The following is a 107,085-nucleotide window of genomic DNA, read 5'->3' on the forward strand; positions in this document are numbered from 1 at the left end:
TGCCATCAACCAGCATTAAAAAACAACAGTCAGCTGAGGCATTATTTAATGGCCAGGGGCAGCTCTTCAAACATGATGATGTCTGACTCAAAACCAAAGCTGCTTCTATCGCCAGGTGAATCTGTTGTGACACTCATATTACAGCGTAGCTGCATGGGAGCAGCCACCCTAAGATACATCCTGTGTTTCATTCACAGTCTCAAATACTTGCTTGCCCAGTGGTCCAGCCAAAAAAAAAAAAAAAAGATTCTATGCTGCATCCAAATGTGTTCCTTTCGATATAGTATCTTCAGAGCCAGAGGCCTTAGGACTGACTTGAGGGGCAGTCAGGGGAAAAAAAAAAAAATCAGGCCACGTAGATATTGGCCGGCGAAGCATATCACCCTCTTGGTTCTCTTTTCCTGACTTAGCAGCTATGGAGATGCTGATGCTTGTTATTTTTAAATTGTGTTGGATAGCCAGTTGCAATAAGAGGCATGGGTTAAGATGCAGCCGCACAGAGCACTCACTGTTAGGCTTCACTGCAGTTTTACTTCCAGCTGTCTGCTTTTGAGTTAACATCTCCTGAGACAGCTTGACTTGACTGATGGTGCTCACTGCAAACCAGCCAGGATGTGCAGGGTGATCGCAATAGCTGCACTGAATAACTGATTCCCACAGTGTGACTGCCAGCACTTGAGCTGCAGCCCGTGACAGGCCAGTTCTGTCTGGTTCATCACACCGTCTCTCTGGATCTGGAGATGCTGAATGTGAAACAACCATAGAGCGCAGTTTGGATTAAGCCCATCAAAGGCCACACTGCTGCTGGCGGGGAAGTCACGCCTCCCCCTGTGCCCCTACTGCCTCTGCAGCCCCAGGGCAGGCAGATGAGGGACCTGACCCAATTTACCTGCTTTTCTTGCAGGATCTGTTTCCAGCTGGCTCACTTGAGCCAACGCAATACAAACATAGGGAGAGTATGAAGGGTAGCACCCCGCTTTTCAGCAGCAGTGCAGTTTTAGATTGGCTTAAGCCAATCAGGAAACCTCTTGTGGCATTACTAATGGATTATTTCAACCTGCACTTCAGCAAAGATGAGCCCACAGGTACATTACCATAAAACACCCTGCTGTGAAAACCCAGTGGGCACACCAGGAAAAATTCGTGTGGCTCCTGCTATGGTGTTTTAAAGTAGTGTGGTGGTTTTCACTGATGGACAGGACGTGCCATCAGGCAAATGCACTGAGCCTGTCTCAGCGCAAATTCAGCTGGGATAGCTTGCATCACCGCGGAGGTCTGCACAAAGCATGTGTGGCTACAGATAACAAAAGCACTTGTCCATCAGCCTCCAGCCAGCACAACTTTATGATGTTGACCAGGCCAGGCTGTAATCTGGAATGAAGGCTAATGGAATAGCATTTGGATCTCCATTAGCACTTTATTGAGTTGCAATAGTTCTGTGGTCAAGGCAAAGATAATACGATACTATGAGAGGTTGTATCTTTGTAGGCAGAAATTAGAACTGTAATTCTGTATTTGAGAGCAAACAAGCCTTGTGTTGCAATGTGGTGAACTGAAGCGTTGAGTATTTGAGACACTGACCTGTATTGCATGTGGTCAGAAAGAGAGATGAGCAGGTCCAAAATCAGCTCTTCAGAGAAGACCTGAGCACTGTTACAGGCTCAGGTCTTCAGAGAAGAACTGAGCCACGTTACAGATGCTTTTTGTCCCAGCTGGTCAATGTATGGTGGAGGGAAGAAAGGAAAGCACTGGTGCTTTGACTTTGTTTTTTCTTTTTCCACACCCGTGCCCTTTGACTTATGAATTTTTGCATCCAAGTGGGTGGATCTGATGGTGAACAGGTGAACCAGCCTCACTGAGAATTTTACACGTGGCCAAAGGGAATACTGGGCCACGTGGGTGGCTCTGTGAATGGGAACTGAGCAATGGGAACCAGCCTAGGAAATGCTTCAAGTCCTCCTGCTGGGATCAAGCACTCTCCTTCCCAAGGTACAAAAACAAATCCGGAACATTAGTTTGTGTTTGGGAAGGTCAGCTGTGTTATCGTAACTGCTGTTTTTGGATCTGTCCACAATTATCACGGCAACTGTGACATGTAGGGCCAAATCCTGCTGATACCTGGAATAACACGGGCACCAAAAAATCTTCTATATCAGGGCAGAATTGAGTCTATGCAAAAGGCAGAGGGCTCGGTGTCCTGTTCATTGCTGCTGAGTTCCCAGGCCTCCTTGTTAGCTCTCTGCCTCTGTGTACAAGTTCACAAAGCAATACATACCAGGAGTGGAGCAGGGAGTTGTGCCTCAGGATTGGTGAGGCATCCTCATCCAGGCCAGGGCAAAAAAGGCAATAAATCCAGACCCTCCTCTGGAGTGGGTTCCTTGCACTTTGTGCACTAGGGCTGTTAAAGACAGCTTTGGCACTGAAAGTATAAGCACCTGAAGAATGGAGCTACAAAAGAAACGCAGACCCTTAATAATCTTTATTTTTGAGAATTATTTCGGGGAGATTACCCACATGAGGAAAACAGTCAGGAATGCACCTCCTTCTGCTCAGCTCTTCTGCTAGTGCAAATCAATGTTTTTCCATTAAAGTCAATGGAGCTTTGCTGATTACATGAAGTCAAGATCATTATGTACAATTTATTGGCTCTAGTCATTTGATAATACTCTACAATGGGAAATCTTTTACCTCTGCTTCTTTTATAAGACACAAAGGACCTATACAGTTTCAGATAATTATATTTTTCTCTAGTCCCACCTTCTCAAAAAAAATTCCTTTTGCTATTTCTCACTTGAGGGGGCAGCTATGACTAAGTGGCTGAACAAAACCTTCAGATTTACCAAACCTGCAATGCAGCTCATTTCCCACCATTTAAGGCACTGCTATTCTTGGAATTTGCACGTTGAAATCTCCCCACCCAGCAAATCAGCGCTTTAGGACAAAGGTAGGCACCAGGGTAAAGCCCAATTGCAAACGCACCAAATAAAAGTTATAGGTTAAATTTTGCCTTTCACATCTCATAGAAAAAGAGTTTCTTTGCTGTGTTTCTTATTTTATATCTCCATACAGTCACCCAACTGTAGCACTGAAGATTGAGGAGTTCCAGTAATATGTCCTGGCAATGGATTCCCCCTCCCGTCTGGGCTGACCTTTCTTAGCTCTGGACTTCATGTCATCCCGTCTCCCAGTCATACAGTCACAAAATCAGCTCTGAGCCACCAACAGCTAAGACTTTTGTTTAATCATGACTACTTTATCTTAGAACACACATTAATTTCTCCTCCATAAAACACCCCAGTGTGCTGTAGTCGTACAATACTGTAGCAAATCCTGCAAGCACAACAGAATTGAGTTACACCAAGTTGGTACCTGTGGGACAAACTTATGGGAAAGGACAGCAAAAAGTGTCATACTGGTGATTCATTAGGTGATGCTCTTCCCTCTGCAACAGTTCCGAACCAATGCCCTAAGGTAAACAAGGCTTTGACTTCCACGTGAATCATAAAATGTTTTGGCTGCTTGAGATGTGATTGTGTGTGACGTGCATAATCTTTGTGATGAGCTAAAGCAAATAACAAGAGCAAGTAAGGTTCAGGAAGGCTCTTTTTGTTAAATCTACACATTTTCAGCTCAAGTCCCCTCCTAGCATTCTAGCAATGGTTGTAACCCCCTCCACTTTGGGCCACCTGTGGTTCACATCTGGTTCTGAATCTGAAACACATCGATGCTGAAATTTATTTTAAGGCTGTGCAACGTCACAGCTTAGTCTGAAGTGCTGCCAGCTATTGATTTGTATCGGGCAACAAGGCTATCATGTAGGGCTCCACAGTAAGATAACAGCATGTCCCAGAGTTGAAAGTTGGCTAAATGACACTTACAGAATTTGTGAATGTCACCCACAATAAAGTTTATGGCTGTTGCATTATTTTCGTATTTCCCCTCTTTTGTACATTTCTGGGACACTGTTTTATAATTATTTATAGAACACTAGAAAATCACTTAATTTGTTCTAATTCTTAGCCTTTTCATTTTGAATGAAGTACCAAATATTTGGGGCTTAATTTATTAACAGTGAAAGTGAGATACCGATCTCTTAATATTAATTCTTAGATCTATTCAAGAAAGGGAATAAGTGAAGTAGGCAGCTGCCAAAGCATATATGTCTGAGCTGAATAATGATCAGGATTTTATGACACATTTGGAAGGGAAATGTAATAAAAGATAAAGAGGGATATGGAAGTGGGATAAAAATACCCACTTATCATTGATAAATTATTCTAGACTTGTTTGATATATTTATTTGATAAAATGATTGCCTGTTCTTTACAGAGATAGACACTAGACCTAATCTTGCTGGACTCCTGAATGTCTTTTGTATAACATTAATTAAGATGAAAATCAAGACTAACATATGAACTGTAAAGCATATAAGAAACTGACTGAAGAGGAGTCTTCTGTCAAGAGAAAGGAGAATTATTAATGGAGTTTCCCAGATTCGCTCTGGGAACAATCTTATTTAATCTTCTCATTAATGACCTTGGCACAAAAAATATAGGAAGTAAATGAGCTAATGAAATCTGCTGACAACACAAAATGGGAAGGTGCTACTGATACAGAAGAGACTGGAGTATCACAGGAAGACCTTCATGACCTTGAGGACTGCAGTAACAGAAATAGGATGGAATTTCATAGTGAATAATGCAAAGTGATGATCTTAGGGGCCAAAAGAAATTTCTAGAAGCATGAGAAAAGAGCAGAAGAGGAGAAAGAAATAGACATGTCAGCCACATGATGTATATCAGACTTTAATGGAAGACGGCATAGGATCCTGCGATGCAGGGAAAGGAATGCATTAATATCTTCATAGCAGGTAGTGATAAGGCCTGGTCAAACACGTTCAGGAAAGAGAGATTCAAACTGGACCAGGTGCCGAGAGGTGCTGCTAGGACAATTAAGGGGATGAAGAAGGCTATCTTACCAGAAATTTCTTGGTGTGAACAAATAAAAGAAGAGAATATAACATCAGGGGATAAGAAAAGGGAAAGGGAAGGCTATTCAAAGTAAAGAACAATACACATACAAAATAAAATGCCCAAGAATATATTTGGGCTGGAATTAAAATAAGGCTTCAAAACACCAAAGCAGAATTCTGGAACATCATCTCCATCATAGTAGTAGAAAGAAAAAAATTAACTAATTTTAAGGTGAACTTGCTAAACTGGGGGGAAAAAAAAGGGGGAGGGGGGCTATATGGCTTGATAACTGGTAATAGCAAGTGGTTGGAAGGAAAGGCCCATTGGGTGGCATCAGGTTCTTCATTCCCTGTCAGTCGGATTTGCATAGAAAAATGATGTGCAAACTTTCACATGTACAGCATGGAGTCCTGAGCTGTACCACATCGGCTTACTGCAGGTTCGGAGCTCTGTGATCAGATTCGCAGACATTTGAGGTGCTGTGGAACATCAAATGGCCAGAAGATGGGTAGAGGAAGCCTGTGTTCCTTCGGCTGTGGCAGCCCTATGTGTCAGCAATGGACAAGGCCAAACAATTCCCACGTGGGAAGAAGTGAACAAAATAGTGACCTGTTCAATGAGTCCACTCTGCAAGCCCTGGCTGTATTTGCAGCAGGAATTGATTTTTATAGAAGTAGCTTACAGGGATGCCTCTCTCCCTTCCCAGACTGTGAGTGTGTGGAAATATTTCTTGGCATCTCATCACTGGAGCTTAGGCTGAGGAAAACACACTCACTTCTGATCAAAGACAGTGATCGAGAGATGATTCCTGGAGGAAGGAAATTAAACACACAGTGATGTTATGCCATAAAAATAAATAAAGAATTCTTCTGACAACTGAATCTGATTCTTCAAAAAACCCCACCAGGCTTATTAAAGAGAAGTACTAAACAGACAAATAACATCAGTAAGGCATGTGTTAGATGTGGAGATGTTCATGTTATAATCTCTAAGAGCTGAATCTACGAAGTGCAAAGTGAGCTGGATGTGATGGTACATCATCACCACGATGATATGGACATCACCATGTCTGACTTCTAGATGCCTCCTCCCTAAGCCCTAACTAGTGACTTCTTCGTACGAAACATTTGTACGCTTCTGGAGGCAGAAACCGGGCAAACGAGACCCTAACCAGTAACCAGTGTCCTTCAAGATGTAAAGTTCTGCTGCACTCACTGTGAGGGTGACTGTGTGTTAAAACACGTGAGAGGGTGACATTTGTACCTTGGCAGCGTCAAAGGATGAGTCTCGGTCATCAGGCCAGGCTGACACAGAGGAATACCAGTGAAACCCCTAACCTGCAGTCCAAACAGAGACTGGAGTCCACAGACCTGGTTAGGGCACTCACGTGTGAATTAGAACCATAACTAGTTGAGAGAGAGGTGAATTCAGGCTTCTTCCATAATGGGTGGATTTTCTAATGTTTTTTCTTATGGTTTTGTATAAAAATGGAGGGGACTTACCCATTTTCTAATCAATATGGCAATAAGGCTGGGCTGTGCAATGTCTGTGCTGAGTCCAGTGCTGTCAGTGTATGCTAGTCACGTTTGAAGTACCCTCACTACGCTGGGCCACCGGGGAGACTCAGGCAGGAGAGCCCAGCCTCTGCCGTACAAATGGGCCTGGGTGTCAAGGCTGTTTTCTGAACTTAAATTCACAAAAATGAGGTGCGCTTCTGTGCACATACAGAACACAAGGAGACAGTACACGAGCACTGATCCAAAAAGGTCATAATAAATATAAATGGCCACACGCCAAAACAACAGCATTTATCACTGCATTTCATGCATTTTAAAAGTGGGCGCTATTACATTACATTAATAACGCATATTTAAAATAACCTTTTGATTAAAAGAATCCTAGCTGCATTTCTTCTATATATTGAGACCCATCACATTTCAGTCTGGACTATATTATCTTTGTTGTCTAAAGCTGCAAGTCTGTGATGCATGCTCTGAAATGCACATAATGCTGGTAAAATATTTGTCTTCATCTACCGTAAACCCAGAGCATTCCCCTGCTGCCATTAACGTCACACCATGCTGTTCTAATGATTCCAGACACCCGTGAACTTGTAGTAAGCATTTCTAACTTCCACTGATCTTAATGGAGCTACCTCTGATTATGCCCGGATTACATCGATCCTGACAAAAAAACCCGGCTTCATATATGCTCAGCACATGCGTGTGCCAGTTGAATTCCAACTACGCATCAGGTGAGCTATTTTACTCTTGTTTTCTAACTAGTCTGTAGTAAATTCATAATTTACTTTTCCACTCAAAACACCACTCGATACAATTCACCTGGAATGCTAACAGAAGGCTGAGTTGAGCAAACAAAGTTTGTCTCCCTGACTAAGTGAACAAAGCAAAACCCAAACTCTCTCGAAGTGCTGGCCCTTGGATATTCACAGCTCTGCGACGTGCTGTCCATGGAGCATGCTTGCCTACACCCTTAGGAGTACTATGGCATGGCAGGACTCCGAGTCTCTGAAAAGCTTGTAGTCAGGACTTCAGAATCTGAGGAATTCAGTTAATTCATATCACGGATCTTCATGGGGGCAGGGTGGCCAGAACACCGTTAAAAGGAGCAAAGAGAGGAAGCAAGAGCTGGAGTCAGGCATGCATGTCTGATGTAGGGCAACTCCAAGTTTTGCCTTAAGTTAAACATTAAAATGCCTTTACGTGTCTTGTGCGGCAGCTGAGACTTGATGGAGCAAATTTCACCACTGCTGTATATATGTACAGGGGTCAGAGTACTGAAGAATATGCAGTTTAAAGTACGTACATGACAAGAAGCTGAGATGCAAGTGATCGTTGGGCTTTCCAGATTTTTGCCTGAGCTTTGCCAGCAGAGGCACGTATGACTCTGTCAGAATCATTCACTACCCACCAGAGACCCAAACTTCCGATGCTTCTGATCTATGTTAAACATATTGTGAGTGGAGATACCTGCTGTGTAATATACGGACAGAGAACGTCCAGTTCTTCCTGGAAGAGCTGGACTTAACTGTACAAGATGCGTGTAATACAATATGGAAACGCACAGAGCACCATGCAGGAGCACGGTGGCCGTCATGAACAGAGTAAGTTTAGCTCCTCCACAGACACCCTGCATACCATATACTGAGGCAATTCTCAGAAACATCCGAAACATTTCAGGCATTGTGCCTTCCTAAACAAGCAAAAAAAAAAACCCTTTCCAAAATAAGTAATCAGTGTAGATTCCTAAATTCACTGCCTGGTCAGGCAGGTACGAGCACCAGTAGGGAAGAGGGGGAGCATTCAGCCCAGCTTCTGCAGGAATCCCCCTCACATCCCACACGTGTCATTAGATTGCCTTCACTATGTTGTCAAACAGCACCCTCAGATGGCCCTGCTTCATATATCTCTTCATCAGACTTTTTTTCTGTTCTTTTTAAGATCAGGAAAAGGAACTAAATCCTCACTGCAATGCTGTCGGTTTCTAGTGCTTGTGACTGCAGAGAAAAGCCCAAGGAGATGAATAAGCATAATACAAGGTTTCGGAAAAGGAAGCAGATGAACACTCTTAAAAGATATTGTATTAATATAACTTCTGATTATACAAAAGGCTACTCCATGATTTATTGAACCTTTTTTTATTTTTTGAACACGTAAGGTTGTAATATGGCCTTTAATCCTCGTAGCAGTTTTCTATACATTTTATAACATGGAGATTTTCTTGATTTGACTACGAAGCAGTGCATTTGACTATGAACCAATGAGCCATGCAATTAACTTTCAGGTTTCTATGTTGATACACGGTTTATTTCACATTATTTGTACAGCTTCAGTTCTCACTATACCATAAATTCCTGCATCCGTAGCATCTCCCCACACTGCAAGTACTTACCACTTTTGTGGAAGTTAACAGCTGAAACCAGATGCTTCAATGATTGCAAAAAAGGACAGTTCAGGCTTTTGGCGCTGAGGAAAGCATAAAATAACCCAATACGGTAATTCCCCAGCTAAATGGCGGAGTCTGGATTTCAGAGTTAAATCCCATGAACAGAATGGAACTGTTCAAACATCTCGAGAGATTATTTCAAACTGTTTGCCACTTTGGTAAACTGCAGGGAAGTTTACTCTTTGAACAATTTCTTCATAAGTTTACATATTTTTAACAAGAGAAACCAGTAAAAAAAAAAAAAGTGGATCAAAAGTGGTTGTGTTGGGGTTTTTTTCTTGTTTGCTCTATGTTTATCATAAAGACTAAAGCATGCTGCTCATAGAGGGAGAAGGGTCAGAGGAGAACTGGAGCTAGCAAGGAGCAAAAAGGGTGGTGATGAGAGGAGGTGAAACTGAGGTAACTGAGCTAAATGGGAGGATTAGAGGGAGCAGGTGAGCAATTTCTGCATGTAGGCCATGGTGGGGGAAATGCTTCGGGGAAGGGACACAGAAAGCAAGTCAAAGGGAGGCGAAAGGCTCAGTTTTGTCATTTTCCTCTTTAAGGAAACAAAGACACAGCGGGACACTTATACCCGTTCAAAGGGAACAAAATGTTACTGTCTATGAAAATGAAAAATTCTGATCCGAGAATATTTTTTATTCCTTTTGCACACAGCATGACTTGTAACTTCACTACCATTAAATGCATTTAACATCAGTGATAACAGAGACTGTCACCACAACACCCTTTCTATGCACTCTTTCACACTGTGCCCAACGGATGGAAAAGCAAGCCTCATAACATTATAACAATTCCCCAAAATAGATTAAGTGAACTGGTTGCTTCTGTAACCTTCACTTTAATTTTCAGCCCCGTAAAAGACATTGAAGAACTACATTTCCACTAGTTATGAATCATCTTTTTAAAAACATGACATATGTGAAAACATGAAAACATTCATCACAAGTATAAATATTCTATATTTATCTGGAGAGCTCCAAGTTTATAACAATGGAAAATGATCTCGGACTAATATCATAAAGTAGCCAGAATATTCATCTCAAATGCTGGTGCAAGGTTGATGAGACAGTCTATGATTATTTCAGGATTAAGCACTACAATAATAATCTCATTCCCACTGAGTGCTCCTAAATACTCTCAGCAAACCCATTCGTCCCTTTTTTGCTTAACTGTGATCCCATCCCTGGAGAAAGAAATGGCTCCATAAAACTGGGTCAAGCAAACAGTTTACTCTTTCCTACAGTAACTGTATATTTTATATACATAATACCTCCTTCCTTTGATAACAATTTAATCCAGTCCATATTAGACTGAAACACGACGCAGTGTGGGGAAAGTGAGAACACCAAAACCAAGTAACTAGCAAAACAGAAAGAACAGAACTTCATGGGCAACTTACAGTATAAAAAACTTGTTAGCAGAGAAAAATATAAGCTTTGAAAAGTTACTAATTTTTTCCCCCAAACATGCCCTTTGGCAATTAAAAGTTTTCACCTCATATCTCAAAAACATAGAATCATAGAATCGTTTAGGTTGGAAAAGACCTTTAAGATCATCGAGTCCAACTGTTACCTAGCACTGCCAAGTCCACCACTAAACCATGTCCCTAAGCACCACATCTACACATCTTTTAAATACCTCCAGGGATGGGGACTCAACCACTTCCCTGGGCAGCCTGTGCCAGTGCTTGACAACATGTGCGTGTTCATACTAATACTGTAAAATGTGACTTACAAAAACCCTGTGTTCCTGTCCGCTAACCACTGAGTGTGATCCAAACACTATTTTAAGAAACTGAGAGGATCTGTATTTGCACAGAATGTAAAATGCTGATGCAAAGAGAAATAACTCTTCTCATCTTCCCACAGTTTGCTATTACAGCAGGAAGACTGGTTATTAACACCATTTCTAAAAAAAAAAAAAAAGAAGAGGTAAAAGCAGGAAATTCCAGGTTCCTTAAATATCTACACAAATAATATTTAAAGCACAAACATGAAAATATATTATTCCATTTCCTGGATATTAATTAGTAAACCTTTGGAAAAATCTTATCCTCGCTATTTACCAAAGAAAACAGCTGTTAAATTAAATTAAGATTCTGAATTACTATCGGTGTTAAATATATTTTTATGTATTATTACTTTGTGCACGAGATAACTGCAGATAAACACAGAGCCACGTGCTGCTTGAGTCTGGTGTGCACAAAGCTATTACTGGCAATATCTTGACTTTGTATTTCACTATTAGAGCAAGAGCAGCCCTAGTGTTCCTGAAGATGCCTTGAGCTATCGGTCACTCTGCCTTCTGAAGCAGGGTAGCGCAGCAATGTACGATTCCTGAAGGAGAAATTCTGGAGTAGGCATAGCCTCGTGATGTTACAGAGATGTTGCAGGGACAGAGCTAGAGTGCCAGATACTCCAACTCTCACCACAGCTCTTTCCTGGAGCCTACCAAGACACGTGCACAACTCAAGTTTGACAAGATCACGTTTCGTACCTGCTACAACAGCCACAATAGCTGAGAACAGTTATGACGCCCGCATGTCATTCTGGTGCTGTATTTTGGCCTTATGCCGCACAGTGCTATGAGAAGCATTCTTTTCTCCCTTCTGGTAATCAGGAAAAAATAAAATTCGTAGCTGAGATGGTTGACTGTATTACCATAAGAATAAGCTGTAATTGCAGTCTGTCCATTCTATTCAGAATGAAAAAGGAGGTGAAATGCTTTAGACGTTGATGCCACAGTAACCTCAACATAGCCCAGGATAGGAAATTTATCCAGCTATGCAAGAAAGCAAAGCAAACTGGTCTATGTGAATGCTCCAACACTTCTTCAACCCTCTCATGAAGATCTATGGCAGGTGTTCAGTCAGGAGCTCACTGGAAGACCACTTGACTTCTAAGAGAGTTGTCATCCTCCTTGCAAAACTGAGACCAGGCTATAGAAATAAAATGGATTTAAATTATTACTAATTTTGACGATGATGACTTTTAACTGTTGTTTATTCTGTGTTGTGAGCATTATATTGGCAATGCTGAACTCCAGGCAGTTAAAATTGCAGTGGAGTTGAAGTGACTGAATTAAAATAATAATGAGACCAAAGCAACTACCAGAATTGTCGAAAGGTTATATATCTAAATATAGCTTGTCCTGAAGATACTTCCAACCATTGCACCTGTTGAAATAAATCTATAAAACTATAAAAGCCAGGTGGTTTTGTCAGAACAGGTAAAAAAATTTGTTAAAAAAAGCGGTTCTCACTGAGACCCTGGTATAGCTGTTTCACTCAGCCTTACCAGTGAGCAAGGCATTCAGCCAGCTTGTAAAGTCTTTATCTGAGAAAAACTAAGACATGCTTTTCTGTTTCCACAGATTTTCTGGGTTGGGCTGTTGCACACAAACCTGAAGGGGCTGACGTTCTCCTCAGAATAACCCAACCGTCAGAGACGCACGCAGGGCCAAACACGTTCGGTGGCCATGTAGGCTAATGCCATGCGTTTGTTTCCTATGGGCATTCTACAGGATGCCTTTCTACTTTAGTCACACAGAATAAATATTGTTTAGGAATTCTGGTTACTTGGAAGGAGAGTTCTGGGAACTGATTTTGAAGCGGGGATGCAGGGAAATAATGCAGCACTACAAAGGGAATTCACCAACGCAGAAGAATAGAAGCCTTCAGGTGACAGATTCTGCATCAGTACAGTCAACGAAGAGCTAAAATTACGCTACTGCTTCTTAGAAGAATTTATGCAGGCAATGAGTTCTGTGGACCAGGACGTGTTTCATCTCTAAGTCACGCTTAAATAACAGGGCTAAGACTCTAAAAGATGACCATAAATTGTATTTGTCACTTGCAGTCACCTAATTAAGAACTACACCGGATCATCCTCACTCCCAGTATAATAACTTAATTATTGTATTCGGCATAACCAAAAAATACACATTTTTCCAGGGTTGTTCAAATGCAGCTTAGGTGCCCCACCTGTATGATATTGCTAACCAAAAGCCCCATTATAGCATGGCTTCATATTGATAGGAGTAAAACAAATTCCACTGATGCAGAGCTGTATGTTCACATTTCATTGCTTAAAAAGCATCGAGACAGTTGAGACTATGGAATCCGTGTGTTCAGGCAGAGCAAAAGATAACATAAGCTCAGTCTTTACAGTTGCAAGCTCATGCTGAAATTAAAAGGAAACAAATCCTGTGCTGTAACCCTTTTCCCGCCCTCGATGTACAGGTCTCTCTGAAAAAACTGCTTCTTCTAAATCTTCCTCCGCTTCTCTGCACCTTGTTTGCTACATGCACATTCAATTTTCTGTTGAAACAGCTAAAATGGAAGGAAAGCTTAGCTCTCACATTAGCCTTAATAGAAGGTCACAGATGAAAGCAGTGCTGCCACTAAGAGGAAGCAGACACAAATAAGGCTCTCTAAACGGGTTCTCAAAATCCTATCTCTTTTTTCAAGCCAATGTATACCCTGCAGCTGTGCTCACCAGAGAGTAACTGATGCTTTTAACTTTCTGCATAATAGAAAAGCTTTTGAGGAGCATAATATTACAGCGGTTAGTTTTTTCTAAATCAAATCCCTACAATCACAAACAAGAGAGGGGAAAAATAGATACTAAAAGGTCCAAGTGGAGATTGTCCGTAAAGCTTTGCAGAAGATGGTGGGCAGATGGTAGGGATTTGCAGTGACACAGCTGTTTTTAAAAATAAAGAGGTGGAAGAGGAGAAGGCATGATTACAGCTACACACACATTCCTAAGCCTGTTCACACAAGAATAAAAATTAAGCTAACAGCGGGAAACTAAGTTGGTATATTTTTTTTTATCATCTGAATTGACATTTAGAAACTTCTTAAAATAATCAGCAGCACCTTCAACTTTCTCTTCCAATCATTAGTTTTCTAAGTAACTATGAAGTAAAGCTGACAACAGAAATATTAACCTAAAATGATATATTAAAAAGACAATGTCAAAATTACTTTCAGTGCCTCCAAATAGCACACATTTTTGCTGTAAGCCTTGCAATAGAAAATTTTATCATATCATCAAATAAACGACGCAAGTTATGTTACCTGTTTGAATTTCCTATGAAAGGCTTTCATTTTTCACTTCTGTATCTTTTTCAGGTATTATTAGGAGATGGCCGAGATAAGCAATGCAAGGAATAGTTAAGATGCATGGGGCTTATTGTAGATTGAACATCATGGGGGGTGAGGCAGGGAAATGCCCAAATTCAGTAGGGCATCAGGCCCTGGATATGAATATAGTACAAATAGAACATTTTTTAACTAAGCAGTGATTTGTACAAAGCTACTTGATTTCATAGAGACTTTTCATTCATTTTTAATGCGTATTCTCATATACATCCCCTACAGCCACACAGAAAGCTTATGTTAGGTAAACACTAAAAAAAAAAAAGATTGTTCATCTACAGTGTGAAAGCCTGTCTTCTCCAGACAATCCAGTGAAGCTGTTTCTTGACAGCTTTGTTCACAAAATTAACTCTCTTCCAGTTACGCTATTCCTAGATCCACGAAATTTTACATTAACAGAAGAGACACCACTGATACCAAAAGGATCATCATTCTTCATGGAGTCACCTTTATCAGACTGCATCAGCTCACTTTCTTCCGAGTATTACACTTGTCAGTGTAAACATACTTTTTGCTACCTTTTTAAAAAAAACATCTAATTTTCTGAACATATGAGCTGGGACCCAACACAAGAAAAAGGTTATCCAGCACCAACCCACTAAAAACTTCTTTATACCTATCCCCAGAGCCACCGGTGCTGGCTTTTGCTACAGCTGGGTATTGAACTGAATGGGCTGTAGGTGAAACCCATTACAAAAACGCACATACCCCACACATTTACTCCACGATTTCTCCTTTCATAGTGTCTGGGCTGCTCCCAATCCAAAGACAACAGCGAAGTGATTAGTGTAGACGCTGCCTAACACACAAACATACTCAACATCTGAAGACATTTAAATTAATTTTATTTATACCAGGTTTTCAAAATCAGAAATATTTCAAAGAAATTCAATACTTATAGACAGGTGCTACATTGATGATCTTTCACCCACCATTAGTGCCGTGTTTTCACTCTACAGTCATTAACGCGCCACCACAAACTAAGGGGAACTTACAGAAGTTTATAAAAAATAGGCAGACACGAAAATTTGGTTTATACTGGAATTGGCATAAGAGAGTAAAGCTTATTATCAAATCGTGGCAATTGCTGTATTCCATCACGCTTTCTGAGGGAATGGTACAGCAGAAAAAGACTTAGAGAAACACTTTGGGTTTTAACTGAACATACTCAAAAATCCATTTCATGATCTGACTAGGAGCGATTCTTACACTCAAGTCCATAGAAATTTAAGCTTTGCCTTTCTAAAATCGCCACAAGCATAAACCTCACCTACTCATGCTAGTCTTGGACCGATTTCCCTTTTCAGGGAAATCAAGCCCATGTGTCTATACCTCTTCCAGGATTTACCAAATCAAACAAAACAACTGCTGGTTTTGAAAATTTTTTTTTTTTTCAGAAGAAAAATGCGATTTCTGCACAAGCTACTCTCATGAAAATTTTATTTAACATTTCTTTATCAATAGAATAACTGAAGCCAAGATACCCAAAAGTCACGTCTACACGGAGATACACAGAAGATCTTCAACTTGAGAGGATTTGCCTCCACTTCGCGATCACAATGAGGCCCTCACCATTTTGCATAATGACAGAAAACAACAGCTGACAAACCATTTTGGAACAGATGCCAGCTGTCTCTCATTTGTTTTATAATTCAAACGGTAACAGTTCTGTAGCACTTTATTGGGGTTGGGTTTTTGTTGGTTTTTTGTTTGTTTTTTTTTTTTAAAAGCAAGCCATCTGAATTGGACCTCGCATCAGTCAGTCAGTCATTTCAAGAACAAACTGAAGGCAGGCTGATCCTTTTGGATGCAAGACTTGTTTTGGTAGGAATCTTACATAAATAGAGTTTGTGCTTCAATTTTATATCTATTTGGACTGAGTGAATATACACCTAAGCTAGTTTAAAAAAAAAAAAAAAAAAAAGTAACCTTAGAAGCCACAGACATCTTTCCAGACTGCAGCAGACAAACAACATATTTAAACACAGTACTGCTTAAAAAAGTTTACTGTCTAAAATGAAACTCAAATGGTTTACTAAAATTTAACATTTTCAGTTTTGGCTTTTTCTAAAGAAACCATTTATACCTTGTGAAAATCAGTTAAAAGATCATTTCATTATACTGTACTGAACTCAAGTCAAACATAAAGCACAAAGTAAATCTTTACGTTAAACTGGGCTTTGCACACAACGTGAATAATCAGAAATAAAGAGACTATTTTAAGGAATAAAAAGGTTTTCTTGTTTTTTTTATCTAGACAACATGCATACCATCAGTTACTTCTCAACTTTAAAAGGTACCTGAAAGGAGAGTTTTGTAGAACAAAACCAAGACTCATTAATACACTTAGTAAGTCAGTGGTCATCATGCCTTTTTAGATAGATTCTAGTAAAGTTTAGTCTACATAGAACAGCTAACACAATGAGGTGTGCAAGTCATAGGGATAGCCAGAAGCCTGAAACAAAGTCTTAAAGTTCTACAGGACAAGAGAGCCTCAACACAGTACCACTAGGTTATTTAAACTATTTAAAAAAAAAAAAAAAAAAAAAAAAAGAAAAAGATGTTGATGATTATCTGCTTCCTTGTTGAAAAAGGGCTATGGACTGAACGGAAAGGGCCCACGTTCAAAAGCTCCGCAGCTCTACTCTACCAACTTTTTAAACTAAGGTAACGACAAAGAGCATTCCTTCTAGCAGCATGTACAGTTCAGCTGCGAGCGGCTGCCTAGCAGCGCGCCTTTATGCATACCAGGAGAATCATGTCCAGTTTTGCCATTTGTGGATAATGATGACAAGATACAAAAGCATGTGTTTGCCATAAATAGCTCTGGCTAACGGAGGATTGCTCACACAGAGCAGATCAAATTCTCTATAAGGAGAGCATTATTTGGCTCCCAGCCAAAACACGTCCCCGATGCAAGCCTCCGTAGTGGCAAACACTTTCCAGTTCTATTTACATAGACACTAACAAGTAGAATGGTTCATTTAGGCTATTTCTTCTACCAAGTCCGTCTTAACTGCAACACTCCAGAAACAAAAATTATTTACCGGATTCGTATTTGCATATCATATAACTGTCATTACACACCATCTCACCGAGAAAGATGGCGAGCTGTAGGATTTCGTGCAAGGTTTTACTCTGACCCGTAGAACTTTAAGAACATTCAGGTACGAAACACACTGCGTGGTTAATTACTTGGTATTTTTACGTTTCTGACACAAGTGTTTCATGGAACTAATGGTCTCTAGTAGTGGTAGCTTCTTTACTTTAACGGTAAACTAGGATCAGGTCCTTTATCGGATGATCAGAACAGAGCCACAAAGTATTGTAAAGCAGTGCCTAAATCATGATTAGGAATGAAAAACTTGCATTATTTAAGATGAGATTAATGATTGTTTATCTTTACAATACTTTCCACAGAAGTTATTTGAAATATGCTTAAATTAAACATACTTAAAAACTATATTTTCCAATGAAAACAAGGCAACATTCTGTAATAAGCCACAAGTTTTATTGCAACGTGGCCAGTTTTTGATCTCAAAAAACAATGTTCCATTTAAGGCTCTTTTTAATACAGAAATTGCCACCATGACTGATGTTTTACAAAACTTTTAGTGTTTCAAGACTCACATGGTAAACAGATAACTTCTACTCCTGTTCAGTAGTGTACATTCAATGGAAAACAAAAGGCATCGTAACAGCTACTTCATTTATAAAGATATGCATGTAACAGGAATGAAACTGAGGTACTACAATAATTTGATGACACAGTTACAGCAACTTAATTGGCATTCCTCGGGGGGGGCCGGGTCAAACGTATTACAAAAAAAGTGCTTTAAATGCATAGTGTTGTGTGCTGCCATGTCACAAAAATAGGCTTGTCAAGGCAGGTGAGGTGTATGAATGCACAAGAGCCTCATGGAACTGCAATCAAGTGCAACTGTAAGTAATACTGTATAGAGTCTACCATCCGACCAGTGGACAATACTTTCAAGGCATTCGATTAGCTTACCCTTTGCTGTCTGCTAGGCTATTCACATTAACTATCACATTCATTGTACATGTTGCAAGGAATGCCTGCAACGTCAGTTTTGGCTAAGAGTATGACGTGAAAGCATTCCTTGGCTCCTACATAAAACTACCAGGATTAAACAGTCTAATGGCAATCACTGGTAGACTGCTTAACAATGACATCTCCTTCAGGGGCATTAGGGAAGGGACTTATTTTTTGAGGAGGGAAGGGGACGGGGAGACTAATACTATTCCAATTGAACGAGCTGCAGAAATGGAAGCTCCTTAGATCCAGATGGCACTTGTCTGTCTTTTTATAAGGGTTTTCCTTCAAGTGAAACTACCACGTTGCCTCCCAATTTCTCTCCAAGTGTTGAACGGTCCTTAATATCATCCAAACCATTTACTTGCCACTCATGTTTAATACCTGAAAGACAGACGGACAACAATGTACTTGTGAGAACCTCAACATCTAGGCGGCATTACAATTAATGAGCGAAACATTTTTCAGTCTGTACCTGTAAATTTCTTTTTAATGGCATCTTTAGAGCTTGCGTAGATCATCTTGCTTTTTAAAGGTGCACTTTCAGGAGCCCTTTAAAGGAAAGAAAAAAAAACCAACACAACAAAACAGTTACTCAGTCACCCAGCGTTAACTCCAGAATATTCAATTTTAACAGCAAGCTTTGCTTTTACACACCAGAATATAAATACCAGGTCTTCTTTCTTAGATTCCTTTGTCTCATATGTGGCATCATACAAAGCGTATCGGCAATCGTTCAAAGGTAGCAACTTCACAAAGGCTGTATAGGGGTCCTCTACAGTATCTCCAATGTCACCAACCAATATCTGCTTTGACTCCTCTACAATTATTTGTTTTTTGTCATCACTTAAGCAGAAGAGAACAGCTTTCTTTCTTTTTTTAATCTCTTCTGGGGTTGAAGATTTCCTTACTTTCATGTCATTAAAAACCTTTATGACTTCATCATTCACTGTTACTCCAGAAGCCTGTAAAATGAGATCAAAGGAATAATTTAACCAGCAAAAATTAACACTCGCTAGAAAAAATGATAGCCCACAGTGCTAGATAAAGAAGTCTGCCTGCCCCCGTAAGAATAAAAATACTATACTCAACCTGAACACGCTATGAATTTAGCAAGCTTTGCAGGATTGGAGCTGAAGATATAAGGGAGGTGTAAATTCTGCACTCGTGTTGCAGATCTCAGCATCTTCAGCTGTGATTCTGGATAGCAGTTTTATACAACTAGGCATACAACTGTACTACTCACACAGTTTTCCATTACCTTATCGTGCATTTGGCTTATTTGGGGGGAGGAGGAGAGCGGGGGGGGGGGGGGAGGCAGGGGGGAACTGAACACAGGAGAGGAGTTTGTAGCTGTGGGTTGGGATGGGGGGTGGGATTTTTCTTCTTTTTTTTTTGTAAGCGGAACAAACGCTACAGCAGCAGCTCACATCCAGCACTGTCATGACTCTCATTTTGTTGGGTGATGTAAGGCTCTACAAGCAGCAGAAATGTTTTCTGCATTGTGTCAGCCTCGACACCGCGCTTTAAAAACTCCCGAATTTCACTTTGCACTGCTGCACCAGTATTATTTGACTGCCCTTCCCTCACAGAAAAATACCGGCTACAACGCGCACCGCGCCCCATAAGGCTCGCAAGCCCTGCGAGACCCCAGCCTAAAACAGCAAGAAAACAAAACGCTGACAGGGCACACGGGGGGCTCACGGCAAAAAGCGGGGAATTCAGCAAAGCCCGCGGCGAGCGAAGCCCATCCGCGGCGCCCCTGCTCTCGGCCCGACAGCTGCCCCCGGAGGGCGGGCGCTGCTGCCCGGGGAGGCAGGTGCACGGCTCGCCGGGAGCCGCCGGCTTTGTCCCCGGGGAGCCCGCCTGCCCCCTCTCCCCGCTCTGCCGGCGGCGACGGCCTTCGCCCCCGGGGAACGGGCCCCCCGCCGCCCCGCGCCCTCCAGCCCCGCGCTCGGCCCCCCTCGCTCCGGCCCCCGCGCCGCCGGCGCTGCCAGGCGATCGCTGCCGGCCGCCCCGCTCCCCCGCCGGCCGGGGGACGCCCCTCGGGCCCGGGCGGGCCGCAGCAGCGGCTGCCCCGGGGGGGGGCCCGCCTGGAGCCCCCTCTCCCCGCGCCCGCCGGCCCCCGCCCCTCCCTCGCGCGGCCGGGCGATGCCGCAGGGAGCGCTGCGCCGCCCGGCCCCAACCGCCGGCCCCGGGCCCCGCCGCGGCCGCCGCGTCCCGCCCCGCCGCCCGCTCCTGCCCCGCGGCCGCTCCCACCGCCCCTTCCCCCCGCACCCGGCTAAAATTAGACTAAAATGGCCGCCAGAGGCCGCGGGGCCGGGCCGCGCCGGGCCTGCTCAGCTCAGCCCGGCCCCGCGCCCCGCCGGGCCGCGCTGCCCCTGCCCCTGCCCCTGCCCCCGCCGCCGCGGGCCTCCCCCGCCGCCCTCCCCGCTCGGCCGCGCCGCGCCGCCCTTACCATGGCGCCGGGTCCCGGGGCGGCGGCGGCTGCCTGCGGTGCGGGGCTGCTGCACGCAGGAGAGCGCTGCGCTGCGCTGCGCTGCGCTGGGGGCGAGGCGGGCGGGGACTCGGGCCGGGCGGGGGCTGAGCCGCGGCGGCCGGGGAGGGCCGGTCACATGGGCCGCGCCGCCACCACGTGCCGCCGGGCCGGGCCGCGCCGCGCCGCGCCGGGCCGCCCCCCGCGGGGCTGGGCAGGGGCTGCAGGCGGCGGGGCCGGGCAGGGCCGCGCCGGGGCTGCAGGCGGCCACAGGCGGCGGGGCCCGCCGCCCGGCGCGGTGAGGCGCCGCCGCTGTCCCGCGGGTGCGGCTGGCAGCGCCCGGGCGGCCGCCTCGGCCTCGCAGCCGCCGGCGTCCCCGCCTTGGCCGGCCGCAGGCCTCCCCCGGCGGGCCGCTGGCTGTTGAGGGGGCGATGCGGCCCCTCAGCCTGGCGCGGAGCGCAGGCAGCCGGGTGTCGCCTCGGGGGGGGCACGATGGCGGCACGGCTCCTTCCGGAGCCGGGAGCCAGCCACGACTGCCCGGAGCGCGGCCCCGCACCCCCTGCCCAGGGCTGCTCCCCTCGCCGGGGTGCTTCCTACTGCTCTGAAGTCACGGTTTTGGCATCGCGCCCTTGTTCAGCCGTAATGGCCAGGCGCTGTCTGTCCGTCCACCCAGGCCTGACAGGCCGGCACGGGGGGCATTTAGTTGTTGTGCTGTGCCGTGACCCCCTGTCCCCCCTCGGACAGGAGCGGTGCTCTGCCATGGCTGCTGACCACCTCCGCCTCCGTAGGGACAGGCCAGGGTGCCTGGCACCGCTGTGGTGCCAGAGCTGCTCAGACGAGGGGGCAGGTCAGGGCACAACACCTAAGGCAGAAAGAGCAGGGTTAAAAGATAGGAAGATGGATTACAGGAAAACAAGGAAGGATAACCCTCCTGAAAGCGTTCCGCTTGTTCATATGGAGCTGGACGGGGCTTCAGGCGCAGGACACCAAACAAGGAGCATTTTCTCTCTAGCCCATCCAAGTGGAGAAGAGGATTGTCAGTACTCTGAATATACATTCATACTGCACTGCCTGGGGCGTGCGGGACTTTTTCCCTTTTCTCCGTTACTATACACCACCGTGCTGCCCACATGAGTCACTATGTTTCCAGTCTCCGTGTTGAGTTACATCTTGCCCTCTCGGCATGCAGAATTCAAGACTGAATTGCACTCATGAAGATTCAAAATTTGGCCCATCAGCCTTGAAGTCGCCGACCTGCAGCTACCTTACCCCTCAGCTCCTTACATCCACGCATTCAGGAATCCCCACCACCACTCAGCTACAAACAGCAAGTCTATTAGACTCAACTTTTTTTTCCAGCTGAGGGCCACTCGTTTACTCTTACTGCCTGTTCAGTGCCAGCGATCTGGGATCCAGGAAGGAGCACCTTCATTGCACCATTGCATTTAAAGAGTCAGCCATTACCTAATTCAGTTTTCAAATACAACACATGCTGCTTTTTGATCAAACAAGTAATTAGGTAGGATAGGTGAAAATGTGTTATGGGACAAAATAGCACAAATCCTAAAGTGGCTAACTCTCAAGACACAGTTTTATGGTTGGCCTAAACCAACACAAGCCCACGCGAATGTCGACAGCCTCGTTTCTGGGCATCTGCTGCTCTTGGGGGACTGGGGTGGACTTCAGTGGTTTCAGATCCTCATCGTCAGGATGGTTTAATGTACCTCAAAACAGCCTTCATTACACTGCAGCGTGTCACGGCACGCTGTGCGTGACACATGCCCTTCTCAGTGTGGCAAACGGCGGGCCGCGTCCTTGCAGCCATACGCAATGTCGGGAGGCCACCGTGGCACAGAGCGGCATGAGGGATCCTTCGCCTTTGTCAGCAGCCGTAGCCGTGCAGGTGTGCAGTGTATCCCCCCGTGCCAGTGGCCGCAGTCACTGCCGTGGGCTCAGCGGGCTGCTTCTAACACTTGTGCGATGCCATGAAGCTGCTGTGCGTGAGTGCCCTGATCTCGTGCCCTTGCAGGGCACCCTCAGCCACCAAAGCACGGCCTCTGCACCCCACATCCCAGGCTTGTAAAACCAAAGGCGGAGAAAGAGTTGCCAGCGCCAGAGTCGCACGGCCGGGTAGATGCTCCAGGGATGACAACTCCAAAACTGTGCATGACTCACCCTCCATCTTTACCACCATGGAAACTGAATAATGAATTAGAAGTGCTTGTTATTCTCGTCACCTTGCAAGGTGCATACCTGAGGCACCCAGGCACGCAGGGCTGCTGCAGCGCATCGCTGACCGGTCCCTGGCAGTCGTCAGAGTACAGAGGAAGCAAGGGCTGAAGGAGGAGTATTTTATGACTTCAGAGAAATCTCTGAGAAAGAAATGAGTTTACCAGAATCGGTGAGCATTTCTCAGGGGTGAAAGGTCACAGGTAAACAGAAAGGGGCTTCTCATTTTCAAGAAAATGAACAATGGGCTCCTGCTGAGTGCAGCGATCAGAGAAGGAACTTGTGATAGAGCCCAGTGGTGCCCTTGGAGGCCACAGAAATGGCCAGGACCCAGCCAAGAGCAATAATGACCAAGCAAATCTTATTGCTGGAGCACACTCGGACAAAGCCAGTTCCCCACCTTGGCATCTCGCTGCGCTCAGGAAGCATCGAGTTTCACTACCCTTGTGCCACAAGACCTGCATCCCACCAGGCACCACCGAAATAGCCCTATGATTCAGAGAGCCCAGCAGCAGCAGCACTAAAAGCTTTGTGAATGATACCCTGTGTGGACCACATGCCTCTGAGGAAGCCCTCCAAGCCTCCCCTCACCCTCCATGGATGGAAGGAATGACTCACCATGAAGCAGAAGGCACTGTTTGTTTGGATTCAACTCCTGGATGCTCATTAGTGCAAAGTGATTATAATGGACTACGTTGCCTTATGCATTGAAGCTCTCTGAAATCATGGCCCTTTCTTTTTGTATCCTGTACATCCTCTTTGCTTCTCTGTCAACATCACTAAACGTTACCATTTCAGCCTCGTTTCGCTTGGAAGCAAGGCCTCTCCTTGGCCTCCTCGGGCATCCCCTCTCCCACTTGGGCTAGTCCTCGTCCCGGTGACTTTTTAACTTGTTAGCTTATTTGAGGTAAATGAGGCAGAAGGATAGAGGTCACAAAAGTAATTAAGATCCTTAATTAAGTAATTAAGTTTCATAAAATAATTCATTCGAGATAGAAGAAAGTGGGGCTGTGTGTCTACCAGTTCAGCTCAGGAACTTGTTGGTTTCTGCTAGGAGACATCAGATCTCTTACCGTGTAGCCAGATTACCTTCAGGAAGAGGACTACAAAGAGAAAGCAGAGGAACTTGCAGAGGTGTACACTGAAATAACAGAAAGTCTTAATGCTGTCCAGTTAAAAAAAAAAAAAAAAAAAGCTATCGGTCAAGAGGGAGAAATCCCTAGGAAACCGCATTTGATGCCATCTGTTGCGCAGGGCACTTCCCTTTGCTCTCCTGCGTACCTCCAGAAAGCGTCCAGTTTCCCTCCAGCAACTCCCTGTTTTCAGTGGGAGTGCAAAGAATGCTGGATAAAACCTAACTTCTTGTAATGTAAGAGAGTACTAGAGAAGACCCCAGTGAAGGGCAAACACTGAGTGTTTACATCTTTCCTTACGCTGTGGATACATTCCTTTTAAAAAAATTACAGGGTCCAGATCGGTGGCTCTAAGTGGCGGATCCCAGCGCGATTTCGCTGCAGGTCAGCGGCACTCGCGGCGCCGCCCACCAGCGCCGATGCCGGGAGCCCGCGGTCGGGGGCGGGAGGCCCGGAGCACTGCTGCCCCCCGGCCCGGAGCACGGCTGCCCCCCGGCCCGGAGCACGGCTGCCCCCCGGGCTACCGGACCAGGGGCTGCCTCCCCCCTCGGGCCGGCCCCCGCTCCAGGCTCCTCGGCGGGGTCGCTGCTGCCGGCTGAAGCAGCCTCTGCCTCCGCTGCGGTCCCCACATCCCCCCGGGGTTCCGAGCCATCAGTCAGCTTCTTAACGGCCCGGGCGGGGGAAGCGCTGGCCGCCGCTCCCCGAGGAGCAGGGCCCTTCCTCCGCTGAGTCACGGCCGGGGCTGCCGCCGCGCTCGGCGGCCCCGGGGCTGCTGCCCTCCCGCCCGCCCCCGCCGTGGGAGGGCTGCCTGCCTCCCCCCCCCGCCCGGGGCTCCGGCCGCCCTCCCCTCCGGGCCGCTCGCCGCAGCGGAGGGACGGCGGCGACGGGGGGGGGGGTAGGAGTTCGTCGAGCGGCGACGCCGGCCGCAGCGCTGAGGTACCTGGGCGGGGGAGCGCAGCCCCCTGCCCTGCCCAGCGGCGCCGCTGGCCTGGCCGCGCAGCGCTGCGCTGCGCCTCAAGGGAAGCCCCGGGCCTTTTTGGTGGGGTTTCCCGCCCCCCCCGTGGAAAGCCCTCCAACCCTCCGCCCTCCCTGGCCGGGTTCGCCTTCGGGCCGCAGGCGGAGGGCGGCGGGAGGCAGCGGCGGCCGGGCCGGGCCGGGCCCCGGCGGGTGCTGAGGAGCGGGGATCCCCGGGCGCCCTGCGGTCAGCCACGCGCGGCCCAACAGCCGCCGGCCGGGCATCGGGCGGTGGGCAAGAAAAGCGGGGTTTCATTACCATGTTATGTCTTGTAATGACATCATCTCAGGCGTGGTATTTAACCGTGACAAAAAAGGAAATAAAAATTCCTCCTATGAGAGAAACGTGGAAACTAATGGCAGAAAAATGCCTAAACAGAACCAAAAATTTCCCCTGAAGTCTAAAATACAGGGAAGCTGTGCCCAGCCTTATTAATAACAACAGAAGATAATTACTTTTAAGTAATTAGCACATACTTGACATTCACAACGGATTGCACATTTATAGCACTAGAAAAAGTAACTACTATTTACCCTGCTAGCCTGCGTAAACTCCTGTATGCCCGGCAAAAGGCCTTTGCCGCAGGAGCAGCTTCCTCCCAAGTCCCTCTTCTTGCTGCCTCTTGTTCACGCTGAGATGAATTTACAGCATAACCTCAGGTAAGGAAGCATTTATAAGATCAGCCACTGACTGTATCAATTATTCCATTTATTCACTTTTTTCCCCAGACAACTTTCACTTCCATGGTAAAGACAGGTTGGTTTTTTTTTTCACTTCTACTTATAGCATTTTTATTCCAAGGTCTCAGAGCTCTTTATTAAAATTATTAATGAAGTACCCCTGCCCGATGAGTATTATTTATCCTGTTGGATGGGTTGCCCAGGGTCACCCAGGAAGGCCATGGCAAGCCGAGGTGCAGGGCAGGGACCCTGGGATCCCCGTCCCTGCTTTAAAGCCCAGAGCATCCCTCCTCCTAAGGATGGAAATGTAGGTCAGGCAGAACGATCATTTTCTTGATACTTCTGTTTCAAGCAAACAGCGAAGTCAGGCTTTCCTTCTCAGTAAGCATCCTCTGACAACACTACGTTCGAGGAGTTTGATGTTGGCTGTTATCTGCAGCTATCGATGGTACAGATACAGTGAAGCAGAACCCCGGCTATATAGCAGACATGGATGCAATATGGTAAATCCTGTCTAAAGAGAGGAAACGTAAAAAGCAGCATCATTTTCTGGGAGCGCGGTAGTTGCTGTGCGTCACAGAATAATGCTTATTACAGTGAAACGGCAAGAAGGGAGCCAAAGTGACCTTTAGAAAACCAGGCGTGTATAGCTGGCCTATACGCTGGGTAAGTGGATTAGGGGAAGAGCTGCCAGAGTGCTTTGGAAGAAGAAGCTGTAACACTAAACAAGATATAGATTTTATTATTTAATTATTCTAATAAAATAAAAGTCCAGAAATGTTCTTCAAGCGGCCAAAAAGCAATGGCGTAATTTGCTAGATGTACCGGTCACCTGGAAAAAACTCCTCTGGATAATCCGTTCCCTTTGTGTTCTTCTTTCGTATGCGTAACTTTTTCCTATAAAATGAGCTAATGGCAGAGTCCCCTGAAAGTGGAAATCGCTCACACTAAAAGCATGCCAGCTGTGAAACCAGCATGAAGAGAACCCAAAACGCTTTCTGGTGCTGCCAGCTTGTTTTCAGCTGAAGTTCACCGCTTTTAGTTTGAAATACGTTATTCTCGCTATCTGTGTCTGCAGCAGAGGAGCCGCTGCGGAGAGGAGGGTAACGCATGGGAAGTCGCGCCTGGGAGCTCCTATTTAAGTGCCTTTCCCTCAGCCCACGGCATCCGCTCACAGCTGCAGACAAATCCAACAGCCTCACACTCCTTCCCGGCACTATTCAAGGACACGCATATGAGTAACGCAGAGGAGATGCCGTTAATAGTTTTGCTGGTTTCTGCCAGGAACTTCTAGCGAAGCTGTAAAACTGCGATGCCGAAGGTTAGAGGGGATGTTAGTCAATGCAGTGGTCCCCGGCGGTGCTTCTTCAATAGCAGTTTCACCCTGCGCTAACCTCTTCAAGTTTATGGCAAAAACCCCCTTGCCTTTGCCACCAGGAGAAAGTTGTCTGCTGTTCCGGTGGGTGTTCAGCACTGTCATACGTCTCGCTCGAGCCATGTGTCTATTACCGCTGCAACACCCTTTTGCTATGCACATGCCTCAGCAGCATTCAGCAATTTTTGCTCTTTCTCCCATGTCTTACAAACTGCGTGATAGTCCTTATGCTGGCAGTCTCCCAGGTTTCTCCCTCCAAGCTTAGGAAGTCAAATTCTGCTGCCTCTTACACTAGGATTTCTATAGACTTGCCATAGCACAGAAGCAGAATTTTTTGTTTCTTTCTCAAATCAGAATGGAGATAAAAATGTGGTCTGATTTCTTACTCTGTGCTGTGGCTCAACCGTTGGTTCTTCGCTTGCTCACAGTATGTAAAACTTAGTACATAAATATAACAAAACTTACACAAAGAAGGATTAAGGACAACAGTAGTGTCACCAAAATAAAGTCCCCATCTACAACTTTCCTAGCAGTGGTTTCGTCTTGTTTACGTTTCTGAACACTTGCTCAGCCACAGAGCAGCGACTCCTCTCAGCGGAGGAGCAGGACAGCTGGAAGGGGTAATTTCTTGAACGGCTTCAGCCTGGTTCGCAGGAGGACGGCTGCCAAAAGTCAGGATACAGTCAGCCGTCTCAGCAGATGACACAATTTAAACTGGTGCACCTCCAGGAAAAGGTGGCAATGATTTCGGAAAGCTCTTTCCCTTCTGGTTAGATGCATGCAGACCTTCAAGACGCTGGGGCTGGCTGGCACGTAAGGAATGTAATGATTCAACTTTGTTACACTCTTCTTTACAGAAGAGCCCCCCAAAAGTGAGCCCCCTGAGACAGCCAGGGTTCCTGGTGGGACAAGGAATCCGTGTTTTCCGGTGGCTGGACACGTGCAAAGCAACGCTGTACACAGATTGCACACAGATATCGGGCACTAATCCCAAGTCTTGCAGACTTGGCCTGATTCTGCTACTAACCTTCATCGCTCCGTGCTTCCCCTCCTGCTGGGGTTATGTCATCGCGTTGGAATAAGGTCCTTGGAAAATGGAATGTTTCTAATCATGATCAGCACTTCTATGACACTGTAGGTCTGATTTAAGAAGACATCTTTGCAACACAAAAAATAGTCACCAGGAAAGGATCAAATCCTGCCCAGGAGATGGAGGAAGCCATCACAAAAGTGCCAAGACAGGGGAGATTAATTCACACGGCGTGTTTAGATTGGAAGTCGCAAAGGCCAGACAAAAAGGAGGACAGACGCTTTTGGCTCTGAAGTTATACTACTATTACAATTGCTCCAAACAGACCTGGGACTCAGTTTGCAGCATTGCATCTGAATGGAAGGAAATGCTGTTTGATGAAGGTTGAACCCGAGGACTGGTTCCAAGAAACCTCTCAGAAGCAAAGATGGACAGCTATGGAAACAAAAGGTGCACAAACAAAACCTACTCAAGCATTGCAGAGCCCCCTCACAAAGTACGTTGCTTAAAAAGTTGATCTTGTCTTTTAAAACCGCTAAGTTTTTCTTTTTCAGATAGCAATCTAAAAATAAAACATTAGCTAAGCCTAACATGCTAAATACATGAGTTGAGGTCACTTTCTGGTGGTTGAGGATGGGCTTTAGGATGCCTGGGGCACAGGAATATTTATAACCGTTGCTGGATCGCGGGGCCTGTCGGTCAGTGCGAAAGCGTCCTCCGGTGACAGCAGCGCTCTCGAGTGATGCCAGGACCACAGAGCCCAGCATGTGACTCCGATGGTGGGATCTGCACGGGAATGCTCGCGAAAGGCAGCTATGAAGCCCTGATCCCGCAGGCAAATCCCCACGCTGCCCAGAATCAAATGCAGAACTGCCATCCAAAACCCAAATGCTTCAGCATCCTGGCTCACATTTCTGCCATCGCAAATGCGTGATTCACAGCAGCCAAGCCACAGCACAACCCGTCGCTTTGAAGTCCTTCCCTCCCCAAACTAATTTCATCTGTAAGGCCCTTGGAGAAGAAAAATAGGAAAGCACATAGATTATTATATACGTTCTTACAGGACTGTTAATCTAGGAAATAGCAATATAAAGCCTAGATAAATTGGTAAACTAAGAATAGCAAATCGACAAAACTCAGGTTGGACTGTGTATTACCCTAGCAGAGCAGGAATGTCCTCTACGAGACAGCTTTGTTGCAAGGCACATTACAGTGCAAGCGTGCCGTTTCCAGTTCCTCCCCACGGCACTGTTAAATCAGGCTGTCCACAGCGCCAGAGTAACTCTGCACCGCGACACGATGCTAGCGCAGTGACACTCTGGTACGAGAATAAAGACCCTTTCTTTCATGGTTCTGTGGAACAAATCTGAGGAAGGAAGGGCGAACGACTGTGGAGAAGAATAAGTGAAAGCTGATCTCCCGTGGGCAGCAGCCAGCACTTTGGAGAGTATGCTGTCATGTAACATCCTTGTAGGAAACTTGGCCCAATCAAACATTTATATCATCAAAAGCGAGTGACCTGAACAGCTGGATACACTCCGTGAGCAGCGGGAGGGCGCGGGCAGAGCGCCGGTGCCTGCTGCCTTCCTCCCCTCTGGCAAAGGGTGAGGGACTCTCGCGGGGGGCCGAGCACCCCCCGCCCCGGCCGGCCTCCTGCCATGCCCAGAGCCGCTCGCAAGGCGACGGCTGATACGCTCCTGCGTTTGCAGGCCCAGAAAACATGTTTTTTCCTTCGTCTTTCATACCTAAAAAATTTTAAAGATGGAGCTGCAGCTTACAAAAATTAATTTAGAATGAGTTTCAGCAACTTCCCAGAAAAGCAGCCCTACAAACCCAGGAAACTGATATATTACAGCAGAGAAACAAACCCTAAGTCAGCCTCAGTGCACTTTTTTGGAAAACATATGCAGCCTGTGGCCTTCTGCCACTGACAGCATTTCAGGTGTAGCTCATATTGGTGTTTAAGCATTTTAATGCACTCCAAATATTAAAAAGCATTGGTTTGGAAAAGTTTCCGCTTTGCCAGAATGCAGCTGCGGGTGCGCAGCCGAGGGTAGAGTGTTTCACCAGCAGCAGATCAGATTCATTTGGTTACTTAAAAAGCAAACCCAAGTCGAAACGCAGACCCGGCCGCACGTTGCCACTGACGCTCGGACGAGGGGACGCTGCCGGGAGCGGGGGCAGGCAGGAGGACGTGGGGCTTTGCTCCAGCACTGCTCCTGCTCCGAGTAAATCACAGTTTTGCCAGCACTGTCCCAGGTACTGGAGATGTACCTTTTAAAGACACAGAAGTACAACATTCGTGAATTATAACCTTTATTGTAATAGTCGGTGGCTTACAGCAGTTAAAAATATAAAACCTTGCACAAGTATACACACATACATCCACAAATACGCAGACACGTTTTAGGGATGGTGCTACTTCAGCATCCCTGTTAGGAAACAGATGGGAAACAAGGCGATGGCTTTACTTATCCATCTTTATCATCTTTGTGTTTTGTAGCACAGTCATTTTACCTTTTGCATTTGACTTAATCCAAACATCTTCAAACCTGGGTGCCCCAAAATGGGAAACTTTTGTACCGGTGGTAACTGGAGATTCTCCAAGAGGGGTTGTTATACAGGCCTGATACTGGACATATATACAATCGAGCACTTAAAGGCAAAGTTTTGAGAGCGCTGTTTAAGGAAGCACCAAATTAAGGGAAATAGGTTGCTGATGAAGAGCGGGAGGAAGAAGACATCAGTTGGTCTGATGGTAGCAGGCTGAGAAATCTCAGAATACCTCCTTGCAGCCAGCTGGGTGAAGCACAAGGAGTGCCTCTGCAGAACTACACCAAGAAGTCACTGCCGTGAAGCTCAAGGTCGCAATTTAGCAGCGCGGGGGAGAGATCCGGAGTTACAGCAACTGAGCCAAATGCCGCACAGAAAACTGCCTGCACGTCATCTGGACGCTGGCAATTTTTTTAGAGTGAGAAGGCTCTTGCAGAGTAGAAATAGTGCTTGGTAGCCTCAAGAAGTGTTAGCTGAAATTGTTGCAGTCAGTTATGATAATGATCCACACTAGAAGCAACGTGATCAGCATTAGGTATTATTTATTGGAATACAAACAGATAGAAGATACAGGATTGTTTCAGGGTAAGGGTTGATTCAGTGGTTACATCAATAACTCAAAAATCATAAAGCACACAAGTAATCTCCTGAAGTAGTAGATTACCAGTCCAGCAGCAACACGATGTTGGGCAGGACTCTGGCACGGTCTGGCGTCCCCAGGGAGCTGCTCCCTGCACACGGCCATAGCGGAATCTCCACTTCTGGACGACGATGGTTTCAGAGATGGCTGGCTGGGGGGCAGGTGGCAGCTGGTGGCTGCATCAAGCTGGGCTGTTCAGGGTCCGGCCATCTCTGCCTCCCTATAATTATACATGCAAGTTAAGTCTGGTTTTCAGCTGCTTCTTACTGGTTTCTAATGCTCATGTTTGCTAAGATTATGCTAACTAAGGTCATCTTCCTTTACTATGAGTACTAAGATTTACGTGCTCTCTCCTATGACACTTAAAACTTCACCCTCCACACAAGAGCCATCCAGCACTGGGTGCAAGGGGTGGTGGCCCCAGCCCAAACCCTTCACAGCAAAGAGTGCCAGCTCACATCTGTCACACAGTCTGCCAGACCAAAGCAGCTCAAGCCGCCCAGCATCATTAAAGGTTTCCAGAAGTTCAACTTCCAGCAGGTGAATCTGACACTGGATATGCCAGTCAAGGTGATCACCTGCCTCCTAATACAGGTGAAAGGACCTCGCACAACAGCTTCGCTACACTGGTGCTGCTAGCTGACACCGAAGCCTGAACAGCCCCGATCAGCTCGACTGCAACCACCACACAAGGCTGCATTCTGCACGTGAACAGGCCTTCTCCTTCTGACCTCGTCCTGCTTGGGGAGGAAGGGCAGCTTCCAGTAACGGCAGCCGCTGAAGGGATTTGTCTTCTGAATCTTTGACAGTCTGCAGTGGCCAGGAGCTGAGCAAGTTGTCCTTGGGGAAACACTGAGATTTGCTGGAAGAGAGAGTCCTTTGGGTTGCAGCCTGATTCCTCCAAAGGAGCTGGCCTCACGGTTGTGAGAGAGTTACGTACAAAAAACATCAGAAAAAATTGCCTAGGGTGGTTATTCAGTAATTCCTGAAAGAAAGGGGCAGAATTTGCACAGCAGGAAAAACAGCTGGTATAGCAGTCTCCGGATACCTGCCAGGGCTAAGATATATTGGAGCTACCAAGAAGGGACAGACTTTCACAATTGGATCTTGCCAAAACGCTGCTTGGAGGACAGACACTGGACTTGGAGCTCAAGGCAGCCCGCTGCCCGTTTTCCTGAAGAGTCTGGTAGAGCCTGATTAGTCAGGGCCTCTGAATCCGAGATGAAGCCGTTGAGCTTATCCATTTCCGCACCTTCGTGAAACTTTGGCTTGGAGCCCCCTGCAGATGCTGCACATCCCTCACCCTGGTGGTAACAGCAGATGGGATGGCTGATCATGGTAAGGCACGGCTTTGTTTTGGGGGAAAAGGTGGACAAGGAGCATGAGCATCTCAGCTCCTGAAACAAGGAAGGAGATAGGAAGCAATTCCCCTTTTTCCAAGGGGGTATGTGTAGGGGAAATAAACAGCCATAAAAAGACATCTTGACAGAACTCAGAAAAAGCATAGCTGAAGTTTGAAAAAGCTGCAATGAAAGCAGCGACTCAGGCAGTCGACTGCCAGGAACAGAGGGCTTGGTTCATGCCCGGTGAGCAGCAGCAGCAAAGCCAAGGACAGTCAGATCTGCACTGCACATGCAGCGCACATGAATATTCTAAGCCCAGCTGCCCAAAGGAGAAGTGGGCACTTTTCTGTATTTCACCTTCACCATGTTCAGCTGAGGCCTTAGGCTTGCAAACTTAATGACAAATTGGTAACTCCCAGCACAAGCACACAAACGCCACCGTCACAAGCAGAGATTTGGGTTAAACTGTTCCCACCTGCTCTACCCCAACTCAGAAGTACAGTTGTGTTGCTGAGGGGAAGCTATCGAGGGAAATAACCTTGGAGAAAGAGTGACAGGAATGAACAGCTGGGAGTAGGTTGGGGACAGGAACAATTTAAATTGCATCTGCCACAGACGGACGTGTTGAGCTCACTGTGCCCCCCCCAAAGTATTCACATTTAAGTCAATGGGGACTATTCATGTGAACAAGAACTTGCACAACTGTGTGTGCAACCTGCTAGTCGGGATGTTCACGTCCTCTTGGGACTAGACAGATGCAGGCATCTCAAGTACAACCTACACCCTGCAAAGCAGCCTGCTGCGGCTCACACGCCTTACGTGATTTAGCATTCTTTGTGGTGGGAACAAGAAAGGCGTCCTTGATCTTGACAGGAGAGAGATGTCAGCTCTGAACAAGGAAAAGCTCGCACAGAAACGCTTAGGTATTAACAGACACATCTAAACCCTATCCCCCACATAGCTAAACAATATCCCCCCATTCTCATTCTTTTTTTTTTTTTTTTAAAAGACCCCAAAAATGCAACACTTCAAACTGATCAGTCTCGTACCTATCACCATCCATTCCCTAGGCTCACGGGAATGCCCATTCTTGCCACCTCTAAGGCAAGGTAAGCACTACAGCAGCAAAGAAAACCCACAACTCCAGAGCAAGTGATTGTTCAGGTCTGTAGCATATGCAGGTCTTAATGCCACAACATAAGCTAGCACAAACGGCAGCAGCAAACCTCGTGTTTCAGTTTTTCCTACCCCCAAACTTCTGCTCCATGCTGTTTTCTCAGAATATGGCATACCTCCGGGTGGGCAAAACTGGTTTTAAAAGGGTTTTAAAGCTATTGACTCAAACTCAGCTTAATAACTTCAAATTAATAAATACTGAAAGTAAAACTATCAAGGATAGTAAGGACAGTTTAAAGAACCTGCTGGTCAGTTAAACAAAGCTATGAGGTTTTATACTGTAAGAATAAAGAGCCTAATTAAAAGAACCATACAACTTATACACATACTTCTTACACGACTCCTTACATACTGATGAACTTTTGCATCGCTCAGACACCAGGCATCACACTGGCTGCAGCTGCCGAAAACGCTGGTCGGGGTACTCGCATTGGCACCAAATTCTGCTGCCTTCTCTCCAGCAACTTGTCATAGTAAATGAATGGGGAAGATGGTGTAGCAGTATAACTCAAAAGGAAATGCCAGAAGCTCAAAATACTTTGAAAAATGTGTCATTTTATTTGTACACTTCCAAAGTTGTACGTAGAAACTTATAGTACAGTCCTGTAAATTTACTCATTGCTAGAAGACCTGCCAGGGACAGGGGAAGGTATTTATTGATTGATCATCAAGTTAGAGGGGAATAAACAACAAAAAAAAATCCAGACCGGAAAAAAATTTAAAAAGTTATGGAACTCTCCCTTTTTTTTTTTTTTTTTTTGTTTTTAATCCCCAAGTACAAATTTTATAAATACAAAACAAATTCACAAATTACTTTGAATGCTAAATAAATATCTACTTAATAAACTCAGACTGAATACCTCCAGCCAGCACTGGTACAGTACTTAAAAGATATGCAATTGTACTCATTCATGTGTAGTGTTGAGAAGATACGCTCAAACAAGTTTTAAACATACACACAGTTTCTTCAACTGTGCTACAGCAGAAGATTTTATCTGAGTTGATAAAGCCCTCAATACCACAGCTCCTACAAAATCTAGAGGATGAAACAAGGTCATTTGGTGCAGGAAAAAACAATGTACTTCTGGAAGATATTTGGACACATGAATGTATTAAAAATGTACAAAACCTCTGTAAACCAGTACTGTATCCAGTACATCTATCAAAATTATTAGACACTGAATAAAACTGTAGCAAAGGTAATCTTTCCTACGTTCTCCTGAGTGCTTAATATTACATTGAGAATATAGTGCAGGCCACACTTCAAGGTGGTTAAACAGTTGTTATTGCTTTATACAGGTATGACGACTGTGTGATTTAACATTTCATTTTAATGAACATAACAGATTCCCTCAAAAAATCCTTTGGAAGGCAGAGGTTAGATTCGTGACTTCTTTGCCGCGGGAGCGGCGTGGTCCACATTACCAGATGTGATCGGAAGTCCAAGCTTTTGAGCCTGAATGTGGAAGAAAGCTTGAAGTCTAGTTCCAGCTTTTGCTTCGCTTGTGTTACGAGGGTTGTATTCAAAGCAGTTTGAAAACATCAGCTCAATGTCTTCAATGAATTCCGCTAGTAAATAAAAAAGTAAATAAATTAGCGTAGTGTGTCTCAAGTCATCAGAGCGCAGTATGATAAAGCAGTATGACACCACTGAATCGGAACAGCAATCCTACACAGAGTTGCAACACAAAAAGCGTCTTTAGGTATGTGTCAAGTTTCTATCATTGTATTAGTGAAGTGCCATGTAAACATTCTTAAATTTCTCTGATTATCAATAAAGGAAACACGAATCAAGCAGTAACAGTAGTACCTTTTCTAAATATTTCATTCGTGTCACTCACTGACATCAAAGGCTTGAGAAATTACCAGCAGTTTCTCAGCTGCTCATTTCTTATCTATCTGTACACCGTGTATTTTGGTAGTAAAAGAATTATGTTCAACAAATCGTATTTTAAAAATATTAGTAAATGCTCTTAAAAACAAACAAGAAGAAACACCACAAAACCCCAAACCAAACACCATTTCAGCTTTCTAATCCTCTGACACAGCTCTATTTTAGGACAAGACTTTATTTTAAAGAGAGAGAACAGGGTCTATTACCTCTTTCAATAAATAATACTTACATGCTAACTTATATTCACATTTATTCACTTTTTCACGGATTATATTTAAGGCAATAGGTTTTTTGATGATATCATAGTAGTCTGGTACCTTTAAAAACAAACAAACAAACAAGAATGATTCATAGACAACAGAGGAGTCCCAAGCAACCGCCTCTGTTTCCTGAACTGAATATTAGTTCTCAGGTATTGCTTTTCTGTATTTTATATCATTGAAGTAGCAGACCACAACCAACATTAGCCAGCAATTCAATGAATAAATCTAATCCTAAATACCCTGTGAACAACTGCAAGAAAATTGCATGAGCAGATAAGCATTACGGTGTCCCAGCTATTCCCATCTGTCAAGCGCAAAAATTATTTCCGAGATTTAAAAACTTTTCATTTTACTGTAACATACTACAATATTAAAAGCTCCTTAATCATGAGTAATGGCCATTTTTACTCCACTACCGTTCATCATCTTGTAGTCTTGCAAGAGAAATGAAATCCTGAGATTCCATTTAGTTGTGTCGAAGAGGAGGCAGTGAACATTTCTAGAGCAAGCAGGACCCAGTATGCAAGTACCAGAGGTAAAGAGCCACTCGGAACAGTGTTTATGTGATAAAAGCCAGGGGAGGAAAAGGATTGCTTAACCCTTAAGGGCACTGATCATTTGGATTATAGATTTTCAATTCCAGGTAAGCAGCAAGCTTAGGGTGACTCTGTCTCACTCACAAAGCAGGGGGCGACACGAAAGAAAAAAAGATCTCTGATCCAACTTTGACCTTTTTTTACAAGACAAGATACACACATGCACCATCATGTACGTTTTAAAACTAAATTCATGGTTATGGCCTGTAACTTCATCAATTGCAACCTGCAAATGAGCCTAGAGAAAGCATTAGTAGAGAAACAGAATTAGATTGACACATTTTTCATTCCTTTCCCTTTAGGAATGCTGTTGCCACAAGTACTACAAAGAAAGGTGATTTTCTCTTTCTGGCTTGCTGTGCACTGATCATTCAATGTATTCTTTACATTGTCTTAAAGGCAGCAAAAAGTTTAAACCAAAATTTCTGTCATGATGAAGAAAATTTGGGTCACTCAGGTATGGATTTTTCTTTCCAAACTATACAGAGACTATCCCTTAGTGACTGATTCAGGCAAACCGGCATGCACTGAATTCTAGCAGTTTCTTTTCAGGGTCAAAATTAAGTTGAATTCTCCATCCCTCCTTAAGAAGGTTCCTTGTATTCACCAGATTCTTGCACTTTCCAGTGTAATTCCTGTATGCTAGTATGCAGACACTAGTCTCTGCTTCATTCAAAATTCCTCTCCTACTCCTCTGTACTTACACCTTTCATTCACATTTGTACATCATTCTTTTTGTCCAGATACATTAATCCTTCCAGCTATCTGTAACACTGAGTTCAGAGTTTCAAGTCTTCATTTAACAGTTATCACTGTTAATTTTAATAGGGCAATTAAACACCGAGCTCTAGATCCTGCAAGAATGTCTGTGCGGAGTTGCTCCAGAGGGCTTGGAGAGGACAGGCACTTTGTTAGAGCAGGAGAGTTCCAGCAGTGCCCTACAACTGACAAGCCAGCGCAGCCTGCCGAAAAGCAGACGTGCTTTGGGAACTTCTATTGTAATACAAACCTCTAAAGCAGCGCTTACTTGGGTACCTACTTTACCATCAAGTATTTTAAAATATAAACAAGAGGGAAATTAAATTAAGAACTAAGCTAAGAAATCATCTTTTTACTGCATTATAGTTAACAGAGTGAAGTTGTTCCTACCTTGTTATTTTATTGCAGGTCTGTTTTCAAAATACCTTTGCATAAATTGAACATTAATTCAACTAATTAATTAATAGCCATAAGCTTACCTTTAGCTGTCCTGTGCTCTATTTTTTTTTTTTTCCTCCAGATCAAAGCATTTCACATTTTCAAATGATTGATGGCAAGCTTATTTAAAATTTTCCCAATAACATGTCAATTGGAAAAGTTATTTCTGGCACCAAATATTTGAGCTGAAATGCGAGAGTCTTCCTGAATCCCATTGCTTAGCTCTATCTCCCCATTTGGGCAACGCTACAAAATCCCAACTTTTACTGGCAGCAAACAGGCTTCTCAACCGTTATCGTTCCCTCTACACTTCTGTCACTTACCTGGATTTTGGAAACCAGTTTCATGAAAGGCCAGCTGTCATCATGTCGTACCAGTTCCACTACAAGTTGTTCAAAAGCTGAGAGTTCATGGACTCCCCCTTGACGTCCTGAACTTCTCCTGTTCAATGAGGTTTGAGGAGATGATTCTGGAAAACAACAACACCCCACCAGATAAAAATAAAAACCTGACGAGTGAAATAAAAAAAAAAAATTTTAAAAGTGAAACACCATTATTCTTGGGTACTAAAACTGTAGTTTCAGGGCGCAACTCATGTAGTTTGGCTTCAGGTATTAACTATGCTACAGCCTTGTTATTAACCACTAAATGTCTCTCTTGCCATACAAAATGCTAAGTACCAGGACTTAGCTGGGTTCCTCCTCCATTCTCTTTCATCACATTAATTTTGGAAAGGATTTTTTTCACTGATTTCAATTTTAAAACAATTTGTTAAACAGAAAGAAAAGCTCTATTAGAGAAAAACAGAATAAGCTGCCTGCTCATAACTTTTACTTCCACAAAACCTCTATTCAGAGTGGTTTTATCTGCTTTCAAGAGTAGTCAGCAGGGTGGTTTGAGGATAAGCCCAGAAACTCCCAATAGCGAAGGACAGAAATGGTGCAGAATACAAGGCTGCCACACTGGAGTGCAAGCTCTTTTACACTCTTCAGTCTCACACTGGGTCCTTTTTGTTTTTAAAAGGTTATTGTAGCTTTCCAAGTATTTCCCTAGCATTAAATACTTCATATTAGCTTAACAAGCAAGGCACTGTTAGCCCTATACCAGATAGACGACATTTTCCTTCCGGTAGCAGTTTCTTGTACGTGTATATTCCCAATTTCACTACCTTACCTACACCTGTGTTCTTTACACTTTAACAAAACAAAACCATAAAAGCTGTAAGTAAACATTTGCGTTTGCATGGGTTAGGGCATAAATATCACTTTCACATTTTCTATCCGCTTTTTAGCAATTGCTCCGTATTGTGTGCAAATATGAAATTTCAAATATGGATATGATAAGTCTCCTTGGCAAATCAAGTATTTGTTCTTCAGATGACTGAGGTTTTTTTTTAAGGTTCACTTCTCTCACTGCAAAAGAAAGGAACTCTCTTGTTGGAAATGGTAAAAATGCCTTCAACCACCACCTCTCGTCTCCTTGCTCTATCACACAAATATTTTAGCAAAGAACAGAACGTGGTTGTCGTTCTGGACAGACACATTTCTCTAACCTGTGGATTGTCGTTTCCTGCCTCTTCTCTTGGGTTCAGTAACAGGAAGAGAAAGCTTTGAGGCAGAAACTGGATACTTCCTAAGCCGTTCGTTCGAGTCTGCGGTATCAACAATTCTAAATCCGAGAGAATTGGAAGGGCTGTTTTCCAGTGTGTCATCAGCATTCTTTCTTCCTCTTCGTCTTCTTCGAGGACCAAGTAATTCCACGAATACGTCTGCTTGTAATGAACTTTGGCTCTGACGAGTGGTCCGGCTATTAAGTCTTAAACAAGGCTTTGTCACTGATGGAGGGGCCGATTTTACCTTTCTTATACCCCTTCTGGTAACTTTAGATAAAGGTTCAGTTTGCTTAGGTGTGTTTTGCTGACTCCGAGAAGCGTATCTTGCCTGACGCTGGCTGTTCCGACTTGAGAACGGATTGTTGAGCTTGGCTGCTCTCATTTTTAATGGAAACTTGACCTGGGGTCTTCCTTGCTTTGATGGGCTACAAAAAGCGAACAATTATGTTTATTTATCCCAAAATTCCATTCCTCTCTTTTCCCTCAGTTTTCTAATTCAGCATTTAAAAAACCCAACCATTCAAGGTCGGGCTGGTAAGCAGCTGGCTTTCAACCCGATGCAGTCATCCAATTACCATTATCTTAAATACTGCTCTGAAGTCTCTTAATTAAATAGCACATGGAGCACATGCTTTAGAAGAAATGCTCAGAATTCTCATCACCCTTGCAGCTTGTGCAATACGAATGCATTAACTGGAGCACCAGCTATCAATTTCTTTAAATGACTGACTTATTTCTCACAGCAACTGTAACTACTAGGATTTTTGAACAATATTGTCAGCTACATAAATAAACTGCAGTTCTAAAACACTAAGTATAAAAGTTATACTCTAGTCAGGGTTTATAACATACTCAAGACTCTCCTTCCATTACAAGAGAGAAAGAAGATCCCAGAGATAAATTCAGTTCTCAAGGAGATACAAGTTCTGTCCAACTACTGAAGCCCAACTGTCAGAGCTGCAAATAATCTTGCTTCAGTCAATTCAAAAGACTGTACCAAAAAGAAGAAAAATACTCCAAGATCAGGAAAGGTTCCTACAACTTTTCTGCTCCTGGCATGTGTATCAAATCCATCACCTAACTAAACAATCCAATGTGATAATTTCAGTAATTTGGTTTGGGGTTTTTTTTGGTTCATTGGTTGGGGGAGGGGGTGTGTGTTTGGTTTTGTTTTTTTAAACAGCTACTGCAGAAGTCCTCAAGTCCTCCCAATGTCACATAGCTTTTGACAGATGACCTTGTCTTCCCTAATGTTCCAATACTTACTGTATGCATCTAGTCCCCCAAAATTCAAAACTGGACAAAGACAACTCCAGGTTTTCTCCAGAAAATCTTTACTGTTTGAAACTCTCTCCACTTTATATTCAAACAGTAGCTGTACAGAACTGCAACTTTGATGGCCATCTCTCACCCGCCTGGATGTCAAGGCTGGAATTTTCATCCTGAAAAGTGAGCCTAAGTCCAGTAGACCTAACTTTTGTTAATATTAAACTCATCAGTAAGAGCCAAATTCATAATAAGCTGCAATTTTTAAAAATAAAGATCTTTTTCAGACTGGATTTTCAAGGTATGTGCTTATGTGAACAGTTACTCCACCTAATAATCAAGATGATATTTCAGTAGGAAACCGCTTTAATGGATGTCTATTTACCTTATCTCTTCTTCCTCTTGAGATTCATCCTCCTCGTCTTGCTCTTCTTCGTAATGCTCCTCCTCACTTTGTCCCATTTCATCATAGTTTGCCTCTTCCTCCCCTTCTCCTAGTTGTTCAGCAGTCTCTTCATCACTTTCCACAGAGGGTCTCTGTCTGGAGGAGAGGCGTCTAGAGCGCTGTTTTGGTCGGCACTCTGGACAAAACCAGTCTCCTTCAGGAATGACCTAGAAACAGAAGAAAAAGAAAAAAAAAGAGAAAGCATTAGTGATATGCAATTTAGTTGTAAGAACTACTCAAGTTTTGTGCAAATAGGAAGCACTTCTTTTTCCTCAGGTACCTTGAGCTTGGGCCTGATACAGTAAGTATGATAGCCTCGATCACAGCCATCACACAGCACCATGCTTTCTGCATCGCCTTTCTTTCGACACACTTTACAGCGAGCATTGAGGATGGACTTTGACCAGATGACACTTCGATCCAATGTAGACAGATGAAGGAAGACTTGGGACAAGCTGGTAGAAGAAAGAAGTGACTCTCTCCAGCGATCCAGAACTGTTTTATAGGATCGTCCACCATCACTGGCATCTTCCATTAAAGGGGATTAAAAAAAAAAAAACAAAAACAACAAGGCAGAGAAAAGAAAAAAGCAGAATGATCAAACTTCTTTTTCAAACATCCAGGTTATTCTAGGTAAGGCTCTGGCTTTCAAACAGATAGCAGTAGTAAACCAGGATAATAATTGTAATCTTTGTCTTATCTCTTCAATACTTGAATATTTCCTCCTTAGTTTCCAAGCTGCTGAAGCCGTAAGATTTTACTCTTCAATACCAATTCAACTTAGAACTTGCACATACATAGGACATGAGTAAGACACAGGAGTCTTACTCAGATGCCAACCTGGAAACCTAACAATTTGATTCAATTTATGAAGTATAAATGAAGATTACTTAAGATTAAAAAGAAACAACAACAAACCAACCAACAAAAAACCCCACACTCCCAATTTACTTTCCCTTGTATGTACATTTTGCAATCCCAAATATTTACATTTAAAGAAAGTACCTGGCATTAAACAGAGACTTCACTGGCAAAAAACAGCTTAAAGGGCTCTTCTCACCCACACTTGCCCCTGCCCCGGTATAGTCTAGCAGACATTTTTCAGCCCTCTCCCCACGGGTCGATGCCTCTATTCCTGCTCTGCACTCCGCCTTCACAAGAACCTGCACATCTGTGTGGTTAACCAGACTGGGTTACTGGTCTGGTTGAAATATAACCATCTCCTTGATACTTTATAAGCAGTGTAGCACACATGAATCCGTGGTACACACCTACTGGCAAACCAAGTAAAACCTGGGATTCTGATTAAGTTAGAAATAAATGGGGGATGGGAGGGCAAGGGTGAGAAATTATGTTGGATTTTCAAACGGGTTTGGCTTGCAATCCAGGCCACTCAAGTGGCCACACAAATGCACACGCAGAATAGCAAGTACCGAACGGGAATGAGCAGCTGGGAATTACAGAAGCAAATGGGCTGTTTGAGGAGCTAGAGAAACAAGAAGGTGTAAATTACACCCTGCATTGCTGCTGCTGAGCAGAAAGGGAATTTCCTTGTGGACGCTGAAAGCTAATTCTTGCATTTTAAAGCAAGAAGGTTTAAAGAAAGGAAAGGACAATACAGCAATACCTTTGGTTACAGAAATGTCCACAGATCTCCCTTCTAAAAGTGATAGTCCAGTTATTACTGTGTGATCGCTAGCTGATTAATGACGCGCTCCAGTATAAAACGCCACCTTGCCTGCTGCACTAGTCACAGTGGGCACAGGAATGGCCTGCGATCCACCTGTCTGCCAAATGATTTCTCCTCGGGAACAGGAAGAGAAAATATCCAATAACAAATAAAATGAAAGAACAAAAATGAGACTAATTGCTCTCCTGGCAAGGCCCTTCTGCCTTCTCATCAACTGGCTGCCAGGATTTGCCTAATCTTGCATACATTTGCATTAGCAGCAAGCAGCGCAAGAGAAGTGATGGGAGAAGGCAGAGGATAAACAGGCAACACAGCTTCATAAATAAGATACAGCCACTCCTGAACTGCAAATACAAATCCAGATTTCCTAAAACTTCCTATTTCTTCGTCCTTAGGTCTCCTGTCTCAAGTTCAGTCTTCCTAAGGATAGTGGACAAGGTCCTTTTCACAGCACTGCAGTGTATCTCTCAGTGTATTTTTTAAAATTCAGCAAGAAGAAAATTAAGACTGCTTGTCAGGACACTAGAATCTAACATGAGACCCACTTCAGTTCTGACTCAGTTCTGCTGCAGATTTCTACTATAACTCTGTTAAAGACACTTTATCTTAAGCATATATACAGTTTGGCAAGCATTTATTTTGCTGACAATGGCAGCTTGAGCATTTTTACTTTTTTTTGGTGGTTATTTCTAGCCTGGATTGGTTCAGCAATATAGTTCATCACAAAACACAACAAATACTTGCACTGCAAAATGGCAGTTGCAATACAGAGAGAGAAATTACTGACCACGACCTGCTTCAGCATGTCCTGCTGCTGAAAGAAACACGCCAAACGACACCCGCTGTCTCAGATCCCAATTTGTAAAATAAGAATAACACTTTTTTGTTCCATCCATCATCTTTCTCATTTATATTGTTAACTTGGAGGGAGAAACGGCCTCTTCCTTTGTGTTTGAGCAGCTCTACATTGCGCAGTGGGATACCCCTCTGTCAGCTAAGCCCTCCAAGCCTTGCTACAATGCAAATGAAGTTGTTTGACAGATTTGTGCACTCATCTATCAATAGCTAATTGAGTTCAGGGAAGGGTTTTCCATTTTAGTATTTCTAGAAAAGGATATGCAGTTGCACAATGCTGCAAAGTTAAAAAAAAATGGGGGCATTAAAAGGAAGGGCGGAGGGGAAGGATTATGTGAACATGCAGATTTTTGTCCCAAAGTGATAAAAAGAAATTACAGTTCTTTATCTCTGGTTGCAGAAAAATTTAAAAAAAAAAAAAAATTAAATCTTTGAGCTGTATTTGTTTTACTACCCATGTTCAAACCTTCGGCTTCAATACCACAATTCCTTCAATGTAAGGAACTGGCTGCAAAATTATTTAAGTCAAAAAACCCCAACCAAACAAAAAAAGAAAACCTGATAAAATATTCAATATTTTCTAATTGTTAGCAATACAAGTAACATTTAAAATTTACCATCTCTCTGACTAGTCTTGTCTTCCACTCTCTTCCTCTTTTTATCCCCCCAGTGGTTCCTTTCATCATCTTCTGCATTACCTAACATTAAATTCATAAAGTTATTTCAAATACCTTTTTGAAGCGTGGCGGATTATTTTTTAATTAGTTTTTATAATTCATACTTGTGTGGTTTAAAAATGTAACTACAACAGTGGTTCCAAACATGCGCATGTGGAAAAAGGTAGACAGGGAAGGGTAAGAGGATAATGTGCATAGAGGAATTGCACATCCCAGGATTTACTTTGACTCCCACTACAAACAGAAGGCTTAAACTGAAAGTTCTTAAACGTACCCTCCCTTACCTTTCTGTTCATCTCTGGTACATGTGGCTATAGGAGCACCTTACTGACCACAGGTTTCTCTCTCAGCAAACAACTTGTCTGGTCTGTGCTACCACGAACCTCCTAACATCTCAAAAAATATAGCCAGTTGATGGGCACAGTCCTCAAGGACCGAGAGAACTAGCTTGTCTGTCCACGTGAAATGACATACATAAGATATTTTTGTGCAGGAGTGTTCTTGAGTATTAAAATGATGAAACTACTCTCCCAGAAAGTAAGAGCCATAGTAAACTTCACCTGCTCCAAATGCAAGGTACCTTCTTTGACTGCCTTCTCTGAAAACAAGAATTCTTCATCAGAAAAAAAGCCCACTTCCACCTTCGCTGCCTCTGCTCATGAAACTCCACCGGGAAGTAACAAAAGCACGAGAACAAAGCATGCATATATACTAATCCTATCCCAGTTCACTGCTGGAAGATGTCTGATGCTATTACGAGGAGGACAATTATAAATAGAAAAGGAAACAACTTTGGGAGTAGAGGAAACAAAAATAATCAAAATCTAGAAAGAAAGGAATGGAACAAAGACAAGCAAAGAGGAGCAAAAAAGCTGTATTTTTTTTTTTGTCCCGCAAGAAGTGCATGGCACAAGTTAAAAAGGAGGTAAATGGTTCCCAATATCAGCCACAAAGGTGCTCCCATGAATTAGAATCCAACCTTTCGTATGGAAATCTGAAGGATGCTTAATGACTGAAGTCCTGCACTAGTGCAGAAGGCAGGGGTTTTTTAGTGGCTGCCTCACTGAACTCCAGGGCAACCAAATCACTTCATCATTTTATACCTCAATTTTCACATCTATGTAATAGGAACGATGAGACCTACTTCACTGCAAAGTATTTTGAAATGTAAAAGAAAAGTAATTTATACTAAAAAAGGGCAAAATCTACAATAAAAATTGCTTGTATTTCTTCCCCCTCAAATATATATTTTATCTGAGAAGTAGCACGTCAGAGTTTCCATCAAACAGCTATTAAAAAAAAGAAGGGGGGGGGGGCTTTCACATCTTAACTCAGAATTTTTGCAGGAAAAACATGTATTGCAAGCTGCACCCCCCTTTTTGTCATCCTCCCCAAACATTACCTTGGGCCGGACTGAAGGAAGAAAACCCAAATTTTCATAGCTAATGTGTAATGAAAGGATTTCTAAAACACAATTCATAATTAAGAAATGCATACAATTCAAGTCGTGTTACATTTAATCCCCAGACAACAGAAGATTAGCAGCCATCTAGCAGCTCTGCAAGGCAGAGGGTGCTGTTTCTGGGGTTTCTAGATCTCCTTTTGCATTGCTATCTTCTGCGTCAGTCTTTTCTCACTCTTCCACTTGAATATTTGGTATGCACCTCAACTCTAAACTTATCAGAATCACCAGCGAGGCTCTTGGCAGGCTGACAGAGCCTCAGAACAAAAACGGAGCAGAGAGGAGCAGCTGGTCCTTTTATTGCTGTGCTGGGTCCCTTTGTCTGCTCTGCACCCTGGAGGCCGCCGGGATAAACCCGCCAGTGACGGCAGTGAATTTCACTGCGCTGTCTTTAGTACTAGAAGCTGTAAATAGAGTGAAAACTAAAAATTGTGAAGTATGGCTCCATTCCCTAATAGGGCCAGAGCACAGTGAAGGCGGGGGAGAGGGAAAAGAAACTCCACAGTGAAGGCAGCGACTGAAATAATGACAAAGACAAAGCACGTTCAGTTTGGTTTAAAGCAGAAATGCAGGGATAGCCTTTCTACGGAAAGTGTTCCCCTGTACTGCTACCAAAACCGAACTCCTAGCACTTGCTTGACTTCCAATGCTTTTACTTCAGTGGTAATTAAATCAGTCTAAAAAGTTGGGTTTGTCAGGTTTAACATTAGAAACAGATATGCAGGCATTTTGTCTAGGGGACGGTTCCATTAAATAGTTGGAACAACTATAAAAAAAACTCCTGTTAGAAGAAAAAAAAAAAAAAAAAAAAAAGAGTGTACAGATACAATGTAAGAACAGGCAAACAAAAACAAAATACCCACAAACCAAAACCCAGTGGTTACAAACTAAAAGCTAATTTCTATCATCAGAGTACTGTTAGCCAGTTCCTAGAGGGGTCAGTGAAAGAGGGCACCACGGTTCCAAGCACAAGGCACTCCCTGAGCAAGAAGCAGTGCCCACTTTTTCTTAAAAAGTTTAGTAACGCTACTAACACCTCCTCGTCAAGCTAAGTAGAGAACTTCTCCTTGCCTGTTATACATATGCAAGTTGCAAACTAAGAAACAGAACTTGCTGTGGTAGCATGCAAAGACACTGCTTCCAACCAGGGAGCATAAGCTGAATATAAGATTATGCAAATTTTACACTCTTGTTTTTTTAAGCATGTCTGAAACACTGAAGAGAGATACCCAGAAAGGACTGCATCCAGAACTGCTGCTTGACCTCTAAAGTGCCTAAGTTTCCCAGATGCCTCTCAAACACAGAGGTTTCCTTGACACTTTGCAGTTGTGCCTTCTGATCATGTCCAGAAGCTCCCCAGTCAGGGCACCTTTCGTATAACTTACTGCCTAACAGTCAGAAAAATCACCAGCGAATAGGTGTGTGTTTTAAGCTTTCTTTACTACCGAGCCACTCAAAGCCACGGCTCCTCCAAGAGCTCTCTGGTGACAAAACTAAAATCTTGCCTTCATTCAGACTCGTCTCCTGCTAAAAGCGGCCCATTACGCAATCGAAAACATGAGACGCTTGGCACCAAAGGTAAAGCAAGGAAGAGGGAACCTGACACTGTCACTTAATGGTTAGGGCAGTAAGCCAGAGCAGAGGAGACCTGGGATCCTTCCTGCTCCCTCAGCTATGTAGGTTATTCTATACATCACAGTAATTCTACAGCGGTAGCGTTTTTCAGAGCAGAAGAGGTACACAGGCACAGCATGGTAAACGAACACATGAGATTTAAGACATGCAAATCACGTAAGATTGCTTTCCCTATATACTGTCTTCGTCACACAGTATAAAGCATCTAAAGGAAAACAGGATTCCCAAGTTAAAAACAAATAGGAAACCCATCATCAAAAGGTCAGGCAAAAACATGAACCATCATTAGATTATGGCAGAGTTGGGACCACTGAAAAAAAGACACAGGAGGATTGCTAAAAAACCTTCCTCTCCAATACTTCAGGGATACTTTTCCTCTTTTAGTCCTTTTCCTCTAATTCAGGATGCCCGATCTATGGCCATAACCTACTAATAGCCATGTTTTTCCCCTTAAGGGCACGCTATGGTAAACTTAGAGCTGTCAGCAAGATGCTGTTGTCAAAATACTCCCAGAGAGAGTTTGGAAATGGAGGCGTATACTGCACAACGTATCTACAACCTGCACAGGCAGAGTAAATATGACAAACACTAGATAGATGTACTGTCAATTAACTGTCCCACGCACATGTTGTAAATCTAATCATATAGCAGGAAATAAGCCGTATCATGCCTGGCTTGGAAAGGGCAGGCATACTTGAGTTGACCAAACACTTAGCCAAGTAAAGCTTTTAAACAGCTGCGGTTTAAACTACTCATATGCTCTCCCCTTTCATCTCAATCATTTGCTGCATTTCCCTCTTCTAGAGGTCATCACACTGATAACGAAAGCTCGTGGAAGGGAACCCATGCCTGCATGTCAGAGTCTCTGGCACAAATCTAGCTCAAACTCATCTTCAGTGGCAACTGATACCCAGACTCCATGCAGGAGCAGCCGAAATGCAGGAACAGTTTTAGGTCAACTGTGCCATGGGGCACTAACTTCTAGTGTGAATACACCAAAACCTGCATTTTCATCTTAAGCTATGCAGCAAAGTCTGCTGGAGCCTAAGGATTTTGTACGCAGTCATTATGAATTTAATAGGATGTGAAGCAGTTTGTGCTCTGGAGGACCCCGGTACGTGCCGTGCTGGTAAGCCACGCTGCACTCTCGCAGGTGAGAAGTAAAGCAGTCCAGCTGAGCACAGAGCACAGCTCGTCCTCAGCGCGGCCTCCGGAAGGGAAGCCTGGCTGAGATAGCTGCCCCGGGAAGGATGAACCACCTTCACACGCTTCTCCAAGACAAAACCCCAGTTTTGAACTGCAAAAGGATCCTAAGGGATTACTGGAAAACAAAGTGATGTTATGCACTTTGGATCCCCTCTCTCACCCCTACAGCATGTCAGAAGGATTAAAGGAATACGTGTTAAAGTCAAGCTATAATCGTGCTTTGGTTTAAATTTTTCTTGCAACCTTTTATTTCCAAGTTTTACAGCATAAACACAAAACCTGAGGATCTGAAAGTCTGCAATGCAAGTCTTTACTACGTTTTACTGCAAATATTCTGTTATTGCTGAACAAGGTGATCCAGATACACCAGGCCTATATTGCTTTCACAGAAACAGTATAAAAAAGGAGTATACATTTTTACAACCTAAAAAACACACAGAAGAAACTCGTGGTATAGTTGCATGATACACTGACCTCAACAGTAATGCTGAATTACGAAGTATTCCCCCAGAACACTCACTCATTTCTGCCTAAGGGTACAATTTGTCCCCCAATGCATCAGTATAATTGTAGGGCCACAAGATCACTGAAATGATCCAGGTTAAATAGGCATGTGTTTAAGAGCGAAATATTCTGTTACTTAATACATGTAATTCAGGACATGCAGAATAATAAGAAAAATATTAATAGTTCCTCATGATCTATGGCCTTGTAAACTGACAATCTAGTGTTTTTTAATTTTACAATGGTATATAGCAATACGTTAGTTATTTGTTTTTTTCCCCACCATGTCCCTCTAAAGCACCCGGTCTTACAAAAGAAGCAAGTGGGTTTGGGGTGGGGGTTTTTTGCATTTTTGGGGAAGTTTTTTGTTTGTTTGTTATAAAATCTTACACAAAACTAGAGACATACGGTTTCAATTCTGAAAGCTTACCAAGAGGTGCTTTGAGAAACCTGCGCTCAATTCCTTGTTCTATCTGAAGCAGTGCAGATGCCAAGTAGTGGACCACATTATTAACTGGCTGAGGAGTACTTGTACTTGTTGACGCAGCACTTGGAGCTTCAGTTTTTAACCCAACGAGTCTAGAATAGAAATGTATTAAGTTATCTTTTTTTTTTTAACATACTTCGAATTGAACACCATAGATATTTTTACAGGTCTGTATCCACAGTAGATTTTTATTTTCACTTCATTTACATGCATGGACCATGGACATGAACAGATACTGCACAGGTGTGATTAGCTATCCCAGTTCTCGAGTTTGCTTAATTAGTCTAGTTAATCTAGCTCAGTCATCTTTAGGTAACAAAATTATCTAAATTTCAAGAAATGTAGATGACAAATTGCAATACAATTATTAAGATTTCCAGATGATTTGATGCAACATCAATCAGCTAGTTTATGAGACTCCTGTGAGGAGTGGTGAGGTGTAGCCTTTTAGAATACTTCCACCTGCAGAAGTTCAACTACATATATCCACCAAGCTAATAAGATATTTGAAAAGAAAATAAATTAAATAAAACCAGAAAGTCATTTTAGAATGTTAAATCAAGAATTGTTAACTTACATGTTCTCATCCTTAGAGGATTTTTCTAAAGTACTAACTCGGGGGGTGGGGTGGTGGGGGGGTGGTGGTGTAGGTTTCCAATAAAACAGCCTTCTTTGACCAAAGACTAAGTAATCGTTTCAAATTGCAGTTAATCTTCCTGAACCACAAATATTAAGTACAGTGTAGGAGAGCAACTCACACTAATGAAAATAAAATTCAATTTCTACTTGAGATTTATAAAAAAATAACTAATTAAGACTGTCTGGATTCTGCTTTATTCTGGTGAATGAGCAATGCCTTTGGTTGTCCCTGATCTTTTTTCACACTTAAAAGCTGTTCATTATATTTTGCAGTCACACACATTTCGAGAGACTGAAAGCAAACAGAAAAAAAGCTGCATAGTTATTTACATTTCACTAGTCAAACTCCAAGGTCTTAATGAGATGTCACTTGCTTTAAGGTAGATAAAGAGCCCAGCATCAAAAGCAATCTGTCACATGATTTCAGAATCCCATAGTCTCTGTTTTAATATGCAAGACTTTATATTAGAGTAGACTTTATTCAGAAAGTGTGATGGAGTCAGTATCAAACAGAAAAAAAAAGTGAAGCAACAAGCTTCTGCAGTTGAATTGAGAGTTGGCAATGGAGCAAGTGCCCAAGGTAACTGGAGACAGATAAATTTTAGCTTCTTAATTAAAACAGTGGAATATTTCTATGTTGTGGTTTTCAGGAAGCAAACATCTGTAAATTGTGTCATTAATATAAAGAAGAATGACCCTACCCATTTTGCACACAACTAGCGAACTCAGATCCAAAGGGTAGTCTTACATGAAAATACTAATACAGCAAACAAACAAAAAGGGAAAAACCTGAAAGAACTTTAAATTCCTACATCCAACACAGCATTCAAGAGTCCACCCAGAAATAAAGCTTTTATAAAATAAAAGTCTAATGCAGAAAACCTCACAGAATACATAAGCAAACAGTGTATTACTACAATGATCGCCTCCAATGAATCTTTTTTCCTGCAATATTTCAACATTCACATCCTAGCGAGACATACAATTTTATATGTATTAAGTAAATTAAGGTAGATCTTTATTTCTGAAAATTATGTAACTTCTGAGAATTAAATATTTAGAAACCTTCACAGTTTCTAGTTTCTATAGTTTGATTTACAACAAGCACCCATATAAGCATAGGGTCCCACATCTGTCTCAAACGTTTGTTTAACAAACAAACAAAAAACAACAAAACACCTTTACAGTTGCAACACTGTATGATTTGAGGTTTCCTCTCTTTCACTATGTTGCAGCTTGCTCTACAGAAGGATCATCATTCATAAAGTTACAAGATTATATCTCTGGTTTGCTGCAGTGCTAAAGGTTAATCCAGACCATGGCCTGTTGCACTGATGGTTCTTACTGTGACTCATGAAGAGGTACACTGGCCAGTCCAACTAGCAATTTGTTACTATTATCATTTTCCCTTTTAAACACTCCTACTCTTTCCACAAAGTGTTGGGTTTTGGCTTTTTTTGTTTGTTTGTTTTTTCAGTGGTGGTTTGTTGTTTTGTTTGGGTTTTTTTGTTTGTTTGTTTGGTTTTTTTTAAATACACCTCAATTCTTAAAAAATACCATTCCAAAGAATTTGAGAGTAAAAACAATTGGAAGGTTAAAAAAACAGAGCACTGCTATAAAACTCACAGGGAAGAGCCATTATTTAAACCATAGCTCTTACCTGTCTTTCACAATAAACTTATCTTGATCATCAGTTTCCATTTCTTCAGATTCTTCATTCACAGTTTTAATTATACCATTTTCTTTGTTTTCATCATTCAGAAACTCATACCGCCCATGTTCTAAGGCTGCTCTCCAAGACTGTCTGTCTGTAACCTGAAGCAAACACACAAACTTGAAGTTTCTAAAGAGTCAATGGCCACAAACATTTAGTGCCAATTACTGTCTACACTTAATTATGCTTTCAGTAAAACCCATAGCAGTTTCAGTAAAAACCAAGCTACAGACTCAATGGCACCACTGTGCTCCTAGGTATTCTACAATTCACAAATACCTTAATAGCCCCCAATGTTCCTTGGTAGATCCTGTCTTCAATGTCCAAAAGAAAGTCTCTAAGTCTCAGTTCAAGCTGCTTCTCTGCAGATACATGAGATCCATCATGGGCATTCTGCATCCTTCCCCGTCCTGAAGGTGGTCTGATGTCACTTTGAGGTTTGTCTGCAAAAACACCAAGTAACTTCATGTTAGGGGACTTTGTTCCTTAGAGTAGCTGCTGGCAGAGGGAACAAAAGTAGTACAGGGCAGAACAAACAGGTTCAGAACTGCCTTCCTGCAGCGACAGTTGCCAACACCAACATCTCCGTGACAGTTTAAGGCATCCGATCTGACCAAGCAGAGTACACTTAAGGGAAGACCTATAGATTAGCATCTGCTTATCCCAACACACAGGATGAGAAATTCTTGTCAATTTAGAAGTCAATCTTTTGTCTTACAATGCCTTCTGAAGTACTAGATAATGAACAACAACCCTCTGCTATAAGTGCAAGGAGAAAAAAAAAAACACCAAGAAAGAGAAAAAGTCACATTTCTAGTATTTTTCATATTTGACGGCCCTTGCTTTACAGGAGAACTATTCAGTTTTCTTTCCTGCATGGATCTTTATCATGGCACCATTTAAAACAAGCACGTGCAACTGGCAATCACAAAAACTAACAGAACAAGATATAATCCCTTTTAAAAACCTAACTTTAAAACCAAACAAATAGATAAAGGTAAGATGACACAGGCACAGACTAGACTATGTCTTCTAATTAAAGGTGGGGAAAAAAAGGAACAAGACACAAGGTAAGTTATGAAAAAGAAGGGAAGAGCTGATGATGGGCTGTCAAGCAAAAACCTCTTCATAAGAGAACTGAAAATTCATGCAAAAGCTCAAAAGCCACAGGAAAGAGCTGAAAGTATGCCCAGATCCTAAATTAGTGCTTGCAAATCTGCATAGGTGGCAAACGTTTCTGTTCACAGGATCTACCTTAAATCCTATGAGTTCAGTGATGAGGAGGTATATGCAAGAACTTAGAGGTATTAACCACAGATTACCATAAAGCTGTTCTTAAGGAAGTACAGGATGAATTTCTAAGATGCTTTCAATTGCAGAAACAATTCCCTGTAACTGAAAATAATTATGCAAATATTCTTAAAATGTGTACTAGCATACTCCGATGTCCGGATGTGGGAAACATCCTTTTTGGTTTAAAAGAAAGAAATTAAATGTTTTTTTCTTGAGCAGAACTGAAACAGCAGCAATTGGCTTGCAAATAATTCATGAGGAAAAGTTAATTTTATCTCCATCCTCTTTTGAGTGGGAACTGGAAAAGGGAGAAGGGCAGTCTACAGCACAAGAGAATCCTGGAGTAGTTCTCATTTGTCCTGCAAGTCATTTGAGCGAAGGCAATAGGGCAGCAGCAGGAGTCCACTGCAGTAAAGCTCCCTCCAAAGTGAGTTACACATGTCCACTTATCACTGCTTATCACACAGAGGAGACGGCATTGGTATTGGACCACTGCATTTGAATTGTCTTGATCTCTACTAAAACAAAGTTTAATGCTGCCTCTTTTTTTTTTTTTTTTTAAAATCAATGGTATTCTACAATTCTAACATAGAAAGAGAAGAAAAATCTGTGATTGTGGAAATCAAGTTCCTTCAGGGCAGAAAGCAACACACAAAATACAGATAAAGGTGCAGCAACTAGGAAAATAAGGAACCACACACCAAAATATATCAGAAAATAAGAGATTTTCTCACCAAAAAACACAAAGATAGCCATAAGGCCTCCAAATAGAGCTTAATTACGATGCAGAACTCTGTCCTGTGCTAGTTTCCACCAAAAGAAACAGCAGATCAGCTATGGATTTAGTAGTACCTGACGTGTTTGCAGCATGTCCTGGGATATACACACTCCAGTAAAACAGAACTCAGCTCTGCTTTGAATAATTCTCCCCTGCCCCAATACAGATACACTAAAATCCTCACAGTAATTTGGCATAATTCAAAACAAAATGCAATTTCTTAAACATTACCCTAGCGAGTTTCATTTTGGTAACATCCTCTTCCCACCAACCCTCCACAAACAAGCAAGCTGCAAGCTTGTGCGCACAATTTTATCAGTGATTGGAGCTAATGCCTTGCCAATAAATGGCAAAATAGTTGGCTAGGGGAAAGGGAAAAAACCTAAATCCTTTTTCTAGAATGGTTTTAAGTACACTCCTACACTTTGAAACCCATAAAAAACAATACTGCTCTGCAGACATCTCCTCCTATAACAAGTGTCTGCAGAAAGAAAAGGAAAAAAAATGGAAAAGAGTATCACAGAATCCACTGCACTGATGTTAAGCCACATGACAACCAACACAGCTACACTATTTTTGTCCTCCCAAAGGTTTTAATATGCTATCATTCCCTTGTTCACAATAGGCCAGTAAAGGCTTTTGAATAATTTAATTCATTACGATGTTACAAAAGAACACATCCTACTCAACAAGTCAAGGTAATAGTAATTGCCTCCCTTTGTGTTTGTCTCTCCCAAGGTTTCTGTCTCCAGTGCCGTATCTTGTGTCTCCTTTGATCATACTGGAAATGAGGACATCAGATGATCAATACTATGATCTACCTTTAGCAGATATTAATCTTTATTCCTCAGTTAATCTCTTCCCAAAGCTCAAATTACATCCTAAAGATACTTGTTTAAAAACCAATCCTGTTTTACTAAGTAGTGAGATAATAGAAAAATTATTGCTTTTTTTAGCATAAAACACCAGAAAGCCACCACAAAGATCCATTGGGGGGGGGGGGGCAGGAAGGAAAAAACCAAACCTGTTTCCCATAGAGTGTAACAATGCTTAAGAATAATTCTTATTCCTAAGAAATTACAATTAAATGAGAACTAGAGGTTTCTAGAATATTATACAGAAATTACAGCTGTGGAAGCAAATTAAGATCAGGAACCTTTCATTTACCTGGAATATGGAATTTTTCCACAGGAAAACTGCTTAGTTGTTCATATATTCTACTTTTCTCTTGCAAAAGAGTTTCTTTTAAGGCACTCTCCCTATGTCCTCGGGAATTGAGAGCCTCTAGGAGTTGGTCCAGTTGTTCCCGAGAATTGTAAAAGCACCAACGGTTTGGTTTATATACTGGCCTTGGCACCTCTACGACAACACTGGTGTGTGAATCTTGGTCAATATTGGAGGTAGATTCAGAGGATTTCAAAGACTCTCCAGTTTTACTGAATACCTGAGGTTCACTTGTGCAAGACTGTACACTATTCTGAAAGGAAGAGGTTCGAGGCAACAACATGTCTTCTGTGAGACCAGAATAGTCCTCTTCTATAAACAATCCAGGAACAGAGGGGAAAATCCAGTAGCGTCGGTACAGACGGTCACGACCTAATGGGGTGATATTTGTGCAGGCTGTTGCATTCTGAATCTTTTCTAACAGTTCCTTCTCTTTCTTTTGTTGCTCCTGTTTTAAAGCTTCTTCGTCTTCAGCAGTAAGAGGTTCACTCTTCTCACAAGTGGTCTCTTCTGGTCTTGTAAATTCCTTATATCCATTTTGCCCTCTCCTTCCTAAAAGTTAAAGGAAGAAGAATGATAGCAAGACGCTTATAAATTCTTTGTTTAACCAAAAACTCAAGTGAAGGACAGGTTTTGGTCCTGTCCCTTTCTGATTATCTAAACTTAACACTTTCAAGGACCATCAGCTCAGACAAGAAACAATACTAGTTTTACTACAGAAAGTTTCAAGTGATTAAACCCCTTCCCTTCATAGACAGAAAGTCATCTTTAACGTACTTGCATTTTGCAGAAATTAGACCAAGTCTCATTTACTGACATTGTCATTTTTAACACAATAAAAAGAGAACCAAAATTTTAAGAACTTAGAAGTATGTTATAGAAGTATCTTATGATAAAGTAAAATTCTAGCAATTTCATTATTGAATACAAACTATGTTTTGAACTTAATTTATCATACTCAAAATGATCAACCTAAACCCCCTAAAGACCTCAAGCAAAACCAGAATCCCTAACGAATACAGTATAGCATTACCTCTTCCTCGTTTTTTGTTTGGTCCCAGCTCTTCTTCATCCTCTGTCACTGTGTCCATGTCTTGCTCTTTACGTTCAATTTCTTTGCTCTCTGTACTAGTATCAAGGTCTTCTCGTTCCTCCTCCCTGACACAATAAAATAAAGAAGAGGTGACTAACTGACCAACCATATATTAGAAGCTGAAAAGAATGAAAAAAAACCCACCACAATAGAATATGGCGTCTTCAACACTAACAGTATTTTCCTCTCAGAAGTACTTAAGCCAGTAAAAGACCTACAGTGCTTTTTAAAAATAAACTTTAAGTCATAGAATATATTAAAATCCAGAAGAAACCCACTGAACTGTAAATGGAAAGTTCCATATTAAAGACTAAAACCTGCTCTTTGATATTCACTCTTCCATTTGAAGAGCATTACTATAAACAGATCCTTTTTGGAGACATCTTAGTGTAGTTCTACTGACCTGAATTTTTTTTTCCATGACTAAAATGTGTTTCGTCATCAAAACATACACAGTTTTATAAAATGCTTATTACACATTTTTCCTTCATCTAGCAAATGTAATTAAAAACCTACAGAACTACACGCAACCATTAGAAGGTAATGTTTGGGTTTTTTTTTTTTTTCCCTCAATTATAGTTTCAAAAACATAGCACAAATCTGTCTTTGGCCCATGCTCACCTTTTGCAAGCAGATTTATTTAACTAACTCCCCTTCCTCAAGCAGGTAAAGATATAGTGTTGTATATACACTTTGCTTTTTTTTCTGGAATCATATACAGCTGCATTGTGCATGAATCTTACCACCTGAAACCATACAGTTTTATTAATAGAACAAAAACCCTTGGTCTTATGGAAATCACCTGGGATAGCACAGCATTTTTTAAAAAGTGCTATTAAATTTAATTCATAAAGTGTTATGTGAGGTCAGTATTATCTAGCTCAGATCAGACCAATTCCTCAAATTAGAAAACAAACTAGAATAATTATGAAGATATTCATAGATATGAAATCAATGCAAGACAAAGTAATGCAAAAAAGCGAAATTAGATTTTGCAAGTTTCTCTTGTCACTAGGTAAAACCGTCAAGCTTTCAATAGAATTATGAGTATAATAGAAGTTGATTTTAAAAATAAAACCACTTTCATAAAGCAATTCTAGAACACTAGGAAGAAAAATAAAATCAACATTAAGGTCTATATACTTAAATTAAAATATACCTTTGTATACGAACAAGTCAATGAAAACTACATAGGTAAGGTCTGGCCATATAACTGAAAAGTGCTCTATCATATGTATCGCAGTAATACCACATATCATACCCAACAGATACTTCTGCAGCAGGATTTCTTTGCTCCTCTTCCTTCAGCTTTTCTTGTTTCTCTTTCATTTTTAACTCTTGTTCTTTTAACCTTTCTTCTTTCCTCTTACGTATCCTAATAGTAAGGATATAGAAAACCAGTTGCAATGAATCTAGTATCTGATCTGGCCGCATCTTTTTTCCTTTATACTACAGCATCATCTAAAAATAACAGTAACATGGGAAAGCACAACGCTTAGCACAATAGTTTCACTCCTCTCTAGGGTCTCAAGAAACCAGCATAAAACACAAACACTACTATTGTTTCTCACATGCCTTTTGCAATCGAAGCATTAATCTAATTTGTAACAACAAAATTTAGTTTTCCATATCCTAGTTCTACCTTGCTGCTGCCGCCTCTCGTTCTTTGCGATGCTGTTCTGCCTTTAATTCTCTGAACTCCTGTTTTGCTTGTCGTAACACATCAACAGAGTCCTCAATGAAATCTCGAGTGGAGACGAGAGTCAGAAGTTTCCCACAGAGGGCATGAAGGATCTTCATCTTTTCTCCTATTAAAATTCAGACCAATGTTTATATTTCATTATACAACTGATAAATAAGCCTTACTCTTACACACTCCATACTGAAGATTGGTTCTCACTCAAGAAAAATTGAACAGTCAAACAGTTGTGGTGCACCAGCCGCACTTGCAAAGAGGCATTTCCTGAAATATCTGTTTTGGTCAGAGACGCGAGCCTTTAATTTATTAACTTCTAGCACCAAAAGAAGAACTAAAATGCAGTATTATCTTCAAAATGGAGATAAAGGAACAGTATAGTCTTTTTTTTTTTTCCCCTCCATTTCCAAATAAGAAACAAAAGACCCAAACCAGCAATTAAAAGCAGGGGCTGAGTCAAACACTCAGATGCTTCTCCCAGAGAGATCCCCTCCTGCAAGGAAAGCTAACATTTTTTTAATGAGATTTAAAAAAAAAAAAAAAATACTCAGAAGTAATGACGCTGCCTAGCTCTGCAATCTCTGATCTGGCGGGACCTGCTTGTGGGGGCTGGATCATAGGGGGTGGGTGTTGGTCTAGGTGACCTCCAGAGGTCCTTTCCAACCTAAATTATTCTAGGATACAGTAAATTTTGACCATGAGCAGTTACAAAACCGATCACTTGATAAGCAGTCTAATAATCTCTAATATTTATTCTCTTTTATTACCTGGCAACAAATCATATACTGAGGTACTTGAAAGTTTCTTCAAGAGACCAGGATTACTTAATCTCAACTCCATGCAAGCATCATCAGTAGCATCAAACCCTCCTCGTTTCTGGTAGCGGTATTTTGCGTTGGCTGATGTTACATCAGCGCCTGATGCTAGAATGTGAAGTCTAAGAATCTCAGAAAGAGTGCAGCTATCAAGATCCAAGTTTTTCAAATTGCAGCCTACAGTTGAGAAGAATGAACAGTTATTTTATATAAACATTTGCATGTATATAAATATAAAAAATGTGCTTTAAAATACAGAGCAAAATAAGAACAGTAACAAAACAAGAAGTGAAACCCACACATACCCTGATGTAACTGGGGCCATGCAGCTGCCAAAGTTGCAACTGCAGACAGTGCAGATTTTGTGGGGTCTGCATCTTCATCCAAAGCCTCTGTTAAATCTTTAAGGAAATAAACACTTTATTCTAGTGCAAATTAAAACTTGTACTGTGGAGGGGAGGAAAGCAAGCCATTTTTTAAAAGTTGCAAAGCAAAAAGAGGGCCAATATTTACAAAAGCATCAATGTATTCAAAACTCAATTCAACATCCAAATTAAAATTTACATATCTTTAAATGGAACTAAAAAGCCAACTACAAGCTAAGGACATGCACCACATGCTATATGCTGTTCTCCCTATAAGCTGTGAAAGCAACCACAATGCACAAAACATGCACAACAGCAACATAAAAGGCAGCAAAACCAAATCTGTGAACACACTTGAAAGCAAAACCAAATAACAATGCAAGAACACCTGTATTTCATTCCCTCAAATGGACTGTTATTTCCTATCATCATTTTGTTTTTAGGAAAGACCATCCAAACCAATCACACACTTTGATACTGGTTATCACCATTCACTGTATACTTTTAATCTGTAACTTAGATATAGCCTTACTGTTCTGCACAAATACAATTACTAAGGCATTACAAAGAAACCCTATTTCACCAAAACAAGCATCTGCACTTAGTAAGGAGCATCGCACATCAGCAAACTGACCAGGAAAGCAGGGCAGTGAAAGGGAGAAACAGCAAAATTCCTGTTTCTGAGACAGAAGTTTCCTTAGCACTTACAGGCATTTCTCCAGAGGGTTAGCAGAATTTTTTCGGCTTTGTATGCTGTTTCAACAATTTCACTTTATTCAAGTCCAAATCATTAAGCAGTTATCAAGTCAATAAAGAGCCACAAATCCAAACTAAGACTATATAAAAAGCAAATCCACAACAGAGACTTGTATGATGATTGATGTTGTTTGAAACCTGTTACCCAGACATTGCAAAATTAACCTCTGGGTCTCCCCTCTGGCTGTATCTGTATAACAGGGTTTGAGAAAGTACTGTACACACCAAAACCCCACCCCCATGGTGTTTTCTGTTGCAGAAACACTGCCTGTACAGAATTTAAGTGAGCAAACATGCTGACTACTACTAGTTTGGTTAGTCAGGATTACAAAGCTGAGAACATGTAATTCTTTTACGGGAAAGAAGATGTCTAAACAAGAGTGACAAGAAATGGAAGTTCAAAGGCAAGTAAAGATAATAAAGTGCCCTGCCCACAGCTCTGCTAAACTAGAAGTGAAACAGCAGATTTTTGCAACTGCCAGCCCCATATAGTCAAATTAAAATATGCAAGTTACATTACATTTTTTCTGATCAGTCCTATGAATAATAAAGAATCTAATCAACTATTCTATGATTACCTGATAATGGAATCCTTGCTTATATTGCCCAAGCAATGCTCTCAGTAGTTAAAGAGATACAGTTTAATTGCTAAATTCAACAGTAATTAAAACACAGTCTAAATTTGTTAACACCGTATCAAATCTGTAACTTTATTCAATTAACAAGAGCAGCCTCTATTGCTGAAGACAGGGCCCATGTTTTATATAAAGACATTTTCTAGATTGGACATAAATCTTAAGCATGAGAATACACATAGTCTTCAAGGGAGGAATTAAATTCCTGTACCTCGTTCATCTGTCTTATGGGGTGAACCACAGGATTCACTTGATCTCAAACAGGGAGTGCTCTTATATTCCTATCTACCCCTAATGAAATACAGACTAGCAGGAAGGGTCAAAGCTTCTCCTTTCACTACTCAGCAAATTTGGCAGTCCATAAACACAGGACATACTGGAAAACAGCAGTGTGGCAACAGTTGCCTTCCCTTCCCACCAAGCACTGCAGAAGGCAAAAGAACTGGGAGAAGTCTTAGACATCAGATTCAAAACAGAGAAGGTACATGCAACAGTTAACATCTTAAAATATTTTCAAGGCTCCCGGTCTGATGCTTTTTTCTACCAACACGCTGTTTTGAGAGACTAGCACTAGATACTTGATGAGCATAGCAAAGTAGTAGGATCAGGTCTCTGATCCACAGCAAGGCTTTGTAAATAGCTGAGCTGGAAAAAATAAGGGCAAACCACCTTGCAAAGGCATTAAAACCCAAAATTGTGCAAAAGGGATAGAGAGAATACTGTAAGTTTGCGTTATTGATAAACCTTTTGCAAAGCACTCTGCGTAACATCAATAAGATCTTACAGGTAGACTGCTCTGCAGAATGAGACTTAAAGCATCCACAGACCGTGGACAAAATCACTGAGCTGCCTGAACACAGAACAGTCTGCTACAGACAAAAGACATATATAACATCCCTGACCACATAAATTTGGAACAAAGCCTGCAATCCTGATCAGTGATTAGGGTATACCAAAAGCCTCTGAAAAACATAGGCAACTTCAGCCTAAGAGTGAAGACCAAAGGCAGAGTGACTGCGAGATCCTTTGCTGGAAAAACACAGACATGGTAGTATCTAGGAGTCGTGGATGCATACTTTAAGTATCAAAGGACAATGAATATTGAGTTCTCCATTATAGTTGTGCTGGGGAGTTTTAGTTTTTAATCTAGGTAGGTCCAGATTTTTTTTTTTTCCATAGCTACAGATAAAGACCTTTGAGAAGATTTAGGTAAATGCCTTGTTTCCTGACCCTCAGGAGAAAAATCTAACAGTGCTGAAGGAAGAGGAGGAAGGTGAAGATAAGTTTCCCCCACCTCCAAAACATAAGCAGTGCTGTTAAAAGCTTATTATGCTTTGCTGGATACAATCGTAGTAACAATGAGCTTGCTTTTTCTCTATTCCCCCCCAGGCCCTACCCTCCGTGCCCAGTTTAAAGCTTTAATTTCAGATAAAAGAGAAAAAACAAGTTCATTTACACACAATATCCATGCATAATAAGACGCGGTTAAACAAAGGAATGCCATAAATCATGCAGTTTAAAGTTAATTCCAGTGGAATTTCAGTTTTTCAGCAGTAAAATTAAGGATCTGACCTTTGGTCTCAGCATCAGCTATTTGATCTTTGGCCACTTCCTCTTCCTCTTCGGCCATTGCCTGAAAGATGGCAGTCAGGAAGAAAAACAGCAATTCACATAGTGGGCCTTCAGTGTCATTTCCTACAAGAGCTTCCTCTAAAACTTCTGTGAATAAAGTTTAAGAAGCGTCACTTTTGCCGCAAAGTTGGAAAACGATTATGTACTGAAGAATTAAAACATTTTTTTTTTTCCTTCAGGTATGATAATCAAGTTACTTTTCCATAATCTACTGCAAATATTCCTAAGTGATGGTGTCAGAAAGAGTGCTGACAAAACAACATTATTTTCTTAATATATAACTGTAAGAGTAAAGTGCAAGTAGACATTTTAATAAGTAGATTAACAGCTTCTACATTGAAATTAATTTTGGTTTTATAAACACTGCAGAAGTTGACTGTGAAGAGAAAACAGGATTGATATGCACGTGTAAGCACTGACATATTAAAACTGCACAGAAAATTCTGTAGTGCTGGTACTTGGGTGCACTTAAGATGTTTAGTTGTTTGGTAGGAGAAGGGACACCACAAAATTGGGGCACCTTGCCACATAAACGACAACTTGCCTAAAGTCACTCCTTCAGGAAATTCATCTTGAAGATCAAAAAGTTCCCCAAAAGCATATAAAAACTCCAAGACCATCAGAGCATCACCAAAGATCTCAGGAGGAAGTCTCGTCTTCACCGGCACTGGAACAGGAAGTTCCTGCAATCCAAATGGGACAACTTAATATTGTATTTGGTTTCTGCAGAGTACACAAGTGACTAAAATCAAACAGTATGATTCTAAGGAGCATATCTGTTGGATTTCTTTACATTTTACTGAAAATAGTTCTGCAAGACACGTAGTCAATTATCATGGTAACATCTGTAAAGGTACTAACTGTAAAAACCGAAAAGCATGCAACTTGGATGTAAATTTTTTGAGATAAAAGTTTATTCATGTTCACGAAGTTGACTGATTTTGTATCTTTGTTTAAAGGAACTCGCATCCACTACAAGTTAAGAATACTGGCTGTCAAAATTTTTCCTTTAATCCTGTATTATTTCACAAGAGTTTTGAATTTAAGTTTGCTGGAACTGTCCAGACAAGCAAAAATAAACATATTCTTAAAAAGTTACTCATTATTGCTTGCAAAGACAAGCAAACAAAACCCCAACACATTCACATAAAAACACACCCATCTAATACTAGGATATGCAAGATCATGTCTAATGACTTAGTGTTCTGGTATTTGGGATTTTGCAGTGGTAAGGCAGTTATGATAGCTGAAAATATTTTAAGGGAGCTGATGTAGCCATGTAGCAAGACCACTTAACAGAGACACCACCTCCAAATCACAGAGGACAGTCTCTAACACTAAGTTCGACTTTCAAATTAATATCTTGATGTAACTCTTCAAGAGTTGTCTTCACTTAATGTTTCTTAGCAGAGTCAAACAATTTCCAGAAGGATGGCTCCTTTCCACAAAGGTGGTAGTTCATAAACATTAATGAGAAGAATGCTAAATACTATGCTTTCAGAAGAACACAGTAAGGTATTTCATACATTTTCTGAGAAAGGAATTTTTTGAAAAGCAGTCTATGGGTGGATCTTTCTTCCTGGTTCCTCACCTAAACTCATCTTTATTCATATTCTTGCCATTTTTCACTGTAGCGATGATACTACTTTCCCACCCCTCCCTTTTTCTTTTCCAGCTGAAACATAACAGCACTGTTTCGCACAGCTTCCTCTCGTTTTGACAATGCTTTTCCTTTTCTTCAGTTTCTTCTCCCTTTCTATACACAGCTAAGAGTTTTCACTCTCATCTTCAAGGGCCTGTAAAGCTTTCCTTGCAAATATATTCAATTCTCATATTCCTCCCAACCAGTGCTATCATTTAAATTTATTTAAATCTCTCCTCTGTTCCCACTTGTCCTCTTTGTGCTTCTATCATGTTTCCCTGTGCATCTCAAGTAAACCCCTGTCCTTGTGTTTGACAATTTTGCCTCCTTTTGCTATCCCCTGCCAAAATTAATCATAATAAAGTGTACATAAATGCATAACACTAGACAATCTTCCATTATGTACGGCCACACTATATTCCTGTTTAGAACATTAAGTTCTTTGGGAGGTAAATTCTTGTTACTTTCCATAGGTTTCCAGGATCGTCCAGAAAGATGCTCATGAAGCAAGGATACTGCTAGAGTTTAAATCAAAAGAATGCCACAGGGAGTAACAAGCTAATGTCCTTTCTACCTTTCGCAGCTGAAAATTTGGTTTCTTCATTACTCAAATCTTTTAAGTAACTCAGGTTTATTCTAGGTGAGCTCATGTTGCATATTTAACAGAAAAGTCAGGCATTCTCAATACCCTCCACTCAGTAAGATCAGCACTTGAAAAACACATCTGTTCCATGTTAAGACTGAGAACAGCCTGTAAAGTTTTTCTGGAGGGTGAAAATGCAGATGCAGACAATCTTATTAGCATCACCACTGGGAAATATTACATGACTGCAAGTGATTCACAACTCCTAGCATTCAGATCAGATCTAGGTCTGCCTCTGCATTAGGGAAATCTAGCTTGGGGACCCTGTCAAGTACGAACTCGAACTATTCCAAATTCAAATCATACCTTAAGATCATCACACTCCATATCTTCTCTAGGCTTACTCCACTGTTTCAGGTATTCCACATATTTTCTTTTTTCTTCACGCAGCTTCTCTCTTTCCTGAAAAAAAAAAAAAAGTCACAATTATATATAAGATATGGTCAGATCATCCTATTATATGTTCTAGAACTGCACCACTTACTATTTCAATCACACTGAAAAATAAAACTAAAACATTTATTTAGAATTAAATAATCTAATAATTTTTATTTTGTATAAGAAGATATTGGCAAAAATGTTTAGAAGTAAACTGTGGTGATACTCTGTCAGATTAGACATGGGGTTTTTTTGGGGGGGGGGGGGTGTGCTTGGCTGGTTTTGTTTTTAAATGGAAGTGACCGAGGCAAAAATAACTAAAGAGTGTTTATGAAAGTTGCCCCAAAAAAAGGACCATTGAAATAGATAGTGGATGTGGCTGTGGTAAAATATAGTGGAATAAATACTGTCTTCATATTCGAAGTGACAAAAAGTTATTTAGCGATTTCCATCTAAAGAGAAGCCACACGGAAACCCACAACCATTAAATATGCTGTGAATCTGATGCAGTACAGTGTCGTTAACAGTTAAGGACAAGACAACCACCAAATCAAATACTGTCATGCATTATTGGCAAAAAAAACCTCCCACCACATTACTTCAGAAGTAAGTTCAAAGTGAACTTTTCAATAACTGAAATTATAATATAGGAGAATGTTATCCAGAAATACAAATCCATAATGATACCATATAACTGCCTATTCTTCTGAAGTGCATTTCTATGAACTGAAAAGTTAATAGAAAATAACTTGAAGCAGATAGCAACTAAGAAACAAGTAAATTAGAAAGCCATAATACTGTTCCTATATGAAACACATATACTGCAAATGCATTACTTTTTCCTTTTCTATTTTGAGTCTCTCTTTCTCTTCTTTCTTCTTCATCCTTTCTTCTTCCACAATCTTCTTTAATTCTTCTCTCTTCTTTTCCTTATCTTCCTTCTCCTTTTTCTTAGCTTCTATAGCATTTGCCTTCTCTCGTTTTAATTTAGCTTTTTCAAAAGCTATAAAGAAAAAAACCAAACAAGTTATTTCTTCTTTTATAAAATGTTGATTTTATTTAACACTGCTAAATAGACTGATCTTATAATAATTACCATATGAAAAAGATATTGTTATGAAGACTGAATTGTTTCTATGCCAACCAGTAATTCAATCACTTGAAAGTTCTTTAGAGAATCAGAATTTTAAGCCTAAGTATTATACATGTTTTACAAGGTTGTCATCACTGTAATAAAGTCAGATTTCTGTTTTTATGAGTATACAGAAGTTTATTGGTTTCTATCAAGTGATATAAATATGAGAACTGATTCCAACTGCATATAATTACAGCAACATATTTAGTAATGACTGCTTAATAAAAGCATGTCACAACTAGGTGTGGCATATAACCATGAAATATTTGTGATTGTAAAAACCTCTAAATAAGTGATCTTTAAATACTTAATTATTACTGAATTACTGAAAAGTCAATATATTTGAAACCTGCTTAGTATTTCAGCGGTTTTTGTACAAGTTTTGTTTCTGTTATACAGTTTAAGCTGAACTTCAATTGGTAATAAAAGTTACTGCCTGAGGAGATCCAGATTTCTTTGTAGTTGTCTGCAGAAGAACAGCAGGATGCAAATTTCCACTTTCTCTGGACAAAGTCTGTCAACCCACACACAGGCTAACAAGTAGAAGGGGGTCAGGGGGCTTACCATTTTAATTGAATAAACAAGAAAGCTGGAATCACAAGTGAAGAAAATGAAAAAAGATCCTTACTTCTATTACCAAGCGGATGGCACTCAAAAAGATATTGATTACATTTTCCTATAAAATTCTGAAAGTGGGCTAGATTGCTTTTACAGATAGCTACTACACATATCAGCAATGGCTTTCACAACGCAAACAAAAGCAGTGAAGCTGATCCCCCATAGTCTTCTACATACTGAGGTGGCCAATTTTTCAAGGTACTTGGTATTTTGCTACCTTTTCACATCATCAGTAAAGTACTACAGCAGCTCTTCATAAGAGACTTTAAGAATGTCAGTAATTGCCGTTCTAATTAAACATTATTTACAGGTAAAATGTTTAGATTAATATTCAATTACATTAATATAGTATATTTGAAAGTGTACTTTTGAGCTTATTGTATGGATGGGATCATACTTTTCAAACAACCAATACAACGTGTTGCCAGTTTCAAATTAAAGACCTGCATCTTTAAAAAAAAAGAGTTTATAATCATGGGCCAACTTTGGGCCAAAAATGAACACACAGAACAAGTGTGACACCACAGTATTTTTTTTCATTATTATTATTATTACTTATTTGATGCATTCATTATCATTTTGTGTCCTCAACAAAGAACAGAAAGCATTTACAAAGTCTGAATATCAACATGCTGTAACAGCTTTCTAGTGAGGTGGCAAAAAATACAAAGAATACATATGGATCTGCATGTTATACAACTTATTTCAAGGCTGATTGCTCTTTCGTTGTTTGAAACGATATGTTTCAAGGGCATTGCGTTTTGGGGTGCGATAGGATAACACAAAGATAAAATTAAGCCAGAATGTGTCTCAACTAGCCTTCTAGCAGCTGCAGTTAATGCCACACAAGAAAGGAAGCAGCTTTGATGTTGATCAGGTATTACCTTGGTCTGTGCTGTCATTTCCAGCACATAAACAAATAGATGCTAGTTGTGCAGAAAAGTGGACACAAGTTTAGTGGAGCCCATTAAACCCTAGCATCCCCATCTCCCACGAAGAAAAGGCCCTGAGCAGCCTCAGACAACTTTGCAGTTATTTAAGCAGATGTTGGACTAGATAATTTCCAGATGTCCCTGCCATCCTAAAATATTCTATGATAATGGAAACGAGAGGCAGAAACCAGACGTTCACTGAAATATTTCCACAGATGAAAGCCTTTCCTTAGGAAAGACAACAGTGCTTACAATCCAGGAGAACATCTCCTTGTCTGAGCTTTGTCTCCTCAAGAAGCCACACCAGTTTACCTAGTTAAACCCATACAAAAGGTATGTGGGTTCTCTAACTTCCTTTGAAATCAAGTTTAAATAGATCAGAAACAGGTCAAAATGAAGCCAATATAATTCAAATCAGTCAGAAATAAAAATTTCTTAAGCGATTTGTGCTTTTTTAATTAGAAAAATTTGTAAATATACTGTAAGTAATCTTGCAAAACATTGGGACATACCTTAAATATCTATGCACAGACATCTTCAGAAACATTCAAGATTTCCTTAAGGATTATTACAGGTTTAAAAAGCATTGCAGTTCTTTTAAATTTTGAGGTAGTTTTTCCATTTACAGATTTTCCTCATACAATAGATTGATTTGTGTTAAATGTTCATGTTTTGCTATACCTTCAGCTCGTAAAATTTATACATGGCTTCAGAATCCAAACTTCTGCAAAAATTTATTTTGCTCTGTTTATCTGAGATAGAAATCAACACAGGTGGACTGCAAGCTTCCTGCATTTCCCCAGTTTAGTAAAATTAACAAATAAATAAATAATTCGGGAAGCAACCATTCTAACCCCTAAAAGGAGGACTTTGCAATAGTGCTGTGGCAGTGCACTCTTATTACATTTTCCTTTTGAAAGGTACAACCCCAAAAATACTCTAATTATGGCCTGCTCTCAGACCTGCAAAAACTGGTTCTACTAGTCATAGGACTAAACCTCAACTTACCCATGGCCTGCATATCTTCTTTTTGCTTCTGGAACCTTGTCTTCTCCCTTGCTACTTTACTCTTGTTTCCTTGGGTATTTTGTTTAGCAGTAATCTTGTCGTCCTGATAGAGAATTTGGAGGGGGAGTGGAAAAAAAGAACATAATATCTACAGTGAAATGACCAGTAACAGATACTCCCAGTTTTTCAACAGTTCTCTAAAACAAGAATAAAAACAGGCTGTAAGAGTTTCCCACAAACATACTAAGTACTCTGAGATCTTGCCTAATAGTTAAGGGGGGAGGGGGCAGATGGAGGGGGAACCCAAACCTTTTGCTTCCTGCTTTCTTTTTAAATAAAGTAGTTTAGAGCAGTAGGCTTCACTGTGTTTAAATACAGGCAAGTGACATAACTGTATCTGAGGGCAAGCAATATAATTGAATCTAAGAGTACAAATTAAAGTTTTTGAGCAAATTATTTATTAATCATTCCCAGAAGGGACAAGTACTCTGCGCACCTTCACAACACACTGAAAAGCTAGTTTCGTGGTGGGATCACAGAAATAATAAAGATAAAAGTAAGAAGATAACATATCAAGTACGGTCCCTTTTACCAGCTTAACTATAAAGCAATCTACTTTAATAGCAATTATGTAATATATCCCAATTCATCCTTAAAGAAAAAAAGCCCAACGTCAACCTTGCATTCCAACTGTTCTGAAAGGTCAGAGAAAATGGAAGAACTTAAAGACTACGCTGATATGTCTTCATCTGGAATTAAAAATGTTATTACTTACAAGACTAGTAGATGCCCTCTTTGGAGGTCTACCTCGTCGTCTGCTTGCCGGACTGAAGATAAATGTGGGTGGGGCATCAGGAAAGAAGTAGGAGAAATTTTGTTCTGCTAGTTTATATTTTGCAATTGATGTTGCCTTAGTAAGAAAGATGAAAACAGATATTCATTGTGAAATTCTTACCTTTTCATAATGAATTATTGAATCATTAATTCACAAAAAAGACAATAAAAGTAACTAGATTCACAACTGGTCAGCTTACGGTAAGAAATAAAACTCTGAAATAGGATAACTGTAGAGTTAATCCACCAAGAGGATAATAATGTAAGCAGCACACATTTGAAAATACAATTTGGCCTCACTTGGTAAGATTTTATTTCTTTAGATGCCTTTTAGCAAACACAGCTGGACACAGTCTTCCTAGCAAATTAGCGAAATGTGTTGAGAATGACTTTTGACAGAAAAAGCCAGAAAATTAATTTACTGAACAATCATTCTCCATCGTACTTAAATATTTCTGAAGGAGGCGAAAATCTCTCATTCTGAGTTGTCAAAGTTTCTTTCAAGTCTGCTTTCTCAACTTGGTGACTTCAGGAAGTCTGCCCTTATCAAGTGATATGGATGAGGATACAAAGGAGACAAACCAAATAGGACATGTTCACATAACTGCTGAAATGCAAGGCAATCGGCAAGGGAACAAGGAGACACTCCAGAAAAAGCCCAAACAAAAAGAAGATAAGAAATGCACACATATACAGAATATAACAATTTTCCTGAGGCACCAGAAAGCATCACTAATACATCACTAGACCCAGCACACCGTATCACATCAAGGACAACATGATCACTAACAAGCCCAAAGAAGGGGGTGATTTATCCCTTTCAGCTCTATTTTCTTCTATTTCCATTTCTTTAAAAGAGACAGACTTTAAAGTTACAAACTTATTTAGATATTAGTTGCCTTTGTTATTTTCCACAACTTTCAGAGGCAAGATTCTCATTGATGCTCTCATCCTAGAGCTTTCCTCTGCAGAACAAGCAGTTATACACAGCATGTAGCTCCTACAGCTGTAGGAGCATTCCTCTTAAACACACACACAAAATACAAGACAGAATAAAGAAACACGCTACTTTCTAAAAACGAGATGAACATAAGGATTTCAGGGTGAAGGCTGCAATACGCAGTGAAAGAGTCCAGGATCTCCTGCCGCACAGCAAGCAAGGCAAGGGAAATTGCTGCAATCGCAATTGGAATTTGCTAAGTGTGGGAAAAGCTGCTCAATTCCTTCAGCACAAGGAAACAGAAGTTCTCAGAGTCATCCTGCACAGACCAAGGTGTGAACTTCAGTCTGAACTTGTACTAGGTATCACCATGTATCTCCGCATAAGATGACAAAAATATGCATCTTAACACCTGCAACATCCAAGGCCTCATCAAAAGCCCATTCCAGCCACCTGAACTCTTTGGTACTTCTGTCTCACCGAAGAACTGGAGATCGGATTCAATCTACAATAAAATATTTTCCAGCTAAAAGCATTACAATAGAATAGTATTAGCTTACTGTACCAAAACAGAAATAGTTAATTTTTATTTGACTTAGAACTACCAGCTGCGTACCTTGAAGAATGAAAACAACTCGTGTTAGACCAAGCAAAAATGTAGTATGCTTTAATAAATAACATTTTTCTAGGTAAAACCTCCCATTTTTATTTTGGGGACTTTTCTAAACTGGTAGCTAAAGAAGAAATTAGAGAATTAAATTCTGCTTCATGTGCAGAAAAACTACCATCTTGTTCACAAGCAAAAGTTAACAAAAACCTCTTTTTACAGGAAAAGTTGCAGTATTCATCCTTTTATTTTGGAAAAGTCAAATACTAACTCAATATATTGTACTTTCAAAAAGCTAAACTTGATGTAGTTTAAAAAAGAAGCTCTGAACAGCTAATAGGGGAGAGCAAAAAAAAAAGGAATCAGTAAGGTCAATAATCTATCCCACAAATTATTCCTTCCTATTTACCTTCATTTTAATGACTCCGTCATGTGGTTCACAGTGTTGTTTCAGAAAAAGTTTAAGTCTATCACGAGAAAAGAGATGTTTCCTCCGGCTGTATTAGGAAAGAAAGGTAGCATTATCAACTAATATCTTTAATTATTGTTTAAGTACAGCTGACAATATGTGCAAGAACACAGGTAACAGATCATATGATTGACCTTTTTCTCATTTTCTTAGTTATAAATTGCACCCTTACTATTGTAACTAACAGTCGTTCTTTGCAACCCCAATTCAATTAAAAATTTCCTTATGAACAAAACAAAACTCAAGTAATACTTAAACAGTTGTTTTATGCATCTCTAATTTTTGTTTTGAAGATCCTGGTATGTCCTCTTTTATACAGACGTACAAACTCCACAGCCTATTCATCCCCGCTAGATCCTCCAAACATTCCTTTCTATCACAGTAGCTTTTCCCCAAATAAAACTAAAGTCCATCTGTTTCAGATGGGGGTGAAAACAAACAAGGACAGCAGGAAAGCAGCATTCACATCTCTCAAACGGGGAGGTAAGACAGAAGTCTCAAGCCAACAAGTGAGAGGGGTGAATTCGGGCACTGCTTGGTCAGGCTGTGGCACTCCTCACTACAGGACAGCGTGCACCCTAAATGCTTCTTGGCATCCCAGGGAACCCACAGTACTTCATAGGAAGGAGAAAACCAACTACACAAGAGTAGGTAATGAAACAACTAATCTCGATTCATGCTGGACTAAGTGACTTGAAACCACTGAAGTTTTTTTTCCAAAGTATCCAGTTTCTAAAGTTTTGATGCACAATCTACTCTAAAAAATGTTTTAACTAAATTCAAGACAAAGTTATGTCATTTAACAAGCAAAAACCTCTTTGCAGCTTTCTATTTTAAAGCAGTAAGGCAGTCTGACTGCCAATGTCCGCTCCAACATTTCAAATCAGTAATGCTACCACACAGAGAGAGTGCTCACAATGCCAATAGTCCATCAATATTATAGCACAGGGTTCTCAAACTTTTTTTTCCACCTACTCCATCAGTCACAGCAGTAGGCACATGTATCGGAAGCAACAGCAGGTCTCATCTGCGTGCCACCAAAAGCACAGAGACTTGTAAGGAGTTGGTATCTGTGTTAATACTAGTAAAGCTTGGAACCCTTCCTACAGAAAACCTGTGAAACACAGTGTTTTGTTCCAGTGCCTCTAATTAGTAGTTCTAACATATTATTTTAAAATGCCATTTTATATTGAGAACATCTTACAGTGACTTACACAACTCAGACGGTTATAAAGTACAATTTTAACTTCCATATACTAATTTTTACCTTAGTTGAGATGCTTTAACGATAACGGCTTCATATAGCTCTTTTTTAATAGGTTGGACTTTGTATTTGAACAAAGAAGGATCAATTATGGCTCTCTTCTCCCTAAAAAAAAAATTTTTAAAAGTTAACTACAATCAGAAAATATCAGTCTTATATCGTACACGACTAATATATTTATACGCATACACAGTGGACCTCTTGAAAATACCCAGCCACATTCACTGGTACCAAAGAGGACCTATTCACTTCTGCCAACTTTTCTGCCACTCGATTTAGATCTGCATCAAAGCCAGATCCTGCAAGGAACAGGAGAAGGGATCAGGGATGTTGGTTTTCTTAGCAGAAATGTCCCATCTGGGACATGAGAAGGGAAGGAAGAACAAAGGGGGAGACAAGTAACGATACATCCCTATCCCTCAGAAAGTCGTCTCCTTAAGACTCTCAGTACTCGCGATGGCAACAGGAAGGCAGGAAAAAAGGAGAAAAATATGATGAGGAAGGAGTTCAAAAGACAGAGTTAAATAAAATGAATAAAAATAGTATCCATAGAGCTACAGATCACATCTTAAAATGAATAAAAACCAGGCAGAATATTTTTCTGAAATACCAATTTAGAAAAAACTACCCTCACCAACAACATTCTGAAAATAACAGGAATCATACGGCAATGCATCTACACTTTAAAATAAATGCTTATCGAGTTACACGTTCCCCCCCCCAATGTACTTCGCTTTCACAGCTATAAGTTACAGAGAACTAGATTTTTTTTTTCCCCCAGGGAAAATATTTCTTCAGTTTTAACATAACAGTAACCGTTTCTTTACGCCTCTTCCTAGGAGAATAATGACCCAGGTCTGGTGTGCAACCAAAACAAAATTCACTCCTTTAAAAAACAAAGAGAAGGTTTTTGCCATAGACAATATACTTTACATAGTGTGGTATATTTATGGACAGACTTCACGAACAGAGTTAAACTACTGAAGTTTTCTTTAAACAATATTGCATTTTGCTATTAAACAACAGAACTAACTCCTCCTAGGGTGATAATTTGTAATCAAAAGTCGTATTGCTTTATCAGGAAGAATTCAACCGTCATCTTATTTCATCAGTAAGGAAAGGTGAAGAAGTTATGTGGATGAACTAGGAGATTTACAGCTATGCATTTCATCATCATTGTCGGTCCTTCTGGCATTTACAAAATGCTTGAAGGTGGAGTCTGTGACAAAACAAAATAAATCAATATATCACTTGCTATTCTTTACCCCTATGAAGAATACACACAAGGTGTAGTGAACTGTACTTTGCAAGGTTGTTGAATATGAAATTTGCTCCAATCCTTATTTTTTCCCCACTAACTCTGTGAAATAGAAGTCCAAAGAAATGCAACATTCAGATGCCTAATAATAAATACATTAATTCATACAAATGAAGTGTAAAAGAAACAGTACTTATCCACAGTTAGTGCCGTTTTAGATGAGAATGATTTGCAAATTTCTGGAGAAAAATAGTTTACGATGATTAAATGATCAATGTAGTTAAAAACAAATTAAGGGACAGAAAAGAAGATTTAGACTTGGAAACAGCAACACATCTACTGGACCTACAGATAAGCACTATGATACACGCTGTCTGCCTTGCATGATGCTATCCAAGTTAAAGTCTCAAGGTGAGTCACTCAGACCAACTCCAATTTAAGAAAGATAATTAAAAAAAACACCCACCTAGTCGCATTAGCAAAACAGAGATAAACTGTATAAACAAAGTAATTCAGTATACCCACTGGCAAGATTTTAACATCTCTGCCTGTAATCTTAAGTTTGTTTAAAAAGGCTTCGTATTTTGGTTATACCGTGACTTGGTCTTCCATGATCATCTTCAGTCTCAAGATAGGAAAGCTAAAGTGATGAAGGCTGTCACCAGGAATTTTAGGAGTTTCTGGATACTATCAAATACAAACTTGTTCCCTCACCATACACCCCTGTGTTTCCAGTCCTTTAGACTAACAAGCTAAAGAGGGACCCAAACAGATAATGTTCAGATACAAAATAAAAAACAGAGTGCCAATGTTATACCAAAAGTATATTAACTTATTTATACATTTTGAATAGATTCTCAGCTCTGATACTGTCTGTAATCGAAAGCACGGCCCAAAGAATAATCAAATGGTTAACTCTTGTATTGTTAACTTTTACTTTTTAGTTTGAGTAAATCCTTCTCTCACCTTCAGTGGATCATATATAATAGCTCCAACTTAATTTCTGAACATGCTAAGTTTTTTCTGCTTAGCTTCCGAGTTTCCAATGATTATCCTAAGAAGTTAACATATTCCTGAAATCCTCCTCCATAAATCCAAACTTAAAGTCAAAATTTCGCTCAGTGCAGTAAGAGGAAGGAAAAGGTCATTCAGTACACGTAGAAAGTTTTAAAATTACATAGATCATCTAGTCACTTTGGCATAAAAGTCATAATATTATTTTTTGTTGTATTTTACTTTATAAAGCGTTATATAAAACACTTAAGAGTTAGCAAAGGTTAGACCCATTTCGCAGCAGAGATCCCCTACAGCAAGTCTTCACAGGACAGCTCTGACAGACCTCCCGATCCAGAGGAAAGAGTATCAGAACATATTGTAACTTACTAGGTGAAAACTGGAACCGACTCACCCATATTATATTAGTTTCTACTGCACTCAAGTAAACGTGCCTAGCACCTGGCAGAGTCTTGCGTTTTTTGGACGAGGTTGCTCTGAACCACCGACAGATAATCATCTCATCAGCTCTTCAATTACTTTGGCATGGTGACCACATGACCTGGATATAAATTGCTGCTTACAGTCCTGCTGTATTATATTCAGACAGCATGGTCTTAAGGTAGCTTTACCAAGAAATTTCCGAGACCTTGCCCAGGATATGACTATCTATATTATCCGGTCTGAGTCTTGCTGGAGCTACCTATATCTTGCGGTATTAACAGAACTAGAAAGATTGCACAGAAAAATACTGAGGGTTACAGGATCAGGAATGCATCTAAAATGAATGTTGTCCTCCTTTTCCGAAAAGAGGCAGTGGCTTTTCTTCTCTGACTGCGTTTAGGAATGTGAAAAGCTCCCTTGAAGAATGCTTGCTAAATAACGTAATCATTTATGGTCTCCTTATGCTCCAGTGCAAGCCTTACACAGAGGTAATCTGTCAGTATACTGATCCCGATAGAAAAGCTGGCCTCTGCGCACCTTTGAAGGTTGCTGTTGCCAAGCTATTTTATACCAAGCAATTACAACTGCCCATTTGGAACTGCAAATATTTTCTGGAATCTCACTAAAACTTCTACATGGAAATACAGCAACCTGAAGACTGATAACAGCACGCTGGTTATACTGCTCTAAAGACAAGACAACAGCACTTTGCAACAAAATCCTCATTTTGAACCTTTTGATGAAGATTTTAAGCTGCCTTTGATCCAGTACTTTGGTCTTTCCTTACAATACAAAGTGGACTAAGACCTACCATCATTATTATTAGGTTCAGGGGATGGAGGCATGAAAGACGAAGAAAGGAAAGAGGAAAGATAAGAATTAAAGATGAGGAAAGATTTGTTCTACTGAAGACATTGTATAGCTTTAACGACAAGCTATGATCGCACTTTCTGAAATATCCTGTTCGTAATTTCTTCTCCAATCGGAGGCAGAATACTAGGCTGAAGGTGGTAAAAAATCTGGATGGTAAGGTTCCACTTAGCATTATTTCCAAAACCTTTGTTACCTCTGCTTGCATCACAAAATTTGCAGAAACAATTAACCCTTCCCCAAAATAAAGATGATACTTCACTTCAAATTGAATAAACACCCAAATTTACTGCCACAAACCAGCCAGCAAGTCAAGAAGAAATTTTTCTTCTAGTATTTCTGGTGTGGTTGATGGTTCACATTAATCGTAGTGCTGGCAGGAGGAATGCCATGAATTAAGTTGCAGCTAGTATTGTATATATTTGGCAGTACAAGCCCCTAAATCTCCAGTCTGCTGCTGAGTGCTAAAGCAAATGCAAGAGTTCAACCTTACCCCTGAATCTAGCAGTTTAAGGCATGAACACTCCTATTCCATGATGACCCCTATCCTACAGTACCAGAGTCCCAGGGCATAGCATCAACAGTTTAAGATCTAAGAAGATTGCTACCTTTTGCTTTGCAACCCAGGCCTTACAAGGCAGCCTGTTTTTCCGAGGGAGTGCAGGAGTGAGAGCATCCTGGCCTCTTTCTCCCTGTACAACCTCAGCTTTTACTGCAGAACACAATAAAAAAGGTCAGCAGGAACACTTGTACAGAACGCGTGGCTATTTCTGCCCCACGCAGACAGAAGTGGGGTCAGAAAAAGGTTGGGATCTCTAATGACATCTATTTTCAGTTAAGATTCTCTAGCCTTACAGATTCTTTAGGAAAAATATTTGCAGATGGCCCATCAATCTGTGCTGTGCTCCCCTCCCCCTCTCTCACAAACACACCGAGCATCTGCTGTACCATTGTTTAATGGCACTGCAGCTTTGCACGAAGGCTGGGTCTCAAAACCTGGAGATTTGTGTGCAGACGGAGGCAGAACTGTGGTTGACTTGACACTGGTCCCAAGGCAAACAACATCCATATTCTCCACATCCAAGTTTCTCCAAAAACAGCAAAATATAGTCCCTGAATGATCAGGGCTGCAAAACGATGTCATTCAGTTCAGTGGGATTTCTTATTGTTATAAATAAGGATATAAAGAATCTTAGATGTCAGTATACAAAAATTGACAACAATGCTCTACTTTTAGATAGGTTTTACTGGTACAGCAAATAATACTTCCCAAGTTTGCATATACCCAGAATATATCCAGAAACTAATTGCAGCGTTACTACTCTCTTGCATTTGTTATAAAAAGACTCACTTAAAACTTCCAGTAAGAATTTTAAAGCTGTAAGAGGTTTGCAATTTAAGCTCGTAGCATAAACGTTAGTTAGGTATGCCACAGAACAGTGCTTCAAAAATTTGTATATTCTCACAAGATTTCTCTTTCTAAGAGAAAGAAATTATTTTCCCTCCCTTCTCTGCATTGTCAAAATAAGTAATCAGCTGGGGAGAACCACAGACTGACTGGGTGTGTAAGACTCAGTCTTACTACCAACTCTGCATGCATGGAAGTGACAGCAATATAAAGGGATCAATCCCACAGTCAGCTCTGTGCACGCTTGCATTATTTCAAGAATAACCTCCTTTCAAATGCCATATGCCTTGTGGAACACAGAAAATGCATTTATTTTCTCAAAGATGTAGGACCTCTTCATGAACAACTTGGACACTGCCTTCAAGAGACAGCAGAGAATTTTAAAAATTATTTATCCCATATTATTTTCTTAGCCAAGTGAGGAGCTCCACCCTAGATATTCAAGGCATGTCAGGACATGGAAGTCCTCATGCAGCCATCAGTGAGAATAACTTCTGCATCCACATGACATCTCAAAGTCAATGACAGTTCATGCAAAGCCTGTATGTTGCCAGATACAAGACTGGGGCCCACTTCAAACCCTCTTCTTTCATCAACATTGTGCTTGTGAAGCACAGAAATCTTTCTTCGCATTATACTGCTAGGATAAGCTGCATATATAAGCTCAATTACTGGTCAGTAAAGGGATACTCCAAATTAAACACCACAATTATAGCCAAGAAGCTCTTATTCAATGTTATTAAGCTACTCCAGCCTATAGGCAGTTCCTTAAGACAAGATACACACTGTTTCACCGCACCTAAAATCATAATCAAATCCATGAAATGCAACAGTGTATATTTATATGGACACATGCACGATGAAGAAAGCTTTCTACATTTTTATATTTTGGACACAAACACATTAAGTCTCTGGAAAGACTCAGAGAGTTCCAGTAAGAGCACGTCCTCTTATTATAAAGCAATCTCAACTCTGAGCCCCACGATGGAAGTGAAATAATACATCATGCTAAGTAGTACCAGACTGTAGAAATGCAGAACATGACGGCATTTTCCAAGCTATAACAGCACAGGTTCTGCAGCACAGAGAGCACTAGTGATAGGCATACCTGGCTCTTCCACCATCTCTCATCAGAAACGCTGTCATTCCTAACAGATTAACACTGATTATTCTGCAAGTACTCCATTTCTCATAACGCACCGGTTCTCTGATGAACTGACTACACATAGCATAACTGGCACCTGTGAATATTCGGTCAGACCCTGCCATGTCTGCTTTAGTCTCACTTCTACCCAGCCCAAATGCTTTATACTGTATAAGTATCACTTACCCATTTTGTGCAGAGCTATTGTGCGTTTCTGAGTCATCACTGTCGCTGATGACAATTGTGTCTCCATCAGTGCTGCTGGCGTGGCCGTTCGCCATTCCATTGTGATGGGCTGGAGCTATGACTTCCAAAATCTTACACTGCAACCTGAAATAAAACACAGACATTTATTACTGTCAAAGTCTTTCACTACTGCAAGGAGTCTAAAGTTGTAGCAGATGTTATTTTAAGAATACATATATGACTGAACATTGTATTGTCTACTAAATAAGTAAATGCCTAAGAGCACTGCACTGAAATACTAGGTAAAATATGAATTTCATGCCTTCCATCTAATAAATGAACAAATTCATCTGCTTACACAGCTATCAGCTTCACTACTCAGGATATCAAACCAAGTCACTAGTAGAATTATTTGGGGTTGTGAAGTTTTTTTTCAGTTCTCACTTAAGTTAAACTTCATGTGTTGCTTTAAAACTAGACACCAAACCTTTTACATTTATTCTTACAGCAGTCTAAGAAAAGGAAAAGATTTTCAGATCGCAAAGTATTTTTACTTATAAGAGATCATCTTCTGCTGCTGTCGATGACCTAAATAAACAAGGCTGAAATGATCATTATGCATCTAATCTTAATAATGGCCCATTTATCTGCTGACACATATTAAGGCTCCATCTGGCATGCACACAACTGACAAAACAAGTCTATCCCTTCACCATCCTGAATGCTAGTTATAAAAGGCAGAATTAACTACATATTAAAAGTATAATTAATCAACACTTCATGCTGGGTAACTGTATTATAGCTGGTTCTTAACCACTAACTTTCACCCCTTTCTGGAATTCCATGGTTCATATTTTTTGGTTTAATCTCCTAAAGCCTTGTCTGCTTCATGAAAATTAACTACTGCAGTCAACGGACGCTGTCACATACTACCACTAAAAGCTCAAAGGGTGGGGGGAGAAAGAACACATAATACTTCTCTTCTCTGGGCACCAAACACCATCTCTTGAAATGAATAAAATGGAGAATATATAAAGCACAGGGCTTGAATTAGCGTGGCATCATGCCTAAGTTACAAACAAACAAAAAAACCCCAACAAACCTATGACAGGCAAATTCTAAGTGTTCTTCTATCTGAGCTGAACACTGGCAAAAAGGAGACAATGTCAAAATATTTCTTAAACACCTCTTTCTGCAAGCAGACAGTACTATCCCAAGTCTGCACACACTGAGGGGGAAAAAAACAGGGGGGAAAAGGGAGAAAAGTTGAAAATATTAAAATATCCTAGATCATATTCACTTGTGAATTTAGCTAGGACCGGTAACACAGTGCCTGTACATGTCCTCCCCAAGCCTCTCTCCAACAGGGAGAAAACTCCAGGATGCTCCAACGGGATGTGTTATTTAAAAAAATATAAAAATAATTTTAAAAAACCCAACCTATTAACATCCTTATGTATTCCTAAAGACAACAATATGACCAATGCTTAATTATCCACAGGGACACCAGAGCTGCCTGCATGCACAGGCAGCCTGAGTCCGCTGGACTCGCTGACCGCAGGCACGCTGCCGTTGGAATGCGGCCGGTCCCATTTCCAAAGCTGGCAGCTCTGGGGCTGGAAGACATGTTTTCCTGGTGAGTGGAGCCCGAGCTAATTAACTGTGCAAATCTAAATAGACTCCGTGTAAAGAATCAAGAGCAGCAAAGTATGTAATGGAGACAGAGCCCAGTGGCTGTTCACAAAATAAGTCCAAGTCCAATGAGGCTTATTAAGGTCTGGCCCAGCACCAGACTCCAGCTGAGTCCTAAGAGAAAAGTCTATCATTACAGTATCTTGGTTTTCCAATACTCAGAACATCACAGCCTCCCCTTCATACTAAATAATATGGAGCTGACTGCATGGCAGAATGTGTATTATTAGGCTGTTTTTTTAAATCCAACAAAGATAACCTGCTAAAAAAAGACTTCTTAGTAGAATTATTTTTGTTGCAGATTATAAAATACAATTCCTAGAAATTGAACTAGAGAGTTCAATTCAATTAAAAAAAAAACCTCTTTTAAATGAATTTCTAATGGAAAATAATCAAAAGCACCATTGCTTAAGGCTACGGACACTTTTTCTAATTTGTTTACTATTTGAAGACCACTAGAGGGAGCGCATATACACTGAATTTGCAGTCACAGGAAAACAGCCACATGAAAGCTAAATCGCAACCTACGCTACTCAATGCCATGAAAGGACAAAGAGGCTAAAAGACACACACACGAATCAATCCTCCTGGAGAAGACGACCTGAATATTTAGCCACCGAGTATTTTACCAACAATTTACCTGCTTATCCATCAGACAGCCCTGTCATTTACAGAGCATCATATCTCCTTCTGTAAGAATGGAAATGATATATTCTATACACTTGATTCAGTAAGTAGAAAAATCCCCAATGCAGCTGCCTTCCCCCCCCCCCCTTTTTATTATTAAACAGGGAGAATGACTAATGGAGTAAGCTATCACAGAAAGCACGTGATTCTCCATCCTCTGCACCTTCATTCAAACCATTACCAGAAATCTTCGGGGAAGGAATCAAGTGAAACACACATTACCTGGCTCAATAAAAGCATAATCCAATGAAATTTAATGGTTACCAATAGACAGGAGATTAAAGAAAGAGATGCAACCATTCCTTCTGGCATTAAAGAAATAATAATCTACAAATGAAGACTTTTTTTAGCCTTGCTACAGTCAAGTCATGGCTAGTAGCAGCCAATTCCCTGGGCTAAGAGAGGCAAATACACTCTGCTTCTAGTGCGAACGAAGGTCTGCTCTTCTCAATAACCAAATCAATCCCTGAGTTCACTTGTCACAACTCTTATGTTATATCATAAGGCACATAAAACAGCAGAGCTGAAAGCTGAAGCAAGACACTCAAATGAAGCATGCTACTTGAATACTTTCTAAAAAGGATATCTTATGATCTTTACAGAGCTTATGTGCAAGTCAAACCACGCTCACTCAGTACTTCCCACAAATTAAGAACCGGGGGGCACCTCAATCTAAAAAGACGGCAGCATTAAAGTAGATAAATAAATACGTACCCTAATATCCCCCTCAGTCAGGAAGCACTTTCCTCAAATAACAATAAATATTGTGAAAAAGCTTACAGCCACACTAAGTAAATCCCAAAGGTATTCAGAAAAGAATCAGAAAAAATGAGAATAGAGGCATCATGAACTTTCACCCAATAGTCCCAGCAAGTCTAGCTCAGACACTGACAGCCAAAAGCTAGAAGAGTAAACCTGCAAAAGGATTGCCCTACACTCAAACAGTTCTGCATACCTCTTTCTGCACTACAGGCTGCTATCAACAACAGGGTACAGGTCCTCTGACCTGTCCCAAGCATGGCCTTTATGCTCACAGCTTTATTTTTTCCTACACTCACAAACCAAGCTCTTTCAGGTCTCTTATGTTATGGGAAAGGTTCCAAGAAGTGTTTGGCCTATATGATTAAACATGGGGTTTTTTTGAAGAAAGAGAACAACACAGGAGCCCAAAAGTTTTTAAACACAAAGCCAGAAAAGATATCACCAATGTATTTTTTTTTTTTAAGATACCAGTGCACATCTCCTTCCCTCTCAAATGAAAAAAAAAAAAAAAAACAAAAAAACTGTGACCTTCCACTGATTTCCATGAATTCTGGGTAGGGCTGGTCAGCTGCACAGGTGAAAGAACATAACTGACTGCAGCAATCTAAGGGCAAGAGACACTGACTGGAGACTGGCGCAGGACATCGTTTCTCCAGAAACCCAATTCCATCAGACTCTTTAGAAGAACGATTCTGGGCTGTGCTTTGAAGAGCAGCTTAATACAACTGGCAGAAAACTTTAAGGTCAGACTGAACCTTGTCACTCCCAGAAGAATGGTAAGGAAGCGGCAGGCTGAAGGTGTGCAAAAGCAAACAAAAGCCTCAGGCTGCTCCTCCATGAGATGCAGAGATGCCTTAACAGTTCGACACCGCCAAAGGGGGAAATCTTCCCTTGCCATTCCTCCTTCCAGCCACATACTTGGTGTGGTGCTTGCTTTTTGTAGCTCTAGCACTTAGTATCATTTATTGATTGCTATTAAATTGAATCCAATTACCTGACAAAAAAAAACAAAAACCAACCAACCAAACAAAAAAACCCCAAACACCTAACCCAACATGAAGAGCTCGGTGAGTTTGTGTCGTATCAGCTACTTCAGGCGGCTCACTGAAGGACCTGATGAGAACTACAGCATGTGCAAGAGGCAAATACTGGCCACAGACAAAAGCAGAGGAAGAAGTAGTACTAAGACCTCCCTCATTTAGAGGCCCTGAGACACTGTAATTTCTTGAGGAGCTCAGTGATTTCAGTAGTTTATCCTTCCTAACTGAAAAGTGACATCTAGGCAAGCGAACACTGGGATACTAGGAAAATCTGTTCCAGGGAAACCACACACCTGATAAGGTAGTTGGGCAAGACATGGTACGTGCTTCAAATTCACGAGTAGTCCAAGATGAGAGCGATTCAGGAACACCCAGAATAAAGGGTAAATATAACTTACTTGCCAAATTTCTCTTTCATTCAGCTCAGCAACTCAAAGGCATGTACACAAGCTATATTGAGTTGCAGGACAAGCAGGTATCTCCATCTACCTCTGCTGAAGCAGCAGGACACCACAATTTGAAGAAGCAAAAGAGAAGCTGCACTCCACTATGTAACGGGCCAAAAACAGCCATCACAGGATGTCAAGCAAAAACCTTGACCCTGCAATTATCTGCACTTTCACTTACTCAGAGAAGTTCTTCCCAAATGCCGAGTAGGCCTTTACATCCAACCAAGGCTGGAGAGACCACTTCTCATTGCCCGTCAATTGAGCATTCTGCACAACAGCTCTTGATCTGACTGGCGCTAACTACTGTGATAGAAATAATAGTCTGGCACTCTGCTACATCCTCATTTCAAGTCAAAAAACTAGATCCCTTGAAGGCCCAGGGAGTTATAAACGTGCTTCTTGTATGCTTTACAATAAGTAGACAAAAACCATCCCTTGGATGTGGAAGGCTGTTTCAAATGAGGCGATGGGGGAATATTGCAATACTTTGAGGCCAACTTTTAGCATAAAGAAAACAATGATCACTGAGTCAGAAGCAAAAGGAAATTCACTTTTTAAAACAGACAACCAAATGAAAGCAAAGTTTTTCAAATGCCAAAATTAAAAAAGCACACCTTTTCTAATAGTATGTAAAGTTACTTGAATACAGAAAACCCCAAAAGAGTAATATAAGAAGCTATAGTAGCAAGTACCAAGAAGTACCAAAAAGGTATAGCCTCATTCTGTTTTGTCAGCTTTTAGTAAGTTTTTAAGAAGTAAATGTCAGATAAGTGCAGTAACTCATACCCTTGTCCTAACAGTTCTCATATACTTGAAAGTAATTACAGAGATAAAAGCGAGACAAGATCTAAAGGGATAAGTGACATCTTTTACTAAGCTAACTGGTACAGTTTAATGCACACACAAAACAAAAGCACACAACGAGGAGACAAGTTTTATGCACATAATGGCTTCCTGAAGTACAGTAAGAGCTGCTCATTTTGAGTTTTAGCATTCTTCATTTGTCTGTCAAATTATAGCTAGGATTCTACGCTTCAAAGAAACCAGTAAGAATCATGTTTTTGTTTAGGACAAGAGAATCCCATATACATAGTAGCTGCATCGGTTGTCTCCTGTGGAATTAGGACAGCACTATAACAGTAACACTAGTATATGCATTGTTTTGACTGCCCAGCCTTCCGTTCCTAGTATTGTACTGATTAAAAACAAACAAACAACAACAACAACAATCACAAAACAAACCCAAACCCATACCTTTAAATTTATTAGTTATAAAAGTAGAGAGTGTGCACAGAAATGAGAGCTAACAAGAGACTGGCAGCGCCCAAAAATAGTTCTAACGGCTGTTTAACAATCTATAAGAAAGGAGTTGCAGGTTCTCTCCCAGATATCATCATCTCATAGCTTCTGTTAGTCAAATACAAATACATTTATTAGCCAACAAATACAAATATATCCTAAAGAACATAAGGGCAGTGGAAAGTGAATTCTTTAAATGTGGTTTTTCCAGGCCAGGAGTTGACTGATCCTTAAACAGCACTGCTGGAAGAATGCAAACTGTACTTGCTCTATGAATAGGTAAGCTGCTCTCCAGTACTGCCAGCTATGCTGTTTCATAAGCACCACACTAACTTTGCTACTGGAATTCAAATTCACCGTTCAAAATAAAGTAGGAAACTTTCTTTGCATGCAAGAATTTATGCTTTATTTATGCCTTACCACTACAAAAACACAATGTAACTTTCTGATTCTGTAGACATTAGCTCCAGTGCCTCTGCATCTAGACAGCTTTGAAGCCTAGACATCAAGAGGGAAAATTTGTTGGTGGACTAGAAAATAATTTAAATTCACTGTAACTCATTAAAGTCTAAACATGGAAGACACTTTGCCTTTTACTACCTAGTGGTCTTATATGAACTTATCCTAATTTTCAGAAGACAACTATATATACATAACCGAGTAATACATTGTGGCCAGTTTGAATGAAAAAGTTGGAAAATTAGCTGTAATCTTATCTCTTACAAGGATTATCTTCTACCATCCCAACTCCATATCAGCTAGGCATAGTCATGTCCAGCAACATGCTTCCCGTGCCCCAGTTAAGACTTTAAGACTTACAGAGATGACAACAGTATGCAAATCTTTTAATTGGCCTAATGCAGTGGTTAATCCACTATGAACACTCCTAAAGCACTGAGACACCAGCCAAACAATTGATGAGTTAAAAAAAGATGTTTCACTTACAGACAAGGTTGCTCCATGATTATCTGCGTTTCCTACAGCTTGGCAATGGTCAACATCAGATCATTCAGAGCAGAGAAAGGATGTTAACCTCTACCTAATGTACGATCAGATGCAGCAATCTTCCTAACAGGGAACTTCATCTACTACTTCTGTAAATAGATTCATTTTAAAAAACACTACATTTTCTTAAAGCATTCTGGTGTTGCCTGCTCACAGATATTAGGCAAGTATTCTTTTGCAGTGGTGTCATCTAGTGGTCAAACTCAATGAAAAAAAGACACTCCTTTTTTATAACTGCCATGTTCGGTATGATTTCTTCCTTCCTATACACTACCTTTAAGCAATCTATTTTAGTCTGCAGGTAGTTGACTTTTTAATTAAGTTCCCTACTAATTGTTGGACAACAACTGGTTGTCCTCCACCCGCCGTGGGGAAGGGAAGGCATCGTCACATAAGCTACTTTTAAGGGTGGGGGAGGGGGGAGCTGAAGAGCTAGTACAGTTGTCCAACCTAAAACCTCAGATCTCTTCACTGCTCAAGTCAGACTGCAAGCTTACAGATTAATTAACTAATTATCGCCCTTCTAACTTGTATACCCTAATAAAGACAGCCATTATTTCTTTTGATAGCGTCCAGTCTCAGAAAATTCATGAGAAATCATAACTGGTTGTTTCCACACGCTTTAAATCTAGTTTTTCCTCTGACAAATCAAAATAATAAAAAAAGCACACTCCTGACCTTAAGGAGAAAGGAAGAGGTCCTACAGCTGAGCGAGTTACACAGTTGTAGGTTTCATTTGGTGTGGCTGAGGCATTCACTGAGGTTATTTCAGGTAGGCCTTCCACACCACATAGTTCCAACTTCCAGGTAACTGACTTCAGATGCCAAGATAGTGAAAATCAATTTCACAAGTTCTAAGTACCAATAATGCAACATGGTACTAAGACAGCAACAAATGGACAGATTACTGCAAGAGATGCCATTCCTTGTGGAAAAACAAAAGGCCAACTAGTGTCTTATGGGTCTTAAACCTTCAGTTCTCAAAGGCAAATATAGGAAGCAATTACAGCGATGGGGTCAACATTTTTCCTCTGCTTCAATAAAGTGTGAGCTAAAACATTAGTGCTTATTTTACATCTTAACTGACCATGGTTAACATGAAATATTGCTCTAATTTCCCTTCCTCCAACAAAATCTTGAATAATTTCCATGCCTGTTTCAATAAATTACTTTCCATAAACAGCAATTTGACATTCTAATTACAGTACTTAGTGTTAGCTGTTTTCAATTCCTTGGCAGGTCAGACAAACTTAAACTTAATTTGAGATTAAGTTTTCTGCCTATATTATACGATGTTTCTGACTGACGTTTCAAATAATAATTTTGTCTTTTATGAAGGTAGTACTAGGAACACATTGTTACACGACTCCTACGGTTCTTTAACCGGGAATCCAATCACCTCATGTTTTAAAGCATAGCACAGCTGCCACTTTGGAGAAAAGTCAGGCCCCGTTTAGCCAGAAAAGCTGGACCCATACAAGCCAAAAAAGCTGGCTGTTTTTAATCAATACATCTTCTGAAGGAGTTAAAGAACAAGCAGAATCCTCTCCTTGTTGCTTCTACTAGATTACCAAATTGCACGCATCATTTTCAGAGACTGCCTGAACAAGCCACATCATAGGACCGGGGGGCTTTCTCTGCAATTTCTTTCTGGTTGATAAGGGCTGTTAAAACACCAGACACACCAAAACAACAGGAAGACAGAGTATCTCCCAAACTCTCCGAGTTCCTCCTACCAGAGCTCAGCAACAAGGCGGAAGCAGCCAATTCAAAACTGAGCAGCACAACAAAAGGCTAGAAACCAGAACAGCCTGATCAGGACATAAGATCAGAAAAAGCAATGGGGCATCAGATTCTGCAACAACCAGAACACACAGGTTGGATATAAGGATCACCGGTCTCAAAAAAAAAAACAAAAAACAAAAAAAAACCCAACAAAAAACCCCCCAAAAAATCTTCTGCCTAGCCTCCGCACAAAGCACTTGTCCTCTTACTATTTCCAGATCACCTGTCCGTTGCTTACAGTACTATAAACTACTTCATATGCTCAAGATAAAAATATTTGCATTAAGCCAAAATGCTAACCCTTCTAGTGTTTGGGTTCCCTCCCATTTACTTTGTTCAAAATCTAGAAAGCTGCATCAAAGCAATCTATCCTACAAGAACATTACATGTGCAAAGTTAGGAGCTATAAAATATCAATACTTAAATTGCTTGAGCAACCCCTGGTTACGCATGCACTATGTTGTAGGCTTTACGTTAAATGATGCACGGAGCTCAGGTAACAAATGATCCTGCTGACACTACACGTGCAAAAAACGTCATACATAATTGCAACGGAAGAGTTTACAACACCACAACACAACTGGGTTTTCACGATCTGCCAAATTCTGGTGGTCTCACAGGATGCTATTACACTATAGCCGGACTGTGACCATTTTTGCTAGAAAAGATCACAAAAACATAGCTGCACAGGACAAACACACGCAAACTGCTCTGTTGAACAGCCGTGTTACTTGTAAATAACATGAGTTGGTATACTTAATTCCCAATGTAGTACTTCAGAATATAGGTCAAAGTCAACTCTTAATTGGGCAGAAGAATAACTATACCTCACCTCCTCCCACTTTGTATTCTTCAATTATGTATCTCTAAGCATAAAAATCCCTCTGCATTACCATGTTATTTGCACTTTTTCCTGGATTTAGTATTAAAGGTCTGAACTAGCTCTCTGCTATACATTTGTATAGAGTATCAGTGGCATGCAATCAGCTAAGGCGAATTTTTCATGCTTCATTTCACCAGACACAAATTTATACTTATGTAGTTTTAAAACATAAAATCTCTAGCAGGTTAATTTTCAATGGAAATAGATTTTATCTCAATCTTCAGTATTTTGAATGCTATCTAGTCCACCCCAAAGGCTTAAGAAATTTAGCTTATATCCTATTAATACATTGATCTGTGAAAGTGGAACATAAACACAAAATTGTTAGATATGTATCTCAACACAATTTTGAATAACCGAGAAGACTGAATTAAAGGCTGGTAAAAAAAAATGATAGCGCTATCTTTATGAGATAGAATCATATCACAACTTTATCTGAACAGAATTCAGCTTACATGGTAAGTAGAAACCATTTTGTTAGGGCAAACTTAAAAACTGATTTATGATGGTCTAAAAAGAAACGTGAAAAGGATTCTGAATGTCAAAAGATGAAGAAACAAGACAGACTTGTATATATTGCATATAAGCCTACTTTTCATTTAAGCTTTGAACAGCTAAGATGCACACGCATAAATATTTTAGTGAAGAGTTTACAAAAGTAAGAGGAAGACAGGAGGGTTGTTCTTGGGGAAAAAAGTTTGTTCTTCTAAAGCATTCCTATTGCTATTAATTTGGAAATTGACAGCATCGTCAAAGATCGAAAACAAAGGCATTTCATTGAGCAAATGAAAACCAACAGCTGAACTACACTGACAGTTCATAATATTCAGGTTTCTAGTTAAAAAAAAAAGAAGGAAAAAACCCTTATTCTCCAAGCAAAATGACCGTAATACTAGTGGTAATCTGGGTCTAGCCATTAGACAAGTATAAAGAAGAGAAAGAAAAACAAACTTTGGATATAGGTTTTCTGTACAGAAAGCAGCAACACTACCGAAGTTCTTGTCCAGGCTTTTCAGACTGAGACTTCGCTGGTTCAAAGGAATAGAGCAGGGAAGAGATGGAAAGCTTTGCTATTAAACACTGACCTTATGTACACACCCATACAAATTCCCTTACGACTGATCTCCTGCAGCACATGAAGAGATTTTTCTTCCTGGTGTAGTACAAAATTTGCCTTAAATAAGATCTGGATCAGTCACTAAAAAGCTCATACAGAATAATTATGTTCTCCAGTGACCATTTTGAACCAGCCCACTCCTATCACCCAGTATACATCAGATTACGTGCTGAGACCTCAGGCTACCCACAAAAGCCAATAGGTTGTGCCTTGTCTACTCTGCAGTGTAAGCTGGCACCTTCCTCCTGAAAAAAGCAGAACAAAACAACCCCACAAACAAACAGCAAAAAAACCCAGCAACAGCTGAACCCATAAAGGGTTTCCAAGCTGAGCATGTTTTAAGTCTTTCCCATTTTAAACCTCAGTTAGGTGAAACTGCAAACTCATTTAGACAAAACATGGACCTTTTCTAGTCCTCTCCCAGAAGCTTCTTTAAAGACTCAAGCTAGCTACATGTTGTAAAACAACGGATTTATACTACAGGGCATATGTACCAATTATATGAGAAAGAAAGCATCTGAAGCTCAAAATTATTCCAAGTTTTTAATCAGTCTAAGACAACAATAAAAACGCTTGCAATATATACATCAGTAAAAGAGTAAACGTAACACCGAGTGGGGAAAAAACCCATTGCACTAAATCCCAGATAACCACCTATTACAAACATTTTATGATTAATTCCCAACTTCTCTGAGAACGCAGTCGCAATTTTTGCCACTAACTAAAAAGCAAAAATCCAGCTTTCATCAATTCTTTAAGCTTTCAATAGTTCCGCCATTCTGAGTACACAAAACATCACATGATTAATTATGTTCTGAATGATTTCATCCAAACTTTCATGATTTTTAAGTCATGGCTTCCCCTAGTTTCTCATTAAATCTCATTCTACAAACCACCCACCTTTCTCACACCAGGGGACTGACATTCCTTTGCAAATCCACCATGGGGACCAAAAAACTGCAGTGTCAAGACCTGAGAGAGCTGTCCTGCCTCCTTCTAAGCTAAGGAAAGAGATACCAAGCCTGGCAATACAATCGTACTCTTAATTAAAGTAGGAAGGAGCCGTAACAGCATCACTAGCTTAAACATCACACCTCACTTCAGGTGTCCTCAATGGAGTTTATTATCCTTATTTTTGGCTTTAAAAAAAAAGCGCACACAAAAACCACCCACACCAAACAAAAAGAAACGCGTACTTATTTTTAAATATACTTACCTTGCACCATTGTTTCTAACTACTTCCACTGTTTCACCAACAAAATACCGATCCTTGACATAAGCAAAGATTTCATCACAGATCTCATGAAGTCGGGAGCGATGGGTAAGGGTGGCCAAGTAGAGAACTGGAATGATGAGTGCCTCTGGAAAACTTTGAAGATTATGTCTGGCTTTCTTCTCCGATTCCAGTGCTTCCTGATATGTGAGTCCTGGTTTACCTGTGACAGCACAGCTCCACACAAGGCTGTTGCACAGAATGGTGCGTTCAAAAAAATCACTGAAAAGACAGAGGGTGGGGGAGAGAGAAAGAAAACGGTTGAGTTCTGACTAACATTTTCAATTGGCTCACTATTAATACAGCAGCTAATTTCTTTTACAAGCCTGAAATGCAAAGGCAGCTCTACTCCTGGTACAGGTTGTAGATAATCAAGGGTTATTTACCACTTTTTAGCCGTGGCATGGTAAATTGCTATTGTGAAATCAAAGTCTCCTCTCACTACAGACTACAGTAACAGCATCAAGACCTAGAAGTGCTGCAAACAAATATTCAGGTATAAGAAGCCTTATGCATAAAAATCATCACACCGCGTTTAATAAGTGTCACATCCTTCTCACATCCCCCACATTTCCACACATAGTTGCAAGAGGAGGGTCTAAAACTGTACAAACATAAAATAACCTTAAGATCACAGAAACATGTTGAAACTTGAATAAGTTTCAGGTTTTGAGTGCCCTAGCTCACAAATGAAAAGATGGGAGAGGTAAAAAAATTAATGTCAAGTAGTTCTCTAAATAGTTTTTATTCCTTCACTGTTTGCATTGCACTTAGAAAAAGCATTAAACTATTTTTTCCTACAGATTCTTCTCCTCCCTTGTTCCATTAACAAATACTGATTCTCCTCCTTCCCTGTATTTCCAATTAATGCTAAAATTACATTGTTGTTATTGATTGCTTACTAGTTATTATATTGGAATCAAGAAAGAAGAGCTTTCATTAGTCAGTATGTGTCAATTTTTGACAGGTATCAGAAAAACAGCAGTTCGTTAAAACACTTTCTAGATGAAGTAGATGATGTAGCTATTCATAAAACCATGTTAAAACATACCATATATTATGGATTAGTGATTGGACAGCAGAGCAATCTTTCAACATGCCCCAGTTCAGACAATGATTTTTATTTGCCTTCCTCTAAAAATCTTAACGGACTAGTATTGCTAAGTATGCAACACATGACAAATTGAATTTTGTTTTGCCTTGTATCAGTTCAACGTAGCTATTTCAAAGCAGACCCACGGTACTTTCAGAACGCTGCATGCTACACAAGATACCTATACTGAAGTTTCATTCCTTAAAAAAAAAAAAAAAAAAAAAAAGAATTGCGCTGCGCAGTGTTCCCATTGTTAAAAGGGGAGAACTGTTCAAATCATTTCTAGCAATGGGGTTAGAGAATTGGACAGTTCACACTTCGAGTTTTTTCTTGCGTGCTCCCTGCAAACTCAAGCTGGCAAACATGAATCAGTTAGACTGATGCAGATGACGATGCTCGCTGCAGATGGACAGATGAACCATAACATTTTGTAAATGAAAATGGAAATTCCAGATTGAGGACAATGGAGGGCCCTGGCTCAGATAATCCTTTCTGTATGAGCACAGGATTCCTCTGAGTGAGAGAAAGATGCTTTAGGAAGAACATCAGCTGCGAGAAGGGGAAAAGGACAGAAAAGGAAGAGATACATTATCTGAATAATATTTAATGGCTACAAAATTTCAAATTTTTATATCACCTCCATCTACTTAATATATTTGACAGTACATGGGTCTAACACTAGTAAGTAATAAGGAATAATTTGGGTTTGCTTACTCTAAAACAAGAAAAGGAGAAGAACAAAGGAAAGAGAATGGGAGAAATTATTCTTTGATATATGAAGAACGGATGGCTGTCAGTCATTCTCTGTGCAAAGGACAGAATATTATTTTTTTGCTGTCAACCATGGTGAATCAGTATCTTTAAGGCACAGAATAGTTACTTAAACATTTTAAAGAACAGGTTAGACACTTTTTTTTTTTTTTTAAGGTGATGGAATACATAAAACATGATCTCTTCAGGTCTCTTCCTGCCCTACATTTCAATACTTGTGTATTAGATTCACAATAATTTTTAGTACTCTTACTGACTTCAATGGATAAAGAAACATTTACTCAAATCTTCATGCAGCTGTGTGTATCTACACATAATTTTGTCTCACTCACCAAAGAAGTTCTTGATAATTATCTTTAGCCAGGAAAGAGAAAACCACCCTGAGAGTTACTAAAAAATGTACCAGAATTTTCAGAAATTAGGAAAGTAAAAGGGAAGGGGGAGGGAAAGAGAGCAGAGACAGAGGGAGAGACGGAGGGTGACGCTGACAATGTCCCTTTAAGAGCTGCTGTTATTCTTTGTGAGGGGACACCGGGCAGTTATGCTATTTAAAGCAACAGCATTGAACTTAACGGGGGGGGGGGGGGGGGGGGCCGACGGACACGACGACAAAAAAAAAAAAACCCAACCAACAACCCCCTCTCTAAATATTTTTAATCTATGATTATTACAAGTGCAAAATTCTAAGATTACTTTAACTGAAACATATTTGAGGAAAACATTTTTCCATTTGCATACAAGAGTAGTTTGTGTATCTAGTTTCATTCTCCCTCATTTCCTCTTTTGTTTTGTGTGGATTTTTCCCCCATGAACTTACAGGGAAGAAAAAGAAAATTGTGTGAAAAAAAAATTACAGTCAAATTTTAAAGCATGATTTGTCTTTAGCTAGTCATTACCTATAGCACATCAAAACCATCTGTGGCTTAGTCTGTTAACACAGTTTTATTGCAATGTTTTAATAATCTCACTTTAACTTGGTTTGAGAGAGAGGAGAAGAAAAAACCCCAACAGTACAGCAGTAGATGTTATTTGTAGTACGCTTTCTGTCCCTGTCTCTCTCTCTCTGGTGCACGGCAGTTATCACAACAAGATTTACAAAGAGCAGACACAACAGCGACCGAACCACGAGAATGGTAGCAGCAGCAGCAGCGATACCCTTTCTCTTTAAGTAAAGAGTAATAATGCACTTGATCATATTCTACATTCGACTTAAATTCACAACAGCGAGTGCATCTGCTGCTATGTCACATCTGAAGCCTTATCTACATCTTTATCTAGGGTATTACAGTCTCTGGGGCTTCCTCAGTGGTTCAAGATCTCTGTAACTCTTGACAAGATGGAGAAGGAAGTTCATACAAAGCCTGTCCACAAAGCTCACTTGCATGGTCCCATCTGCCTGCGAAGTCAGGCGGGACTGCAGCACCCTGGTGAAGGTGTCCACGTCAGCTCAGCTATTCGAGGAGCAGGGACTAAAAGCTCAGTTGTCTTTGTAGTAGTAATTAATGCTGACTTCTCAGCTGGATGTCTTTTTTCATTTACATTATACAGCTAGTTTTCCACGCAAGGCAAGGTAAACAGCAAAATTATCAGCAAATCATTGAGAAGTAGTTTAATACTGCTACTTGGTAGGTATTTGATAGGAGGCAGTTCATTAACAGAAGCTAGAAATAAATTACTTGCTATCTCAGTGCTGACTGCACTTGCAATGGATATAAAAATCCAGCCTAGAAATGACAGATGCCTTTTGTTTGAACTAACCAAGTATTCCCATTGAGTCCAAGATCGACTCTATTTTCAGTGTGTTTCAAGAACATGTTTGTTTCAAACCATTTTCTTTCATTTTCTTAGCATGTATTAAAAACGAGTGGGGGGGGCAGGTGTTCTTTTTCTAAACAGAAGAATTATGTATCAGAGAATGTAAAATATAAGAAAGTCATGTTAAATAAGTGGAATTGAAGAGCGAGGAAAAAAAATAAATCTATGGAGTGGCTAATTTGTAATAGTTGTTATTTTTAATCCCAAAGCCCCTATGAGCCTCTAGTATATAATCTATTTAGTCTATGGTAGGAGGGTAATCACGGAAGACCAACTCTGCCATTCTGGATCACAAAAGCGTTCTTGTACTCTGCCTTGGCTGCGTAAGTGGTCAATAATACATATGAAAAAATAATGCACAAAAGAAACACACAAAAAAAACCCTGAGAGACATTTATTCCTTAATACTTACAGGTTAATTACGCATTAAGGAATATATTTCAAGTTATAAGTTTCTCTTCAACAGACCAGAAAAATCCACCTAATTTAACTAAGGACACTTTAAAAAAGCCTTTTGAACAGATCTCTTTTTGACTGTAACCAAGAATTCCACGGGCCAATCTATAAAGAAGTTTCAGCAAGTTTTGAAGATGCAAAACTGCTCTTTCCCCTCTGTGTTTTAGAATGAGGAACATTCCTACCACTCTATCTATACTACTCACCATTTTCTCTTTCAGGTTGTCTTCACAAGCAAGACTTCCCATACTTTAATAGGAGCTTTCACCACACATCTATATCAGCTATTAACTTTCACAGACAAGGTATCAAAGACTGGTGGCAACATCCCACTGGTTTAATGTGTTTCTCATGCATCCCCATACTTGCTTTTCCAGCTGCTACTATGGCTTCAGAGACTCTTTTGTTGGTCTGTCCCTCTAACCAGGATGACAACCAAGCCTGAAGACCATCAGTTCCCCCAGTTCCTGTTACTCCTGATAAATACAATCAAACACTGCCACCTCACTGCACCTTTTAAAGGATTACAAAATTATGCGATGGTATTTCATATGAAAAAGGAAATACATTCTTAACGGGAAGGTCATTTCACAAAATACCAGTCTTGCCAAATTCTCCTTGTATTAGCATAATGATTTCTTATATAGAGAAGAGTAATACCAATGTATGATTTGTATTCATCTCTACTAAAGCTGCCATGGGCATGAAAAGAAGCTTTTCAACACTAAGTTTGTGCTCCCTAAAAAAAAAAAAAAAAACAAAACACAAAACCGAAAAACACCACCAACAAAAAAACAACCAACCACACAACAAAAAACAAACAAGAAAATAAGTCTTAACCTTTTGTAGTAATTAAAAGTGTTCATATAGTTGATGAAGGGGGTGATTCAGGTTACCATACGTATCTATACAGCCTGCTTGATCTAGTCAAACTCTGTAATTTTTAAATTCTCCCCTCAAAAAATTCAAGTCGCTATTGCAAAAGTGGATTCAGAGAAGCCTGATTTAGACAATGGTCTTCTTTCATGAAAAGCTAATACAGTTTTTAAAAAGTGGGCCCTCCCTTTCCCTACTAATCTAATTGCCTTTGCTTAGGCAAAGAAACGGGAAATGTTGTTTTCAGAAGACATTAGCTATTTGAAGCACCACTTTGCCACCAGAAGAGCCAAGGATCAGCATCTTTAAAACGTGCTGAAAGATGACCCTATGTTCTCCTGTAGATTATGCCACAAACAACTAACATTAATCTAAACTTGCTCATCTGTGCCAGGACACTTTGCTAAGTAGAAAATACTAAACTTTTCAACCCAAAGCACCAATCTTAACCCACCTAACAAAAAAGCCAGAAGAGAATTTAAAAAAAAAAAAAAAAACAACAAAACAAAAAAAACCCCAAACAACCAACAAACAAACCACCAAACCAAAAAAAAACCCACCCCAGATACACAAAAAACAAGCATAGCAGAGTTTTCTGCAGTTTTCCCAAATACCATATTCTAAGCCCTGACCTCTGAGCTAACCACCCCTTGACATTTCTAGGGATCACCTGTGTCTAAATTTATCACAAGTCTAAATTTATCCCTTAATTCGTGAGCTTTGGTTAAATACAGAATTTGGTCTTTCGTACTTTTTCTTAGTGACAACATCCTTGCAGTGTAAATAAGCCCGTCGGAGTCCTTAAAATATTCCCCAAGCCCTCTGAGAGCAGAAAGATGTTTTAAAAGGATACTTTTCATGCTAAAATTTTAGCCAAACCACACGCACCTGAAACATATTTCAGTGCAGTGTCAACAAATACATGAGAGTCATCTAATTATGTGATAATAGTAATTGTAACCAGAAAAGCAGCTTTCAAAATATTGGAAGCTGGGGGAGGGGGACTTAATTCCTACAGAACTAGGAGATGTCAGCTCTTGCTTATGAGGTTCTTATACGCCCTATAATGGAAACACTCCTTACAAAACTTCCAACAAAATATTCAACATCCCCCTTTCCCCCCTGAGTACATGGTCCAGGGAACAGCAAGGCATTACCCTCCAAAGTTACCTAATCCAACTTCTTTAAAATTTTATTAGGTGAAGTGTATTTGAGTAAGAAAAACAAGTCTAAACATGAAAAAGATTTAGGTGTGCTCTAATTTCATATGCTGCAAACGAAAAGTATTTCAGATTTAATCTCATTAGTCTGCACGTCTTCAAAAAAAAAAAAAAAAAAGAAAAAAAGAAGAGTTTGGATGCGGGGGCCTTTTTGTAGGCGGGGACGGCGCTGGATCAGACTTGGGGTGAAAACACATACGTTTATCTGCTTTTGAAAAACGTCTCGCTAAATACTTTCTGGCCATTGTTCTTACAAGCGGTAAAGTAAGCGGCAGCAAGCTCGGGACCATCCGTGCAATGCACCTTCGACGGCTAACGACAATTTCACAATTCCCATCCGTCTTTTTACACGCGGAGAGGGGAAAAAAAAGAAAGAAAAAGGGAAGGGAGGGAAGAGGGAGGAAACCCTCACGAGAGGGGCGAGCCCGAGGGGACAGTTGCGCCCGCTCGCTTTCAGGCCGGGTTCAGCCCCCGGCCGGGAAGGGAGGGCTCCGGCGGCGGGACCGGCGCCCACCGGACAGGTGCAGCGGCCCCGCGGCCGGGCCGCCGGGCGGCAGGGCCCGCCAGCCATTTCCAACCGGGTCAGCCGGCGGCTCCCCGCGGAGGCGGGGCGAGCGCGGCCCCGGGCGGCGCGGCGGCTCCGGCACCCCGGCCCGGCGGAGGGCCGGCAACGACGAGGGGGTTAACCGCGGCGGGAGCCGGCCGGGGAGCCCAGCCCGGGCCGAGCCCAGCGGGCTCCGCAGGCGGCGCCCCCCGCCCGGCCGCTACCACAACAATAGGGCGGCCGGCCCCGCTGCCCCGGCTGAACCCGGGCCCGGCGCGGCCCCTTCCGCGGGGCGGCCTAGCGCCGTCCGCCGCCGACACGCGGCTGCCGGCGGGGGCGGACGGGAGGGGGGGGAGCCCGGGCCCGGCAGACGCTCGTTACCGCCCGCCGCCTCCCACACGCTTAACTTTCACTTCCCCGGCGGGGGCAGGGGCCGGGGCCAGGGCCACACCGCGGAAGGAGCGGGGCGGGGGGTGAGGAAGGCGCCGGCTCCCCCCCTTCCCCGCGAGGGGAGGGGGCCGCGGGATACCCCGCCGAGGAGGGGCAAGGGAATCCCCTGCCCCGGGCGGGAGATCCGCCCTCTCCCCCCACCCCTCGGGAGGGCAGGGGCTCGGCGCCAGCCGCGCCCCCCCTCGCCCGCGCCCCCCCCGGCAGGGCTCCCCGCGGCGCTGCCGGGGAATCCCCTCCCCTCCCCGCCCGCCCAGGTGTCAGCCGTTCGGGGGTTAAACCGCTCCCGGCCCGCCGCCGCCGCCGCCGGGGGGGGGGGGGGGGGGGCAGGACGGACACACGGACGGACACAGACACGGGGGTGTCTCTTACTCGTAGTCCCTGAAGATCTCGTTAGTGACCCTGCAGTAGAAAACGCGCTCGTCCGGCCGAAGGTCGGCGGGGGGCTTCTCCCTCACGAAGGGCTTTCGGTGCAGCAGCGGCATCGCCCCGCTCCGCGCTCTCTTCCTGCCCCGGGACCCGCTTCGAGGGGAGGGAAGGGGGGGGGGAGGGGGGGAAGAAAAATACGGAGGGGGTGAGCGAGTGCAGGCAGCGGCGCCCCCCGGCCCGGGGAGGAGGGAGCGGGCCCGGTGTGTCCCTCCCCCCGGGGGAGCCGGAGAAGGAGCGGGAGAAGGCGCCGGCGCGGCGGCCTTTTGTGTGCCTGACACGCCGCTGCCTGCCTGGGACTGCGCGGGGAGCGAGCGGCGGATCCTTCCTCCCGCCTCCGCCTCCCTCCGCCTCACAATGGGGCCATGACGCCGAGCGGCGGGCGGAGGCGGCGCCCCCCGCCCCGGCCGCGCAACGTGCTCGGCTCGGGGATACCCCGGCCGCCGCCGCCGCCGCGCTTTGTCTCCTCCGGCTCCCCTGCCCCCGGGTCACCCCCTTCCCCCGCCTCTGACCCACACACGCCGGGCCGGACACCAACTTCCACTCCCCCGCCGCCGCCTCCTCCCCGCAACCCAAACACCCAGGAGGGGCAGCGCCGGCCGCTTATCTCCCTCCTTCCCTCCCTGCCGGGACGCTGCCTAATGGGGGTCCTCGCCCTCCCGGCCCCGCGCCTGCCCCCGGCCCGGCCCGGCCCCGCCGGGCTCCGCCGCCGCGGGACAGCGCGGCCGCGGCGCGGGGGGCTGCCCGCCCTCCGGCCTGCCGCTGCGGGGGGCTCCCTCCCCTCCCGCGCACCTGGTGCGGCCGCAGGCTGCCCTCGCTGCTCGGCCGGTGCGGAGCGCGGTCCCCCTCGCCGCGTTTCTCCCCTTTCCTCTGCCCCCCCCGGCTCCTGGGAAGTTTTTGATCTACTTCTTCAAGCCCTCAATCAGGAAGAGCTGCGGGGAGGAGCCTTCCCCTGCTCTCCCCTACATCTTTATTGGCCGCTCGGTGCCTTCCAGCGTGTGTCACACAGGAAGACAGCGAGCTACATTATTAATTAATGGCTCAGAGGGCGCATCCTCCATTTTTGAATTATCAGCCGGAGATCTCCGGTGCGGGGGGTGGGCCCAGGCCGGCTGGCGGCGGGGGGGAAGGCGGCTCTTTCCCTGCGGTGCTGCCGGCCGGGCCGGGCCGGGCAGCGGGCGGCACGGCACGGCACGGCACGGCACAGCACGGAGGGGCGGCCGAGCCTGCGGCGTGCGGCGCTGCCCACCCGCGCCTCCTGCCACCGGCGTTACCAGCGCTCCCCAAACCGGCGCCGCGGAGCCGCCGGGCAGCTGGGAGACCACCAGCCCCCGGCAGGAGACCACCAGCCCCCGGGAGACCGCAGACCACCAGCCGCCCGGTGCCGGAGCGATCCACTGTCCTCAGTACCTGCCCTGCGAGCGGGAGTAGGCGCGTCTCCCGCAGGGCTGTCCCCCCGGCTCCCGCAGCGCTGTCCCCTCGGCTCCCGCAGCGCTGTCCCCCCGGCTCCCGCAGCGCTGTCCCCTCCGCTCCCGTAGGGCTGTCCCCCCGGCTCCCGCAGCGCTGTCCCCCCGGCTCCCGCAGCGCTGTCCCCTCCGCTCCCGCAGGGCTGTCCCCTCGGCTCCCGCAGGGCTGTCCCCTCCGCTCCCGCAGCGCTGTCCCCCCGGCTCCCGCAGGGCTGTCCCCCCGGCTCCCGCAGCGCTGTCCCCTCGGCTCCCGCAGGGCTGTCCCCTCCGCTCCCGCAGGGCTGTCCCCCCGGCTCCCGCAGCGCTGTCCCCTCGGCTCCCGCAGCGCTGTCCCCTCCGCTCCCGCAGGGCTGTCCCCCCGGCTCCCGCAGGGCTGTCCCCCCGGCTCCCGCAGCGCTGTCCCCCCGGCTGATCCACGGCGGTTTCGGCGCCTGACTGCAATTCCGCCGCCGTTTCTCTCTCAGTTACAGCCCCAAAGCCAAGGAGCGCGCTGCTGTCGGAGCACACAGCGGCATACGCATGTATTTTGCTGAAAGTGAGATTATATATAATTAAGATGAGCGTAAGAGTTGTACCTGTTGCCCCTTTACATTGCCTCATTTTTTTCCAGTTTACCGAAAATGTCACTACATGGTTTTTCACCACTTTTTTTTTTTTTTTTTTACACTCGTGCATTTACAGTGCCATTGGTAATTAAATCCGGGGTGTTCATTTGTGTTTTTAAGAGTGCTAGCCAGTTTGAATACACAAAAACACAGAAAGTCCACAGCCATGGTAGTTCATCATCGCGAGGTCCAGCGCTCACATGAAAAATATACAGAATAATTGTAGAAACTCCATAGAACTGCTGAGGTGAATAATATCTGAAGGCTGATATCTAAATAGTTTTAAGTTTACTACTTAAAATGTGCTATTCCTGCAAATAAAGGTCCCGTGCTGTCTCCTGCACCTGCGCATAGGTTGTTTTCTTCACCTCTGGAAGTAAAGGCAACTAAAGCCTAAAAGAATGTTAACATCCAGTCCATGAATTACTTTGTTTAAAAAGTGATCAGGTCTTAAGCAAAAGCACTGAGAAATGTTGATGTTCGCTTCTTCCAGTTAAGTTTACAAAATATGAAGCTTGAGCTACAAAACAGGTCAACTCCTGAGTCCTACCAGTTTATTTTCATTTGCCAGCTGGCTTCGCTTCCAGTTTTTAATGACTTTCTAGCAAAGGGCACAAATGCAGCTTGAGTTAATGCGCTTGTATCTGACATCCGGTAATTTTTAGTTCATTTTGCATCAAACCTGTACAGTGTGCCATGGGTATGACATTTAGTGTTGCCAGCTCTTACGATTACAGTGAGATTTTGCAACACTTGGCTTTGTTTTCAGCTCTGGCTCTTCAGCAGATGTGATTGAACTGGAACCTCAGGTCTCCTTAAAAATAATTACATTTCTAAACCTCGAGTTTGAGAGAAAAGCTTGGATATGCAAACCCAAAAGGCTTATAAATTAGAAGCGAAAGAAAAGCTTGGAGTTTCAAATTTTTGTGAATCTCATTAATTTTAAGCCAGTATCATGACGTTTGGGAACTTGCCTGATTTTTTTCATGCTCGGATTGTCAGCACAGCATTATTTTAGCACTAGTTGGTACCCATGAAAAATGCATGAGTTGATAGAACTGTGACATCAAAAGCGCATTCCCTTTTCCTTCTTGCTCTCTCTTGCCCTCTTTCCCTTTTCTTCTCACCTTTTCCTCCTCCTCTTGTTCTTCCCCCCTCATTATTCCCTCGGTGATTTTCCAGTGAACAGATCCTCACTGAGTAATAGGGTTGCACCGTGTTTTCATGTTCTTAGGATACAGAGGAGCAGTTCATTTAGTTTTCACCTCTGAATCCAGCTCTGTTCTTTAAAATCCACGAACCCAGGCTCTGATTCTGCTCCCAATAAGGTCAGCAGGAACTAGGTCAATTTTTGATGCTACCAGCTAATGTCTACTAAGTGGGCATTGAGAATTCAATGGAAATTAATTCTGAGAAATCAGAAAAAGGTTGCTTTCCTTCCATGGGAATACTTATTGTATTTTTACACTGTGTTTAATTTTTGCAATAATTTGGGTTCTTTAACACATCACTGAAAGTATAGGTTTCATCCAAGATACAAGAATGGGATTATTGATGACATTCAGTGGGGTTGTTGATGTGGATTTTGCCACAAAGCGGCAAAAAAGAAGCTGCTTTCTTTTTAAAAGATGACTTATACACTAAGAGCCATACTAAATGGAGTTCCCTAGCCAGGGAGGTTGCAGTTCTCATTCACAGAACTTTAAAAACAGTTGCATTGGGAACATAAAATCTTGTAAAACACTTGGTCTCCATGCTTTACAAGGGTAGAACAATTTCCTAGGGACAGTGTCGGCCCAGGCTCGGGGCAGCCCCCCCAGCTGCTCCTTCAAAGCTCCCCACCATTTGTAAATTTTTTATTTCTTTTCATTCGCTCCCGGCTTTATCACAGATTTCTTTCCTTGTCCTATCCTATTTCTTCTTTAAACCACCAAGAACTGCTTTACACAAAGATACTCCGAAATATCTATTCAGATATTCCAAAATATCTATTCAGCTGTATCCATTACCAAATAATTCCACACGTGACTATTGTTGTTCTGGAACAAGTAGGGCACATGGAATTATTTTACTAGAGCGCTGCCACTTTAAACTCACACCTAACTTACTTTATATTGGAGTAACTAATGTTTAGCCTTAGCCAAATCTTATACTTGGAACCATGCAAAAGCAAAAATTTTACTCAGTTTTACCTGTATTATCATGCAATCGGGAGAGTTTTTTCTGTAGACTATGTTTAGCCATTTGCTCGCTTGGTTTTTTGTTCTTTTTATTTTTCCCCCAAAGTTGCCACTTTGTTCTCTCAGGGTTTGGCTGAAGTCAGAGAGAAAAAAAAAAAAATCATTGGATTTCTTCATAAAGAACTTCCTTGGACTTTGAATGCATGCTAGGTTCTCAACTCTAATTTTTGTAAAAAACATATGGTTGAAAAGACGAATGTCAAAAATGCACTTATTTGTGCAAGTGACAGATTGCTAGTGAGTCGTTCAGTCCAAGGATATAATATTGATAATCTACCTTTTTCTCGGTTGACTGGAGCATGTAAAAAAGGAGAAGTATATATGTAAGCATCGACTCTCTTTAATGCACTGAGTAGATTTTTGAGGGATAGTATCATCCCTTTTACTTTCCAAATGCTGTTTTGAAAATCCTTCATTTCCGTAACGCAAACAAACCATAGATCACTTTTTTAAAGCTTACAGCACCCAGCAAAAACACCTTATTTATCCAATTATGCAGTTTATAACTCACTGATATAGCTTTTTTTAACCTTTTGCCCTTTCTCTGCCACCTTGCTGAGCCAATTTACTCTTTTGATCATATATCTTTATTTAGACTTTAAACTATGTGAGCAAAGACAATGTGCTGGTTTTATCAATCCACTCCAGCTGTGGGTAACAGCAACATTTGGTCTATTGTCTTTTACTGGCTGTAAAGCACTATGCTCAGTTTTTAATAACATGCTCACTTATAAATAACATACTTCAGTCCAAAAAAAAAAAAGGAAGAGATACGCAGATGATTTTTCACAACACATTTCATTTTTCTTTCATTCTAGCTCAGTTGTATTTCAACACGCTTTTAAAGCAGTTCTGTAATCACAAGGATAGGAGGTTCCTTATTCTGCAGCTGCTGGACGTGTTCAACACTTGTTGCTTTCACACGAGTCACAAATAAAGGTAAAGAATCACTCCTTGTGGTCAGTGAATTTTTGGTATAGTCACATTTTTGGTAGTTTTTTAATAGCCTTAACCCAGGCATTGCACAGTGGCAAATGCAGGCATAACCTTTGGGTCTGTGGCTATCGTAGAGGGCAGCAAGTCACAGCCGGAGTCTGCTTCGCCTATTGCTAAGGTTAAACAACACCCAGTACAGCAGGGCCTATCCCTCAACAAAGCCCTCGTGGAGCACCGAGGTGTTTCTTGTGTCATTCCACCTTCTTCGTTTTTTTCACAGTTTAATAGGATTTAGACATACAGTTCTCACTGCTTTTAATGGATATTGCATGTTTAATTTTCATGCAACTCCAGAAACAGAGAGATATGTTCCTTCAAAGTTTACTTTAATCGTATCCTATGTTTTCCCTCTCAGAAAAGGCTGTTAAAGGTATTTAAGCTGATAACCTTATACTAGTAGGGAGGAACGCTGACCTCATCTACTTTGCAGCGATGACCATGTATGATTGGCCTGTAACCTGATTACAAAACGATAAAATGATGTTGTGAAACCACTCTTCATTTCCTAATAGTGTCTCTGAAACCAGCTTCAATTCTGAGAGGATTGGTACTGCATTTTCTTTCTTACAGTTGCAGTGCACAGGATACAGAGTGTTGACACTACTGTAATTTTCTGACACTAAAATATGCTGAATTTCTCATTGCTAACCAATATTTAGAGTGAGTGATGACTGATGAATGATTTTGAATGAATGATGGGTGAATTTGCTATCTTTTGCTACATATGCACGTTGTCACTACTGGAGTGATGTATGGTGTTTTACAATAGATTTAAATATCCTGCATCAGCCTGCTTGAAACCTGGATCTGAATCGATAAGATATTCTTTATGCAGTCAAATTTAAGATTGAGAAGTCTCAAACTGCATAATACTAACCTACCATTTACTAAGTTTGCATTCCTCTTATTTGAATTACTTCTATTGAACACCTCGCTGTCCAGTTGATGACTAGAACCAATTTCAAGGATGTTAGTTTATGATTTTGCTATATGACTATAAAGTCCCAACTCTTTTTTTTTTTTTTTTTTGTTTCCCCAGTAATACTGGGATTAGACAAACCCGCCTGCACATTGAAAGAGATCCCATGCAGTGCAGTTTCTGTTGAGGAGCACATGAAGAGAAGTTGGCCCAGTGGCTGATCTGGGTTATTTAGTCAAAGGTCACAGTGATGAGCCAACCTGAGACATAGAATTCTGCTGCAATACAGACCATGTTGGATTTTCACAGAGCCATTCATTCGACAAATGTGATGACTGACAACTGTGACTAGTATTCTTACTTATCTATTTAATGCCTTTGGGCCCCACCTTATTTTCTTCTGTCCTGCTACACATCTTTCATAGAGGGTTTTAGGAAGGATAAGGCAAAGAGATTAATTACCTAGGCACTATTCCAACGGTAGATGCCAAATAAGAGCAGAGTTGAAGAAGCCAGCAGCTGGCTCGACAGGGACTCTGGATGTCTCCCCACTTGACAACACGTGGGTGAGTCATGGTGTGTGCAGGTGGAACACCCCCACCATGATGCTCCTGCACGTGCTCAGACCCTGGCCACCACTTCAGCCCAGGTAGACGAGGGCTGGAGTAAAGTGGTAGCTTGCCCTGGGTGCAAAATAAGCTGCCGTTTTGATTTCATGCTTTTGCAGGACACTGCTTTTCCATAACTGCTTATATTAACAGGGTGCTGTCAGAGTGATCCAAGCCTGGTGTGCCGAGTCCTAAAGCTGGCGGGGAGCCCACCATGCCACATCACGGCCACAGAATATATTCCTTAGGGGAACGCTATACTCAAGGGAGATCCTCTGAAAGGAGAGCTCCTGAGGCACAGCCTATGCGATCGCTCTCCTTCCTCCCACAGATCCAGGGACAGGCACGTATTAGGTGGACACCGCTCTCCCGTGATGCCCATGTTGGGGCCTCACACCCAAGAGAAAGTGAGGTACTGATGGAACATCTACATTTCTGAAAAGTCAGCCACTCGTAAATGTGTTTGGTTTATAGAAAGCATGCATGTAGAGCAGAACTAAAGGAAAAACAACTTAAAAGGTGATAAACCCAGTGTGTGCTTTGGTCTTGCTGGCTTTGGAAGACTTAGGACAGCTGGAAAGTTAGTAGGATTGTTACCATACAGTTGCTAAGCATTCAGAGCAAGGAAGAAAATGTAAACCTTTTTGTTACTGGTACCAATTTAGCGCAATAGTTGATAGAATAAAATTGTTAAAGATTCAGTAACGTGTGAAGAAAGAACTGAAAATTATTTCCGTTGTAATTTCCAGTCATCCAAGAAGTTCCTTAACAAAAAGCAAAGGCGAGACTTTACGATCCTAAGACCACCTTCACACATGGAAATCATAGTACCTGAGACCTCATTCAGTACAACCCCACAGTGTGGACATAGATACAATGTTGTAAAAATGCATATATCCACAATTTATTGTTCTACAGGAACACTTTCTAGTGATGCAATTTATCGTTATGCATCTCTAAATGTACCCATGTCTAAGGTTGAATTGGTATAAATATCTCAGGCTAAAATACTTTTTAAAAAAGTTTGCACCCTAGTTATCATAATAAAAGTATCATAAAAAATTATATGTAAACCCAGGTTTACAGAGACAGTAACACCGACAGCATACTGACCATCCCGTTGCCCCCCAGAAGTCAGAAAGTTACTTTTAACTGCAAGCCTCCATTAGGGCAAACCAAAAGGTCGCCTACAGCTCTGCCTAGTCCCTAATGGATACAACGGGTTAGACCCCTCCTTTAAAAAAAGCTTTCAGTTATACTTCGTGCCACTGACTCATCTGAGGTCCAGTGACAGAAATGCAGCTAATAATGAGAAAAAGGAGAGTGTGCAAGACGGTTCTTTTACACCTTACCTCAGTAAGTACCCCCACTAAAGTCAGTACCAAGCAGAAAGGTTTAAAAGGTCAGATCCGGTTTAAAAATGCCCATGCCTTCCCATCACTTCCCTGAACTACCTTGATTTTTGTTTTCTTATGTCTGTGAGTGGGTGTGTTGTGCCTCTGTGGCAAAACTAAAGTTCAGTGAGAGAATTTCCTGCTTCATTGATTGGTTTTTAACTGTGCAAGGCATATGCATGACCTCAATTCTCCATTTCTTGCCTGT

At 41.7% G+C, this 107,085-nt stretch overlaps 3 protein-coding genes across 6 annotated transcripts; 1 reads left to right on the forward strand and 2 right to left on the reverse strand.

Annotated features, from left to right (window-relative positions):
* Positions 1 to 14,931: 14,931 nt before the first annotated feature.
* On the reverse strand, positions 14,932 to 20,752 carry CFL2 (cofilin 2). Its single transcript, XM_087747160.1, has 4 exons — positions 20,616 to 20,752; positions 18,815 to 19,122; positions 18,633 to 18,709; positions 14,932 to 18,541 (listed from the first exon to the last, which is right to left on the reverse strand). Exons 1-4 carry the CDS (start codon positions 20,616 to 20,618, stop codon positions 18,429 to 18,431), a joined length of 501 nt encoding a protein of 166 aa, XP_087603286.1. The 5' UTR covers positions 20,619 to 20,752; the 3' UTR covers positions 14,932 to 18,428.
* A 13,590-nt stretch (positions 20,753 to 34,342) lies between these two features.
* On the reverse strand, positions 34,343 to 99,586 carry BAZ1A (bromodomain adjacent to zinc finger domain 1A). Of its 4 annotated transcripts, XM_087747164.1 has the most exons (28): positions 99,442 to 99,586; positions 98,596 to 98,745; positions 90,945 to 91,223; positions 79,010 to 79,153; positions 72,710 to 72,811; positions 71,383 to 71,470; positions 69,368 to 69,502; positions 68,593 to 68,695; positions 65,736 to 65,902; positions 64,828 to 64,923; positions 62,781 to 62,919; positions 62,177 to 62,323; positions 59,154 to 59,249; positions 58,801 to 59,025; positions 57,980 to 58,145; positions 57,599 to 57,712; positions 56,278 to 56,402; positions 55,188 to 55,796; positions 52,229 to 52,392; positions 51,896 to 52,050; positions 49,540 to 49,688; positions 44,243 to 44,323; positions 41,361 to 41,608; positions 41,021 to 41,247; positions 39,310 to 39,794; positions 38,081 to 38,226; positions 35,931 to 36,018; positions 34,343 to 35,376 (listed from the first exon to the last, which is right to left on the reverse strand). In XM_087747164.1, exons 2-28 carry the CDS (start codon positions 98,706 to 98,708, stop codon positions 35,186 to 35,188), a joined length of 4,782 nt encoding a protein of 1,593 aa, XP_087603290.1. In that variant the 5' UTR covers positions 98,709 to 98,745; positions 99,442 to 99,586; the 3' UTR covers positions 34,343 to 35,185. The 4 variants fall into 4 exon arrangements, with proteins under 4 accessions (XP_087603290.1, XP_087603292.1, XP_087603291.1 ...); XM_087747166.1 differs by lacking the exon at positions 59,154 to 59,249; XM_087747165.1 differs by lacking the exon at positions 44,243 to 44,323.
* A 99-nt stretch (positions 99,587 to 99,685) lies between these two features.
* LOC148056802 (uncharacterized) lies at positions 99,686 to 105,966 on the forward strand. The gene is made up of 3 exons (XM_087747168.1): positions 99,686 to 100,967; positions 103,779 to 103,899; positions 104,996 to 105,966. Exon 1 carries the CDS (start codon positions 99,686 to 99,688, stop codon positions 100,646 to 100,648), a length of 963 nt encoding a protein of 320 aa, XP_087603294.1. The 3' UTR covers positions 100,649 to 100,967; positions 103,779 to 103,899; positions 104,996 to 105,966.
* The last annotated feature ends 1,119 nt before the right edge of the window (positions 105,967 to 107,085 follow it).

The sequence above is a fragment of the Nipponia nippon genome, unplaced genomic scaffold, assembly GCF_047370975.1.
Source record: "Nipponia nippon isolate SJK-2023a ecotype South Korea unplaced genomic scaffold, ASM4737097v1 scaffold_11, whole genome shotgun sequence".
NCBI classification, from domain to species: domain Eukaryota; kingdom Metazoa; phylum Chordata; class Aves; order Pelecaniformes; family Threskiornithidae; genus Nipponia; species Nipponia nippon.

What these genes read in the sequence shown, in the direction of transcription:
- CFL2 (XM_087747160.1), bottom strand. An exon ending in GACCTGGTATTTATATTCTG is followed by an intron (nt 18,710 to 18,814) that starts GTGTGTAAAAGC and finishes TTTCCTTTAAAG; the next exon opens with GGCTCCTGAAAGTGCACCTT. An exon ending in CATTAAAAAGAAATTTACAG is followed by an intron (nt 18,542 to 18,632) that starts GTACAGACTGAA and finishes TCTGTCTTTCAG; the next exon opens with GTATTAAACATGAGTGGCAA.
- BAZ1A (XM_087747164.1), bottom strand. Translation starts at nt 98,708, where the DNA reads ATGCCGCTGCTGCACCGAAAGCCCTTCGTGAGGGAGAAGCCCCCCGCC. An exon ending in AGCTGATGCTGAGACCAAAG is followed by an intron (nt 59,250 to 62,176) that starts GTCAGATCCTTA and finishes ATTTCCTTAAAG; the next exon opens with ATTTAACAGAGGCTTTGGAT. An exon ending in GGAAAAATTCCATATTCCAG is followed by an intron (nt 52,393 to 55,187) that starts GTAAATGAAAGG and finishes GTGTTTTTGCAG; the next exon opens with ACAAACCTCAAAGTGACATC.
- LOC148056802 (XM_087747168.1), top strand. Translation starts at nt 99,686, where the DNA reads ATGGCTCAGAGGGCGCATCCTCCATTTTTGAATTATCAGCCGGAGATC.